We start from the raw sequence: 144179 nt of genomic DNA on the forward strand, positions 1-144179 counted from the left end.
GGTCATTGAGGGGGAAAATCCTTTACGGTCTTAAAGTGGAAAAGGACAGGTTTGTCTGGAGGGAGCCCACTCTTCCTTAAAGGCACAGGGAAACAAGGAGCGCCCAGCAAGATAAAAATGCCAGCTGAAGGCATCCAGTGCGTACTAGCAACAAATTCATCCACATGGCGGTCATACATGGCAGACAGGCAGGGGGCAGTACCATTGCCTGCTCTACAAATTGAAATATCGACCTGAGGTGTTAAAATTGAATTCCTGTCTATCAGCTGCTGTTTATAATTGGCTCTGGTAGACAAGTGGTTAAGGTCACAATCCAGGCAGGCCCCACATCTTTGGTTAGCCGGGTCCAGCTGAGCTGCATAGCTTCTGTATGGCGTCCAGCTCAGACATCAAAATAAACCTCTTGATTGAAGAGAAAAACAACTATAAAAAAAACCAAGTATGTTGCTGGAATTAATAAAAAAAAAAAAAAAAAATAGAAGAAACATTTTTTAATTTTTCTCACCTCTGCATCCAACCTCCTTGCAAGACAGACAGGGGGTTAGGGGCTTTTCTTAATTTGGTGTCCACCTCCTGAAGGCAGCTGCATGCATGCCATACATCTAAAAATTACTATATGATATACAGTATATATAAATATATATATATATATATATATATATATACACACACACACACACACACACACACACACACACAGTATTTCACAAAAGTGAGTACACCCCTCACATTTTTGTAAATATTTTATTATATCTTTTCATGTGACAACACTGAAGAAATGACACTTTGCTACAATGTAAAGTAGTGAGTGTACAGCTTGTATAACAGTGTAAATGTGCTGTCCCCCTCAAAATAACTCAACACACAGCCATTAATGTGTAAACCACTGGCAACAAAAGTGAGTACACCCCTAAGTGAAAATGTCCAAATTGGGCCCAATTAGCCATTTTCCCTCCCTGGTGTCATGTGATTCGTTAGTGTTACAAGGTCTCTCACTCTCTTATACTGGTCACTGGAAGTTCAACATGGCACCTAATGGCAAAGAACTCACTGAGGATCTGAAAAAAAGAATTGTTGCTCTACATAAAGTTGGCCTAGGCTACAAAAAGATTGTCAAGACCCTGAAACTGAGCTGCAGCACGGTGGCCAAGACCATACAGTGGTTTAACAGGACAGGTTCCACTCAGAACAGGCCTCACCATGGTCCACCAAAGAAGTTGTGTGCACATGCTCAGCGTCATATCCAGAGATTGTCTTTGGGAAATAGACGTATGAGTGCTGCCAGCATTGCTGCAGAGGATGAAGGGGTGGAGGGTCAGCCTGTCAGTGCTCATACCATATGCCGCACACTGCATCAAATTGGTCTGCATTGCGGTCGTCCCAGAATGTAGCCTCTGCTGATGCACAAGAAAGCCCGCAAACAGTTTGCTGAAGACAAGCAGACTAAGGACATGGATTACTGGAACCATGTTCTGTGGTCTTATGAGACCAAGATAAACATATTTGGTTCAGATGGCGTCAAGCGTGTGTGGCGGCAACCAGGTGAGGAGTACAAAGACAAGTGTGTCTTGCCTACAGTCAAGCATGGTGGTGGGAGTGTCATGGTCTTGGGCTGCATGAGTGCAGGGAGCTACAGTTCATTGAGGGAACCATGAATGTCAACATGTACTGTGACATACTGAAGCAGAGCATGATCCCCTCCCTTCAGAGACTGGGCCGCAGGGCAGTATTCCAACATGATAACAACCCAAGCACACCTCCACGACGATCACTGCCTTGCTACAGAAGCTGAGGGTAAAGGTTATGAACCGGCCAAGCATGTCTCCAGACCTAAAACCTATTGAGCATTTGTAGAGCATCCTCAAATGGAAGGTGGAGGAGCGCAAATGGAAGAGGACTCCAGTGGCAACCTGTGAAGCTCTGATGAACTCCATGCCCAAGAGGGTTAAGGCAGTGCTGGAAAATAATGGTGGCCACACAAAATATTGACACTTTGGGCCCAAGTTGGATATTTTTACTTAAGGGTGTACTCACTTTTGTTGCCAGCCGTTTAGACATTAATGGCTGTGTGTTGAGTTATTTTGAGGGGACAGCAAATTTACACTGTTATACAAGCTGACTAATTTACATTGTAGCAAAGTGTCATTTCTTCAGTGTTGTCACATGAAAATATATAATAAAATATTTACAAAAATGTGAGGGGTGTACTCACTTTTGTGAGATAGTGTATATATGTGTATATACACACACACACACACACAAAATATAATTATTTTAATTAAGAGAAACATAAAGATTTTGCTGTGTTAACAAGGAGCAAGACAATCCATAGCACTGCAGTAATAGAGGACAAGCACATTGATAAAGAAGCAGCAGGCAACAAACATCTTGAGATATCATTTCTTTAATGAATTATAAATATCTCCTAGACTAGAGAGTCACATATTAAAAAGAAAAGTGCTCAAATACATTGATTTTTTCACTAATATGTTAACGTTATCTCTCTAACTGCCACATAAAAGTAATCTTTTGTTCAGATGTTTAGTGGATTTTTAGAAAAGGTCTTGGATTTAAATCGAATGTGTTTTCGTACAAATGACCTGCACGTGTCTTCATTAAAGATATTGTATACTTTCATATGTTTTCATTTTTCAACAAGGTATTAGTGTTGTTATATTTCCTGTGTTGTTTGTTTGCTTTACTTTGTAATGATGGGCTCACATATTGTGGCTGCTGATTGTAGTGTCATAATAAACAAGCAAAAAATTGGGGGAGCAAACCCTAAACATGTATATCTAAAGCCGGTGCAGCTATGAACCAAGCGACATGTATATTAAAAAAGAATAGCGCACACATGCAAAAGAAATGACTATAAAATATGGAGACAATCCATAAATAAAAATGGGGATTTAGTCCCACCATATGGCCATATCGTGCTCAAGCCCACCACTACGTCAAAGTACCCCATTATCAGTGGGTCCTACACTATCCATGAAAAAGAGATGAATTTTTAATATACATGTTGCTTGGTCCATAGCTGCACCGGCTTTAGATATACATGTTCAGGGTTTGCTCCCCCAATTTTTTGCTGGTTTATTATGTATTCGGTCTGACCAGACTTCTGGGGTTGAGCACCCCACCCCCCACACACACCTGTACTCTATCAGTGTCCACTATCAAGTAGATATAGGAGGAGTCCCTTGTAGTGCATTAGCACATCTCTCCCTGCAAGGAGTGTTGTCTCCAAGGGTTAGAGAGGCTGGATTCACCCCTTTTTTTAGGGATAGTGTAGGACCCACTGATAATGGGGTACTTTGACGCAGTGGTGGGCTTGAGCACGATATGGCCATATGGTGGGACTAAATCCCCATTTTTATTTATGGATTGTCTCCATATTTTATAGTCATTTCTTTTGCATGTGTGATCAGCACAGGGCCATTCTCCCAAGAAAAAAACAAAACAAAAAAACTCTCTAGCAATACACACCAAATTGAGCATGTGCAACTTGTCCTCATGCCTCTGTTCTCTCAGGAGATGCTCTGAGGACAGTGGAAGAAGGGGAAAAACAGAGAAGACAGGATCAAACAGCTTTTTTACACAATACAGAGTATTAACCGCTTAGGTTTTACAGTGAGTATAACAAGCATGCTTTACTGCATTTACAGACTGATCTTACTGTTGTGTGTTTAGTAATACTATAAGCATCCATTTTATGCTGGAATAATGATAGGAAAATGTTAACTTGATTGTAAACTATTTTTTTTTTCACTTACCTACTCTGTGCACTGGAATTGTACAGAGTGGCCCTGAACCTCCTCTTCTTAAGTCCCCCACTGGCACTCCTGGGTCCCCCTCTGCTTGGTGTGCCCCCATAGCAAACCACTTGTTACGGGGGCACACCTGCGAGCTCGCTCCTGGCTATGCTGTCTGCATCTTTACACACACACAGTGCAGCTTAGCTACGCTCCCTTGGCACAGGAGTTCACTGACCGCAGTGGGAGCCAATAGCTTCCGCTGCTTTCAGCCAAGCCTGTGAGAGCAGAGAGAGCTGCTACAGGTGTGCACAGTACTGGGTGGGGTGAGGACTCAAGTAAGTATGATTGGGGGAGGTGAGGGGGTATACTACTACCCAAACATTTTTACCCTAATGCAAGGAATGCGTTGGGGTAAAAAATGTTTAGGCTTTAGAAACACTTTAAAATGGGAAGTTTAATCAAAAATAATTTTGCTCCAAAAGCTGCAGTCACATCATATACTTGTAATGAAGTATGGCCCACGTCTGTCAAGAAGCTGGATCAGGAGGAAATCTTTTGAGCAGTGATGGCAGGTTCTCTTCCTGCTGCTGCTCTTATAGCACTGAGGGACATAATAGTCTAGTCCAGGGCTTCCCAAACTTTTTTGGGCCGAGACCCACTTCTGAATACAGTTATTTTTCGGGACCCACTTGCTTGTAATTGAATATTGTAAAGCGCTACAGAATTTGTTGCCGCTATACAAATGCAAATAATAATAATGCATATTTTAAAGGGAGGGGGAGGTTAAATTAAAAATATCAATTTATTTTTGAATACACTTGCCAGATGTTCTAAGTGAAGGGTCAGAAACCTGTGGCATGTAAGCGGAGTTGTAAGCAATCAGCACCCTCCTAGACCGTATAAGGCAGGCACAGGATAGCAATCAACCACCCCAGGACAGTGATCAGCAGGCTATATGCCACTCACCCTCCTTCCTCTCCCAGCGGTCCACAGTGAAGGTGAAGCTCCCGTTTGCCCTCTCCAGGGCCCAGCACACCTCACCCAGAGTCTCCATGATGAGGAGCTATATGCTAGTCTTGGTGTCCTGGCTCTTCTCCATCAGATCCTCCTGACACCGCCGGGCCACCTGGTCCTCCTATGACACCAAGGCTGCCATCTCTGCCCGCTATAGCTGATTGAATCCCGCCGCCAGTTTAGCCACCACCACTGCCGCCAGCAGGACCAAGGAGCTGGCTCTGCACCCCATGAACATATCCTCCATAACAGCCCACACACGTACTCATTGATGCAAGTATTTTCCTCGCGGAAAATGCAGACCTGCCTTCATAAACTGCATGGGCAGGGTTCTGAATCCAACGCGATTTGACTGCTCTGGCTCTCTGTAATTTGCGCGGGCTCGCACAGCACAATTTAAGCGGGCCCGCTCTCAGTGATTTCCGGCTCATCGCGACCCACTCAAACACAGCTTGCGACCCACCAGTGGGTCCCGACCCACAGTTTGGGAACTCCTTGTCTAGTCTGCTGTGAGCTGCAGTGAAAAAGAAATCTGACAGGGACCCACCCCCTCCTCCCTCCATTGATAAATGCGTTGATTTCACTGCATATAACGATCTGTGAATAGGGGAGAGAATTGTGTCATTCATCCGACTCTCAACCAATGCATGGGCTTTTATAAACGGAGGGCAGAAGGAGCAGGAGTGAGGAAGGGTGTGTATGTTGGATCTTTTTCACTACAAATCGGGAGGGAGGGAGCGGGTCTCTGTTCGATATTTTTCACTACAAATCACAGAAGACTCTGAGCTTTTAACCCTCTCATCGCTGAGATTTCAGCAGCAGAAAGAGGACCTGTCATCACTGCATTTGTGCAGGATCCAGCTGTCAGACAGATGTGAAACTTCATTACAGGTAAGTGATGTGACTGCAGCTATAGAAATTTTTTTGGACTAACCTCAGCTTTAAAATAAACAACATATACTGGCATATACCTGGTAGGAGAGATACTATGATCATAAAGGTAGTTCTCCCAGGGTGAAGCTCAGCCACTGCACTCCGGCTGTGCTGACCCCTGCGATTTACCCAAATGCGGGAAAATCCACTGCATAATTTGTGGTAGTGGAGGACTGCGTAAAAAAACCCCCCAAAAAACAACATACTGCTACACTTCAAGCTAATCTCCAGGCAGGTATTACCGCCCTCCCCTCAATACATACAGCTTAACCACTTGACCTCCGGTAGATTTACCCCCCTTAATGACCAGGCCATTTTTTTGTGATACAGCACTGTGTTACTTTAACTGACAATTGCGCAGTCGTACGACACTGTACCCAAATAAAATGTAGGCTCTTTTTCCCCCCCACAAATAGAACTTTCTTCTGGAGGTATTTGATTACCTCTGCGATTTTTATTTTTTGCGCTATAAAAACAAAAACGACAATTAAAAAAAAATATATACATTTTTTACTTTCTTCATCAATTTAGGTCAATATGTATTCTGGTACATATTCTTGGTAAAAAAAATCCCAATAAGCGCATATGGATTGGTTTGCGCAAAAGTTATATCATCTACAAACTATAGGATATTTTTTTTTTTTTTACTAGTATTGGCGGCGATCGGCGACTTATAGCTGGACTGTGATATTGCGGCAGTCATTCTGACACTTTATGGGAACCAGTGACACTAATACAGTGTTTAGTGCTAAAAATATGCACCGTTACTGTACTAATAACACTGGCTGGGTGTTCAAAACGGTGATCTGCCTTGTTTACATAGCAGTGCTGTAACAATCTTGGGACTGGCTGCACAAAAATAATAGAAGACAAATCCTCTAGCAGTCAAAACAGCTCCCATATTTCAACTGCATAAGTAGCTGTTAGACTGGCAGTAGGCTGCAAGGTCTGCCAAGGAATATGCATTTGTTTGCTTTTTTTTTTTTCAAGCTCCTTTATTTTCCTCTGGTGATCCTGCCAGCAATACAATTTCTGTTCTAGAGTGGCAATGCTCACTCACTGTACTGTCACCCTAGGGCAGGAATTCAACCCCCCTTCCCCTAATAACTTGGAAAGGGGGGGATATATTTGTAGCATGAAGAGATTGTTAACAGCACAGGCATAAAGAACAAGAAATGAGCTCAACATTCCTGGTAGGATCATCTGGTATTTTTTTTGCATTTATCAAACAAATGTAATAAAACATTTTAACCACTTGCCGACTGCCGCACGACTATTTACTGCGGCAGTCAGCCTCTCCTGGGCAAAGGGGTACGTCGCTCGCCCACGAGCCTGTAGGGGGCGCGCTCCCGCTCGTTCCCTGCCTAGCCAGCGTGTGTGATCAGCGGCTCTGATGTCCGCCGGCCACTCGCAATCTCCCACAGGAGAGGGAGAAAGACAGATGGCTGATGTAAACACAGCCGCCTGTCATTCTCCCTGATGTAAGCACAGAGGCTATGCGATCCTGCTATGTAGGATCGTATGTCTCTGTGATTACTTCACTAGCCACGCCCCCTAACAGTTAGAATCACGCCCCTAGGGACACACTTAACCCCTTGATCACCAATAAAGTTAACCCCTTCCCTGCCAGTGTCATTTTTACAGTAACAGTGCATATTTATAGCACTGATTACTGTAGTAATGTCAATGGTACCCCCAAAAGTGTCAAAAATGTCAGTCAGGGGTCCGATCCGATCTGTCCGCCTCAATGTCGCAGTCCCGCAAAAAAAAAAAAATCACAGATCGCCGCCATTACTAGTTAAAAAAAAAAAAACAATAAAAATGACATAAATCTTTCCTGTAGTTAGTAAACGCAATAACTTTTGAGCAAACCAACCAAAATACGCTTATTGCGATTTTGTTTTACCAAAAATATGTAGCAGAAAACAAATTGGCCTAAAATGTTTAAAAATTTAGATTTTTACATTTTTTTTGAGAATTTTATTTAAAAATAGTGAAAAATATTTTTTAAAAATTGTCGCTTTTTTTTTGTTTATAGCGCAAAAAATAAAAAATAAAAATCGCACAGGTGATCAAATACCACCAAAAGAAAGCTCTGTTTGTGGGAAAAAAAAGAACGTCAATTTAATTTGGGTACAGCGTTGCAGGACCACGCAATTGTCCTTTAAAGTGAGGCAGTGCCAAATCGGAAAATAGGGCCTGGTCTTTAGCAGCCAAATCCTCCGGGGCTTAAGTGGTTAAATTGTGTATGTACTAGACTAAAAAGAAGTAAATAAGAAGTTAATTTTTAGGATTTACATACACTTTATTCTTGGCTAACGTGGTCCTTGGTCTTGGGTAGTTCTAATAACTTAAATACAAATTGTCCTAACTGGTAAGAAGCAGTTCTGATGTAATAAAATCTTCCTTCGGGCAGTAAAGAACTGGAAATGACATTGAAATTGCACTCTACTTTACCCATGGAAACATGTGATCTCTAGTTTCTTATTTTCAATCATTAACAAAGTTTAAATCATTTGTATTTTAATGTACATAGCTCTACATAGCCAGAAGGGCTTCCTATACAAGGACGTAAAAATAAATAAATAAATATCTGTATTACTTTAATTAGACTCTAGGTTTTATCTCTCTGGTGCATGTTCCAAAAGAAAATAATCCTACTAGTTGATCATTGTAGACACCTTTGGTAGAGAAGCATTTATTTTACTAGACAGAATTAAATCCTAAACTGCCAGTGACTTTGTTGTGTTCCATAATACTTCATAAACCTTAAAACAATATTAAACTACAGTATATTACCAAAAGTATTGGGATGCCTGCCTTTTCACACACACATGGGCTTTAATGGCATCCTAGTCTTAGTCCGTAGGGTACAATATTGAGTTGGCCCACCCTTTGCAGCTATAACAGCTTCAAATCTTCTTGGAAGGCTGTCCACAAGGTTTAGGAGTGTGTCTATGGGAATGTTTGACCAATCTTCCAGTAGTGCATTTGTGAGGTCAGGCACTGATGTGGACAAGAAGGCCTGGCTCCCATTTACACTCTAATTCATCCCAAAGGTGTTCTATCGGATTGAGGTCAGGACTGTGCAGGCCTGTCAAGTTCCTCCACCCCAAACTCGCTCATCCATGTCTTTATGGACCTGGCTTTGTATAGTGTAACTCAATTCAGCAAGAGAGCTCTAGGGTGGAGGGATGCAGCTGATGTTGCGAAGAATCGTCAGTCTCTTTATAGTTCAGGAAAAGAAAGTCATCTCTGTTTCAGTAATAGACCAAGAATACCTCCAAAAGCAATTTAGTTTTGACTAAATTGATCACATAACAAAAAGGGATGGGGCTTCTACAAAAGGGCATCATCATTAGGGTGTTTCTAGAGCAGCATAATGTCTGAATACGATCCTGATAAATAATGTTAGCTAAAGGATTTCAAATACAATAAAGTACAATTTAGAAAAATGAAAACACTTTTTTGTCTCAGAAGTAAAATACACAGCTTTTTTTCCAAAATGCTTTGTTTATTGGTAGAAAATACACTGCATTTCTCTGTCAGTTTAAATTAATGTTACAATGTTTCTTATATTCAAAGTACATGTTATAAAATGGAATAATGCTACATTACAGACAATTTAAACAAGACAAGAATATAACAAAGTCAAGCTTGGTTTTAATGAAATCTCCGAATGTGTCAGAACAGCTTTCCTACTATACAGATCACTATGTACACATACTGTATATAACATTTGATTGGCTTTATCAGAATCAAATGGTAAGTTTATTCAAAACCAATTGATCAGCTTTGGTCAAGTTCTGTTATCTCCTGGCTGCAAATAATAAAAAAATGAGGACTCAAACTAATACCCCCCACTCCGAGATCCCAGGTCCATACCCCACCCCCCCCCCTCCATACCTTCTGCCAGATAGGATGAGAAAAAGTCTGGCCCAACAGTTACATTTTTTACTTTAATAAATATAAACTCCAACTTAAGCACATTACTGTGCATGTTGTCCAAGGAAGGTCCTAATAGGGCACAGATCTGTGAAATTTGGGTTCCCCCAATATTACTAGAAGCCAGAAGGTGACTAAACCCACCATCATCCACCAAAGTCAAGTTTGCAGTAGAAAGTCAAATTAAAGGGCCACAAAACATAAATGACAAGCTGGCTGATCTAACTTCTTGCAAGCATTGTGTGGTGTAAACCCCAAAAAAGTTACATATATTACTGCTGGTGCTAGTTTCCAACAGATCGTGCTTCCTTTTTACCCTTCGCAGTCCCTACTGTGTAAAACACAGTTTATGAACAGTGTATGTAACACTGTACAGAAGCTTTATTCAAAAATACAATTTAACATTTCCAACATGTAGTGAAAAAATGTAGTCCATCATATAAAATTTCCACAATCTACAACACTAGTAGCGCTAAACTCCCTTCACACGCTAAAAAATAAGGTAATAAAATGGTCCACCACGTGAGTATATGTGACTCCGTTCTATTAGTTGGAGGTTTTCTTATTATTTCTAATAAGAGACACTTCCACCACACCTCGTTATTTCCTCTCCCCTTCAGCAAACAGACTCACCAGAAGGTGATGTATAAGGGCTTTGAATAGAAAGCTCGGATGCCACTTCTCCACCTCCAACATAGGGTTAAAGAATATGAGCAGCCACACACAGAGTGATCCAACTAATGAAAAGCCTGATATAATCTGTGACTTCTCTCTGTGCAGTTCAGGATACGCATTGCCCAACTGCAATCCACAGGTGGCCTGGAGCATGACCAAAATAGAAAAGGTTCTGGATGAAAACGAGGAGGCATTTTTAACTTTCCTCCAACGGGGGCGCAGCATTCCCCACACTTATCTAAGGGCTGAAGGAGGAGACAAATTACCCAAGGTTTCACTCCGAGTCTCAGGCTTATCATTAGTCGGATCACTCTGTGTGTGGCTGCTCATAATCATTAGCCCTATGTTGGAGGTGGAGAAGTGGCATTCCAGATTTCTATTCAAAATCCTTATACATCACCTTCTGGTGAGTCTGTTTGCCAAAGAGGAGAGGAAATCACGAGGTGTGGTGGAAGTGTCTCTTATTAGAAATAATAGAAATAATAAGAAAACCTCCAACTAATAGAACGGAGTCACATATACTCACGTGGTGCACTATTTTATTGCCTAAATTTTTATCTGATGCAGGGACTTTAGTGCTACTAGTGTTGTGGTAGATTGTGGACATTTTATATGATGGACTACATTTTATCACTACATGTTGGAATATATGGTTTATTTTATAGTAGCAGCTTTTTGTTCGATTTGATGGGAGATTTTTGGCGCTGGGTGGGATTCTATATGTCATAGATTTTCATATGATTGTATATGTCATACATTTTTTAATTTTTTACACAATTTAGCATAATTGTTAAATGGTATTTACCCTCATAAACTGAATAAAAAAGCAGCACCGCTCACATGCTCCAGTCCTGTCACATAGATCAGCCAGTTCAAACAATGCTGCTGGGTGCTAGGTCACTGATAAGAGGACATCAAGCCTGTCCATATAGCCAGTTTCTAAGGACTGCACAACAAAATAGCGAATCGGAAAAAAAAAAAATGATCACAAATTGACTTTAGATGGCTCTCCTCCCATCAGGAAAGCCCCTCTAATATGTTTCACCTGTGTAGGGCTTAATTGTAGAGTGTAGCTATGAGTAAGTGTCGCCATTGTAAGATTTCCCTCTATTCCTGTTCTGGTGGCAACACAATTTTTTTTTTTACTTTCATTCCTAGTGACACTGGTGATCAGGACAACTAGAGAGGATCAATCTCCAAAATAGGAACTCAGCAATGGAAACCCATCCCAACTCTATCCAAAGTTCCTCCTCACTTCCTGTTTTGGTGACACAACTTTTCACCAAACAGGATGTAAGGAAAACTCTCCAAAGACAAAAGAAGAACTGTTTAAGCCAGGAGAATGCTAGAACACTTGCCAATATTTAATAGAATAAATAAATAGACCTCTATGTACAGAATCCTATACCCATACTTGATCCAGAGGAAGCCCCCCCCCCCTCTATACAGCATGGTCAAATTTACTCCTTTAGGGAAAAATAAATTCCTTCCCCTTCCCCATAAGAATCAACAATTTTTAGTGTTATTGTTTTCCAGGTACACATTTTCAAGTTTATACTTTATACTCAAATCAGCTCTATTTCCATTCACTATTTTTACTTTTTTTAACATTTTTCTATTTTTTCTACCATTTTCATTTAAGGCTCTTTTTTATTAATTTTGTTTGTTAATTTATTTAGAGTGTCATTAAACCCACACTATTGAAAACTATCAATAAATTTTGTATTACATGCTGTTCATACTCAGTCTGTATGAGATTTGTTTTCTATATTCTGCAAAAAAAAAAAAAAAAAAATGATTGATCCTGTTCTCTACCTCCACCTTCTGTTCATGTTCTCAATGCAGCTAGGAATATTGCAGAGTAGTGTTGGCAGCTCTGCACATGCTCAGTTTTTAGTGAGTTTCTATGCTGAGCATTTCCTCCCTATCATATCTGAGCAGCCCATGTTACTATAGAGTCACAGCGGTAAATGACAACCCACTCCTTCCCTCCTCATCCAGTCCCACTAACCGGCTAAACACAATGGGGGTGGGATATTACATCTTAATAATAGAGGCTTCACCTCCCTGTTATTCTAAGACACAAGCTGGAGGGGTGTTACCCTGCCTGTGACTGGCAAAAATCTGCCCACACCATGTTATTTCCAAAAAAATAATAACGATTTGTTTTCAAATATATATTTGTATGACAGTTTAAAACAGTTAATTGATAATTATTTATTTTTATTCTATATTCCAAAGGCTGTGCTTTTTTTTTTTTTTTTGAACATGTGACCAGCAGTAGAGAACTAGAACCCCTTTCTGACACTATTTCTCTACAGATAGGCTGGGAAAGATCTGGCCCATGTGACAGCTGTATACTATATTGATTAGTAAAGAAGGTACTTAATTGTTTTTTTTTTCAATAAAACAATTACTGTGCCATCATCCACATACAGAAAGAAAATGGATAATGGAAATTAAATAGTGTGTGTTTATCACTTTATTGTCACATGAAGGAAAAATGCAGAATTAACATTTTTTTTTATTTAATTAGTAAATACAATAACTTTGCAATGCTTTCAAGTAGAATAGTAATTTTAAAGGTCATTGTAAGCAAGGCAATTTTAAGAGTAAAATTATTCTTTTTATCTAGTGCAACACTATATTTTTTAAGACTAACACTGGTCAATTGTATTTTTCTAGTTTTCCCATTTCTTGTTGTTTTTCCTGAAAATGTGTATATATATATATATATATATATATATATATATATATATATATATTACTTTGTTATGTTAAGTATTGACAAATTTATTGCCAAATCAATAGGCCGATATGTAAAAATTGTTCTGTCAATGGGAGCTACGCTGATTAATAAAACTTATGAATGTGTACATAGTAAGATTTTTACAAAAGAAAAAATTTGAAGAATAAGTTCATTGCTAACACACTATAGCTCCAATAACATATTCTGGCAAACGCGAGCAAAGTTGCAAATATAACCTTTCATCTGTCATCTCTCCTGCTGTTCATTGACAGTTCAAGTGAAACCTTAGTGGCCTTGATAGCATCACCTAATAAATGGAAGAACAAAGGCATCATAGGATAAATAGGTGCACTTCTTTCTATATGCCCACTCCCAACCCAAATTGTCCTGAAGTACTGAGCAATGGGCAAATGCATTTAAAGGGTATAGGGGAAATGACAGGGGCGTAACTACAGGGGTTGCAATCGCAACCGGGCCCCATGCTCAAGGGGGCCCATGTGGCTCCCCTGTACACCTGAATAGGAGGGGCGGCGGGGGCAGCATGTAGAGAAATCACTGTCCTCCTTTTTTCCTTCTGTAGCTGCAGGAGGAAAATGGAGGAGATTGGTTCCTCTGTATGCTGCCCCCCGCCACTTCTCCTATCCAGTATACTTGTGTTCTGCTGTCTCTCCCCTGTGTGCTCCCCTGGCCCCCCCCCTTCTGTGCTGCCCCCCCTTCAGAATGCTCCCTTCCCTCTCCTGCTGGCTGCTGCAGGGGATGTGTCACAATAGAGAACCAGGAAGGGGTCGGTAAATATGCAATTTACAAGCTCCTTCCTTTTCTGAATGGACAGAGTCATAGTCAGTGACATTGTAAAAAAATTAAATAAAATGATAAAAATAATACAATTAAAATACCAAAAAAAAAACTACTGACACCAGTGGGTGAACTTCCAGGATCGCAAAGGTCACACTTGTGACAGGGCCCTGGCATTCCACCACCGTGGGTAGGCCCCAAGATGGCAGGAAGGAGGCCCACTGCAGAACTTGTGAAAGGGTCCCGCTGCGGGACCGTAATAAAGGGCCCCGCAACTAGAGTAAAGGGCCCCAGGGGTCCAGGGGGCCCTTCATGGTTTCTTGCACCGGGGCCCTGAAGGTTCTAGTTACGCCTCTGGGAAATTACAAGTTTTATATCTCCTCTCGCTTCCCTCAGAATTTTTTTCATTTACTGTACAGCCACAGCCTATCCTATTCCCAGGGTAGAACTGTACTCCAGAAATATACCATATTAGGATTGCAAGCTGTTGGCAACAGTTCAACCAGATGGAAAGAAGAACAGAACATTTGATTTTGGTAACATTTTGATAATTTTATCATTATTCCCAATTTAAGACATTACTCTTTAAAATCAAGGTAGAATAGCAACAGCAGTTCTTTTTAGTTCAACTGACTTCCTTTCCAGTGGTCCTATAGATATAAACTACAAGTTGTTACTTTTGAACTTTTACCAAAATGGAAACTTACAGAAAGTTATACAAATATTAAATACTATAAAGTTATCCTTTTTGGGTAATCTAAAAATAATAAACTAATAGACGGGCCTATTAGCTGACAGCATAAGCTGCTCTCACCAGAATTATTTGATAGATAAGCTGGTCCAGCTGTCAGTTTAGTATATTTAGTTGTCCCAAAAGTTTTCTCCAATTTTTGTGTAAGTATGGGTAATTTTATATATGTATTTTTTAACTGTTACTAGTGGCTCTTTTCCACTTTTTTTTTCAAGTTTGGTGGCCCTTTAAGTTGTGTTTTCCCAACATTTGCCTTAAAGCTCTAACTGGAGACTGCAATGAGGAAAAATTAGGTTATTATTATAAATTAAAATATTTGAACAAAGTAGCAAAGATCCAAGCTCTGCCTTCTGTAATTGGGTTGTGCATGAATAAACAACAAATGTTTTATAGCAATATCTGTAGTATTGGTTCAGTTCATTGTAAAGCATACAGATATGAACCCTTGGACATTGCACAACTACGAAAAGCAAATAAAATTTTCCAAACACTAAACGAGAGACCACTGAAGGCTTGAAATAAAATTCACGCAACTGCAACACATCAAATAAAATTTACTTTTAACATTAGTCAAATATTTAATCTCAATCAACTCTGCTTTTCCAAAAGTTTCCTACTGGAAGAATGTAAGCTGTAATGGGGAAAAAAAACCTACAAGGAAATTAAAAGTAGTACACTTGTAGATAATGGCAGAGAATTAGGGCAAGTTGCACTGAAAATTCATAAAAAAGTAACAAAGCTGTAAGTCTAAGGCAATTATAAAGCTACTAAAATTTCAGAGAATAACATGGTTTACCGTATAGATGATGCATGTGTTATACTAATAAGAAAACAATTTACGGCTCGGTTTCTTTATTTTTTTGACTCTTTGATGAAAAGAATACCAGACTGGTCAAAGCACTTGAAACAGTTAAAAATATGATGGACGGATGATTAAAAACATGACATTAGAATATACACTTGCACATATATTTTATTTAAAGGTATAATTTTCAGGTCCTCAGAAACTACTAAGTGGCTGCAGCGAAACACTGTAGGAACCTTCAGATTTATTCTGAAGCTCCACAGATAGGTCAAGCACTATGACCCTCTTATTTTTAAATTTAAATAACACTCTCCTACAGCATCAAGTGCTGGCCCACCTCTTCAATGCTTTATTATTAGTCACTCACCATGATAAGTGTCATTACTGACCAAAAGGAAAGATATGAAATAATGGAAAGGATTTGGGGCTCCCAAGGAACTCAAGAACAAATTTAAAAGAGGTTGTGCCTGCAATTCTTCACTGTAGTCAATTGTCCTGACAGATTTACCTTAAGTACCATTGCAAATGAAAGAGAAAAAACCTTTTAGGTGCCATGCAAAACCTTGCAGGACCTAGATTTACAAGCTTTTAACACAGTCAGGATAAATACATCCGAAACACCCCCCCCCCCCATCTCCCAGAACGTGGGTTTCAACAACCAGTCCAATAAATTCAGAGAAACAGGTTGGAAGATTGGCCCTTGGGATAATAAATCTGGCCAGTATGGTAGAGAGCACAAAGCACTGGCTTACCACCAAACAAGGTCAGGGTACCACACCGTGCAAGGCCAATCCAGAGCTCTGATGATGGCTGAAATGCCCTCACTTTTAATTTTTCAAAGTAGACGAGGTAATAGATTCAACTGAAGAAAACCAACTGTTGGGTCCTGTGTCCTGGTAAAAAAAAGCCAGCCCAGCATCTTGTTAAACCAAGATACTAGTAAATTCACATGATTCCTGATAGAGGAACTAGTCCCCTGCATCCAGGTGTTGTCTGTTGAGAATATCGGCCTGCCAGTGCTGGAACATTAAATTCCTCCTGGGACAGGATACATTCTACTTTTGCCAATGCAGCAACACTCTTAGTACCCCTGGATGATTGATGTAAGTGACAGCTGTGGCATTGTCCCATTGAACCTAGACCAGACCAGGTCTAGTCAGAGGAGGGGGACCAGTAAAGTAATGGCAGACGAATCGCTCACATCTCCAGGCTGATGACTGGAATACTTCCAGATTGTTCCAAAGACCAAAAAACCTTAACAGAGAGCTGGGCTAGAACTTCACCCAAAACCCGAATGCTGGTGACCATCATAACAGTCTTCCAATGTAAGGGAAGAAAAAAACAAGCTCTCCGACAATTCTGGAAATAGAAGCCACCACAACATCTTTGTTAGAGAATGTACCCAAATTATCTTGTACAGAGAAAACTGGAGTGTCCCAGGTTATGGGGATGTTCCATTGTAAAGTTGTAGACCAATTGGATCTGCTTTGAAGGTTGATACTGGTAATCCAATCCCTCACACCCTGGCTTGGAAATGAAAGTAGCTGAAACGTTCTCTTTCTCTTCACAAGCCCTTAAAACTCCCATAATCAACTCCACCTTCTTAACACCTAGTTCCAGACCACGGCAACCATCCTACACCTTCCACTCAATAGCCCATGTATGCTGAAGCAAAGCTAGGCATCTTAAAAGCGAAATTGGGCTTTTTTGCAAACCTCTACATACCCTGTGGTATAAAGTGACGCGATCTAATTGTCACAATCTGCCTCGAGGTCTAGAGGAAGTGTTTAAGTGGATAGAACAACTAAGACTCTGTTTGCCTAATACTATTGTTCCATATTTTCTGAAATACTTTACCCTGCTGTAATGTACTTTCAGTTATTTTACTGCACCTTTTCAAAAAAAACTTCTAATAATGTGGCATATGTGCAGACATATGATCTTGCCACCGCAGTCCATAAGAGAGAAAACTTCTAATCCTCCAGTATCTACCAAATTTTTGTTTTTGATAGACTGACCCTTTCAATGAATTCCTTATATTTGCTAATACATTACAATTTATGTTTTCAAAGTTCTCTTACTTACTTTAAGGTTTAATAACTTAAGTTTATTCTATTAATTTAGATCAGTGGTCTCCAAAATGAGGTCCGTGGGCCCTTGATTGCCTTTATCCAGCCCTTGGGACACTCCAGATAACAAGCAATTAAGCTGCAAGTTTTAAAATTACTTGTTAAGCTACTGATAGGCTTGCCAGGCTACACAAGTTTGTTGCACAATTGCAGCAAGTCCACATTGCATGACTCCAGATCAACTTTCTTTGCAAATATTCTGCAAAGTCTGCTGCAAGTTCTGGTTAGGTTATGTTGTGCAATAGTCATCACCCCACAGCAAGGGTCACTGTGACTTGCTGTAGACTCACCACTGCAACTTTGCTCTTGCTAGAGACTTGTCATGCAAATTTTCTACAAATTGGAAAAGTGTCAACTAGTACTTGTGCTTGTGCTTCAAGTATAAAACTTGCCAGTGAAATTGTGCAGCAAGTTACCAAGCCTTACAAATCAACACTGCCACACATTTGTAGCAAGTTATCCTTGCTATTTGGGACTATTCCTCCCTCTGCCATCCACAATAAGATATTATTCCTCTCACTGACACCAAAGATTGGGCATTATTCCTCCCACTTACACCAACAATGGGGCATTATTCTTCCCACTGACACCAATGGTGGAGTACTCTTCCTCCCACTGACACTAACGATAGAGCACTATTCCTGCCACTGACACCAATGGTGGAGCACTATTCCTCCCACTCACACCAACCATAGAGCACTATTCCTGCCAATGATTAAAAAATATTCCTCCTCCACCTAACCACTGGGGTGCTACATAATTTTTTATTCCACTGACCACCAAGCCTGAGGCATTATCCACTACCACTGTTCACAGTCTAGCCCTCCTAAAGTCTGAAGGGCATTTAGAAAGTTTGGAGATACCTGATTGAGATGATTCAAAAATGCATAATTTTATTGCCACTATGATTAAATAATGGCAGATTCAAATGCGTATGATAATATAACAATGCATCTGCAGTGCCTTCTGGAGGCAAACTGTCAAGGAATAAATTAAGACACATGGCAAGTTCAAACTTCAAGGAAAAGTCCATATTGACCACATTGTTCTAAAAATACAAAATCTGGTAAAACCACCATGCTTGTGATTGGCAGCAGTGTACCATTCACAACCCATATGATCACCAGTTTTAACAGAACCATCATGCATGCAAGGACACCACTGCAATTGAAAACAGCTTGCATTGAAAACCAGGGCTGAAGGCTGGATGCAACATCAAAGAAAGTTGTAAAGCTTTGGCAATTTATGGTAGTCTCTGAGCTGCTCAGCTTATTGGTGGTGTTACCAAGCTGGGCACCTCCTATGATCAAAGATACAGTTATGTTAGCCATTTTACTGCACAAACATCACAAAACAGCTTAATTACAATATAAAAAATAGCACCTAGAGAAGCCTCAAAACTTCTGAAACAAAATCAGTTAGAGTGATGAGTCCAAAATTGAACTATAGGATCCCAACTAAAAACCTATTTGGAGAGGATTCAAAAAGGCCTAAAAAGAGAAGTTTACCATCCCTAGCACATGGAGGTAGATCTCTGCTTTCTATGGGGGTGTGGGAGCTACAGGTGCAGGAGAAGTTTAGTTAAAATTGATTGCAAGATTAATGCAGTATATTACTAAAAAAAATTTGCAGTTATCATCTCAGAAGTTGTACACTTGGACATTTGAACTTGACAATGATCTAAAACAATATCCAGTCAACCCTTCTGTGGCTGCAGTGGAAAAAAACTAAGGTTATCGAGAGGCCATTACAACCTCCTGACCTCTCCATCATTGAGCCACTTTGAGAAGATTTCAAAAATTCAGTTCATAGTAGGCAATCAAGGAATTTATAAGACCTAAAGGTTTTGGTCAAAAAGAATAGACATCCCTACTACATGAGAAAATAAAGGTCCTCATTCATAGCTATAACAAAAGACTGTTTATAAATATATTTGTTGAATTATGAAGAATTCCTTCACCCTTCTCTTCATGTTAAATGAAATAGGTTGATAATAAAATATAAAGCACACTGACAAAACACAAGGAAGAAAAAGGAAGAAAAGGGGAAAAACACATCAAAATAGCATCGTCATTGAGTACCTGAAGTCTTATTCAAGCAATAACCAGATTACATTTGTCTACATACTTGACTGCGCAAAAAAAAAACAAATGATCCACCTAAGGCACAGAAATGGTGCAGCCATGAAGATGTTATCCCGTACCAATGATGACTAAAGGAGCTACATAAAAAATGCCATACCTATTAGGGCAACAAATAAAATAAAAATAAATATTTTATAACATTGCTAGCAAAACTCCCAATGTGTATAATACATTTCATAAACTCATAGGTCATTATCAACTTGTTCAATTTTTTTTTAAAAACTTGATAAAAGACTGCTACACCAAACAAACCGATTCTTGGGTTATGGGAAGGCACAGTAGGTCTGAATTACTTACCGTTTTAGGTTTCATTACTAAAGCTGTCTTCCCATATCCCCCAAACACTGGGGACTCTCAGTGTCTCTGCTTCAGTATCTATGGTACAGTGTGAGATCCTGGGAACTCAAAAGCAGCTATCTTGGCAAGTCTCAGAACAATATTAAAAGTCAAAGGGTTAATTTGTCTTTCCCCAGCATTTAATCAAAGATTAAATTTCAGTTTGGAGTTGGCGACTCTTCAAGCTTTAAGATGTACTTTGTTTAAATTGTATATTAGACTGTTGTGAACTCCTTTAAATTTTACATCCTTCCAGAGAAAATCCTGCTCTAGAAATGATTACAACCAGTGCAGGAATATTTCCGACAGGCTCTTACTTTTAGTTCATTCGTATTTTTTGAAAGATATGTCTACCTGCTTGTAAAATCTGTATACCATTTTTCTTAAATAAATTGTCTATTCTTATAGACTGTCTTTCTTGAATCTCAAGAATGTAGAATTCATAGTTTCGAAAAACTTTAAAATATTTCTTTAGGCCAAGCAGGCCCAACTGACATATTTTCATTACTAAAAATTACTTTAAAGTAGAAGTATAGGCAAAACTTTTTATTTTTTGTTTTATTTTATTTTGGATAGAGTAAGGGAGGGTATTACCCCTGTCACACTGTTTTTCGCCATCTGTGCCCCTTGGGGAGATTTATCTTTACCTTTTGTCCCATAGCCAAGCAGGAAGTGAGAGGAAATCCCTGCAAATTAGGGGAATTTCTTGGGGACCCTCAGGTCACCAAAAAAAGCGTCCCCATTGGAAGATTTCCCACCTATTACTTTTTTGGGGGCAACTCAAAATTTGGGATTTTCTTTTACTTTCACTTTCAATGATAATGGTAAACAGGACAAATCAAATAGAGAGGGTAAATCCCCTTAATGGGGGCACAGACTGCAATAAAAATTTACAGGTGTTCTAATCCCTCTTCACTCTATCCAAAACTCCAAAAAAAAAAAAAAGTTTGCCTTTAATTATACTTTAATGCACTGTAGTAGCATTAGCTACATACAGTAAACGTAGCTGTGTTCCGGCAGCAATACGGGCATCCTCTCGTCTGCTGCCAGAATTAGAGAATCAGTGCTTCTCTGCCATTCAGGAAAAGCTTTGTATTTGTATTGATGAATACAAGACCTTGTACAAGTCCTTGGATCGGCAGAGGTGGGAAGAGGACTTCACAATTTTCACCTTAACTAATCAGAAGAAACCAGGTATTCACAGATAAAATTACAAGGCATCTCCTGAATGGCAAAAAGCATTCATCCCTGACTCTCTACTTTCGGCAGCAGACAGGAAGTTGCCCGTACTGATGATGAATGCAGAGCCACTTACTGTATGCCGTTAATGCTACTACATTTTATTACAGCACACACACACAGCAGTCGCATTATTCTGTACTTTAAATAGTTTGCTTGAACCAACTTTGCCCAAACAAACTATTTAAAGTGCATTGAAACCTGAAATTCTACTTTAATGATTTGGTACAATGAAAGGCTAGACTTTGAATTTCAATACATCACACAGCATGCCAACCAGGAACCAGTAAAAAACTATTATCAGTGCCAAATGATACAGGAGTTTAAATTATACTTAAAGCCCCAACTCTAGAAATTTAAAAACAACAACCTTTTAATCCAGTTATGTTAGTTAAAAATAGTTAAATATTTTTTATACAGCTGGTTTAAAGACTTTAAACTTATCCATATGTTGGCTTTTGATAATCTCCTGCACATAAAAATTCTGAGCCAGCCGTGTCAGTTGATAATGCTTTTTTGCACAGTACAGACCTCTCAGTCCAACTGTGTTAACACTGTAAACGTAGTTACTGGAGGCGGGAACAGAGATGACCTCATCAGTGTGCTGTGGCTACTCTTACTTTGTCCAGTCAGTAGAACAGGGGCAGTCAAGTGACATTGTCTCATTTTCTACTCACTGGCTCAGCAATATGGCAGGAGTGTAACAATCAGAAGGGTGTTTGAACTGTCACAAACATTTTAACTGGCATTTAAGTTCAGGCATGTGGATTTCAATCATATATTTAGTGATATGGTTGGGGATAAGTTTAAAACAACAGCGACGACTTTTGACAACAACACTAACAGACAATTATTAAGCAAACAAGTCTATGCTGTTGAGCTACGTAAGAAATGATGATCAAACTGACCCTAGAACAGTTACATTATCGGTTTGTATAATTAGATATTAACTTGTAGAGCTTACGAAGCTGCCCTATGAAGACTACTTGTAGCTGTTCTTCTTCACATCCAAGTAATGAGGTCTTTGTCAATTTTACTAAAAGATGTCCACATACAGGAGGTTTCTCACAGAGAACAGAGAGATGTTTTAGGCATAATCCTGTCCAATCTGCTGTATTCCTACCTGATTTAGGCAATATATGCCTAGCACAGAACTGAGGAGAAGACATATTAGGTATTGTATCCTATACATGCTCCACTGCAAATATCTACAGTGGCTGAGTCTTTTTAGGATTACATTCCTCACTGAATAAATCCAAATCAAATTGCCAAACGATCAAGAGTAGTTTAGGGGCCCATTCTTCAGTTCTGCAGTTTATGAGCTTATAAGAAATGGCCATCAACATGAAGATCCAATATGGTCAGCAAGGTTATCAGCAACTGCATAACCAGTAGAGCCATTCTTAAAACAGACCATACACTGCAAGCAAGATCTTCTTTTAAATGTGCCCCCCCCCCCCCTCCTAAAATGCTATGTAAAAGTTTAGAAAATATTAGATATACTCTTCTTTCTTCCAGCTTCCGAAGTGCAGGGGATGAAGTAATTGTCTTGCTGCTGAGATCCTAGGAATGGAAAGTACTCCAAGTCTTGCAAGAAGATACTGCGTCAGAGTGCTGGGAGAGTCTTATTAAGATTTGGGCTACTCTACAATACCCAAATCTTATCTGAAGAAGAATTACATCACTATTACCTTGGTGGTACACAGGGCTGGACCAAGGGGTAGGCAGAAGCAGCGACCGCCTTGAGCATTTCAGCAGGAGAGAGGATGCAAAAAAGGCAAGACCTATGCTGCTAAAGTAGTCTACACCTCATGGGCCACACTTTGTTTTTTTCACTTTGTCTTGGCATTTGCGCCATAGGTGGAAGCTAGGGGAAAGGTAAGCATATTATCTATAATTTTTCTCCTACAAGTATTTATTTTGTTGCACTTTTTTTAATCAAAATTTAAAAGACCTTGCATTTTAGGTACGCTTTAACAATTTAGATCTAGTAGAATGAGCCTTGTATTACACAAAAGGTGTTGTAAACTTGGTTTAACTAGCCAATGAACATCCTGCTGTGTGCTACCAGTTTTTGCACATTCGTTCTGGTTTGGATCTAGTAAACACCACAGATTAATGAATACGTTCATAAGATACAGAACACAATGTAGGCACAAATATGCTTAATACATTCATTATCTAAAATTGTATAATACTACATTGCAGCTCATATTAAACCATTGCCTGGGGCCTTCTATATAAGGCTGATGTTCTTTCAATAATTACTTAGGCGACATTGTGTTTGTGTAAAGGAAAAAACTGCATGGCAGTTGAATTGGTCATTTGGCAGCTCTGAGGCACTTCAAGCTGTCAACATAAACCTGCTTAACCCAGTGCAGAAACACAAAATAATCATGTATATGTCACATTAATAAAGCATGAAGGAGGTTTCCTGTACACAGTTGGACGTAAATCTAAATTGATAGACTTCTTGCTATTCATATTGGTCTAGAACAGCCTTTGATGGCAAGCATCATAGTAACTAGTGCTGTTAAGAGCAGAGAACATTTCTTTTTTCACAAAGTTGACAAACTTTCCAAGAGGACACATTGGCTGACTTAGGCGTCTGTCATTGGTACGGCAAAATGATGTTTGATATGTGACATCCTCTCCATTATACAGAATCCTGACAAAGTGTTCTTTTGCTTTCTCCAAGTTCTGCCACAGCTCAAAGACCAAGCGAGCTGCAAATCGTGGGAACCTGGCTTCTGTGAGCCCGATGGCACTGAGGACTGGGGAAAGAGTCACATCGTGGGCAGAGTATAAGGCAAACACTTCATCCTTTTTGCCTTCAGCTATACGCTGCATTCGGTTTACAGTCTGGTTTAAAAGTGGGTGGGTAGCAAGTAGTGCATACTTGTAATAAAGCTGCTTTTCATGTCTCTCCTTTTCATCCTCTATTTGATGAGATTTAATGACTTTAAAGTGCTCAATGTCAATGCAACCATTTTTGGTGCAGGGGAAACTTACATTGTGGCAGAAATGGCACAGTAACGAGTCAATGGGGTTTGAGGCTCTTAATTGGCGAGTGGGCACCCCAACCACCTTGGCCATACTAATGTAAGTTTTCTCTAGCTGGCTGTTCTTTACTCTAAAGCTGTATTGGCGGCGCTGCTCTTCCTCTAGATAGTGGTTCCTCATAGGGCACTCGCAGTGACCGGAGCAGAAGATACTGCTCCACTGGTGTTTAATGTTTATCTTCTTCCAATCAAAGCCAGGCAGAAGGCTGTAGAGTAAGGCCAGCCCACTTTGAAGTGTCCGGCTCTTTCCAGTGGATTCAAGATAAAGGTGCTTTGTGATCCAGTCATTTGGTATCAGCTTATGTCTCTTTACGTAGTTCTCTTTTAGAATCTGTCCATTCTGTAGATGCTGAACAACACCTGCATTATGCACACAAGATAGTTTGCAGAAGTTAGAGGTTTCTTACTGAAAAATAGGGGACACATGTAAAGTAAAACATGGAGCATTGTCTGCTTATTTTGTAGCTCCCTTGCCCCTTCTAATAAGAAATACGAAGTTGAAAAAACATTGAAAGAAAAGCATACTCACCTTACTTACACCTTTTTGTGAGCTTGTCTAAAGGTGGATGAAATCACTGGGCCTTCTCCTGGTATGCTGGGGAATCTGGAAAGCCCAAATCTTGCAAGAAGTAACGTTTACTTTTTTCTTTCAACGTTTTGTTTTTTTCTGTTTAAATTTAATTAGTAGATTTTTGGGGGAATGGGGATGGGCTAGAAAAGAAGCGTACCACTAATAAATATTAAATAATCTACCTATTATTATGACAGGATGGCATCTAGTGAGGACAGATATATATAGGAGTTTTAGATGATGAATTGTATTAAAACTGCAGGCTTTTCTTCTGATACTGGTTGCATTACTTTTAAGTAATTTATGTATTGGAATTGAGGATGGGAGTTTAATATTTTTTGGCTTTACTAGATGCATGCTAAATCCGGATAGGGACTTAAAGTGGACCTTTACCCCCCTCAACCAGCTTTCCATGATTTTACTACTCTCCTCTTCCCTTCACAGAATTGCATATTTGCAATACTTATCTTGGTTCTTGATGATGTCAAAAGAGAAAGATAGTGGTGCAGGACTTGGCAGGCCAGAGTGTAGTGGCAGATCACAAGAGTTCAACGCTGGATGTGGGAGTATATTTATTGAGCAAAACCCAGCAAAAAATGTAGGAGATGGGTAAAAAAAGAGAAGAAGGGTGAAGTTCCTTCCTAACAGTGTGTAGCTTGGTTCAGTATGACAGCCCTGCAACCAGCAATGGCAGATTTTAGGGATTGAAAGTTTTGGATATACCTGTCAGATCTGTGTTTATTAAGCATTTTTGAAGCCTCTGTAACACAGTGCTCAATGTGGAAAGTATAGAGTAGTAAAAAAACGGAATTAAAACCTCCTATCCTTTACACATGGATTTTGTAGACTTTCTTGGGAGCTTGGAGCAACTGTTGTATTGTATACATAGGGTGAATAAACCATATAATCAGCCTACATTAAACAAAGCAGTCATTCATTCAAACATCTGGGTGACGCTCTCCTAAAGGGAGGACGATGTGGCCAATGAGTGCCACAAGCGATATAATGTATAAACCTAGCTGAATAGTGGTACAGATGAGGGTACAGATGGGGGCCTTGATTGGACCTGCATGGGATGTGTTTTCTCCTCTATAGAAGGTGTATAACAGGGTTGCTTATATTATTGACCCTTGCTACCCCTTTCTGGACATTGGACCGAAGCCTATATGCTTGAAGTCCTTGTTGGTCCTACTGTCCCTCACATTAGGCAACTATAGGTCCTCTAGAACTTTGACACAATGATTGCCATGTGTTTTAATGTAGGCTGATCATATGGTTGATTCACCCTATTTATACAACACAGTCGGTCCAGCTCTTCAGGAAGTTTACAAAATGCATTGAGCTGAATCCCACATTTGTGATAATCGAATGAATTAAAATGAAATGTTTTATCTACATTGCCATGTGTTGGGTAATAGAGGGAGTTTGTTTTATCTTGGTTACATACTGTACAATTTTATCACCCTGTACTTTGATGTTATTATTATTCTTTTAAATATTTTGTAATATATTTAAGATATTGGTTTTGATTCTTATTGAGTGCCCTGAAATTAACAGTCATTTGACAGCTTGACAGGTTAGTTGAGAGCAAAGGCAGCTGTGGCAGTTAATATTCATGGCCTTGTAACTGTTTTGGGTAACAGTTAAATTATTGTGCTAAGTTCCGCTTTGGGGAACCTTTATTACTGCTTTTGTTCTTTTTTACTGTAGCATGCTGTACTTTGCTGCTTTTAACCTGCATTTACTCCTCCAAAGCAGTGCCTCTCAAGTTCTGTGGCTTGTGGAGCACTTTTAAAACAAACAAATCTCAGATGTGGTGGAGCACATGTACCTACACTTACTTCTTACCCTGTAAAAATCATTACCTATAGGTAAATGTGAGTTCTTTTTTATTTTCTTCTCTCCTGTCACTGATGTGACACCTTGTTGCTGGGTGTTATGATGCCTTGCTATACTTACTTGTATTAATGGGCTTTAAAAATTCTTCTGCCTATGGTTTCAGAACCTGTTTTTTCCTGCTTTATGTTCTACTTCTTCTTCTACCACTTCTAAGTCACTGTGCAAAACATTCTCCTCTAACTGTGTCAGCACTCATGAATCAAAACCCCTCCACAACTGATCCCTCCTCCACTTAATTCTCTGTCCTTTGATTGCAGTACATCATTTGCCAATCCAGAGAGGGGCACTTATTTGCTCTCTGGCATCATTGATTATATACTGCGCATAGCACAATCCCTCATACCTTTAGGGGTTTAAAAAGACAGAAGGGTTGTAGCAGCAAACTCCCCACCAATTTGCTGTCCACTGTCATCAAATATATTGCATCTTACAGCAGACTGTAGAAATACAGGAAGGGACCATGCCTGTTGACCAATGACCACCAGTGATCCATAAACCACAGCCAGTAGAAATTTGAAGAAGTCTGGTGAACACATTTCAAAAGCAAGCTATTTCCCCAAAAGCATCAAAAAATTATTTCTTCTGGCTACAATTAACTTGATTCTTGGTCTCATGTCTGATTTTTTGGACAATTTATTTACTATATGAATATGGAAAGAATAGGCTTACCTGTCTGGGTTAGCTCTCCCATTTCACAAGTAGAATGGCTAGGAAAACGAGCAAGGCTACTCAAAGTACCATCCATTTGTGCTTCTGAACCTTTCTTCATGTGACTGAGAAAATCTGCCAAGTTAGGATGAGATGGACTTCTGCATAAAACAAAGAGTTATCAACAACAGCATAAATACATGAGAAGTTTCAAGCTTCAAATAAGCTTCAGTTACCACTTAACTAATATTTTAGCTTTGGTGGGCACTAGCAGATTGGATCAAACTGGGATCTTTTTAGAGGTGTAATCTGACCAATTGAGTTTCAAGCTCTGCATTCTACCCTTCACTTTTTGTAATGGATCAAGTATATTGTCAGACTTCAAATTAAATTCTTGATAATGTTGAAAACATGAAAAATCCATCTGGGGGAAGAAGTTAATGGCTATGGCAGGTTTTGAAGACATGGCAGAGAGGCCTGGGGACATTATATACAGTCGTGCTCATAAGTTTACATACCCTGGCAGAATTTATGATTTCTTGGCCATTTTCCCAAGAATATGAATGATAACAAAAACTTTTCTTTCACTCATGGTTAGTGTTTGGCTGAAGCCATGTATTATCAATCAACTGTGTTTACTCTTTTTAAATCATAATGACAACAGAAACTACCCAAATGACCCTGATCAAAAGTTTATATACCCTGGTGAATTTGGCCTGATAGCATGCACACAAGTTGACACAAAGGGGTTTGAATGGCTATTGAAGGTAACCATCCTCACCTGTGATCGGTTTCCTTGTAATTAGTTTGTGTGTATAAAATGTTAATACGTTTCTGGACTACTGACAGACCCTGGCATCTTTCATCCAGTGCTGCACTGGCGTTTCTGGATTTTGAGTCATGGGGAAAGCAAAAGAACTGTCAAAGGATCTGCAGGAAAGGGCAATTGAACTGTATAAAACAGGAAAGGGATATAAAAAGATATCCAAGGAATTGAGAATGCCAATCAGCAGTGTTCAAACTCTAATCAAGAAGCGGAAAATGAGGGGTTCTGTTGAAACCAAACCACGGTCAGGTAGACCAACTAAAATTTCAGCAACAACTGCCTGGAAAATTGTTTGGGATGCAAAGAAAAACCCACAAATAACTTCAGGTGAAATACAGGACTCTCTGAAAACATGTGGTGTGGCTGTTTCAAGATGCACAAAAAGGAGGCACTTGAAGAAAGATGGGCTGCATGGTCGAGTCGCCAGGAGAAATCCATTACTACGCAAATGCCACAGAGTATCCCACTTACAATACGCCAAACCGCACAGAGACAAGCCTCAAACCTTCTGGCACAAAGTCATTTGGAGTGATGAGACCAAAATTGAGCTTTTGCCCACAACCATAAACGTTACATTTGGAGAGGAGTCAACAAGGCCTATGATGAAAGGTACACCATTCCAAATTACTGTGAAACATGAAAGTGGATCGCTGATGTTTTGGGGATGTGTGAGCTACAAAGGCACAGGAAATTTGGTGAGAATTGATGGCAAGATGAATGCAGTATGTTACCAAAACAAACCTGAGGAAAATTTGCATTCATCAGCCTGGAAGCTGCGCATGGGAAGTACCTGGACATTACAACATGACAATGATCCTAAATACAAGTTGACCTGTCATTGGCTACAGCAGAATAAAGTGAAGGTTCTGGAGTGGCCAACTCAGTCTCCTGACCTCAATATCATTGAGCCACTCTGTGGAGATCTCAAAACGTGCAGTTCGTGCAAGATAGCCCAAGAATTTACAGTAATTGGAGGCTTTTTCCCCAGGAAGAATGGGCAGCTTTACCATCTGAGAAGATAAGGAACCTCATCCACCAATACCACAAAATACCTCAAGCTGTCACTGATGTTAAAGGGGGCAATACACAGTATTTAAACTTGGGGCATGTAAACTTTTGATCAGGGTAATTTGTGTAGTTTCTGCTATTATGATTTAAAAAGAGCAAACACAGTTGATTGATAATAAATGGCTTCAGCCAAACACTAACAATGAGTGAAAGAAAAGTTTTTGTGTCATCATTCATATTCTCTGAAAAATGGCCAAGAAATCATAACTTCTGCCAGGGTATGTAAACTTATCAGCACAACTATATATATTATATATATATATATATACTGTACATACACATACATACATACACACACACACACACACATCTTGCCAATGTAGTGCGGAGATACATAAAAGGCCACGATTCACATGATTCAACCTGTTCCCATCTACCCCAAAATGGAAACAAAAATGTGAATTTCACTCGAGCAGGAAGAGAGAGTAATATGCAACCAATTAGGCATGCATTCCCCTATCATAAGGTGCAAGATATGGAGTGAAGGGAAGGGTATGGCAGTTTCTGAGTCTCTTGAGTAACATGCAAAGATTGGGTTTTAATACAAAATTACATTGCATTACATTAAACACAAACATAGTTATACATGAGTATAAGACTACTCAAGGAACATGGACTGTACCTGTCAGGCTCCAGCACACAGTCAATATCAGGTCTCTTGGTTCTGGGAATCGCATACAACGGATACCTGTCTCCATGACGGATCATCACCTGGACGGAAACCAGTTTCAAGTTGTGTGGTGCGTGGCCTAAACACAGGAAAGAACATATGAATCTAACTACATATTAACAGGCAATTTCCAAAAAAAAAAAAAGGCGTAAAATGCCTGAACTGGGAATTTACAAAACCCAGAAGCTACTTGAGAGGGATACACATAATTATTACTTCTTAGGCAAGCCATACACAGTTTGAATCTCATCCGGCTCAGCAGGAACCGGCCTGAGATTCAAACCATTAAAAGGCAGGCTGAAGGTACCAAGTTGATTGAGCGATCAACTTGCTTGCAACTAGGCTGCTGGAAGTTGCCGCTAGTGATAATCATGGTCTTCTGCTGGTGGGGATGTCTTCGCAGATGGCTTTCTAAGACAATTGCTCGGCAGGAGGGATTCCCCTATCAACACGGTTTGTATTGATGGGGGAATCTAGAGAATTTCTTTCCTGCAACCCGTGCTTGCAGAAAAGAAATTTGCCCCGTGTATGGCCGGTTTACTGGACATGAACTAGTCTCTACTACTAGAACTCTAAACTAAAGAACAACTTTTCTTGTGAGGTTTTAGAGTCTTATTTAAATACTTTTACATTTATTTAATACAAAGAGCATGAAGCAGTAACTTGCAAAAACCAACCTGAAGTAACTTATTGGGAAAAATGATTTTGTAAGCTGAAAGCTAACTGGTTGCTATTGGTTACAACACTATACATTTTAAACTTTTTTTTTTGCTATTAAAAAAAAAAACAGATTTTAAAAAGCAATACATTTAATAGTGAATGACATCTGACAAGCCAAAATAGTACAAAAGAGTTCAGTCTTAGTACAGGAGTTTCATTTTCCACACACATTTATGCTAATAATAAGAAACAGCCTAAAATACTGAGACCAAAAGCCACTCTCACACTTCTGTCTAGTCTTGATTTCCTGTTTCAAGTTTAGCACAGACACTTTTGGTAAAAGAGGAAGTTCTATAGACTATAGGTCATGAGCCCCCACATAGAGATAGAATTTTCACAGGACTTTAGTAAAAGGATACAACTGAGAATGAATGCTTATATGTCAGTTTTTTGCAAATTTTAACAAGTTTTTCATCTAGATTTTAAAGATAGTAAATAAAATATGACAGATAATGACTGCCAAAATTGTATCTAAAGGAGACATAATAAAATGCTTATTCAATAAACAGTTCAAAAACAAATAATATAGTGCAGTAATACATAGAATATGATTTACTACAATTTCAATGTATTACAATCATCCAAGTCTGAACATTATTTAGAAAAATGTACATCAAGATATGTGAGCATCATTTGCTCACATTTACGTATAAGTGAAGGCAACATTTTTTTTTTTTAGTTTTGTATAGAATGGAGAGGGATTAAAACACCTGTTAGGTTTTTTTTTTTTATGTCTGTGCCCCATTAACCACTTCCATACAGGGCACTTTCACCCCCTTCCTGCCCAGACCAATTTTTAGCTTTCAGCGCTCTCACATTTTGAATAATAACTCAGTCATGCAACACTGTACCCAATCAAATTTTTTTTATCATTTTTTTTCACACAAATAGAGGTTTCTTTTTGTGGTATTTAATCACCACTGGGTTTTTTTATTTTTTTTCGATATAAGTGAAAAAAGAGCGGACATTTTGAAAAAAAACAAAAAACATTTTGTTTGCAAATAAGTAATTTTTTTTCATAAATTTGGGCCAAAATGTATACTGCTACATATCTTTGGTAAAAATAGCCCAAATTAGTGAATATTATTTAGCCTGTGTGAAAGTTATAGAGTCTACAAGCTATGGTGCCAATCATTGAAAAATGATCACACCTAATCACACTTGATGTACCGATGGCCTATATAATTTCTTGAGGCCCTGAAATGTCAGGAAAGTACAAATACCCCCCAAATTATCCCTTTTTGGAAAGTAGACCATCCAGGGTATTTAGTAAGAGGCATGGCGAGTTTTTTGAAGTAGTATTTTTTTTTTCCCCACAATGCTTGAAAAAATAAAGAAATTATTATTTTTTTTAACACAAAATTGTCATAATACCAAGGTATTTCTCACACAGTAGGTTAATGGGAAATCTGGGTTAGGCTGCTATAGTCTAAGACCAGGTTCAACCAATGTAAATGCACATAGAATGTATGTGGGAATAAAGACGGTATAAAATAAAGGAATGTAAAAACACAAGGCGTGTGTAGTGTGTGTATAAGATTGACACTGTGTGCTAATATCCTATAGCAAATTCAATAAATAAATAATAAATGTGTTCACTGCCTTATATGCTTGTAGAAAATCAACATAAATATACATATAAATATAAATATAGATATAAAGGCATAAAAAGATAATAATAATAAATAGTGGTGATATAAAGTGTTGATGTGCAAAAGTGCTAGAAGAAATATAAATATAATGCACTAATCAAACTATATAGAGTGTATACCGAATTGTCATAACCATCTATTCGATAAAGTGCAAATGCATACTCATAAACAATGGAAATAAATAAGTGAGTGAACTGTGTGCATCCCACACTGGAGACAGTATTAAAACTAATAAATAAATAAGTGCAGCCGTGCAAAAAACTATATAAATTATAAAGGTGAAGACCATATAAACTCAAATGGTCAAAAAGCAAGTTCAGTGTATTTTCAAAATTGTCCAAAAATCGTGCAATCAGAGCTGGTACAGAAGTCCTAAAAATCTATAGTCCATAAAGAGATGGAATAAGGTGCTCTTTTTTTCTCTATGTAGCCGGGAGTGCAGTGAGTGGTCGGAAGATAAGGTGCTCCCCTACTCCTGGGGTCCTGTGCTTACCGGATGTCCGTACCCCTACAGGGGTTAATGGCGGGTCGATAACAGGGATCGCTCCCATACACCGGCAACCTGGTTCGGTCCTATCCTTCCTATTACCACTCGTATCCACTCCTTGCTTCAGTACATATAGGGGTTAAAGCATCAGGGAGAGAGCTCCAGTACAATTCCCGGGTATAAGAGAAAGGGGAAAAACAGAAGCCTCCGATAGTGCAGGATTGCCTTTAAAACTTTTATTTAGAATCCAAAATAGACATGTACTCACATAAAATCAACAAGGCTTCTCCAGATGACGTCAGTGTGACGAAACGCGTCGAGAGCGTGACCACATCACTTCCGTCTGAACGATCCCGAGGCTAGGAACGCATATCTGGCGGTTGGGACGCACGCTTATCCCAGGCGTGCACCGCAAATGAGGTAGTTGCGGACCCTATGCCATACGGATGCGCTGCATGTTGATTTTATGTGAGTACATGTCTATTTTGGATTCTAAATAAAAGTTTTAAAGGCAATCCTGCACTATCGGAGGCTTCTGTTTTTCCCCTTTCTCTTATACCCGGGAATTGTACTGGAGCTCTCTCCCTGATGCTTTAACCCCTATATGTACTGAAGCAAGGAGTGGATACGAGTGGTAATAGGAAGGATAGGACCGAACCAGGTTGCCGGTGTATGGGAGCGATCCCTGTTATCGACCCGCCATTTACCCCTGTAGGGGTACGGACATCCGGTAAGCACAGGACCCCAGGAGTAGGGGAGCACCTTATCTTCCGACCACTCACTGCACTCCCGGCTACATAGAGAAAAAAAGAGCACCTTATTCCATCTCTTTATGGACTATAGATTTTTAGGACTTCTGTACCAGCTCTGATTGCACGATTTTTGGACAATTTTGAAAATACACTGAACTTGCTTTTTGACCATTTGAGTTTATATGGTCCTCACCTTTATAATTTATATAGTTTTTTGCACGGCTGCACTTATTGATTAGTTTTAATACTGTCACCAGTGTGGGATGCACACAGTTCACTCACTTATTTATTTCCATTGTTTATGAGTATGCATTTGCACTTTATCGAATAGATGGTTATGACAATTCGGTATACACTCTATATAGTTTGATTAGTGCATTATATTTATATTTCTTCTAGCACTTTTGCACATCAACACTTTATATCACCACTATTTATTATTATTATCTTTTTATGCCTTTATATCTATATTTATATGTATATTTATGTTGATTTTCTACAAGCATATAAGGTAGTGAACACATTTATTATTTATTTATTGAATTTGCTATAGGATATTAGCACACAGTGTCAATATTATACACACACTACACACGCATTGTGTTTTCACATTCCTTTATTTTATACCGTCTTTATTCCCACATACATTCTATGTGCATTTACATTGGTTGAACCTGGTCTTAGACTATAGCAGCCTAACCCAGATTTCCCATTAACCTACTTTCCCGGCAGCGCCAATCACTTCCCTTTTGACATATATACCTGACGCTCCCCCATCGGGGGTGCATCTTCTGAAGTGGGCAGCAGCCATTAGTGTCTTATTCATACTTTTTTATATATAGCTTATCCTAAGCGCGGATCTTTCTTCCTTTCTTCATTTCTCACACAGTATATGCATACTTGCAATTACACCCCAAAATACATTCTGCTACTCCTCCTGAGTATGGCAATACCACATGTGTGAGACTTTTACACAGCCTGGCCACATACAGAGACCCAACATGCAAGGAGCACCATCAGGTGTTCTAGGAGCATAAATTACACATATAATTTCCTAACGACCTATCACACGTTTGAAGGCCCTGGAGCACCAGGGCAATGGAATTACCCACAAAGTGACCCCATTTTGGAAAGCAAACACCCCAACGTATATTCTATGAGGCCTAATGAGTCTTTTGAACATTTTTCCACAGGTTTTTGGAAAATGTGGAAAGAAAATTAAAACTTATTTTTTTTTTTTTTTTTTACACAAAGTTGTCACTCTATAGGATATTTCTAACACATAGCATGTATATAGCAAAAATTACACCACAAAATACATTCTGATACGCCTCCTGAGTATGGCGATACCACATGTGTGAGACTTTTGCACAGCCTGGCCACATACAGAGGCCCAACATCAAAGTAGCACTTTCAGGCGTTCTAGGAGCATAAATTACACATCTAATTTCATTACAACCTATCACATTTTTGAAGGCCCTGGAGCCCCGGGACAATGGAAACGCCCACAAAATGACTCAATTTTGGAAATCAAACACCTGATGTATAATCTATGAGGCATTAGCTGCAGATGGGTACTTAGGTACTCTGATGAGCTGGAGACAGGTAAACGGGTAATCTGATGGGCTGCAGATAGGTACTCGGGTACTCTGATGGGCTGCAGATAGATACTTGGGTACTTTGGCTACAGAGAGGTACTCGGGTACTCCGATGACAGGTGCTCAGGTACTTTGATGAGCTGGTGACAATTTAATTGGCTCTTTACCTTGATCGGGGATGGACTGTGTCAGAGTGACACTCTCCATCCCCGATCGCCACTATACATGCCCATAGGGGCGCGCACGAGTGGCGTGCACAAGGACAGTGCATGTCGTCGGCTTTAATTGGACACAGCCGGTCACATGGTAAAGAGCCATTTTTTACTGGCTCTTTACACTGATCGAGGACGGACTGTGTCCCGAGGAACACGCCTCATCCCCGATCGCCACGCTGCTTTCCCCCGGGCGCGGGAGAGCGGCGAGAATGGGTGGATGTCATATGACGTCCGCCCGGAGGGACAGAGTGTTCCTGCCGGTGTAATTTTATAATGCGCCGGTAGGGAAGTAGTTAAGGAGATTCACTTTCTCTATTTGTACCATTATCATCGAAAGTCAAAGAAAAAGAAAATCTTAAATTTTGGGTTGTTCCCAGATCAGTAACAGAGGGGAAATCTTCTTGATGCACAGATCAGAATGTAGTCTGTCTGCATCCTGATCCATGCATTGGACCTGTACGGATGTCCACTCTGGGATATGCATGAAGATTCGCACAGCCAGCTGTCTGTCATTGATTAGTACAGGCTGCCTGCGTGGGTCTGCACTGAACACCTGGGCATTCCACGATTGTGAATAGGGCCTCGTCACACAAGTGTACAGATTGGTACAACCATGTTATTAGGCCTAACCACTGGAAGACTTACAGCATATGTCAAGTTAACATGTAGCAGTGCAAATAGAAAGGGGAGGAGGGTTTACCTGTCTCTCTTATATACTATTAATAGGTTAAAAACAAGGTAACTAAATCTTACATAAAAAGATTGCTCTTTCTGCAATGATTATATATATATATATATATATATATATATATATATATATATATATATACACATACATACACACAGTATATATTACTCAACGGTCGCCACTGCACACAACTCAGAGACAAAAAAATAAGTCCGGGTACGCAGCAAAGTCTGTAGTACATATAATCCGAAAGAGAGAGAGCAGCCCTTCATTGTGTGATCACCTTTCAAGACCCTTGAGTGCTGCTCTCTCTTTTTGTTTTTTTTTACACTGAAGTCTTTGCTGTGCAGCCGGGCCTATTTTTATATCCCTGATTTAGGTGTGGTGGCAACCAATGTTCCCTTTAAGGTGCGTGCATGCGCGGACGTGCAGTGTCATTGAAGGTCCCGCGCAAAGCACAGATTCAGACCGCGCAGCCACAGACGTGGCGGCCGGGGAGCAGAGCGTGCGCCCCGAGAGCACGCCCATTGTGTCACAATAGTGAATGAAAATTCGCTATTGTCACACGGATCCTCCTCCTGGCCAATCAGGGAGCGGGTCCTCCCACTTCCTGATTGGCCGAAAGGCCAACCCCATGCCATTGGCCGAGGAGGAGGCGCCGGGATGACTGAGGAGATGCGGGAAGCCGGGGACTGAACTGAAGAGACGCTGCCGTGACCGTGAGGTAAGTGCACTGACGGGTCTCGTGGGGGGGTCTCGCAGGCGCTCTGCATTGAAAGGTGGCACGCTGGCATCTCTACATTGAAAGGTGGGCAATGGGGGCAATGCTGTGGGCACTCTGCATTGATTGGGGGCAATGCTGTGGGCACTCTGCATTGATTGGGGGCAATGCTGTGGGCAATCTGCATTGATTGGGGGCAATGCTGTGGGCACTCTGCATTGATTGGGGGCAATGCTGTGGGCACTCTGCATTGATTGGGAGCACGCTGGTCACTCTGCATTGACGTCCCCCCCAGCCACAGAAAAATGATCAAACGTTGACCCGGTCCGCGGCGATAAAAAGGTTGGGGAGCACTGCGCTCAGAAATTTTTTTATTTGCTCAGCACAGTAAAACATTAGAGGGAACATTGGTGGCAACCACTGGATAATATATATATATATATATATATATATATATAAATAAATAATATATATAGACACACACACACATACTATAAACACACACACACAGTATATATATATATATATATATATATATATATATATATATATATATATATATATACACACAGTGCCTTGCGAAAGTATTCGGCCCCCTTGAACTTTTCGAACTTTTGCCACATTTCAGGCTTCAAACATAAAGATATAAAACTGTAATTTTTTGTGAAGAATCAACAACAAGTGGGACACAATCATGAAGTGGCAAGAAATTTATTGGATATTTCAAACTTTTTTAACAAATAAAAAACTGAAAAATTGGGCGTGCAAAATTATTCAGCCCCCTTAAGTTAATACTTTGTAGCGCCACCTTTTGCTGCGATTACAGCTGTAAGTCGCTTGGGGTATGTCTCTATCAGTTTTGCACATCGAGAGACTGAAATTTTTGCCCATTCCTCCTTGCAGAACAGCTCGAGCTCAGTGAGGTTGGATGGAGAGCGTTTGTGAACAGCAGTTTTCAGTTCTTTCCACAGATTCTCGATTGGATTCAGGTCTGAACTTTGACTTGGTCATTCTAACACCTGGATATGTTTATTTGTGAACCATTCCATTGTAGATTTTGATTTATGTTTTGGATCATTGTCTTGTTGGAAGACACATCTCCGTCCCAGTCTCAGGTCTTTTGCAGACTCCATCAGGTTTTCTTCCAGAATGGTCCTGTATTTGGTTCCATCCATCTTCCCATCAATTTTAACCATCTTCCCTGTCCCTGCAGAAGAAAAGCAGGCCCAAACCATGATGCTGCCACCGCCATGTTTGACAGTGGGGATGGTGTGTTCAGGGTGATGAGCTGTGTTGCTTTTACGCCAAACATAACATTTTGCATTGTTGCCAAAAAGTTTGATTTTGGTTTCATCTGACCAGAGCACCTTCTTCCACATGTTTGGTGTGTCTCCCAGGTGGCTTGTGGCAAACTTTAAAGGACACTTTTTATGGCTATCTTTAAGAAATGGCTTTCTTCTTGCCACTCTTCCATAAAGGCCAGATTTGTGCAGTATACGACTGATTGTTGTCCTATGGACAGAGTCTCCCACCTCAGCTGTAGATCTCTGCAGTTCATCCAGAGTGATCATGGGCCTCTTGGCTGCATCTCTGATCAGTCTTCTCCTTGTATGAGCTGAAAGTTTAGAGGGACGGCCAGGTCTTCGTAGGTTTGCAGTGGTCTGATACTCCTTCCATTTCATTATTATCGCTTGCACAGTGCTCCTTGGGATGTTTAAAGCTTGGGAAGTCTTTTTGTATCCAAATCAGACTTTAAACCTCTCCAGAACAGTATCTCGGACATGACTGGTGTGTTCCTTGTTCTTCATGATGCTCTCTGCGCTTTAAACGGACCTCTGAGACTATCACAGTGCAGGTGAATTTATACAGAGACTTGATTACACACAGGTGGATTCTATTTATCATCATTAGTCATTTAGGTCAACATTGGATCATTCAGAGATCCTCACTGAACTTCTGGAGAGAGTTTGCTGCACTGAAAGTAAAGGGGCTGAATAATTTTGCACGCCTGATTTTTCAGTTTTTTATTTGTTAACAAAGTTTGAAATATCCAATAAATTTAGTTCCACTTCATGATTGTGTCCCACTGTTTGAACCCTGAAATGTGGCAAAAGGTCGCAAAGTTCAAGGGGGCCGAATACTTTTTCGCAAGGCACTATATACATATATATATATATATATATATATATACATACACACACACACACACACACACACACACACACGTATACACACACACACTCACATATTTTGGAATACCCCAATTTTTCCAATTTTATTGAAATTTACGCAGTTTATTGTCTCAATATACTCTGAAAATAAAGCACAGGATGAATAAACAATTGGACATAAAACAGAAATTACGGAATAAATTTATTTAACAAAATGTACTCTAAAATTTTGATTCATCAAAGTAGACACCTTTTGCAGATATAACAGCTGATTACACTCATGGTATTCTTTCTACAACAAAAATCAAGTATTTATAGGAAGAAAATAAGTTCTTCCCACCACTGTTGCACTTGTAGGTTGCTTTGATTTCACTCTTCTGTTCAGTACATCTCATAGTTACATAGTTACATAGTAGGTGAGGTTGAATAAAGACAATAGTCCATCTAGTTCAACCTGGGTAGGTGTATGTGGCCGTAATCATCTCTCATACCCCTGGATGTTCTGATTCTTGAGATGTACGTCTAAGAGTCTTTTGAAAGCCACCATACTTCCCGCAGAAACCACCCCTTGTGGTAGAGGATTCCACAATCTTGTAGCCCTAACAGTAAAGAACCCCCTACGTTGCCTGAGGTTAAAACGCCTCTCCTCTAATCACATTGTATGCCCTCTAGTCCTCATGCAATCCTTTCGACTGAATAGCTTTTTTTTCTATGCTGAGATCACCATTGAGGTATTTATAAATTGCTATCATGGCCCCTCTCAGGCGTCTCTTCTCCAGGGAGAATAAATAAAGCGATTGCAGAAGCTCTTCATAATTAAGGTCCTCCAATCCCCTAATTAGTTTAGTTGCCCTTCTCTGGACTCTCTCCAGCTCCAACACATCCCTTCTGAGGACCGGCGACCAGAACTGGACAGAATACTCCAGATGTGGTCGGACCAGAGTTTTATAAAGTGGTAGGATTATAGTTTTATCTCTGGAATACATCCCTTTCTTTATGCATTCTAATATTCTGCTGGCTTTGGCAGCTGCCGCTTGACATTGCATGCTATTGCTTAGTCTATCCTCTACCAGGACTCCCAGATCTTTCTCCATTTTTGATTCCCGCAAAGTTTCCCCCCTAAAGTGTATTGTGCTTTTATGTTTTTAGTCCCCAAGTGCAAAACCTTATACTTCTCCACATTAAACCTCATTTGCCATGTGGCTGCCCACTCTGTTATTTTGTCCAGGTCATTCTGTAGGATATCTGCTTCATGCTGTGCAGTTATTGCCCTGCCCAATTTTGTGTCATCTGCAAAAACTGATATAGAGCTACTGATCCCGTCCTCAATGCGGTTTATGAATAAATTTAACAAGGTTGGTCCCAGGACTGAGCCTTGGGGGACCCCACTTACCACCTCAGACCATATCAAACCAGCTCCATGGTTTTTAAGCCTGGAGACTAGCCTATCCAGGATTTGAAGCCTACCGTTTTGTTCTTTTCTTATAAGGTAGTTCTGACACAGCCTGGAGGTGTGTTTTGGGTCATTATCTAGCTGTAGGATTAATCTTTGACCAACTAGGTGTATTCCAGATGGTATTGCATGGCGCTGTAAAATGCTGTGGTAGTAGTTTTGGTTCAGGGTGCCACACACTCTGCAAAAGCCGACTCTGGATCCAGCATAAAAGACCTAGACAATAATGCCTCATCTTCCATGTTTAACAGCTGCTCACACACACCTGCTGTAGGATTAATCTTTGATCAACTAGGTGTATTACAGAGGGTATTGCCTGGTGCTGTTAAATTCTGTGGTAGTAGTTTTGGTTCAGGGTGCCAATTACTCTATGCATTAAGATAAAAAACCTTCTGTGTGCAGTAGCCCCCCCCCCCAATACTTACTTGAGCCCATCTCAATCCAGCAATGTTGTAGGAGTGTCTTGGCTGCCCGGAACGTTCCCCCCTCATTGGCTGAGACATCAGTGTGGCGCCACTGGCTCCCGCTGCTGTCAAAGTGAGCCAATAAGGAGAGAAAGGGAGTGGACACAGTTTGGAAAAAGGGAGCTGTGGCTCGGCTCGGGTGACCCCATAGCAAGCTGCTTGCTGTGGGAGCATTTAACAGAAAGGAGGGGCCAGGAGAGCCACAGAGGGACCCGAGAAAAGGAGGATCGGGGCTGCTCTGTGCAAAACCACTGCACAGAGCAGGTAAGTATAACACGTTTGATATTTTTACCAAAAAAAGAGAGACTTTAGCATCACTGTAACTTTCTACAAAATACTGTAAAAATGGGGGTGCTCTAAAAGTTTTGAGTGGTAGTGTGTATATATACATACATACATACATACACACAAAGTATCTCATAAAAACCACATTTTTGTAAATATTTTATTATATTTTTTCATGTGACAACACTGAAAAATGACACTTTGCTACAATGTAAAGTAGTGAGTGTACAGCTTGTATAACAGTGTAAATTTGTTGTCCCCTCAAAATAACTCAACACACAGCCATTAATATCTAAACCGCTGGCAACAAAAGTGAGTACACCTCTAAGTGAAAATGTTCAAATTGAGCCCAATTAGCTATTTTCCCTTCCCGGTGTCATGTGACTCATTAGTGTTACAAGGTCTTGGGTGTGAATGGGGAGCAGGTGTGTTAAATTTGGTGTTATCGCTCTTACTCTCTCATACTGGTCACTGGAAGTTTAACATGGCACCTCATGGCAAAGAACTCTCTGAGGATCTGAAAAAAAGAATTGTTGCTCTACATAAAGATGGCCTAGGCTATAAGAAGATTGCCAAGACCCTGAAACGAAGCTGCACCGTGATGGCCAAGGCCATACAGTGGTTTAACATGACAGGTTCCTCTCAGAAGAGGCCTCACCATGGTCGACCAAAGAAGTTGTGTGAACATGCTCAGCGTCATATCCAGAGGTAGTCTTTGGGAAATAGACATATGAGTGCTGTCAGCATTTCTGCAGAGGCTGAAGGGGTGGGGGGTCAGCCTGTCAGTGCTCAGACCATACGCCACACACTGCATCAAATTGGTCTGCATGGCTGTCGTCCCAGAAGGAAGCCTCTTTTAAAGATGATGCACAAGAAAGCCCGAAAACAGTTTGCTGAAGATGAGCAGACTAAGAACATGGATTACTGGAACCATGTCCTGTGGTCTGATGAGACCAAGATAAACTTATTTGGATCAGATGGTGTCAAGCTTGTGTGGCGGCAAATAGGTGAGAAGTACAAAGACAAGTGTGTCTTGCCTACAGTCAAGCATGGTGGTGGGAGTGTCATGGTCTGGGGCTCTGGCACATGAATGCCAACATGTACTGTGACATACTGAAGCAGAGCAGAGACTGGCCCGCAGGGCAGTATTCCAACATGATAACGACCCCAAACACACCTCCAAGATGACCACTGCCTTGTTGAAGAAGCTGAGGGGAAAGGTAATGGATTGGCAAAGCCTGTCTCCAGACCTAAACCCTATTGAGCATCTATGGGGCATCCTCAAATGGAAGGTGGAGGAGCGCAAGGTTTCTAACATCCAGCAGCTCCGTGATGTCGTCATGGAGGAGTGGAAGAGGACTCCAGTGGCAACCTGTGAAGCTCTGGTGAACTCCATGCCCAAGTGGGTTAAGGCAGTGCTGGAAAATAATGGTGGCCACACAAAATATTGACACTTTGGGCCCAATTTGGACATTTTTGGGTGTACTCACTTTTGTTGCCAGTGGTTTAGACATTAATGGCTGTGTGTTGACTTATTTTGAGGGGACAGCACATTTACACTGTTATACAAGCTGTACACTCACTACTTTACATTGTAGAAAAGTGTAATATATTTGGTGTCACATGAAAAGATATAATAAAATATTTACAAAAATGTGAGGGGTGTACTCACTTTTGTGAGATACTGTTTATATATATATGTATATATATATATATATATATAAAATAATACATTGTAGAAAATACCATTGTTAAGACTGAATACTATTGTCATGGACATACTGGATAGTGGACCCTCTCTGCATGTTTAGAAAGGGGATAAGCCTTAAAAAGGGCTGAGTAGCAGAATAACCACACTCCACCACTAGGTTGCGTCCCGCTGACATCTGTGTAGATGGCAGATGTGCAGGGATGGAACCAGAACTTGGTACTAAGTCAACAGGCAAAGATCAGGGCAGGCAGCATAATCAAAATACAAGCCAAAGCTTGTAACCAGAGAAAAAGGAATGCAGGTTGAGGGACCTGACAATGACAATATCCGGCTAGGAAATTAACATATTTCTCAGGCAATGGGTGTTGATCTGAGCACAGCTCAAGGTGTCTTTTAGTGCAGACTATACCTTGACAAAGGACCCTCAGAGCACTAGGAGCTTTGTTTTCCTCGCAGAGGCTTTAAGACTGGCTCATGGAAAAAAAACATTCCAAGTTCAATATGCACACCTATTTAGCATTTTATCTGTCAAACAAATATAAGGATTGCACAGCTTGTTACTTTTATGCATGATAGTGGTGTGCAGTCTTTTCCATAGACATCTACCTCTCCTCTCCCCCCTGCAGTATTCCTTCATACTGTCTGCCCTCCTCACTACAGTAGTTATGCCATTGTGATAATGGTGTACATTTGGGAACTTTTGAGAATTTTTGGTGCAGGTGCTTACATTTTTTGGTGCATGCTGCCGAACAATGTCATGATATTTCACATATCACTTTTCATTTAATTCAATTTAGTTTCAACACAAATAACTTATGTAATGGCATTGTTGATTTGGAGCATGGAAAATGCACCCATATTTACACTAATGACGTTTTTCTCTTTGTTAATCCTCCCTGTCTTTAATGAATAACCTCAGACAAAGCTAACTAACTGAAAGTAGAGAGGGGGATGAGTCAATATTCTGAATCATCCATTGGCTGCATAAATGTCTGCTTGAGCTAAACTCTGTAAATAACAGGCTATATTCAATAAGTAAAAAATCTGCAAAACGAAGCCAAAAGCTCCACCTTCTGGCTACCTATGAACATACCAAATATTCATATTAAATATATTATATTTACCCAACTTAAATATACTACAGTGCCTTAAAGTATTCATATCCCTTGAAATATTCCACATTTTTTCATGTTACAACCAAAAAGTTGATGTAGTTTATTGGGATTTTATGTGATAGACCAACACAAAGTGGCATGTAATTGTGAATGATAAATGGTTTTAAAAAATAATTACAAATAAATATATGAAAAGTGTGTGGCATGCATTTGTAATCAGCCCCCCTGAGTTAATACTTTGTAGGAACCACCTTTCGCTGCAATTACAGCTGCAAGTCTTTTTGGGGATGTCTCTACCACCTTTGCACATCTAGAGAGTGACATGTTTGCCCAAACTTCTTTGAAAAATAGCTCAAGCTCTGTCAGATTGGATGGAGAGAGTCTATGAACAGCAATTTTCAAGTCATGCCATAGATTCTCAATTGGATTTAGGTCTGGACTTTGACTGGGCCATTCTAACACATTAATATTAGGGATGCACCGATCAGAATTTTTTTGTCCCCACCCCGATCTTTTGCTTTGTGAAATCGCCGATCCCGAGTCCGATCCGGAAGTACTGTTTTGTGAGCTTATAACAAAATAATACTTCCGGATCGGTATCGGTATCGGCAGATACCTTATAACAATTGTGCATTCAAAATCTAAAATGTCATGGGTTTAGTATTTAAGAGGTTAAACTTCCCTCCTCCGACAGAGGGAACGAAAAGATACATTGTAATCATTGTGTTTACTTAACTGGGAGAGCTGAAAGGCATTTGCAGGAGGCTCTTTTTTTTTTTTTTTTTCTTTGACAGCTGTTCTCTGCTCCCTCACATGCTATGTACAGAGCAAAACCGAATCGGCCCGTGGATCTCTTAATTTTACCGATCCCCGATCCAGCTATTTTGCCCGTATCGGGGGCCGATATCCGATCCGAATATCGGATCGGTGCATCCCTAATTAATATGCTTTGATCTAAACCATTCCATTGTACACTATATTACCAAAAGTATTGGGACGTCTGCCTTTACACGCACATGAACTGTAATGGCATCTTAGTCTTAGCCCGTAGGGTTCAATTGAGTTGGCCCTCCCTTTGCAGCTATAACAGCTTCAACTCCGTAAGGTTTAGAAGTATGTCTATGGGAATGTTTGACCATTCTTCCAGAAGCGCATTTGTAAGGTCAGGCACTGATGTGGTTGAGAAGGCCTGGCTCGCAGTCTACGCTCTAATTAATCCCAAAGGACAACACATCTCTCAACCCCTAAGCACGTGGTGTCAGCCCTTCCTTCTTCACTTTAATGGGTTACAAAGTACAGACCCTCACCACCCATTCCTTGTGTACAGGCACAGGGAGTTATCAGCACACAAGGTTTCTGGAAAAACTAACAGGCATTTTTTGCCCTTATTGAACAGATATAACAAAACACCTACAATGGTATTGTATATCTCGCAGATAAGAGAGCAAAAGGGAGCAAATAAGAGAAGTTCATTTTTAGGCTTTACATACCTTTTTGTTGTATCCCTACTAGATTGCTGCATGCCTATTAGTAGTAAGTTGAGATTCACATTTGAATGAGTTTTTTAATCAAATTGAACAAAATAAATATATGTAATTTTATGAAATTGGTCCATAGTCTGTAATAACCGTGTCCTCCTCAGATGATCTAATTCTCTCCTTCCCTTGTTTAAGATTATTTTAATCATAACTGTACCTTCCATACTCCGCTCTGTTATACCAGGAGTGTTACAGTAGAGGTTGGCTTCATACAGTGGATCAGGTGCCGAAGGCTCTGTCAGGGGGTCGGGCATGATTCTCTTCCTGTTCTTAGCACTAAGACCATCCCCTCTGCCTGAACCAGCTGGTATCAAAGGCACAGGAAACCCTAAGAAAAAAGAAAAACATATGTTATAGATGGCTGTGCTTTTTGGGTTGGTCCAGGATTTATTTCTTCATTAGCAACCAGGCCTTGATTTGGTTATGGGCCAATATAGCCAATATACTCTGCTCAAAAAAATTAAAGGAACACTTTGAAAACACATCAGATCTCAATGGGGAAAAATATCATGCTGAATATCTATACTGATATGGATTGGGTAATGTGTTAGTAACGAAAGGATGCCACATTGTTTGATAGAAATGAAAATTATCAACCTACTGAGGGCTGAATTCAAAGACACCCCGAAAATCAAAGTGAAAAAATGATGCAGCAGGCTAGTCCATTTTGCTAAAATTTCATTGCAGCAACAGAAAATGGTACTCAGTAGTTTTTTTGGCCCCACACATGCTTGTATGCATGCCTGACGCTAATGAGATGACGGATGGTGTCCTGGGGTATTTCCCCCCAGATCTGGACCAGGACATCACTGAGCTCCTGAACAGACTGAGGTGCAACCTGGTGGCACCAGATGGATAAAACATAATGTCCCAGAGGTGTTCTATTGGATTTAGGTCAGGAGAGCGTAAGGGCCATTCAATGGTATTAATTCTTACATCCTCCAGGAACTGGCTGCATACTCTCTCCACATGAGGCTGGGCATTGCTGTGCACCAGGAGGAACCCAGGACCCACTGCACCAGCGTAGGGTCTGACAATGGGTCCAAAGACTTCACCCTGATACCTAATGGTAGTCAGGGTGCCATTGTCTAGCCTGTAGAGGTCTGTGCATCCCTCCGTGGATATGCCTCCCAAGACCATCACTGACCCAGATTTTTGTTCAGATATACTTTAATCCTAGGTGAACTACTGCCTTATATACAGCGTTATAGAAAAAAAATCTATATTTGCTCCAATACTTTGGAATTACCAATTAACCATCTTCTACCGTTGTGTTATATAAAACTGCGGAATCTAGATCTGGAATGCTGATTATAAATGTCACTACAGAAAGAGCCCTCAGGCAACAAGCATTAATGTCTCAGGCACTGTGTAAAGAGCCAATCCGTGCGGCTCTGTACGTGAATGCTGCAATGACCTACCACATGTTAACAATGTAGCTGAATGAAGATGGCCAATGATGCTGAAACTGAAATAATAAAGGACTTTATTTCCTTAATGACAGATTTTTAAAGAGAAATGAAAGAAAAAAAATATTGTAGGTATTATAAGAAATAAAGAAAAAATACTATTATAGGTATAAGGTGTAGGCATACCCATAGCCTCCAATACCCTGTTTTTACAGCCAAATGTTGGCATGTTTCTGATGCCCCTACCCCGTTCTTTTTTAGCTCCTGCACATTTATATTGGCATGTATGCAATCCAATCTTTGGAATGGAACAGAAGGAATGCATAGAAAGAAGAAGTTAGTGGCACACTCCAACATTAAACCATTAGAGCAGAGGTTTAGAGTTTAATGCAAGTGTGTGAAGGCATTGCACACAAAACAGTTGAATGGGTACCAGTTAAGCAGCACGGCCCACCAAACGCGACAGTGGGGAGACGATTTGCTGCACCACAATGCAAAGCATTCCAACCAAAGTACACCCCCTCCGTCACTTCTCCGACTTAAGGGGGAGCCATCGGAAAGCAGTCCACTCCTCACATGCAAGTATAAACGAGACCTAAGATTGGAGCAGACAGAATCTGGAGCACACGGCAGTCAATACACAGCAATTAGTACATGGCAATCAATCATCTTCTATTGTTCATTTTCAAAGCTTTACCAAACAAGCTGTAGGAGCTAACTGATTAATAAGCACAGCTGCTCCAGATTCTGTCTGCTCCAGCTTTAGGAAATTGCCCCAGTGTCTCTTGATACTGTATTTCAAGGCTGTATTAAGGGCAAATGTGGGGCTGCCTCGAAGAGGGGGGGGGGGGTGAGTGCCACTGGCAGGTGGGGTCGAATAGGAGCCGTTCTCCCAGTGATCAGCCAGGGGAAGAGAGAGGAGAGGAAGAGGAGAGCCAGCTGGATCATCACACAGAGGGGGGATTGCCCACTGTGACGGCTTTGATTTGAATCGCCCTACGACCGCAGTCACACAAAGTCCTGCCTCCTGGGCTGGCTCCTTTGATCGATAGCGAACTGGTCCAATGCCAGGGCATGTGACATCTATCATGGAAGCCGGTCCAGGAGGCAGGACTTTGTGTGACTGCGGGCACTGGGTGATTCAAATCAAAGCTGTCACAGAGGGCGATCCCAGGTCTTTGTGATAACCCATCTGGCTCTCCTATTTCTCACCTCTCTATAAACTCTTGAACTGGTCAGGCTGTGCTGATGAGCACTGTGAGGCTGCATTGATGGACACTGATCAGGCTGCATTGATGGGCACTGGTGAGGCTGCACTGATGAGGCTGCACTGATGAGGCTGCATTGATGGGCACTGGTGAGCCTGCATTGATGGGCACCGGTAAAGCTGCATTGATGGGCACTGGTAAAGCTGCACTGATGGGCAATGATCAGGCTGCATTGATGCGCAATGATCAGGCTGCATTGATGGGCACTGGTGAGGCTTCACTGATGGGCACAGGTGAGGCTGCATTGATGGGCACAGGTGAGGCAGCACTGATGATGCTGCATTGATGGGCACTGACAGGTTGCATTTATGGGCACTGATGAGCACAGAACTGTTAGGCTGCATTGATGGGCACTGATTAAGTTGTTGTTAATATTTTTTTGGAACCTAATTCTGCATAAAACATTTAACAGTGTCACTTCTTGAGATAATTTATGAGGGCGTGATTAGGGGCGGGGCATGGTAGGGGTTGGGTGGGGAAACTGGTGGCGAGTAACCCTTAAGGCCTGGCTAGTAGCTCAGGATTTGACATTTTGAGCCTTGCTGTATTTTATTAACAATATAAATATTTAATTTGTAATTAAGTTTGCTGTTCATTTAAAAGAGATGTATGGAGTTAGTAAAAAACTAACACACATGCTCACCTCAATACTGCAACATCACTTTGAGGCGGCAGCTGTGCTCCGCTGGCTAAAAGACCAAGAACTGAATGATCACATGACCGCTGATCGCTCAATTCTTGGTCCGCTCGATGACTGTCAGCAACCACTCCCTGCTGTGCTTGCTCACTGAAGCACCAGGGTGGAGAGGGGACGGGTGCAGCTGGCAGCCAGGGCCAGCTCTCCTTTAGACAGCTGGGAGGATCCTGACAATATGGTCGGGATTCTTCCAGAGTCTGGAACGGCTCTGTAACATCAGGCAACAGAGAGCTTTACCCTGCTGTTGGCTGATTCTGGGTAACAGGAAAGCAAAAGTAAATGCACTCCTGTGAGCCAGAAGAGAAGTATGACCAAAAAAAGCTTTAGCCATGCTTCTCATTTAAGAGGTTTAGAATATGTTATTCGCAAAAGTATTTTTTTTTTTGTCTCTAATGCAAATGCTGTTCACAGGTTTAGAGGAGCCAGAACATCTTATTAAATAAAGTGTCTCTGTCACTCCTAATGTAAAAGATCAGAGTGCCTCAAAAATAAATATCTTTTGTATCTTTATACTGTATTTAATTACATTATACTGTATACTATTCTAGGTCTTCTCTACATTGAAAAGTGCCTTTTACCAAAATATTCGGTATGTCTGTACTTTAAATGTTAGGCTGAAGAAGGTATGAAATTATACATCTGTTCTTTCCAGCACTACAATTTTACTGCCCTCAATGAATAAGCCTTGGTTCACTCAGTGCTGAATAAGGCTTGTAACCAAAATATATTTAAATACTATCATTACATGATGCACAACATGCACTTTTATGACACAGCTATGGCAATTGGTTGTATTTCTTGATATATAAAACCTAAACCCAATGTTTAAAGGAACACTTTGGAGAAAAATGAAAAGTAAACCTGGAAATGTATGCAGGGAGCAGAATACTGTTTTTCTTCCAGGTATAGCTTTAGTGCAAGTCTACCTCATTCCTTTTTGTCAATGTGGTGATCTGAAAACCTCTGCCTTTCCCCCAGGTAACAATCAGATTCAAGTGTCAGTGAGCTTTATTAGGATTGGCTGCATGGGACTACATTAAAGTAAACATACTTTTAGCACAATTTCAGTATTTGCTAAATAGAAATAGTAGCTCACTGATCAGAGCAATACAGGGTCCCCAGAAAAAACCCATTATGCAAACACCCCAACAGCATTAATGGTCAAGCCCTGGTCCATCTACAGTGCCTTGAAAAAGTATTCATATCCCTTGAAATTTTCCACATTTGGTAATCATACAACCAAAAATGTAAATGTATTTTTTGGGATCTTATGTGATAGACCAGTGATGGCGAACCTTGGCACCCCAGAGCAGAGGTGGGGGTCTTGAGTCACATCACTTGACTTAAGTTAGACTTAAGTCACCAGTTTGAGGACTTGAGACTTGCTTGACTAAAATTAATAAAAGACTCGACTTGACTTTGACTTGGTATTCATGACTTGAGACTTGACTTTGACTTCAGACATATGCTTCGAAATTGTGAGAGATGGTGTCGCGCTAGTCCAAAATACACAAGAGATGCTGATATGAGAGAAAAAAAGTCCCAAGTGTAATGGCGGAGTCCACATAAACTGTAGATATGGAGGGGTGCATAACAGGAAAGTCCACCACCGAACAGTATAATGAGGTACTCTTACCAACTTGATAGACCCCACAGGGTCAAAACGCGCCCAAAGTATATTGAAGACTGTAGCAGGGAAGGACCCATCACATCCAAGCACTTCCTCTACTAGCGACCAGATTGGGTTCCCCCAAAGACTCCTTCAAACACTCATATTATTCCGGCATTGATCGCTGCTTGTAAAGATCAGCCGCTCTGCTCACACAACTTGCTGTTGGGCTCCTTAATAGACTCTGAAGTCAAACCAGGAAGTCCTGGTTGGACTATGTGGACTCCGCCATTACACTTGGGACTTGTTTGATCTCTCATATCAGCATCTCTTGTGTATTTTATACTAGCGCGACACCATCTCTCACTATTTTACTGAAGATATAGTTTTCTTATCTTTTTGTGTTAGCTGCTTTCCTTTAATAGATTTCACTGGTACTGACTATACTGGTTTTCATATATGTTTTATATTACTACCATGATCATAGCGCAGCAAATTTACCATATTTATATGACTCGAAATGACTTTACTTTTTTAAGTTATTAAATATTTGCATTTTCTCAAGATGTATTAAGCAAAATTAATGTGCCTGTTATGTTTCTGACACAACATTCACTTAAAACACCTCAGTGTGTTCTGATTTTTAGGACACTGGTTGTTTAACAATGGAAATACTTAACATGTTTTTACTGACTGTGGTGTTAAAACATGACCGGACAAAGGATTTTCAGCTGTTTGGGCATTCAAAGTGTTTCTTTAATATGCCAAGAAAAAAGAACTAAGCAGTTTTGTTAATGTTGAAAATAAAACAAAACCTTTCCTGACCACTGACTTTTAACTGATTTAAAGGTGAAAATTGGGGCAGATCAGTATTTTGACTTGATTTGTGACTTGACCAAAATAAATGACTTGACTTGACTTGCTTGACTTCTAGCAGGGACTTGACTTGATTTGCTTGCTTTTCGCCACAGTAACTTGGGACTTGCTTGAGACTTGAAGGTTAAGACTTGACACTTGCACATGTGTGACTTAACCACTTAAGCCCCGGAGGATTTGGCTGCTAAACGACCAGGGGGTATTTTGCGATTCGGCACTGCGTGACTTTAACGGACAATTGCGCGGTCGTGCGACGCTGTACCTAAACGAATTTGGCGTCCTTTTTTTCCCACAAACAGAGCTTTCTTTTGACGGTATTTGATCACCTGTGCGATTTTTTGATCACGCGCTATAAACAAAAAAATAGCGTCAATTTTGCAAAAATAGCAATATTTTTCCCTTTTTTTTATATGAAATTCCCCCAAAAAAAATGTAAAAATCAAATTTTTTTAACATTTTCGGCCAATTTGTTTTATGCTACCTATGTTTGGTAAAAAAAAAATCGCAAAAAGCGTATTTTGATTGGTTTGCGCAAAAGTTATGGCGTTTACTGACTAAGGGAAAGATTTTTGTCATTTTTGTTGTTTTTTTTTTAACGTGTAATGGCGGCGATCTGCGATTTTTTTTGCGGTACTGCGACATTGGGGCGGACAGATCGGACCCTTAACTGACATTTTTGACACTTTTGGGGTTACCAGTGACATTTCTAAAGTAATCAGTGCTATATATATGCACTGTTACTGTAAAAATACACTGGCAGTGAAGTGGTTAACTTTATTTGAGGGGGAGGGGCTGTGTGTGTCCCTAGGGGCGTGATTCTTACTGTGATTGGCTGTGGCTTCAGCTGTATGCAGAGTGATCAACGGATCTACATAGTAGATCCATATGATCAGCTCTCATACAGAGGGGAGAATGACAGGCAGCTTGTTTACACAAGCTGCCTGACTTTCTCCCTCTCCCCCGCCGATCGCAGAGTGGCCGGCGGACATCGGGTCCGCCGGTCACACGCTCGGGGGGGTCCGTGACCACGCGGGAGCGGGAGCGCGCCTCCGGCGGCGTGCGCTCGCTCCCTAGACCCTCACAAGCTAGTGACGTAGCCCTACGTCACTTTGCCTGTGAGGGGCTGACCGCCGACGTAGATCGGCGTGCGGCGGTCGGCAAGTGGTTAATTCCATGTCTGCCCCAGAGGTTTTGAAATTACATTTCCCCTGATGCTCAGTTACACCGCAGAGTGCATAAGCATCATGGGAAATGTTCCAAAACATCTGGGGTGCCAAGGTTCGCCATCACTGTAATAGACCAACACAAAGTGGCACATAATTGTGAAGTGGGAGGAAAACGATAAATGGTTTTTACATTTCTTTTACAAATAATAATAGACCAGTGATGCTAACCCTGGCACCCCAGATGTTTTGGAACTACATTTCCCATGATGCTCATGCACTCTGCAGTGTAGTTGAGCATTATGGGAAATGTAGTTCCAAAACATCTGGGGTGCCAAGGTTAACCATCACTGGTCTATGACATAAAATCCCAATAAATACATTTACGTTTTTGGTTCTAACATGCCAAAATGTGGAAAATTACAAGGGGTGTGAATACATTAAGCCACTATACATGCCAGGCAAGAAAATGGCAAAGCGGGGACAAGAAACATGGTCAATATTTTAAAATGATTCTAAAGCCTTATGGTTTTGCACCTGAATGCATTCTATGCATTAAGGTGAAAAACATTCTGTGCTGCAGCTCCCCCCAAGACTTCCCGTTTTTCTTACCTGAGCCTGATCTGATCCAGCAACATCCATGACAGCAGCGGTTCCAGCCACTGTCTCTCTCCTCATTGGAAAGATTGATAGAAGCGGGAGCCATTGGCAATCTAATGCTGTGACACAGGAGTGGGGGCCAGAGCCCCGCTGTCTGTGTCAATAGATGCAGCAGCGGCGCTCGGGAGCAAGAATGCACAGGTGCCCCTCCACTGAAGAGGAGGGGCCAGGAGCGCTGGCAGGGGACCCCAGAAGAATAGGATTGGGGCTGCTCTATGCAAAACCATTACACAGAGCAGGTAAGTATAAAATCTTTGTTATTTTAATTAAGAAAAAAAAAAGGAGCTTTCAATCTAAGGTCCCTAACTCACATTTATACATAATAGGTCCAATCTAGAAAGGAGCCATTTAACCTACCAGCATGTCTTTAGAGTTTAGGAGGAAACTGGAGTACCCAAAGGTACTCCATTCAGGTAGTGTTATTGGTTATTCTAAAGCTGGCCATAGACTGATTAAAAGTTGGTCGGTTCAGCAGGGACTGGCTAAATGACTGAATTTCAATTCATTTGTGGCAGTCCCAGTTTGAAGTCTCCATCCACTTTTGTTTGTGTGGATGGAGGAATCTGTTATTTTTTTGGGCCTTGAACAAAAAAAAAAAAAAAAGTAATGTATTGCCAGCTTTAGAATTTCTGGACAGCCTCATATATTATATATTATTTTATTCAACCAGCAGGTTGACGATTCTCCCATTCGCACATTGGAGGTAGATGGGGGAATCACTTCCACTGTACTATTGTGCTCTAATCAGAACACAATGATCAGTGTTGCTGGCTATAGCTGGTGGCACTGATCATTCAGAAAAAAGACCTGATCGGGTGGTTGTACAGAAGTTGATTGATAGATCAACTTCTGTACAACAAAGGTGCCCGTACATTGATCAAAATTCAGCCTGTCCCTGCTGAACCGGCCAAATTTCGATCCATGTACGTTCAGCCTCATAGAGTGTGCTAAAATACATTAACATATAATGTGGGGGCCGTTTCTTCAAAAACAGAATTCAAATCTATTTTCCAGCAGATAATGAAGAACCTGGAACACAGTACAGACAGGAATAATTCTGGTAAACATTACTCCATAGCTTCCTCCTAAACAATACAAAGCAGGGAGTAGGGATTTTTAAGCAAATAAAAAAAAAAACACTTGAAAAAGGTAACCAGCATTTTTTTTATTTGTAAGTTATGCTATGTTAATGGAAACATGTAACAAATATAAAGTAGGTGTTAGCGCCGGTTCACATATGTGCGATGACAGACATGGCATGTGATTCGCAGCGCACTGCTCTGCAACTCACATGCGATGATTGTGCGATGCGAATTCAGCCCGTCAGACTGTATGGCTGAATTCGCATTGTATTTAGACACAACTCACACAGGACTCTTTTATGGGTCTGCACCAGAATCGGATTGCATGGGTGTTCACATCTATGCGATCCACTTCATGTCCAAACTGACAGTTCACACTGCGATATGCAAACTGATCTGGGGGTGTCGTTAACTTAGAATTGACACCCCCAGCAATTTGCATATGGCAGTGTGAACTGCCTGCGAGTTGAATGCGATACAGGAACCCGCAGTGGATTCGCAGGGTTCCCGCATCATACCAATGTGTGAACTGGGATTTATCCCAATGTGGCTGCAAAAAGTAGAAATACATTTTAACAATTTACAGACATGAGACAGTGCAGGGAAAAAGTACCCTCATCAGCAAAAGGTAAATTAAGAGGGTATAATCGTGTTTGTAGGGCCCCAGATTTTGTCTGGCATTTTATGAGTGTCTGTGGGCAGAGGTCTTTTTTTTTAATGCACAGTGCAAGTAATGTCCTTGAGAATGACACAGCTGGTTGCTTCCACATCTGATCTACATGGAAGCTTGCAGACATACACATGCATTGAATTAATATGTTATAGTAAGCTTGTGATCCCCGGCTATTCTGGCCCCATGTTAATATGTCTAATTCTGTTTAAATCTATAATAAGGCAAAACTATTTAGTATAATGCTTAACATTACCTGGGAGCATGTGGGATTGTGAGTTTAGCTGCATACTGACAGGCAACCATCTGGTGACTGCAGAGACAGAAAAATACAAACAAGGATCAGTATGTTTAATAAAACAGTGAAAGAGGAAAGGTAGTGTGCAAGATGTATCATTGGCAAAAATGGTTATAAAGCCTAAACATTTCCTTGCAAAACGTGGTTCTAATGGTAGAAGGTTTTTTTTTTTTTTTTTTTTTTTAATCTTAACCAGTTCAGCTCCAGAGCAATCATATTTTATTTGTCGCAAACATGAAAAAATTTAATTTTTTTTGCAAAAAAATACCTAAATCCCTAGAACATTATATATTTTCTGAAAGCAAAGGCTCTGTAGAATAAAAGGTGATAGTTGCAAATTTTTATTTCACATGATATTTGCCCAACTGTTTATTAAACACAAATTTTCCAGAAAAAAATATATTATTTTTTGTGTATAACCACACTATATATTACCCATTTTGGTTAAAATACAAAATATGAGATTGCATCGAGTAAATAATGACCAAACATTCCATGTCTTAAAATTGCGTGTGCCCGCAATCTCGCCAAAAACTATGGTGCCAAAAAATCACCATAGGCGATGCTTTAAAAGCCTTTACAGCTCATCAATTTAGAGTTAACTAGGAGCTCTTGTGCTAAAATTAGTGTTCTCACTCTGATGGTTACAGCGATATGTCACAAATGTGGTGCGACAGCGGTTTACATACGCATGCACACCCTGGGCTTGCGTTGGCACTTGCGAAGGTGTGCGGGGCAAGAGGGGTTTTGCTAGTTTTTTTTTTTTTACATTTTAATATATTTTATTTCATTTTTTTAAACGTTTTTATTTAGTTTTTTTATTTATTTTCACTTGATTGCTATCACAAGGGGTTAATGTGATAGCATTAGGCAGGTGACAGATACTCTTTATGGAGACATTAAAGCCTCGTACACACGATCAGATTATCGAACGATCTGTCGTCCCTTTTTTGTTGCATGCTAGTCTCATGTGGAAAGTGAAGAGTTGACTTTCATACGAAAATTTCCATATGACAGAATTCAACTTCAGAAGTGATGTCATGTGTTGAATTGTTTTGTATGTGTTTTTTAGTTTCTGAGCATGCCTAGTCTTGCTCTATAACAATCCAAGTTGGCAGATCGTTCGTCGGACGAAATTTTCCTTCCGATTTTCGTATTCTGTGTACGGGCATTAAGAGTGTAATAGATCTCAATGTCTTCCCTTCCCTTCACACCATCTAACCAAACACAGATTGGCTTGGTTAGATGTGTCTCCTGGCTGTACTGGCCAGGAAAGGGTGCATCTAAAACTGGAAGTTTAAAGAACCAAAACAAACAGTATTCTACTTTTCCACCAGCAACTAATAGATAACAGTGATTGAAACAACCTGAGCCAATTAACTAGCAGACTGCCGCCCTCGAGCTCCTGAAGTACAATACACATTATCATAAGTGCAAACACATAACCCACAGTAGATAACAGGTGAGTAAATCAGCATATTCAACAATGTGTGAAAGACAGGTGGTTGAGCTGAAGATATTAGCATCTGCTATGAGTCTGACTGTGTGAAGCAGTCTCTTATGGGCAATAGGCAGCTAGACCCTAACATGAATCCTAAGTCTAGAGTCCCGGAGTCTTCATATATACCTTGACATATATTGTTGACAAATATTACTGTCCCATTTGAGTAATCCAAACCATTTATTCAGTGTCCATTAAGTCCATCATTTTCTTGGTCACCCTGTGACCTAATAAACACAGGGTGACTTACACATAAGAGGGGCCTAGGGAGCTGAGAGAGGGATTTCTCAACCTCTTGAAGGTAAGCTTGGTTCCATGGGCCCCCCCAACCAAAGTGACTCCCGTCACAGGAAGTGACATCACTTCTGGTTTCATTGTTTGCATGCGAGATCGAGCATGTATTTGCCTCAATCTCACTGCAATCTCTCTCCACCAGCTGGCTATGGAGCTGCTGCATCACTTCTACTTTGAAGCTGGTCGCCGGCTGAACAAAACCCACACAAGCTGATGGCTGCTGTTGCAGCCATCAGCTTGTGATTAAAGGTTCCCTCTTTGGACATACATAGTACATACAAAGAGCTGAACTGATTAATGCAGCCCCCCTAATACTTATCTTAGCCCCATCTCGATCCAGCGATGTTGCACGGGAGACTCGGATGTCTAGGCTCCCTTCTGATTGGCTGAAAAAGCAGCGAGTGTCATTGGCTCTTGCTGCTGTTATTTAAAGTCAGTGAACCAAAAAGGAGGGTGACTGGGTGGGGCCAAGCAGTGGCTCCGTGTCTGAATGGGCACACAGAGCAGCGGCTTGGCTCAGGTGCCCCCATAGCAAGCTGCTTGCTATGGGGGTACTAGGCAGGAGGGAGGGGCCAGGAGTGCCGGAGAGGGACCTGAGAAAAAGAGGATCTGGGCTGCTCTGTGAAAAACCACTGTACAGAGCAGGTAAGTAGAACATGTTTGTTATTCTTAAACAAGAAAAAATTAGACTTTAATATCACTTTAGGGTAAAAAATGTTTAAGGATCAGTACTGCCTATTTACCCAGATGGAAGGGGCCATAGGGGACCCCTTAGAACAGCTGCAAAAAGGGATGCTCAAACAGACTTAGTGAAATTAGAAAAAACTTTATTAAGGATCAGAGTGACACATGGTCTAAAAAATACCCCGTCTTAGGGGAACACATTACAAATATCAGCAGGTATGATGCAAACGACAGAACACATACTAGACATTAAAACCAACGACACACATTCACAGGGCCGGCCACACACATACTCCGGAAACTTAAAGACAGCAGAGATCTGGGCAGACTGCGTATATTCCGATTCGGAATTTGTGAACGCAGTGTGCTCAAAGATCTACTAGCTGGCATGCCACAGTATAAACGTAAAACAATAATTGTTGTGGACCAAAATAGCTACACCAAATAACAAGGGATCATGACCATCATTAATGTTGTCATTATAGCAACTTGATTCTACACGGCTGATGCATTGTTGTCTAAGAGGTCCTTTCATGGACAAGACAATACATAATGGAGTTCCAGAATTATATATATTCAGTGGCAGGCTAAACCGTGACACAATATTTATGAATACCAATAGACTCGGGATTCCAAGATAATTTCACCATTGGGAAGAAGGTGTCTGAAGGAGTGTCTGCATACCGAGTATATTGAAAAAGTGTAGAGGACCAGTCCCGGGAGGATCAAGGGTAGATTTGCTATGGGGGGGGGGGTATGATGCAGTTCCTCTTGGATATGGGGCAACAATGTCAGGCCAACAGACGTTTCTCTGGGGCAGAAAGTCACTTGCAGTATTTTAAACGTCACACGCCGGCCCCGCACAACCCGGAAGAGCCACATATGCGCTCCGGCTTCCATCCATGGCGCGGAAATCCGGCTTCATACTGGAACACGCTGTTTTCCCGTGGCTTGCCTGAAGCTGTACCTGCCTGCCGGGCCTCCATTTAAACGTCCTCTGAAGAATACGAGCAGAAGTCCACTGATCGAAGATCCCAACTGCTTGGTGAGCATAAAATCATTTAACAATAGGGGATAGAGAAAAGGCTGTGATCACCAGGCTGCCTGTGGACATACAGCATATTAATGCCTACCAGCGGAAAGCCTTAATCTGGCCTATGGTTAATTCCACTCTTATGAGACCCAGCCTTATTTTGGTGTGAGCCTGCGCAGTACACATATTGCACTGCGTCTCTCCCCTGCTCCCGCACCTTCAATTTAAAATACTGCAAGTGACTTTCTGCTTTTTCAATATACTCGGTATGCAGACACTCCTTCAGACACCTTCTTCCCAATGGTGAAATTATCTTGGAATCCCGAGTCTATTGGTATTCATAAATATTGTGTCACGGTTTAGCCTGCCACTGAATATATATAACTCTGGAACTCCATTATGTATTGTCTTGTCCATGAAAGGACCTCTTAGACAACAATGCATCAGCCGTGTAGAATCAAGTTGCTATAATGACAACATTAATGATGGTCATGATCCCTTGTTATTTGGTGTAGCTATTTTGGTCCACAACAATTATTGTTTTACGTTTATACTGTGGCATGCCAGCTAGTAGATCTTTGAGCACACTGCGTTCACAAATTCCCAATCGGAATATACGCAGTCTGCCCAGATCTCTGCTGTCTTTAAGTTTCCGGAGTATGTGTGTGGCCGGCCCTGTGAATGTGTGTCGTTGGTTTTAATGTCTAGTATGTGTTCTGTCGTTTGCATCATACCTGCTGATATTTGTAATGTGTTCCCCTAAGACGGGGTATTTTTTAGACCATGTGTCACTCTGATCCTTAATAAAGTTTTTTCTAATTTCACTAAGTCTGTTTGAGCATCCCTTTTTGCAGCTGTTCTAAGGGGTCCCCTATGGCCCCTTCCATCTGTTTAATTTTGCAGTATTGTTTTAGCTGCGGTGGCTCACTACTTATAGCTTGAGACCAATTAGATTCTCAATTGGTCTCTCGACGGTTCTGTGTTCCAACTATACAGGACACAGCAGTCTCACACTTTGGGTCCCCCCCCCCTTTTTTTCAAAACTGCCTATTTACCCCCCTTCCTCCCCTTTCACTTACCTGAGCTCTCATTCGATCCAGCATTGTGCCCATCTTCAGCTCTTCTCTCTCCTCACTTCCTGGTCTCCTGGTCTCTCTGGCTTTGCTAAGGCAGTGAAAGCCACTAGCTTCTGCTGCGGTCATTTAAAGCCAGTGACATGGGAGCGGGGGATAAGACCAAGTCTCGCTGTCTGTGTCTACAGATGCAGAACGCAAGGCTTGAAAGCGAGCCCGCATGAGTGCCCCCATAGGAAGCAGCTTCATTTGGGGGCACTCGCCAGAGAGGTGGAGCCAGTAGCAGGCAGCAGGGGATCCAAGAAGAGGAGGTTTGAGGCTGCTCTCTGTAAATCCATTGCACAGAGCTTGCAAGTATGAACCTGTTAGTTTTTGTTTTCCAAAAAAGCATTTACAATCACTGTAAACCGTAACAATGAAATGCTCTGATGTGCTCCGTTGGTTTATTTTACCACTGAAAGTGTGTTTAATTCTGTATTAAACAGATCTAACAAAACTGTTGATCTTGCTGAAAATCCAGTGCAGCTCGGCAGTGTTATCGGCCTTGACCAGGTGAACTACAAAACAAACTTCCCACTATGTTATGTAGATGAGGAGAGGGGGAGATGCAATGCAAGAAAGCAAAATTGGCCAACACATCTAAGGCTTCTTTCACACGGCCGCTCAGTTTATTTCGTCCGCTGCGGCACTTTTTTTTTCTTCTTTTTTACGGACACGGATGACACTTGTGTCATCCGGTCCGTATGTCCGCATATCATCCCATCATACGGAACGCCCGTGTGAAAGAGGCCTAAGAGAAATTCTCCCAACTCTAGTGGCCCCATGGCTCAAAATGTACATTGTATGTGGATCTCTTTAGTAACCTCTGCCTCTACCCACCTCTGCTCACAAAAGCTGATTGATCGCTAATACCACCTTGTGTCATGTCTTTTTTCATTATTTTGCATATTTTACCTCCTCCCTAGGGTCATGTGACTATATGTGACTACAGCGAGCCAGACAGCATAAATTTTAGAAGTAAACATTATGGTACTTTTGAAACTTATTCTTTTACCTTTTTTTGATGTACTCTGTCCATGTCCTGTGCACTATGCAGTGTTATTCTAAGCAGGCTAATCAGAGCAGAGCTTACCACTTAATCACTTACCGACCAGCCGCCATAGTTATACTGCGGTAGGTGAACTCTGTTACGTGAAACGACCTACATGTACATCGCTTTGTGCAGTAGTTAGTGTGGGCGCGCGCTACCGGAGGGGAAGCCAATCAGCGGGTCCGGTGGCCGCGATTGCTCCCCATGGAGACAGAACAGCGGTCTGCCGATGTAAACACAGCAGACCGCTGTTCTGTCAGTGATTAACACAGGGATCCTGTGTTCCTCCTATTTAGGAACACAGGTCTCTGCGTTCATCCAGTGAGCCCATCCCCCACACAGTTAGAAAGCATCCCCATGGCACACATTTTAACCCTTTGATTGCACCTGGTGTAAACCCTATTCCCTGCCTGTTATTAGTACAGTAACAGTGCATATTTCTAACACTGATTACTGTAGTATTGTCACTCGTCCCCCGAAAAGTGTCAGTTAGGTGTCCGATCGGTCTCGCTAAAAAACGCTGATCACTGCCATTACTAGTAAAAAAAAAAAAAATATTACATAAATATTTCCCCTAGTTTATAGATGCGATAACTTTTGCGCAAACCAATCAATATACACTTATTGGGATTTTGTTTTACCATAAATAGTTAGCAGAATACATATAGGCCTAAAATGATGAAAAAATTAAATTTTTCTAAATTTTTTTGGAATGTTTTATAGTAGAAAGTAAAAAATATTGCTTTATTTTCCAGAATTGTAGCTATTTTTTTTTTTAAAACGCAAAAAATAAAAAAATCGCAGAGGTGATCAAACACCAACAAAAGAAAGCTCTATTTGTGGGGAAAAAAAAGAACATCAATTTTATTTCGGTACAGCATCGCACAACCGCGCAATTGTCAGTTAAAGTAACGCAGTGCTGCATCGCAAAAAAATGGTCTGGTCATTAAGGGGGTAAAACCTTCCGGTCCTTAAGTGGTTAACTAAACAACTCCCCCCTTGTGTTATGGGGAGGGAAAGCTGTTGGTCCGTAGTACAAACACATTTTCTGACTTACGGTGACAATGCTACTGCGTAGATACAATATGGTGAATGAGCGCTGTCACCCTAGGACAGGAAGTATGTTACTGGCAGGATCACCAGATGAAATAAAGGCAAAAAACTTTTATGTTTTTGAGTTTAAATATACTTTAAAAAGGAAATTTCACGGAGAGATGTTTGGAGCTGCCATTACTAATGTTCTTCCAAAAAATGATAGTTACCTGGCTGCCCTGATAATGCCATGACTTCGCTAATTGTGTCATTCACCTGGAACAAATATGGAGATCAGGAGTTCTAAAAATCTTTCTTCCATCAGTGGCTCCATATTTTTCCCTGGTCAGCTATCGTGAAAGTATCAAAGTGAGAAACATGCAACTAGCAGGCTCCTTTTTTCTCTCAGGTTTTCTTTGCAGCTAATTTTTAACTAAAAAGGGAACAGCGGCACGGGAAAATCACAGAATATTCTGTACAATAGAATTAAGCCCTGCAACAATAGCATCTAATCAGATGTTCTAAAAGAACTATGATGCACCCGGCTTCCGAGTGGTTCCTCCATAGAATTATGCAGATAAAAAAACCAAGGAATAACAGAACAGAGCAGAGCCCTCAATGTCATGGAAGGATGAAAGGGTAGAAGAGATCTCTCTGCCAGGGCGAAAGATCGCATTAAGATCTGAGAAGAGTGGGAATAAATCCTGCCCCACTGTACCCAAAAATCCCCCTCCTAAAAAAAAAAAAAAAAAAAAAAAAAAGTTTCACTTTAAATATTGCGCTGGAATAGCTTGGTAATCAAACTTTTTGTAGCAACTCTAACTTACGATGCCTATGCAATAGATGTTATAGGTGTTATATTTCCTGTGGGGTCACTGTATTCACCCATCTTTTACAGTAGTCAAATGAAGGTATAGGTGACAAGTGAAAAGAACAAGACGTAGGCAGACATTTCAGATGAAAACTGGTTTCAGCTATTAAAAAATATAGTTTGGAAAGTAGCAATCTAACCTCAACCTATCATTGTTAGATGAAAAAAAATACAATTTATTTTTTATTTTATTATTTTTTTATTTTATTATTTATTTATTTATTTTTTTGAGTGCTTAGTGATCTTCTAGAGACAATTAACTGTTCTTTTTTTGCCATGGATGGAAAAGCTGCTTACATGCTCTCTACTTAAACAGATATATACCTTATAGTTGTGCAACAATATTAAATATAGAACTAAATTTACCTTAACAGTATGTGCAAACCCAACAAAGGTACAGAAACATTCCCAGCCATTAAGTAATCACACATTGATCCTTCGCTGTAAGTAGGGACATATTTTCCCCTTAATTCAAATAACGTGCTAAATAAATTATTTAAAGCAACAAACAGAGATGTAATTTATAGCTAGGTTGTAGAACTTTATCATAGTTCCCTACAGACCATGCAGAAAATATAGAATGAAGAATATACCTAATAGAAGAACAACAAAATGCATTCTGCCGCTGTGTTGTAGCCGTCCAGATGCTGTCTAGCATGGAAATGGTAAAGGTTTGCTCAAACACACTGTATATTTTTATTCTTTGGCAGAGCACCTCCTAAGGACGGACAGGACTGCCTTTCACAGTGTTGCATACCTAACAGCTGATTCAGTTCTTCGTTCAGGGAAACCGACAGCTCTGGACCACAGGAAGAATGGCTGTCTTGTTCTCCATGGGGCTAACATGTAAATTACATATTTTAAAAGGTTTCTAGTGGTTTCCCTGCAGAAACTCCCGCAAACATGTCCAATCCTTTTAGGCAGCTTGTGTACAAGGTAGTAATTCGGCACACACAATTTAATATGGGTATATAGTTAAAATATATACAGCACATGAACCAGCATTGTACATTTTAGCATTACCAAATCACACTATTATTTTATGTTATTTATTTATGTGCCTTCTGATTGCTATAAATTAAAAATAGCTGTTTCTGAGCTTCTAGCCTAGGCAACCTAAGGAAGGCCATAGATAAGGGATCTCCAAACTACGGCCCTCCAGCAGTTGCAGAACTACACATCCCATGAGGCATTGTAAAACTCTGACATTCACAGACATGACTAGGGCATGATGGAAATTGTAGTTCCTGAACAACTGGAGGGCCGTAATTTGGAGACCCCTGCCATAGATGATGCTTATTGCTTTCCTAAAAATATGCGTTTCAAGAAAGAAAATCACTTGATCCCCCAATCAACACAGTCAGTGTTGATGGGGGAATCCCTCCCATGAAGCTATTGTGTTCTCCAGGTAGAGGGACGCTATAGCCGTTGGCAATAATCCCATGTGAAAATCAAACATGCTGTTTGTACCAAAGTTAACTGATGGACCAACTTGGGTACATTCAGTCTGCCCATAGTTGGTTCGAATCTTGGCCGGTCCCTGCTGAACCAGCCGAGATTCGAACCATCTATGCCCAGCTTTGCTTACATGGTCCCTGAATACCAATCGTTAGACAGTCTACCGTTTTAAAACCAGATAAAGTCAGTCTGTTGTACACCAGTCATTGTATGAATACCTGAACAGTGACATCATCTGACTGAATGTAGTTGCTGCTCAGCCTTCAATTTTGACCCCCGCCTCCAATTTTTCAAAGGAAATTTGTCAAGCCGGGTGATGTCAGCAAGGTCACACATGGCTTGAACTTCAGCCAGTGTTGCCAACCGTCAGTATTTTTACTGGCAGTCAGTAAAAACCAGGCATTTTTCTCCTGCCAGTAAATGCTAGTGATAGAAAAAGGTTGCCAGTAAAAAATATGGCTGTAATGCTCCGCTTGGAACTGCAGATGGGAAGTTCTGGTCTGGAGCCGGCCAAGACCATCTGAGTGGCTACTACAGCATGTTCAGGTGGCACCGGTGGGGGGCAGGTCTGTTGGTGGTGGTGCCTGAGCATGTCATGTGATATCATGGTGCAAGTCCGCTGAGTGGGGCAAGCCAGAGTCTTGAGTGTGGGACTGCGGGACAGGAGCAAGGCAAGTCAGGAGCGGGACTGTCAATGCTGTTTGGGCTAGAGAGGACTGAAGGGACCACCTGGCGTGGAGAGAGACTGTCACTGTGACTCAGGAGGGGACGTGTTGTGTCGGTGAGGTGTCATCATAATCTGTGCTGCTGCACACTGCTGTCAGTGTCACCGTGAGAGTCATTTCCATGTGTGTGTGCCTGCCCATTCTAATTTCTTGCCCTCATGAGTCCTGTTCCTGAGCTACTTACTTATAATTGAAAATAAAATAAGAAATATAGGTTTTTTGCCTTAATATCTACCTTAAAGGAATACTACAGGCAAGCACAGTAAAAATCATTATTGACATGTAATGAGCTTTTAAAATTGATCTGTATTGTGCAAATAAATTAAAGAGCTCTCTTTGTACCTTATATTTGTTCAAAAGTGCTCTGGTCACGTGATTTTATTCCCTCAGCTCCCTCTGTCTTTTTACAGCAGCTGGGCATGCCATTACTCTCCAGCTGCTGGGCGTGTTCCAGCATGAATAATTAATTTTCAGAAGTGACATTGTCGTTTGTAAGACGTGTGTGTCTCTCTCTCTGTGTTTCATGTGCTGCTTTAGCCTAAACGAAGCTTTGAAGACAGGAGGATATCGTTCTCTGTCTGACTAAGGAGAGGAGGGATGGGGGTGGGGTTGGGGCTGGGCAGGACAGGGGCAGTTGTAATGAATAGTAGGCATGCCTGGGCAAGCGAGAAGGACAACGTTTTCAGGAAATAAGAGGCAGCATGCAAATTTTAGATAGCAGGAAATAGAGTAGTCAGTGAAGAACAGGAAGAAGCTGTTTGTCCAGCTTAGATTAGACTTTCTAAACTCCACAAGCAGCTAGCCAAAAAAAATGAATAATATCAAATATAAAGATATTTAACGTACTATTAAAAGGGAACCTTTCATTTTTGACTGGAATTCCCCTTTAATCACATTGCTAATTGCATACTGTATGCAGTCTAAATACTGAGATTTGTACTTAAAACTGTAACTTTGTAAGCTTTGGAGATGCCAGTAAAAACGTTTCTGTACCAGTAAATTTTGGGTGTCGTGTCAGTAAATTTTAATCTGGTAGGTTGGCAATACTGACTTTAGCCAAATTCGAGCCTTGTATAGCTAGCCTTAGGCTGGCCATAGACGGTTCAAATGTCAAAGATTCGACCCATGATCAATAAACTTGGGTACAACCAGCCTGCCAGATTTTACATGTGATCATTGCCAGTGGCTATAGCCGCTAGCAATGATTACTGTGTTATCCAGGCGGGGATAGCTTCCCACACTTCTCTTCGGGAGAACACAATGGCTCCACTGGAGGGATCTCTCTGTCAACACTATATGTGTTGATGGGGGAATCGAGCGATTTTCTTTCCTGCAAGCAGGAAAAAAATTGCTCCGTCTATGGCCGGCCTTAGACGTGGAGTGAGATAAGAGGATCAACAAAAGCAGAAAGGAAGCAAATAAGACCATCTTGTTGTATGTACAGTAGATAATTACAAACTATACACATGAGAAGATGGTGTACTCGCGCCTAGGTATTTTGGTAGGGTATTTTGGGAAGCAGCAAGTAATCAAGAACACTACTAGAGTAGTGATCTCATAGGTAAGTAATGGATGTATAAAATACTGCGCTACCCTGGTATTTTTTGTAATGTGACAGTAAAAAATGAAAAAGTGCATGTGCAATCTTGTATAATAACTTGTTGCTATTATATATTACTATAAAATATTCAATAATTAATCAATAAATAATCAATAAATAATTCTGTGAAATACCGTGATAAAACTCTTAAAGTGCACGTGCTAAATAATAAATATATGCTGAATGAAATTGCTTTCAATATATTAAATGTAACATATAAAAAATATATTACATGAAAGTCCAATATGAAAATAAGTCCATGAAGTGAACACAAAATAGGTATGTGCAAAAAACGTGCTCAAAAACTCTCGGTGTGGGGATAAAGTGATGCGTGCCGGTGATCCTTGGGTTCTCACACTCTGTGCCCAGGGGTAAGGTAGCACACTTACCAGAAGGTGTGAATTCCAATGGCGTACGCCAATAGGAATCGAAAACGCTTTGTCTGCTGCTCCTATGTATGGATAGGTGGGTGGACGATCTCCTTATGGATAGGGATGAGCATTCAGCATGGAAGAAAGAAGGTAGAGGCTCCTCATAGTGTAAAAAGGTTTTTTTCCTTTTATTAAAACAGAAGGTGTGGATTCCAATGGCGTACGCCAATAGGAATCGAAAACGCTTTGTCTGCTGCTCCTATGTATGGGTAGGTGGGTGGACGATCTCCAGAAGGTGTGGATTCCAATGGCGTACACCAATAGGAATCGAAAACGCTTTGTCTGCTGCTCCTATGTATGGATAGGTGGGTGGACGATCTCCTTCTTCTATGAGGCTGCAGCCTCATAGAAGAAGGAGATCGTCCACCCACCTATCCATACATAGGAGCAGCAGACAAAGCGTTTTCGATTCCTATTGGCGTACGCCATTGGAATCCACACCTTCTGTTTTAATAAAAGGAAAAAAACCTTTTTACACTATGAGGAGCCTCTACCTTCTTTCTTCCATGATGAATGCTCATCCCTATCCATAAGGAGATCGTCCACCCACCTATCCATACATAGGAGCAGCAGACAAAGCGTTTTCGATTCCTATTGGCGTACGCCATTGGAATTCACACCTTCTGGTAAGTGTGCTACCTTACCCCTGGGCACAGAGTGTGAGAACCCAAGGATCACCGCCACGCATCATTTTATCCCCACACCGAGAGTTTTTGAGCACGTTTTTTGCACTTACCTATTTTGTGTTCACTTCATGGACTTATTTTTATATTGGACTTTCATGTAATATATTTTTTGTGTGTTACATTTAATATATTGAAAGCAATTTCATTCAGCATATATTTATTATTTAGCACGTGCACTTTAAGAGTTTTATCACGGTATTTCACAGAATTATTTATTGATTATTTATTGATTAATTATTGAATATTTTATAGTAATATATATCAGCAACAAGTTATTATACAAGATTGCACGTGCACTTTTTCATTTTTTACTGTCACATTACAAAAAATACCAGGGTAGCGCAGTATTTTATACATCCAAACTATACACATAACAAAGTTTTTATTAAATTAAAATAAACTTTTGAGAACACCATTATGCTGGTTCCTTTCACATATAAAGTATAGCTAAATATTGCAAAAATACAATATATTACCAAAAGTATTGGGACACCTGCCTTTACACGCACATGAACTTTAATGGCATCCCAGTCTTAGTCCAAAGGGCTCAATATTGAGTTAGCTCACCCTTTGCAGCTTTAACCTCTCTGGGAAGGCTGTCCACAAAGTATAGGAGTGTGTCTATGGGAATGTTTGACCAGTCTTTCAAAAGCGCATTTGTGGGGTCAGGCATTGATGTGGAAGAGAAGGCCTGGATAATTCATCCCAAAGGTGTTCTATCAGGTTGAGGTCAGGACTCTGTGCAGGCCAGTCAAAATTCCTCCACCCCAAACTCGCTCATCCATGTCTTTATGGACCTTGCTTTTTGCACTGATCCAAATCATTTGGTCCAGGGGGGGATTAAAGCGGAGTTCCGGCCACAAAACATTTTTTTTACATAAAATTACCCCCCTAATCCTAAGCTATCGCCAATTACCCTAACACTAACCCCACATTACAGTACATTACAGTTATGGAATACAGATAAATTCTTACCTTTCAAATTGATTGCAGAGCGTGACCATCTCCGGTGTGGGCATCTGAAGCCGCTGTGTCCCCCTTCCTGGCTCCTGGCTACCCAGAATGCCGATCACAATCTCGCGCATGCGCTGTAGATTATGATCGGCAATCAGAGTAGCGGCCGGCCATTCCCATTGCATCCTGGGATTGATGACGCTCATCTCCCAGGACGAAATGCAAAGCAGGAAGTGACGTCGGGGCCGCGTTCGCATAAGGAGGAAGAGGAAGGAAGGTAAGTTAATTTTCATTAAAAACAAGGTAAGTGAAACAAAAAAAATATGAATTATCCAATACTTTTTCAGGGTTTTTTTTACTCTAACTGATGCTGCAAAGTTAGTTTTTAGGGTGGAACTCCGCTTTAAGGTGTGGGGTTGTTTTTCAGGGTTTGGGCTTGACCCCTTAGTTCCAGTGAAGGAACTCTTAAGGCATCAGCATACCAAGACATTTTGGATAATTTCATGCTCCCAACTTTGTGGGAACAGTTTGGGAGTGGCCCCTTCCTGTTCCAACATGACTGTGCACCAGTGCACACAGCAAGGTCCATAAAGACATGGATTAGCGAGTTTGGGTGGAGGAACTTGACTGGCCTACACAGAGTCCTGACCTCAACCCAATAGAACACATTTGAGATAAATTAAAGCAGAGACTGCGAGCCAGGCCTTCTTGTCCAACATCAGTGCCTGACCTCACAAATGCATTTCTGGAATGGTCAAACATTCCCATAAACACTCCTAAACCTTGTGGACAGCCTTCCCAGAAGAGTTGAAGCTGTTATAGCTGTAAAGGATGGGCCAACTCAATATTGAACCCTAAGGACTAAAACTGGGATGCCATTAAAGTTCATGTGCGTGTAAAGGCAGGCGTCCCAATACTTTTGGTTGTTTCAAAAATTATTAGTTGGGGCTAAAAATTGATAGTGGATCTATGATATACCCCTGTGTGTTTTGTAAAGTGTTATACCAGCTTTAACCATAAAGCTTATCTATAAAAGTGTTCTGCGTAGAGCGCAGAGAGAGAGTTGGTTAATCAGTAGGTAAATATAAGACAGGGGAGCAAATATAGTATAGTGCATCTAGGTCTAGGCATTATTTATCAGGTGTCTGAAGTAAGGTTGACTTTGTTACCTGATACAACCTGATTCTTTCTTTCATTCTCCAACTGTTGTACTCCAATTCAGATTAGTGTAGTTAGCTCCTATGGAAAGGTTCACTCTTTCGTACTTTGAACAGAACACCTGTTATTATTTTGCAATTTTTTTTTTTTTAAACACCACAAGCATTTTCCTGCCAGTCTGGTTTGGTTTGGCAAACACACCTATCTGCAAAGATATGCAAAGTGTAAGGATAGGATAGGTACACCCAGTGCCTTGCTGTGCACTGTCTGTTGTGCTGACATGTGGTCCTGAATGCTGACCACATCAAAAACAAGTTAGTAATGCATTCATTTATGTGGTCAGCATAAATGGCAGTAATGTGTACAGATCACAGGTTAAAACCTGAAATAGGAGGGACAAATTTCACATGATCATATCAGCAAGATATAGGAAACATTTGTAAGTATGCAGGTTACACGTACAACATAGCAGCACAGTATCGACTACGCTGTAAAAAGTATGGCAGATACATAACCTGCATACAGAAAAGCATGCAGTTATAAAAGCAGCTTCAGTTGATTATGGCTCATAAAAGGCCAGACTTCTTTACAGCGTGCTGCAAGTTTTTTCCGGCAAGATATTTAAAGCGGACTGCTCAATGGAGGATTACAAGACACCGATACCAAGTTAAATGCACAGACGAGTAACACAAAAGCAGTGAAAGGTCTGGGGGATAAAGCATATGGAGAGTGACTTCAGGAACTTCAGGAACTTAATCTGTACAGTCTGGAGGAAAGAAGAGAAAGGGGAGACAGGGGCTACCCTCCTTCCATTAAATGCTTGGGATAAACATAGATCTAAACTCAGACGAGTTAGCGAAAAATTAAAAAAAGCAGGCAGACTCTATGGACTACTCTGTCTTTTTTCTGCCTTCATTTTTCAATGTTTCTACTTCTATTTGAAAATACATGTGTTAATTTTTTACCTACACAACCACATTAACCACTGTAAGACCGAGCCTATTTTTTACACTTTTTGTTAAAATCAGTATTTTTTGCTAGAAAACTACTTAAAACTCCCAAACATTATATATATATATATATATATATATATATATATATTTTTTAGCAAAGACTCTGGAGAATAAAATGGCGGCCATTGCAATATTTTTTGTCACATGGTATTTGCACAGCAGTCTTTCAAACGCCATTTTTTGGGAAAAATTACAAAAAATCACATTTCACTGCAATTGGAAAAAAACTAAACAGTAAAGTTAGCCCATTTTTTTTCGTATATTGTAAAAGATGATGTCATGCCGAGTAAATAGATACCTAACATGTTACTGTTTATAATTGCACACACCCACGGAATGGCGACATTCGGTCAATTAAAAATCTCCATAGGCGACGCTTTAAACATTTTTGACGGTTACCAGTTTAGAGTTAGAGTGTAGGTCATTTTTTTTAAATTATTGCTTATGCTCTGGCGATCGCGGCGATGCCTCACATGTGTGGTTTGAACAGTGATTTCATTTGCGGCGCGACTTCAGTATATGTTTTTTTTTCGTGCGTAAGCTAACGGCGACGGAGGCGGCAAAAATTATTTTTTCCTATTTATTTTGTTTTATTTTTTCAAATTTTAAAAAAGAAATCTGATCACTTTTATTGCTGTCATAAGCAATGTAAACATCCCTTGTGACAGCAATATGCAGTGACAGGTACTCTTTATGAAGGGATCGAGGGTCTAAAAGACCCTAGACCCCTGCACTACACTTCCATGTATTCAAAACGCCGAAAACTGCATTTTTGTATAAACTCACTTTTTAAAACTTTCGCCTTTAGCAGCCGAGTAACCTGGATGTGACGTCATGGATGCTGCCTCTGGGTTACGTCTTCGGAGACCCTATCGAAGCCGCATCCGGCTTAAATCAGGACTCCATCCAGCCGGCAGATGCGCGGGCTGGGTGCTCGGGTCTCCCGGTGGGACGTCCCCTCCCGATCGCTGGGGTAACGATCGAGCGGCTCCCGAGCTGCATCGGTCATTAACGCTGGAAAACCGACCGCCGGCTCTAAAAAACGGTACCGGGATGATGCCTCTAGCTAGAGGCATCATCCCGGTACAACCGCGCAAAGTCAGCCAACGTAGGTCTACCTCGCTGGCTGTAAAGTGGTTAATTGGTGTTTTTACAGAATATCTGCCTACAGTTCAGCTTTAGGGGAACAGTTACCATGGCATATACACTACCTGTATATGGTTAGATGTGTGTGAACACCGCTCCAGGTCAGTCTCCCATTTCCACCTCCACTAACACACAGACCAGGTGCTGGCCCCATCCAACACAGATTCCAATGAGCAAAAAGAATTAGGATTGGCCACACATCCAGTAAAATCACCTTTATTTCAGCAAGTCCATAAAACATATCCAAAAACATACCTGTATATGCTTACCTGGGTCCCAAACCACATCCAGGTACTGTATATCTTACATGCTAAAGCAAATATATTAAATAGAGGAAAGTGGATCTAATTTTAAAGACCTGCTCCTCAGATATAAGCCTTAATGCCTCTTCTACCTGTATGCATTTAAAACAGACAGATATACACAATTATCCCATACATTAAAATGATGTAAATTAAAGTTAAAGTGGTTGTAAACCTAAGACACAAACATATTCCTCTATAGCGTGTACTTGTCTCAATTAAGAGCACTAAGAGTCATTTCTGTCTGCTGCCTCATTCCTCTGCTATTAGCATGAATCACTTCTGACAATTTTTCCTGACACCAAGAAAAAAATGGTGACAGGGGAGGGACCTCCAGCTGATTGACAGTCTCAGCTCTGTTCCTGGGAGCGGTGTGAAGGGAGTGTGTCTCTTCCCTCCAATCAGCTCTCAGAGTCCTCCTCACTGAGATCTGCAGAGTGTAACTTCAGCTCTCGGCCCCACTTTTTTAAACTCTGAAAAGCTGATAAATTCAGCACTTTGAATGGATGTAGAGAAGAGAAGACTACAGATAGACAGGTACAACTTATGTAGGAAGATTTGTTTCACCTCTGTGTATCACCTGAGGATAGTTCCGTTGCAGGGTAGATGTAAGGGTTTACAACCTTTAAAGCGGTTGTATACCGCCGAAAAAAAAAACAAAAAAAACAAAACCCTGCAAGACAAAGGGATAATGAGCTAGTATGCATCGCATACTAGTGGATTATGAAATACTTACCTTAAAACGAAGCCCCAAAACGGACCCCCAGACACCGCTGTGGGAGCTGTCATGTTCCCTCGCTGTCTCTTCCAGGTTCGGCAGCTCCGGGGCTGTGAGTGGCCGGAGCCGCGATGACGTCAATCCTTGGCTTCCATATTACAGCAAAATATAAAATAGCCTTAGCTCTTTACTTCTATGCTTTAAACAGAGATATATTCAGAACATACAGATCTCACAGGGTTCTATGTGAAGTATGAACTAGGCAGAGACAATCCTAGAGTATGTAGCAGCTGCTAATTTCAAATGCTGGAATGCTCTGAGAACACGGTATTATGGAAAGCACTCTTAAAGTTTATTTTGAAAATTTAGCTTTACACGGCTATTAAAAAAAAACTATTATTTTTATACTCACTAAAAATCATTTTTTTCCACTTCATTGAGGGACACAGGAATTGTAAATATTCTAAGAAAATTGGGTTATACAGCGCCCTACAGAAGGTAGGGACACTGGCAAGCAACAATGTTAAGCCAGCCCCCTGTATAACTCTGTCTCCAATTGTCACGCCCACGTTTTGTGAGCAAGCAGAACATAAGACCAATAGCACCAAGGGGCAGGATCTGTATCCCTCAATGGATGGCAAGTACAAAAAACTGAATTTTTGTAAAATCTTACCTGTAAAATTCCTTTCTCGGAGTCCTCCGACAGTCGCCGCCTCTTCATATTCGTCACTATGGGGTATTAACCTTTGCTCCGTAGGAGTGCTAGGCAACAGAATATATTAATATCAAAGCTTTTAGCATATCCCACCCCCAGGGGGTGGTCCCCTCAGTCAATACCTCCTCACTTCCTGCATACCAACTCAGTTTCAGTAGAATAGCAGTAGAGTATACAAATAAACCCCAAAAGAGGGGCGGGGGCGGCGACTGTCGGAGGACTCAGAGAAAGGAATTTTACAGGTAAGATTTTACAAAAATTCCGTTTTCTCTTACGTCCTCCGACAGTCGCCGCCTCTTCATATTCGTCACTATGGGGACATCCCAAAGCAGTGTAGACATGAGGGGTGGGAAACGCAGCCGCACCTAAGGCAACGCAGTACCCACAGCAGAAAAAAAGGAACCTTACCAAAGGAAGGAAACCAGCTGGGCAACATGAAAAAACTTGCTCAACAGGAGCAACAACCCAGGAAAAAGCAAATAACCTAGGGATAAAAAACATCCCAAACAGCCAAGGGCCCAAAAATAAGGGACCCTAAGGCACTGCCGCACTAAGAACCTTGCGGCCAAAGGAAGCATCTGCCGATGCCTGAACATCCACTTCGTAGAATTCTGAGAAGGTGTGAACGGACGACCAAGTCGCCGCCTTACACACCCGGGACACAGAAGCCCGATGATGACAGGCCCAAGACGTACTCAGAGATCTGGTAGAGTGCGCCTTTCCAGGCATGGGGGGAACTTTCCCCTCCAAAGCATATGCCTGTTCAATGGCCTGTCTGATCCATATGGCGATGGTAGAAGCTGACGCCGCCATGCCCTTCCGAGGTCCCTCAGGAAGGACAAATAGAGAATCCGTCATGCGAAAGGATTTAGTCGATGACAGGTAAACCCTGAACGCCCGAACAACAACCAAGGAATGCAAAGCCACCTCCTTCGGATGCTTAGGCTTCGCGCAAGGCGAAGGCAAGACAATGTGCTCATTGAGGTGAAATTTCGAAATCCTTTTCGGAAGAAAAGACGGGACAGGTCGCAAGACCAATTTATCCAAGTGAATCACCAAATACGGAGACCTGCAGGACAAAGCTGCCAGCTCCTACACTCAGCGAGCCGAAGTGATCGCCACCAAAAAGGCGACCTTCTTGGACAACAGACAACGAGATCTCCATGATCTTTTCAAAAGGAGCGTGTTGCAACACGGACAGAACAAGGTTCAAGTCCCATGGAGGTAAAGGCTCCCTCCTAGGAGGGACCAGATGTCGCACCCCTTGAACAAAGGTGCTACCCAATGGAGTAGACGCCACAGGGCGTTGAAAGAGAACGGCCAGCGCAGAAATCTGACCTTAAATCGTGGCCAATGCCAAACGTTGGTCCACGCCCGTTTGAAGGAAAGCCAACACTCTAGATACCGAGTATGAGCGAGGGGAATACCCCCTGGACTCACACCAGGCAAAATACGCCTTCCAAGTACGGTAGGAAACCTTCTCTGAAGGGGCCTTCCTAACGTTGATCAAAGTGCGAATGACCTCAGGGGACAGACCCCTATCCTACAGGACCTCGGTCCCAACAGCCAGGCCACCAAATCCAGCGACTGTAAGGCAGGATGGAATATCGGCCCTGGAGACAGCAGATCTTCTCGAAGAGGCAGACGCCACGGAGCATCGACCGCCAGGTTCACGAGATCTGCGCACCAAAAAACTGGCGAGGCCAGTCTGGTGCCACCAGAATCACCGTGAGTGGTTCCGAGCTCAACCTGCGAAGGTACCTGGACAGCAGCTGAATCGGCGGAAAGGCATACATCAGATGAAACCGATGCCACAGGGCCACTAACGCGTCTGACGCGTCTGCCCGAGGATCGCGCGTCCTTGCCACGAACCTTCCCACCTTGTAGTTTAGACGAGACGCGAACAGGTCCACATCTGGTGAACCCCACTACGCGCACAACATCTGGAAGACTTCCAGGTGAAGGAACCATCCCGAGCCGCTCGGACACACCTGGTGCCCCCTTGGTGGGTGACGTAGGCCACCTCTGTGGCATTGTCCGTCCGCACCCGAACCGGACGGCCCTGCAACCTGTCCGTCCAACGCAGAAGACAGAGACTGATTGCTCGCAATTCCAGAATGCCGATCGGAAGGGAGGATTCCTCCTCCGACCAAGTATCCTGGGCGGACAGAACGCCCAGAACACCACCCCAACCCGACAGGCTGGCATCCGTGGTGATCACCGTCCACGAGAAAAGACGAAAGGACTTGCCCCCCCCGACACCGTCGGGGACTGGAGCCACCACAGAAGATCCCTTCTGGTGCGATGGCTCAATGAGATCTGGATATCCCGGGATTGCGGTCGCCTGTCCCACCTGGACAGAACCTCCGCTTGGATACCCCACGTGTGAAACTGGGCAAAGGGAATCGCCTCGAAAGCCGGGACCATCAATCCCAGACACCTCATGCACGTCCGGAGGGACGAGCACTGATTGTCCCTAAGGGACCTGACTTCTTCCTGAAGCGCCCTGAGCTTGTCATCCGGCAGGAAGACCTTCGCCTGAACCGAGTCCAGAACCAATCCCAGGTAGTGAAGACGAACCGACGGACACAGCGTTGACTTTGGAAAATTTATCGTCCAACCAAACTCCTGTAGAGTCCGCACCGTGACGGCCAGGGCGTTCAACAGACCCTGACTGGTCGCAGACCGCACCAGAATGCCGTCCAGATACCCCAGGACAGAGATGCCCTTGGCTCTCAACAAGGCCAGAACTGGTGCAAGCACCTTGGAGAACACCCGCGGAGCCAAAACGAGACCAAAGGGTAACGCCACCAATCAGTAATGATCCTCCGCAATGGCGAATCGAAGGTACCTCTGGTGACCCTCGAAAATGGGGATGTGAAGGTACGCATCTTGCAAATCGATGGAGGCCATGAATCCTCCCGGAACCAGGGCAGCCACCACTGATCGCAGGGATTCCATGCGAACTTGCGAACCCGCACAGCGCGGTTCAGAGCTTTCAAGTCCAGAATCGGACGAACCTTGCCCTCCATTCAGGGCACAGTGAACAGATTGGAATAGAAAACCCGAAATCTGTCCCGATGAGGCACCGGAACCACCACTCCCTGAGCCTGCAAGACCCGCCCCGCCAGGTGCAGATCCCGCAAGCACTCCGGAGATAGCTGAAGATACGAGGGAAAAAATCTGCTCGCCGGCCGAGAGAGAAAACTCGATCTCGTATCCGGATTGAACGATTTCCTGAACCCACCTGTCCCGAACGCGGGCCAGCCAGGGTTGAAGAAAACCGAGCAACCGTCCCCCCACCCCAGAGCTGGGTGAGGGCGCCCCTTCAGGCCGCATTGTTATGGGCAGCTGACCACGGCTTCTTCTAGGAGCCTTGGCCCCAGAAGGGCTTGCCCTTGTAGTATGACCGAAAGGCACGAAAGGACCCCTGAGAGGGTCTAAACGAGGTATTCTTCCCATCACGAGCAGTCTTAGATTCGTGAGTCTGGGGCAAGAGCGTGCTCTTACCCCCGGAAATACCTTTTATCAGAGTATCCAAGGAATCGCCAAAAAAAGGCGAGAACCCGCATAGGGTAAATTGGCCAAAGGTTTACGAGAAGCTTGGTCAACAGACCAACATTTCAGCCAAATCAGACGGCGAGTTAACACCGCCGCGCTTTTGACGCACGCAGCCAAAGGGACTAAGTCTAAGTCCGCATCACACAAATACATGACACCCTGGTGAATTTTATCCCCCAAAGCCAATGTCGTTGGCGGAACAGAATCAGCCACCAGGATGTGCCTGAGCACCCGCGTCCAATCTGCGACAGCTTGGGCCGCCATAAGGGAAGCAAAAAATAGGCTTCAGCATTGACCCAGCAACCGTATAAGTATGGTGGGCAAGAGACTCAATTCTCCCGTCCGTAAGGTCCCGGAACACCGGGGTATCCTCCGCCGGAATCGCAGTAGACTAATCCAAAACCGCATGATCCACCGGAGGCGGCACACACCAACGCCCAGCAGCAGCGGGCGGAAAGGGACAACGCAGCTTGAACCTACTCGGCACCGCAAAATCAACAGCACGCAGGAACTCCGCAGAGCAAGGAAAAACCTGCGATGTTTTGCGTTTTCTCTGCGTCCCATAGGAAGCCAGCAGAGCAGAAGGACATGGTTCATCCTCCAAATGAGGCGTTTGCTTGATAGAAGCAACCAGCCCCTCCATGAGTGCAAGCTCTTCAGACGAGCCAGGGGAAGAATTATCAACCCCTTCAACCTCAGCCTCCCCCTCAGACCCCCCAAGGTCCAGAGATGATCGAGACCCTGAAAGAGGCACCCCAGCCATAGCAGTCCTGCCAGCCTTTGCACCTGAGCAGCCAAATATGCCACAATAGCAGCCAGATCAGCCCCCTCGGGGGACGCAGCAGCCCCTTAGCCCCCCACTAAAGTGGAAGGAAACTTGCTATCCTGAGAATCCATGCCCCAGTGAGTCATTCGAAAAAAAGGGGTTAATGTCCCTTTAAGACCGCGGCGAAGCGTATCCCACCGCACATAAACACATACACTGACCCCACAGGTACAATGAAAAGACACTGGGTAAGGAATACAGAACAAAAGAGAGGTAAAAACCTGGAGATCACACAGGCTGCCGCTGCTACCGATCGCTGTCCAGAGCAAGGGAAGTGAGCAATAACTGCCCGCCCTACAAGCCTCATGCAAGGCTACACAAAAATGGCCGCTGAGGAATCATGTAAATGGGGAGTGAGGCTGACATGCGGTCCGATCGATCGCTGCCAAAATGGCGGCGCATGGCGCCAAAACTCCGCGCCCTGCTGCACAGGATCGTCACCTCAGGGCACAGTGAACCAACATGTTGAGCAAAAATGGCGGACCGCCGCAGCGGTCGCCGCACAGTATGGCACACACAAGCACCGCATGTCTCACACATCCTGCCACACAGAACAGAGCAGGAGATCCCCCCCCTTCACAGCCCACAGAAAGGCAGCAGTTCCCACAGGAATCTGACAGGGAGCTCAAAACGTGTTCACACACAAATCACAGCATGTCTCACACAGCTTGTCACACAGAGCAGAGCAGGGGGCCCCCCCCTTCACAGCCCACAGAAAGGCAGCAGTTCCCATAGAAATCTGACAGGGAGCCCAAAAGCCTTCACAGACATGCAGGGTCACACAGTCCCAGACTGACACCCAATACAGACAGGTCCCCACATAGAAATTTTACTCACCATCCGGATGGCGTGGGGAGCCTTCGTTTGCGATCAAACCGCTGTACAGAGGACAGGGAGAGTCGCAGCTGGGACGCAGTGAAACTGCGGTGCGAAACTGCACATGGCGTCCGGTGAGGTGGCCACCTCACCGCAGCATCCCTGCAGTGAACAGGGATGGGTCGTTCATATGTGCCAAGGAAACCTGAGCTGAACGCTCGATGGCAGGCTGGGAAGCCACTGGCCCACAACCTGCGACCCAGGGGGGGCCAGCCCGAGACCCAGCCCGCACGATCCTCTTCACCAGAAGAACTAACTAAAGCTGGAAATAAACAGCTAAGTAAAAGAAAGAGAAAACAACTTCAAATAAAATCAAAAAAGAGAAAAGTGGCTGAGACCAAAGAGCCCCAGCACAGGGACAGCCTGCACTCCTGAGCTAGGCAAATTGAAACTGAGTTGGTATGCAGGAAGTGAGGAAGTATTGACTGAGGGGACCACCCCCTGGGGGTGGGATATGCTAAAAGCTTTGATATTAATATATTCTGTTGCCTAGCACTCCTACGGAGCAAAGGTCAATACCCCATAGTGACGAATATGAAGAGGCGGCGACTGTGGGAGTACGTAAGAGAAATCATATTTTTCTTTATTGGCCATGAAGTGATGCGGCAATTGTAGATAATTTTAGACATTCAAAAGCAGTCCAATTAAGAGGCAGTTAATCGCTACCTAAAAAGGAATAAATGCCAGAATACAAGGCTATATGGAGAAGGGCCACTCAAAAAAGAGAAGCCACCACCAAGGAGAGGTCACTGAGGTAGAACTTGGGTCTACAGATCAGAACAGAAGACACCTCAAAGAGCAAAACAACTGAACCTAATGAGCTATGGGATTCAATCAGTGAATGAAGGAACAATCAACGATCCAATAAAACTGAGGTGGAAGCTGTACACCCACAGCCATTCCCAGGCTCTCTTGTTTCACCAGTAAGCCCTGGACCACTGTAAGCAGTCAGGTTGGTTGCCCACAGAGGAGATGGAGGACCACTGTTCCCCCATCTCCTCTTTGACGAATGCAGCCAAAAGCAACAAGGATTTTGTCACTTATGGTTTCAGTGCAGACTTTGCCTGGCTGGTACAGCCAGGGTAGCAGCTGATCAAAAAGATCTCTGTTTGATCATCTGCCTTGGTGGACAGAGGAAGGATTAGAGGTCTAATAGACCCATGATCTTTTTTAAAAAGAGTGAGCAAGTAAACTGTTAAAAGGATTGTGGGGCCCATCTAATGTATAGAGCTAGGTCCCCTGGGGGGCAAAAATGGAAGTATGTGTGGTGTCGTAACATCTTCGAGCCAGTTGGGGAGTGGCTGAGGACATGGACAATTACAGGTACAATCGTATCTAAGGACACCCAAAGACCCCTTCTGGTTTAAGCCTTGTTAGAATTATATTGTTCAATTAGCACTTATTGGTATGTTTTATTGTTATGTTATTTATTCTTTGGTTAATAAAAATAGCTGCTGTGGTCGTATTAAACCCATGTCACGCAGTCCGTGTCATTATTTTGTAGTATTAAGGACCCAGGTTGACGAATCCTTTAGTCATGTCCCATAGCCAAAACAGAAAGTGAGAGGAAATCCTTTAAAATCAAGGGAATCCTTTGGGGACCCCTAGGTAACCAGAACTAGTGTCCCCATTGGAAGATTTCCCTTTTATTACTTTTCTGGGAACAACCCAAAATTTTGGATTTTTGTTTACTTTCACATTCAATGCTCATAAACAGGACAAATAGAGAGAATGAATCTCAGGCGCACAAACAAATGTGACAGTTAGATTTCCGGCAAGTGCAGGGAATGTAGCGTTTTTTTTTAAACTTAAATCAATGGCTGTACTTCCACTTTAAGGTGCTTACATGTTTCAGCCTAATACTATGTCACTAAAATTAGATTTCCCTCTTTGTAAAGAGTATATTTAACCACTTAAGCCCCGGAGGATTTGGCTGCTAAACGACCAGGGGGTATTTTGCGATTCGGCACTGCGTGATTATAACGGACAATTGCGCGGTCGTGCGATGCTGTACCTAAACGAATTTGACGTCCTTTTTTTCCCACAAACAGAGCTTTCTTTTGGTGGTATTTGATCACCTGTGCGATTTTTTGATCACGCGCTATAAACAAAAAAAGAGCGTCAATTTTGCAAAAATAAATGGATTTTTGTAAAATCTTACCGTAAAATCCTTTTCTCTTAGCTCATCGACAGACGTAGTCCTCGGTGATACACCACCTTCGGGTTATGTTACCTCCGCAGGAGCAGGACTAGACAGGAAATTAAAAAGCTCTGGCCACACCCTAGGGGCAGTCCCAGAGGGTATATCCTCTCTCTCTCTGCCTCAGCAAATCAGTTATGTGAAAAAGCAGTGCTTAGAGAATTTAACCCAACCCAACTCCAAAACAGAGGGGCGGGGACTACGTCTGTCGATGAGCTAAGAGAAAAGGATTTTACGGTAAGATTTTACAAAAATCCATTTTTCTCTAGCGCTCATCGACAGACGTAGTCCTCGGTGATACACCACCTTCGGGACGTCCCAGAGCAGTATCACAACTGAGGGGTGGGAAAATGGAAATCAAATCCCAATCTAGAAGGCCCAACCGGTGCCAACTAGAAGTTTACAATGCTCATCCTTAATGATGAGACTCAACCAAAAAAAAAGAGAAAACAATTTTTTTTTTTTTTTTTTTTTCAAACAGAAAAAAACCCTCGAGGTAGACCACCGGTCTCCTCAAATTGCGGCCTGCAAAACCTTGCGGCCAAATGAGGCATCCGCCGATGCCGTCACATCAATTTTATAGAATTTTGTAAAGGTATGTACCGACGACCAGGTGGCCGCCTTACATACCTGGACCACTGACGCCTGATGGCGAAAGGCCCAGGAAGTACTGAGCGCTCGAGTGGAGTGCGCCCTAACAGGGAACGGAGGACTCTGACCCTTAATAGAATAAGCCTGTACCACCGTTTGTCTAATCCATTTGGCAATGGTCGCGGCAGATGCAGGCAAACCCTTTCTGGGGCCATCCATGATCACAAAAAGTGAATCCGTCTTACGGAATGATTCCGTAGCTTTCAGGTATACCCTGATTGCCCGAACCACATCTAAGGAATGCAACGCATGTTCCCGATGATGCTTGGGCTGAGGACACAAGGAAGGTAGTACAATATCTTCATTCAGATGAAAATCTGAAACCACCTTGGGAAGAAAAGATGGCTTAGGATGAAGTACTACCTTATCCCTATGAATCACTAGGTATGGTGACTGGCATGATAATGCAGCCAGTTCTGACACCCTGCGAGCAGAAGTAATAGCCACCAAGAAGGCCACCTTCTGGGATAGAGTAAGCAAGGGAATCTCCCTGATGTTTTCAAAAGGAGGTTTCTGTAGAACCGACAAAACCAAATTAAGATCCCAGGGCGGTAAGGGCGCGCGGACTGGAGGAGCCAGGTGCCGCACCCCCTGGATGAAATTCCACACCAAGGATTTGGTAGCTAAAGGCTTCTGAAAGAAGATTGCTATTGCTGAAACTTGACCCTTGATGGTGCTCAAGGCTAGCTTCTGCTCAACCCCTTGTTGTAAAAAAGCCAATATTCGAGTCACCGAATAGGTACGTGGAGGAAATCCTAAAGATTCGCACCACGCAATATAAGTCTTCCATGTGTGATAATAGACTTTGCTGGAAGTCGCTTTCCTTGCTTTAATAAGAGTAGGAATGACTGAAGTAGACAAACCTCTGTCCTTCAGTACTTGGGTCTCAATGGCCAGGCCATTAAAACCAGCGACTGTAAAGCACGAAGGTAAATTGGTCCTTGAGACCACAGACACTCCCTGAGACGAAGTTCCCACGGAACGTCTGCGACTAACATGTCCAAGTCGGCCAGGCCGGCTTGAGGAGGCCAGCCTAGAATTTCTAGGACCACTGGCGCTGATTGGATCTGAACCAGGCGTCCCTAGAGCTATCTGGCCCCGACCATCCGAGAAAGTCTGGTCGTTTTTTGTTCCCACACATTTATCAGATACCTGATAGTTATCAGGAAAAGTGATCTTTTCTGGTTGAACCTCAGGGACCGAAGTCACCCGACTAGAGGCTGCTTGGCCTATCTGGTCAACCAGATCCGATTCCTGTGAGGTATCGGGACTAATCTTAGAAAAAAGGTAAAGGAAAAGATCTTTTCAGGGAACGGTAACTACCGCTTCCTGTGGTACTTAAATATTGGAAGGGAAGAATCGCACCGGTAGTAGTGGTTGATGCTCGATCTAATGTCCTGAATACCGGTGAAAACGTCCCCCCACCCTGAAACCGGGTGGGGGCGCACCTTCAGGCTGTGTACTCCTTTGCTTCGGGTTTGGCTGGGTTGGTCCCCTTCTTGAACCCTCCTGGAGGAGTCTTGCCTTTCCCGCTAGTACCAGCCGGGCGCCCTTTATGGGCGGTAAAGAAAGGTCCTCGCTTGTTGCGAGGTCCCTTAGCTTTTGCAGCCTGTGGCAAAAAAGTGCTCTTGCCCCCAGTGGCATCCTTAATGATTTCATCTAGGTTGGCTCCAAATAGACGATTCCCCTGAAAGGGGAGATTGGTCAAGGTCTTTTTGGAACCTAGGTCAGCTGACCAGCATTTTAACCACAGCACACGTCTGAGGATCACTGCTAACTTAGATGCATGCCCTAATAGGGGAGTAGTGTCCAAGGCTGCGTCACAGATAAACCGTAGCCCTTGTATGATCTGTTCCATCAAATCAGATGTCTCCTGGGGAATATCTTTTCCCCTAAGATCTTGGCGTACCATCTTCGCCCATTCCGTAAGTGTCTGGGAAACTAGACCAATAACGATCCACAACTAGTGCGTCCACCAATGCTTCTTCCTGAATTATAGCAAGAGAAGAAGCGTCCTCCTCACTGTCTGAGGGGGCTTTACCTGGGATAACAGCCCTTGCAGAGGAACCTGCAACTGCCGTGACCATCTCTGAATCTGAGTCAGAGGTGTCAGATGGTATAGGGGTAGGCGGGGGTCGCTTCCTTGACCCCCGTCCCTGACAGGCCGCCTCCACCCGAGCCACCATAGACTCCAAAATTGCTGTAAATGACTCTATACTCTGTGCACCGGCGGGTCCCGAGGCCCCCTCGAGGGAAACAGGTGGGGGAATATGTGTGGCAGGGTCCATAATAACTCCAGTTACTTCCTGGATAATATAATTCAAAAGTAAAGAAAAAAACTTTTTTTTTTTTTTTTTTCTGACCCCCAGCGCCACAAAAAAGCCCCTTTCCTTTAAGAAAAAATTCTTGCCAGGACCTAAGATCCCAGCAAGGTGTCTAGGTCCTTACTCCTAACTAGACAGAAAATAACTGATTTGCTGAGGCAGAGAGAGAGAGGATATACCCTCTGGGACTGCCCCTAGGGTGTGGCCAGAGCTTTTTAATTTCCTGTCTAGTCCTGCTCCTGCGGAGGTAACATAACCCGAAGGTGGTGTATCACCGAGGACTACGTCTGTCGATGAGCGCTAGAGAAAACAATATTTTTCACATTTTTTTATATGAAATTCCCCCCAAAAAAAATGTAAAAATCAAAATTTTTTAACATTTTCGGCCAATTTGTTTTATGCTACCTATGTTTGGTAAAAAAAAAAAAAATCGCAAAAAGCGTATTTTTATTGGTTTGCGCAAAAGTTATCGCGTTTACTAACAAAGGGAAAGATTTCTGTCATTTTTTTTTTTTTTTTTAACGCGTAATGGCGGCGATCTGCGATTTTTTTTTGCGGTACTGCGACATTGGGGCGGACAGATCGGACCCTTGACTGACATTTTTGACACTTTTGGGGTTACCAGTGACATTTCTACAGTAATCAGTGCTATACATATGCACTGTTACTGTAAAAATACACTGGTACTGAAGGGGTTAACTTTATTTGGGAGGGATGGGCTGTGTGTGTCCCTAGGGGCGTGCTTTCTACTGTGATTGGCTGTGGCTTGACCTGTAAGGACACTGATCAACGGATCTACATACTAGATCCGTGTGATCAGTGTCTTTACACCGAGGAGAATGACAGGCAGCTTGTTTACACAAGCTGCCTGACTTTCTCCCTCTCCCCCGCCGATCGCAGAGTGGCTGGCGGACATCGGGTCCGCCGGTCACACGCGCGGGGGGGACCGTGACCGCGCGGGAGCGCGCCGCCGGCGGCGCGCGCTCGCTCCCCAGACCCTCCCAGGCTAGTGACGTACCGCTACGTCACTCTGCCTGTGAGGGGCTGACCGCCGCAGTATATAGTCGTGCGGCGGTCGGCAAGCGGTTAATAATGGTTAAATCTGAGGCAAAGCCTGGCAGGCTTAGCCAGCTTCAGGATTTTTAGGTACTAAATTACAGTAACCATTGCGGGGGTTACGTTCCGGACCCAGCCGCGAAAAATGAAAATCCGCGAAATAGAAAAACCCTATTAAAATGCATTGTAGACATGTTTTTTTACTGTCACTGTACGTGTAAAAGCATTTTAAGGTCTTTAAACACACTTTTAAAACAATAGAAACTCATTTAAACACCTAAAAGATACTGAGAGACATAGCAAGAGCTATGGAAATCACAAAAATATTTCATTTTTAATGATTTATATAGTAAAATAAAATTACAAAAAAACCCCACAATATACCGGGACCGCAAAAACTGAACCGCGATGGAGCGGGGGTTTACTGTATCCAATTGTAAGTTTTCCCTGTCAAAATTCTCTACTTTCTTACTATTTAACTAGGCATTTTGGATGTTGGCACCCACTTTTCATGTACCAACACCTCCTAGTTGCAATCTTCATAACAGAGAAATTAAAATCCAGCAGAAAATAAAATGCACCCATCATAAGCAGGTATAAAGACCCAGGAAAAGCAAGCATAGATAGCTTAGCAATATGGTCTTCGAAAGATATTAAAAACATTGATTCGTTTAATGCCTCGTACAAACGATCAGATAATCGGACAACTAATCATTCGCATTTTGTTGCATGATACTAATATCGAATTCAACAATGCGTACTAAACGTATGATTTTTTTTGTACGATTCTGGAAAAGATTCCTGGTTACGTAGCTACGTATCAGGTAGTGCAAAACAAAAACAATGGCAGCCAGGCTTTTTCTGGGTTAGTTTAGTGTTTGTGATCATGCGCGACCTTTGTCTATCAATTTTTAACGGACGCGTACGGTACTGAATAAACGATTGTCGTTCGCTAGGCTATTGTACTACAAACGTTTTTGTGTTTGTCCCTTCGGGTTTTGTTGGATGAAATGTCGTGATCGCCTGTTGAAAGCTGTGTACTAATGATCAGATTATCGTGCGATCAATTCGAAAGCTATTTTTTCGTACCATTATCTGATCGTGTGTACGAGGCATGACTCTCCAACATGTACTAAAAACCGAAATATGTTTGTTGGGTAGAATGACTGGGTGAGCAAACACCTAGTCATTTTCTGGTTGATTTTCCTCTTCACACATGGCTGTTTCATGTGTCAGGTAGTGCATACTTTTGGCTGATGCTCATTGTACAGCTGTGCTAATCTGGTCATGTGATCTCAGTCTAGAGCTGAAACTGTGAGAATTCTAATGCCCTTCACTGATGAGGTCTGGGAGACAAAGAATCCAGTTACTTCACTTTATAGGCACCATTATTAGGAAAGCTGCTAAAAACACGCACAGTGGCAGAAATGTTTAGCAAATCCTATGAGATAATCCCACTTGTGAATTTAACATGAAGGTCCTTCAATTATTTTAGCCAAAAGCTCGTATTTACTTGGCTGCTGTACAGTGTAGCCCTTTGTAGTGATCCTTCTCACAGATTAACTAGCGTTTTTGGTACCGATCCAAGATCTGACCATAGCTATTCTAACCAGGAAGCAAGTTGAGAATTGTAAGCAAGGTCTTATGCTGGCAATACACAGCTAAAAATTGTAATGCTAGCATTATTTCACCTTCTGAGTTTGGATGTCTCTGGATCGCCCAAGCTTGCATCTTAATGCTCTTTGTGCATGGAACATATCTAGACTCTCCTGGTAATAGCCTTGCTTTGGGGGAATACTACTAATCAGGCAAAAAATCCTGAGAATAATTTGCTGGGGGTGTCTGTTTCGTGAAATGGAATGTGTAAATAAGGTAATTGCAGTGTTGCCAAGACATAACGAGCACTAGAAGATAAGGATCATGCAAAAGTATAAAAAATGTACAAATATACTTTAGCCAAGGAACACCGGACAGAACTTCTGGTATTGTGATATAAACACTTCCATCTGAATAGATAAAGCTTTGATCACTAAATCCCCACAAAAAAATGCAGTATTGATCAGCACTCTTCATGCAATAGTCATGCCGTGTTGATGTTCCTTAAAATTGTAATTGTAATGCAGATTCATTTGGAATTTTAAATGATCTCTTTGATAAATATTAACATAAAATTGACTATTAACAGAAGTAGGGTATTATGGAACAACTAGACAGTTGCACTAGGAACATGGGGCCTAATTCACTAAGAATAAGGAGAAGAAATAGTAATTCTACATTTAATTACTCCCAATTAAACAACTGAGACCTCAGCTAGGTGAACATGTGAATGGAAAAGTACAAATAGGCAAATATGCATTAGTGAATTCCAAATCGGCATTGTCACAGATTCATAACTGGCAATTGCCAACGAGTTTTCTATATGAAACTGCACTGCAGTATTTAGCTATGATCATGTGTGTACATGTATGCCAATACATATGGGGTGTGCTCTACCTCGTGTGTCGCTATTTATTTATATTACAATTATTGTGCATAGTTTGTTTTCTTCTTTTGCTAACAAATGCTGTTCTGAAGGATTATTACTGAGTAATTCTGCTATTCCATGAGGTTACATGTATGTATCATTTACAGTTACATATCTGGTATATGTTTTTTTTTTTTTTCATGTTACATTTATTTTTTAGGAGACTATAGAGTTATAATTATCTATGTTTGTTCTTTATTCATACTAAATTATTATGCAAGTCTAATTGTACTTGGCACATTGGCTTAATGATCTGCGCTCATGAGTAAAAAGCTCTTAGGTCATGAGTTAAAATCCCAACCATGTTAACACCCTGCGTGTTCACTAGTGTTTGATTATTTCATTTCCACATAATAATATTTTTGCTAAATAACAAACCATTGCATGCAATTGAGAATGCAAATTATGGAAACAACCATTCTGATGTGGCAGTGGCAATTAGGTGTTCCCCTATTTTCAGCATACTCTGTTTAAAATTTAGGCAGGTGATACCATGCTTGGGATTTGAACCCATGGTCTGAGTCTTTCTAGGAAGGCGTGCTACCCACTAAGCCATTGAGATAAGCACAATTATGCTTAGGATATACAGTAGTACCATGATTAAGTAGTACCATGATTAACTAATGAACATGGCAACAGAGCCGCGACCCCCACAATGTGCTTGTGTGCTTCCATCAGAATACTGCTTCCTTCAGTCTTGAACATAGATATCAGATATTCTAGCTGCCCCCATACAAAACTAGTCGAGAAAAGCTTGTATAAGACCTGGAACATTTATTTAACAAACTCTGAATATATATCACACCAGGTCAGGTGCCTGATAACATTATTATATGCAGATGAGATTGTGTACAGAAATATAACTAACATATCTAAGGAACAACCAACACAAACAGTGTTCTACTTTCCCACTAGCAACTAATAGATGACAGTGATTAAATTAACTTGAGTTAATTAACTAGCAGACTTGCCGCCATCGAGCTCATGAAGTACAATACACATTATTATAAGTGTAAACACATCCTCACAGTAGACAATAGGTGAGTTAATCACAACAATCCACAGTGTGTGGAAGACAGGAGGTTGAGCTGATGACATTAGCATCTGTCATGGGTCTGACTATTCCGAGCAGTCCCCTATTGGCAATAGGCAGCTAGGCCTTTAACATGGATCCTAGGCCTAGAGTCTCTGTTGTCTTGGGGAGACGTGTAATTAAATCCAATCTAACATTACTCCAAGAGTTCCTCCAGCATACACCCCACAAAGAGCAATGTTCCCTCACAAGCCAGGGTCCATAGGCACTAGGCAAGAGGCTAGAATGCAGTCCCCTCCAAAAGTACCTGTCCTGAGTGAGTCTGTCACATTTATCCCCCTTCGAAAGGAGATTAACACAGGAGGAGACCCCAAATGGATTGACTTTAAAGTTAGTCCATAGTTCCAGTTCCCCAATGTCTGTACCCAAACAGTGCCCCAAACAAATTGTCCAGAACAGAGCGTTACTCACCCAGCCAACCTCTGACTCTCTCGTAAAAACATACCAGCTGCTAGGGAGAAGTGTGGACTGGCCTTTCTCCCTGGAGTCCTTTCAGCTGCTGGAGAGAAGACAGGGTGGCTGGGCTCACTCCATCATGCTATTGGGGATCTGGGCCGACCGGCCAATATGCCTAGGGTATCCAGGTGGAGACCCTAGTCTCATACACTTTTTCTAGATGAAAGCCATTATTTGTTAGTTGAGGGCAGAGGCCAGCAGAACTCTGTTCTGTTGCCAGCTCTTCTGCTGGGTTGGTGTAATCATTCTGGGGCACAGTCTGCTGCTGGGAAGGGGAGTCAGCTGCTCCATCTTCCTTACCCTCATCTGGCTGTTGGGACAACCTTTCCTTACCCTCATCTGGCTGTTGGTACCATCTTCTAGGTGCACAGATCCTGGCTGGGGAGGGAAGACAGTTTCCTTCACTCTGACTAACTGGTCGGGAGGTAGGACGACAACCTGCTCTCCCTTCTCCCCCTGGATCCTGATCTGCTGCTGGGGAGTGACTGCCACCTTTTCACACTGGACCTCCAGAACTGCCGCAGGTGTGGGTGTAGGTAAGCAAAGCACACTGTTACTGTGCCACACTGCCGACTCTTCAGCCAGGATTTCTGGACTGTCAGCTGGTACTTCTAGATTTTCCCAGGCAAAAGGGAGCCCAGCCCAGGCACTGAGCAGAGTCTAGCAGCTGTCTGTAGGTGATCTCCAGCTCCGATTCCCGAACAGACAGAAAATTCATATCTTCCAGTACCCAGAACACTTCCGAGATGTTAAGAATCTCTTCTCTGTAATCCATAATTTTCATCCCAATACCTAATGGCAGTCAGGGTGCCATTGTCTAGCCTTTAGAGGTCTGTGCGCCCCTCCATTGATATGCCTCTCCAGACCATCACTGACCCACCACCAAACTGGTCATGCTGAACGGGTGTTACAGGCAGCATAATGTTCTCCATAACTTCACAAGACCCCTTCACGTCTGTCACATGTGCTCAGGGTGAATCTGCTCTAATCTGTAAAAAGGACAGGACACCAGTGGCGGGCCTGCCAATTCTGGTGTTCAATGGCAAATGCCAATCGAGCTCCACGGTGCTTGGAAGTGAGTACAGGGCCCACTAGAGGGTCTTGGGCCCTCAGGCCACCTTCATGAAGTCTGTTTCTGATTGTTTGGTAACATACATTAACACCAGTGGCCTGCTGGGGGTCATTTTGTAGGGCTCTGGCAGTGTTCAGCCTGTTTCTCCTTGCACAAAGGAGCAGATACCGGTCCTGCTGATGGCTTAAGGACCTTCTACAGCTCTGTTCAGCTCTCCTAGAGTAACTGCCTGTCTCCTGGAATCTCCCCCATGCTCTTGAGACTGTGCCTGTAAACACAGAAAACCTACTGGCCATGGCATGTATAGATGTGCCATCCTAGAGGAGCTGGACTGCCTGTGCAACCTCTATAGGGTCCAGGCATCACCTCATGCTACCAGTAGTAACACTGACCCTAGCCAAATGCAAAACAAATAAAAATAGTCAGAGAAGATTAGTAGGGAAAAAAAGTCAGTGACCTCCACCTGTAGAACCATTTCTGTTTTGGAGGATGTCTCATTATTGCCCATCTAGTGCACCTGTTAATTTAATACCAAAGCATATGAAACTGATTACCAACCCCCTCTGCTACTCAACTGACCAGATCAATATCCCAGGAGTTTAATTGACTTGATGCTATACACTGATTAAAAAGTATTCCTTTAATTTTTTGGACCAGTGTACATAGCTCTCTCTCTCTCTCTGCTAAAATGTAAAGTAGTAAGTGTACAGCATATATAACAGTGTAAATTTGCTGTCCCCTCAAAATAACTCAACATACAGTCATTAATGTCTAAACCGCTGGCAACAAAAGTGAGTACACCCCTAAGTGTAAATGTCCAAATTGGGCAAAAAGTGTCAAAATTTTGTGTGCCCACCATTATTTTCCAGCACTGCCTTAACCCTCTTGAGCATGGGGTTCACCAGAGCTTCACAGGTTGCCACTGGAGTCCTCTTCCACTCCTCTATGACGACATCATGAAGCTGGTGGATGTTAGAGACCTTGCGCTCCTCCACCTTCCATTTGAGGATGCCCTACAGATGCTCAATAGGGTTCAGGTCTAGGGACATGCTTGGCCAGTCCATCACCTTTACCCACAGCTTCTTTAGAAAGGCAGTAGTCGTCTTGGAGGTGTGTTTGTGGTGGTTATGTTGGAATACTGCCCTGCGGCCCAGTCTCCGAAGGGGGGGGGATCATGCTCTGCTTCAGTATGTCACAGTACATGTTGGCATACATGGTTCCCTCAATGAACTGTAGCTCCCTAGTGCTGGCAGCACTCATGCAGCCCCAGACCATGACACTCACACCACCATGCTTGACTGTAGGCAAGACACACTTGTCTTTGTACTCCGTACCTGGTTGCCACCACACACGCTTGACACCATCTGAACCAAATACGTTTATCTTGGTCTCATCAGACCACAGGACATGATTCCAGTAATCCATGTCCTTAGTCTGCTTGTCTTCAGCAAACTGTTTACGGACTTTCTTGTGCATCATCTTTAGAAGAGACTTCCTTCAGGGACGACAGCCATGCAGACCAACTTGATGCAGTGTGCAGCGTATGGTTTGAGCACTGACAGGCTGACCCCCCACCCTTTCAACCTCTGCAGCAATGCTGGCAGCACTCATACATCTATTTCCCAAAGACAACCTCTCGATATGACGTTGAGCACGTGCGTTTAACTTCTTTGGTCGACCAAAGCGGGCGGATCTCCTATGCGACAGGCAGGGTCAGATTGCAGGGTTCAGCGTAGCTGAACCTGCGATCTGTCCCTGTGTCACTCAGTCACCTCCCCCCACACATGTCAGTAAGCACCAGGCATACATTAACCCCTCCCTCTCCAATAAAATTAACCCCTTCCCTGCCAGTGTAATTTTTACAGTAACAGTGCATATGTATAGCACTGATTACTGTAGTAATGTCACTGGTACCCCCAAAAGTATCAAAAATGTCAGTCAAGGGTCCGATCTGTCCGCCGCAATGTCGCAGCCCCGCAAAAAAATTGCAGATCGCCGCCATTACTCGTTAAAAAAAAAAACACCAAAAATGACAGAAATCTTTCCCTTAGTTAGTAAACGCAATAACTTTTGCGCAAACCAATCAAAATATGCTTATTACGATTTTTTTTTACCAAAAATATGTAGCAGAAAACAAATTGGCCTAAATCGATAAAAAATGTTGATTTTTACATTTTTTTGGGGGGGGAATTTCATATAAAAAAAATTTGAAAAATTTTGTTATTTTTTCAAAAGTAAAAATCGCACAGGTGATCAAATACCACCAAAAGAAAGCTCTGTTTGTGGGGGAAAAAAGGATGTAAATTTCGTTTGGGTACGGCGTTGCATGACCGCGCAATTGTCAGTTAAATTCGCACAGTGCCGAATCGCAAAAAGTGGCCCAGACGTAAGACAGCAAAATCCTCCGGTGGTAAAGTGGTTAAAGAGTTTGTCTCAAAACTGAAATGTATGTTTTTTTGGAAGTAACAGTTATGCAATGAGAATCAATGGTTGACACTTGCATGTATATATAAATAGTACTTAGTTTGCTAGCTCTCACAAATTCACGCTTGTTAGGCATTCACACATTTCGGAATTCACTATAGCATGGGGCTAAAAACGAAATGAGAGTAGGTTTGTGAGTAATTTTCTAGTCTGGCCATGCTCTGTTTGTGTCAGTACAGAGTTCTAAAAACAGGGTGAATTTATCTCTTCTCAGACTTTCAAGCATATTTCTGCTTTTACAACATTATTTCAAGAAATTTCAAGAAAAGCAGATCATTTCCAAACAATATACCACATGTTTAGAAACCATTTAATCTATGAGATTAAGCTCTAAACATTATTTCCATGTGCAATTCACCTGCTTATAGCACGACTACTGATTTAGACGGTCACTAATTTATGTGATCTATAGTGAATTTGATTTTGTGAGTAAATATTGGTGGTATCAGTGGTAATAACTAGACAGGCAGCAACCCAAATGTCAGCTCTGTAGAGAAGTTCTGAATACACAGGATTATTATGCCACCACGCACTAACCACTATTAGCTAGCATTGCAATTGGCTCCAGTATAACTTCGTAATCACTGCAAAGGATAGCAGATTGTAAGTGGAAACCCACAAAATATCACACCCTGCACAGGGTTACTTTACATAATACTGTGACCAGCGGATTTAACTTTTAGAGTTTTTTTTGTTATTTTTTACTTTTTAAACATGACACATAATAATACGCTTCATTAAATAAAAATGCAATTTGAAAACCTTAGTCTACACCAGTGGTCTCCAAACTGCAGCCCTTTGCATTCCTTTATCCAGCCCTTGGGGCACTGTTCCTACCACTGATATAAGGCTATGTTACTCCAGCTGATATGAGGCACTATTCCTTCTATTGACACCAACAACGAAGCACCATTTCTTCCATTGACACCAACAATAGGGCACTATTTCTTTCACTGACACCAATGATGATGCACTATTCCTCATCACTGACACCAACTATGGGGCACTATTCCTCAAATACCAATAATGGGACACCATTCCCCCTCCTAATGACCACCAAGTCTGAGACATTGTCTACTCCCACTGATGCACTTTTTACTCTTGGTGGCCACAGTCCAGCCCTCCTAAAGTATGAGGAAGAGTAATCTGGCCCTTTGTTTAAAAAGTTTGGAAACCCCTGCTCTACACTGAAGCTTCCTTTTTTTAAACATTCACCACTAGGATGTTCGGAGGTACAATTATAGAAGAGGAATATGGCACATTATACAATACCCAAATGTGATTTTAAAAATGTCAATGTTTATTAAAGGAGAAGTACAGCCAAAGCTCGTTTTGCTGTACATCTCCTATAGATCACAGGAGTGCAATTTGTTTTGCACTCATGTGACCCGTTTTCAGCAGAGAGCGGGCAAAAATCCACTCTCTGCTGACCTCACAGAAGTCAGTCCAGGCACCGAGTCATCACGACAATGGAAGTCGGGATCCGCCAGGTGCCTGGACCGACACCCGGCTCAGGCTCTCAGTGAGCCGATGAGAGGCTGAGCCGGCTGCTCCCCGCCCCTCCATAGCCCAGCGCTCCAGTAAGCGAGGAGGGTTCAGAGCAGAGAGCTGCTGACTGGCAGTCACCAGCTCTCTGCTCGGGGATCTGTCAGAACCAGCGATTGGTGATGTTTGTTCGCTCAGTTCTCAGTGCAGAGGCATCGGGGGACAGATGCAGCAAAGGACCGATGCTGCATCCAACTAGGTAAGTATGATTGGGGAAAAAAATAAAAGCCATACATCTCTTTTAAGTAAAACTGGACTGTACGTTAATATATGGCTATGCATAGAAGTTAAAATCTCACAACACATTGCTTTGTGTCAGAGCCAAGGCTAGCAGTGTAAGAGGTAGAGTAGGTATTAATATTTGCTTGCTTGTCCTGTGCTTATCTTCATTCCCTCACATTGTTTGATGACACTGTACATATCAGTGATGATGCCAATCTCCCATCTGGTCATTGCATATTATGAACACGTAGCTTTTTGTATTGCTTACCTCTTGCCTACACAACAGGAAATAGAATTGTGGTATAACTAAACTTGTGAAATCATCAGACTGGAAGCAGTCAGTATCCATGATATCTTTATAGCCTAACCCAACATGCACATCTATTCAATGCATGTTGTGCAATCTACAATTGCTGCCTACAGGCCTGTGCCATCCAGCTTATTGCTATTCATATGTGCTGCAGAGAAAAAATACTTTAAATGCATTTCCAAGTCTTTTAGATCTGTTATCATGAAAAAAGTCCGCTGCAATAGTCTGTGCACACTAATAAAGGTTGCTTAATTTTAAAAATTCCACCAAAATCATTGGTAATGTAAAACAATGTGCACATTGCTGGACCCTGAAGGCCACATAAAGGCCAGCATTCTGAGGTAAGTCACAGCGTTTTTCATTAGGTATACAGTACGAAACCTTACTTAAGGAAAACCTGTTACAAGAGAGTCATCACTGAGGTCTTTTCTGACAATGCTATCACTGCTTCAATGCTTTGATTCACTAATTTGGAACATATATGCAGATAAGACCTTTTGACTTTTTTAAGGCTGAATACTTGTTGTGGGTTAGTGACAGAAGTATTGAAGCCAGTGGACCAGCATAACTGCCAGGTAAGGTAACTAGCATTTGCAGGGGAAACAAATTGCCACATTTTACATTCATACCAGGTTTAATTAGGTTCATTATGTCTGATATTTTGGGAAATTGTAAAGTGTGTGAAGGGTCTATGAAAAGTGTATAGGATGCATACCCCCCAACCGTCCTGGGTTTGCCGGGACCGCCCAGTTTTTACAAGTAAATCCCGGCATCCTGCGGAGACCGGCTAGAGTCCAGAAAACCAGTGCCAGGCTCCTTTATGACCTGCATCTCACAGATGTGCACTGTAGCCGATTATTAGGGAGCCTCCCCCGCACCTCCCACACACTAACCTCCTGTAGGGAGCCCGGGCATGCCACAGCCCTGCTCCTAGAATTTCACAAGTGCAGGCTGGAAAACATCACAGGAGAGGAACAAACTTAAAGACCCACCCACTGTTCCTGATTGGAGGCAAGGACTGGAGGTGGGGACTGGCCCTTCAATCCAGGCAGCAAAACATATCTCTGGCTCCGCCCACCTGCTGTTGATCTGAGAGCAGGGAAAGAAGTTTCAGCAACTTTCCAGTGACTGGATTGGAGAGGACTGGGGGTGAGGATGGCCCATTCATCACCCTTCAAGCAGAGGAAGTGTGTGAGTATGGGAGTGTGTATGTATATGAGAGTGTGTGTGTGTGTGTGTGTGTGTGTGTGTGTGTGTGTGTGTGTGTGTGTGTATATATATATATATATATATATATGTATATGTGTGTGTGTGCGCGCGCGCGTGCGTGCGTGCGTGCGTGCGTGCGACTGTGTTTATATACCAAATAATAGCCAAATAATAAAAAATGTGAACCCACCATAAATTCAATAAAATACATAATAAAACTACAATCATAAACAATAAAAAAAAATTAAAGTACCAAATTCATATACAGTGAAGTGTAAATTTTCACGCAGCACTGCACACTTGGTTGTTCTTTCACTATCTACAAATTTTCATGAACTTCTTAGATTACCTATTTATTGATTTATTTATATTTTATGACCTTTCCAAATCACTTATTTATGGATGTATTTATTACACTATGAATTTTGTACTTTATATTTATTTGTTGTTTGTGGTTGTAGTTATATTATGTATTTTATTAAATTTATGGTGGGTTCACATTATTTATTATTTGGCAGCATAACACATTTGTTTTAGTGGTCTCCTTTGTATAATTGTGTGTAGATACAAAGTGCTTCTGTCATTTGTTGATATAATTTTTTGTGATTTCTGTTATTGACACTTTAGCACAGGATATTTACCCCTTTTTTGTTATAAGTACACTTTGAGGAGTGATTTGACAGGGCCGGTGGTTAGTGAATATGTGCTGGGGGGGGGGGTGGGGGGTGGCTTTTGGAGGGGAGAGGACTTGTGCTAGAAAGGGGGGGTGGATTTGAAATCCCCCACCCCCCACCTTCTAGCACAAATCATTTCCCCTCCTAGAGAGCCCCCCCTCACATATCTGCCCCCCCCCCCACCTTCTAGCACAAGTCCACTCCCCTCCCAAAACACCCCCAGCATATATCTGACCCTCCACATCCCACCTTCCAGCACAAGTCCTCTCCCCTCCCAGATCACTCCCAGCACATATCTAAACCCCCCCCCCTCCACCCCACCTTCTAGCACAAGTCCTCTCTCTTCCCAAAGCTCCCCTCCAGCATAAATCCAAAGCCTGGGTTTTGTTTACCCATGCCCTTTAAGCCCCTTCTACTGTTAAATTTGACCACACCCACTTTTTGCCACAGCACGCACAGTGCACCGCACGTCTCTGCCTCCCTCAAGTGTCCCTCATTCCCAAGTTTAAAAGTTGGGAGGTATGTAGGATGCACCAATCCTGAGGCTCAGAGCTGGTTCTGCAAATTTACAAAGAGCTTTCGGACTGTCATTTTACAGCAAAAATTTTGCAGGAAAAGTCCCACTAGTCGCAGCAAATGGTCACAAGAGGGTATTCTACTTGTTATTTGCTTTATAGACAGCAGTTAGAAACCTGCCTTGGAGTTTTCTACTATTTGATCCAAGTTTAGAAAAATACAAACTGATTGATACCATAGTTATTATTTTTAGAATCTTTTGGGGTCTTGGGCTAGGTTCACATTAATGTGATGCATGCATAGATGCAGGCTTTCAATCTACATTTTTCATGTGTTGGGCAGCCTGTTTATTTCAACGGGCTTCCCAACGCATAGAAATCGTACTAAAGAAGTGCATGTACCTGGTTATTGGATATCATCCGTTGTAGTGCATGAAATGCATAAGCAGGGTGCGTTGGGGCGTCATTACCAATGAATGGCACCACAGAGCACAAAGAAGATCACAAATAGCGTGAGAACGTACACAGTTTTGCATGCGTTTCTGCAGGGCACACTTTTTCAAAAACATAATTTTTTTTTCTGTGGTTTTCTACCACCTTGTAATGCCCTGCATGAGCTCCTGAACCTTCCTTTGTTTCTTCATTTCTGTTTGTTTGGAGTGAGCAGTTTACATTTGTTGTGGTCATGTCCACTGCTTTATGCACATCCCATAGTCCCTAATCCATCTCAGGAGCAAGCAAGAAAGGGTGGCTACATTGCTACATACAATGGAACCATGAAGAATGAACACAGTCGCACACTAACTTAACCACTTGCCAACCGCCCAATGTATATATACATCCTCTGTTTAAACCTAAATACCGGTGTTATGGCAGCAGATAGCTGCCATAACCCTGGTATTTTTTTAAACGGTGGGCGGTTGGCTTTCCGATAAGGGTGGTCCCAGCAGTGGATTCGCCGCAGGATCACCCTTCCGGGATGGCGGAAGAGGTGCCCCCCCGAGGTGCCCCCCTCCCGCCGCGTCCCGGTCCTTTTCCCCACTTACTGGACCCGCCGGCAGCGGGGAAGATGATCCGGTCCCGGATCCTCACAGACAGGATGTCGAGTGAGGGAAAGCTTGCCCTCACTCGACTCTATGGTCTTGGAGGAGCGGAACGACGGCAAACGTCGTTGCCTAGCAACCGGTTTAAAGGTCCCTTTTTTTTTCTTCATTTTTTAGTGTAGATGTGAGATCTGAGGACTTTTTGACCCCAGATCTCACAAAAAAAGAGGTCCTGTCATGCCGATTTCTATTACAAGGAATGTTTACATTCCTTGTAATAGAAATAAAAATGATTGTTTTTTAAAAAAAAAAAATTGGTGTAAAAATAGTTTGCGCGCAGAAGCGAACTCATACGGAAACCCCGCCCACATATGTAAACGGTGTTCAAACCACACATGTGAGGTATCGCCGCGATCGTTAGAGCGAGAGCAATCTGTAACTCTAAGATAGCAACCTGTAGAAATTTTTAAAATGTCGCCTATGGGGATTTTTAAGTACCAAAGTTTGTTGCCATTCCGTTAGCGTGCGCAATTTTGAAGCATGACATGTTGGGTATCTATTTACTCGGCGTAACAATATCTTTCATATTTTGGAAAAAAATTTGGCTAACTTTACTGGTTTTTTATTTTTAAATTAAAAAAAGTGAATTTTTTCCAAAAAAATTGTGTTTGGAAGACCGCTGCGCTAATACGGTGTGATAAAAAAATATTGCAATAATCTCCATTTTATTCTCTAGGGTCTCTGCTAAAAAAAAATATATAATGTTTAGGGGTTCTAAGTAGTTTTCTAGCAAAATAAACTGATTTTAGCTTGTAAACACCAAGTGTCAAAAATAGGCCTGGTAGGCAAGTGGTTAAAGTTGGATCACAGCAAAAAAAAAAAAAAACTTGGAGATTCGGAGGAGGCTGAGCTCAACAGAAGATTCTTTGATTTAATAATACGCAGTTAAATATAATTTTCTTTTTTTAAACCAGATCTTTAGAGTTACAATAATGAAATGATGCCCACGTTATTCTAAAAAAAAAAAAAAAAGACTTGGAAACAGAAGTGTGGTAAGATGGCCAAGTCTTTACCTTTCACAGCTTTTCCTATCACCTGTCATTTTTTCTGTTTTAATATGCGGTTGCTGCAATGGAAACATTTGCCAAGTATCTCATCGTTCAGCCTGCTAAGTACTGTGTCATTTTCTAATACTGTACCGGCTTCTGCAGCCAAGTCAGACTTTGTGCTGAATGTGTGCTTATTATCAGATTTAATCAGATTTTTGTTCCCAAACCAGAAAGTATGTATAATTTCATTCTACCGACTTGTTCCTGTTGTATTTTTGCTTGTTAAATGAAATCCAATAAGTTTCAATTTTTGATATAAAATAAATTATGTGTAAAATAAAATCAAGATGTTTGGATATTTTAATGCAATAAAAGGATTTAAAAAAAAATGGATATATTTAAAAAATATTATTCTTTATAAGGGAACATAAAATTAAGTGTTTAACCACTTTTGAACCGGAGGGATTTACCCCCTTATTGAGCAGGCCATTTTCTGCAATGCGGCACTGCGCTACTTTAACTGATAATTGCGTGACCGTGCAACACTGTACCCTAATAAAATTGATGTATTTTTTCCCCACAAATAGAGTTTTCTTTTGGTAATATTTGATCACCTGTATTGTTTTTATTTTTTTGCGCTATAAACAAAAACAAAGCGACAATTCTGAAAAAAAAAAAATGTTTTTTTTTTTTTTTTACTTTCTGCTATATAACATTCCCAATAAAAAAAAATAAAAAATTAAATGTTTTCATAATTTTACGCCAATTTGTATTCTGCTACATATTTTTGGTAAAAAATAAAAAATAAGTGTGCATTGATTGGTTTGCGAAAAAGGGTTAAATGTGTCCCTAGGGAGTGCTTTCTAACTGTGGGGGGGATGGGTTTGCTGCATGAACACAGAGACCTGTGTTCCTAAATAAGAGGCGCACAGGATCCCTGTGTCCATAACTGACAGAGCAGCGATCTGTCGTGTTTACAACGGCAGACTGCCGTTCTGTCTCCAGAGGGAGTGATTGCGGCTGCCCGGTGGCAGTCGCTGCCGCCAGGCCTGCTGATCAGCTTCCCCTGTGGCAAATGGGTGCGCACACCCCCGCTACTGGTAGTGCGAAGTGACATACAGGCACGTCGCTTTACGGGACAGAGCCCAACTGCCGCAGTAAAACTACAGCGGCTGGTCATCAAGCGGTTGAACTTTATGAGGTATGTTTTAGCCGTAGCTGTGATAGATAAAACATATTAGACACATATTCAGTGCCCAATACCATTCTTCCCAATTTAGTGCTCCCCGGGGGATAAAGATTGATAAAGAATAATTAATATGCTTGTAGTTTATTCTTATTAACACTTCAGCCTACAGAACTGAAATTGCTAATAGTGTATTAAAATGACACTAAACTTAATATTTTTTTGCATCGATCATTTTAAAATATAAAAATAGGTATAGTATGGCTTTTTTTGTTTAAAAAGATTTACTGTCAGGGCCTGGATTTGAACCTGGGGCCTCTGTAGTGTCTGGCAACAACTCTTCTCACTGAGCTGAGATGCTGGACAGCACCATCTTAACTTTTGGACAACCCTTCCTTGTGCCTTAACTTCTGCTAAACCTTCAACTCTTTGCTTCTCCTAAGCCATGTCTCTGCACTTCCCGTTTGCCAGATAATTGTGCTCTCTTCAGCCAGTATCTTGATCTTGTCTTCATTGCTGCCGCCCATATTTTGCTACCACTGGTTTTCCACCCTTGGCTTGTTCTACGACTATGCTTCTGCCCGATCCCAACCTGCAACTACTGGTTACTGACCTTTGACTTGTTTACTGATTATGCTTCTGTTTGATCCTTACCTGCTTATCTGCTATATGACCCCGTCTTGCTCACCTCCTGGTGGGGAGAACCTGAGCACCGCAATCTGGTATCAACATGCAGCTAAATCCATCTCCACTATCAGGAGCTCTGCTGAACACCAGTTAGTACTTAGACTAGGCACCTCAGGTGAGCCCAAGTCCTCCACCAGGGTGACTGCCTGTGTACCTATCCTGGTGGTCAGTGGTAGTCGTGCAACTGATATAGCCTGACCCCGATCATGACACTTACTATTGTTTCCAGGCTTTTTTGTCCTGTGCATGCTCCCTGAGCAGTGCTAATATTTTGCTCTATGCAAACTACAATTCCCATAGAGCTGAACGTGTCTGCACGTAGATGTGTAGTCCATCTTGGGGGCAATCAGGAAAAAGTGTTGATATTCACATATGCAAGAGGGGCATGGAGAATGAATGTAGCCACCCAAGAAAAAGAAATACAAACCCGATTCCAAAAAAGTTGGGACACTGTACAAATTGTGAATAAAAACAGAATGCAATGATGTGGAAGTTTCAAATTTCAATATTTTATTCAGAATACAACATAGATGACATATCAAATGTTTAAAGAAAATGTATAATTTAAAAGGGAAAAAGAAGTTGATTTTAAATTTCATGGCATCAACACATCTCAAAAAAGTTTGGACAAGGCCATGTTTACCAATGTGTGGCATCCCCTCTTCTTTTTATAACAGTATGCAAATGTGTGGGGACTGAGGAGACAAGTTGCTCAAGTTTAGGAATAGGAATGTTGTCCCATTCTTGTCTAATACAGGCTTCTACTTGCTCAACAGTCTTAGGTCTTCTTTGTCGCATCTTCCTCTTTATGATGCGCCAAATGGTTTCTATGGGTGAAAGATCTGGACTGCAGGCTGGCCATTTCAGTACCTGGAGCCTTCCTCTATGCAGCCATGATGTTGTAATTGATGCAGTATGTGGTCTGGCATTGTCATGTTGGAAAATGCAAGGTCTTCCCTGAAAGAGACGACGTCTGGATGGGAGCATATGTTGTTCTAGAACTTGGATATACCTTTCAGCATTGATGGTGCTTTTCCAGATGTGTAAGCTGTCCATGCCACACGCACTCATGCAACCCCATACTATCAGAGATGCAGGCTTCTGAACTGAGCGCTGAGAACAACTTGGGTTGTCCTTGTCCTATTTAAATCCGTATGACATGGCGTCCCAGTTTTCCAAAAAGAACTTCAAATTTTGATTCGTCTGACCACAGAACAGTTTTCCACTTTGCCACAGTCCATTTTAAATGAGCCTTGGCCCAGAAAAAACGCCTGCGCTTCTGGATCATGTTTAGATATGGCTTCTTTTTTGGTCTATAGCGTTTTAGCCGGCAACGGTGAATGGCACGGTGGATTGTGTTCACCGAAAATGTTTAATGGAAGTATTCCTGAGCCCATGTTGTGATTTTCATTACAGTAGCATTCCTGTATGTGATGCAGTGCCGTATAAGGGCCTGAAGATCATGGGCATCCAGTATGGTTTTCCGGCCTTGACCCTTACGCACAGAGATTGTTCCAGATTCTCTGAATCTTTGGATGATATTATGCACTGCAGATGATGAGAACTTCAAACTCTTTGCAATTTTTCTCTGAGAAACTCCTTTCTGATATTGCTCCACTATTTTTCGCCGTAGCATTGGGGGAATCGGTGATCCTCTGCCCATCTTGACTTCCGAGAGACACTGCCACTCTTAGAGGCTCTTTTTATACCCAATCATGTTGCCAATTAACCTAATAAGTTGCAAATTGGCTCTCCAGCTCTTCTATATATGTACATTTAACTTTTCCGGCCTCTTATTGCTACCCGTCCCAACTTTTTTGGAATGTGTAGCTCTCATGAAATCCAAAATGTGCCAATATTTGGCATGACATTTCAAAATGTCTCACTTTCAACATTTGATATGTTATCTAAATTATATTGTGAATAAAATATAAGTTTATGAGATTTGTAAATTAGTCCATTCCTTTTTTACTCACAATTTGTACAGTGTCCCAACTGTTTTGGAATTGGGTTTGTATGAGAATAGCAGTAAAAAGCTTGTATTTGATAGATGAAACAAAAGAAGGAAGAAACAGATGGTAAATTTTACTTCTATTTAAACATATTTTAGTAAAAATGTGAGTTTAGTGTTACCTTAACCACATCAATACAGGGCGCTTTCACCCCCTTCCTGCCCAAGCCAATTTTCAGCTTTCAGCGCTGTCACGCTTTGAATGACAATTGCGTAGTCATGCTACACTGTACCCATATAAAAAATTTTATCATTTTTTTCACACAAATAGAGCGTTCTTTTGGTGGTATTTAATCACCGCTGGGTTTTTTATTTCTTACAAAAAAAAAAAAGAAAAAAAGACAGAAAATTTTGAAAACAAAAAAAAAAAGTTTTGTCTTATTTTCTGTGAGTAAATTTTGAAAATAAACTATGGGCACTGACTGTGGGCACTGATGGTGGGCACTGTGGACACTGATGGTGGACACTGATTTGCACTGTTTTTCACTTTTCTGTAATCAGGGCACTAATGATCAGTGCCCTGATTACCTGTCCTAGTCTCCCCTTTGAGGAAGAGCCGCTGATCGGCTCTCCTTGCCACAAACTCTGACAGAATGAGGCGAGGAGAGCCGATAAACTGCACTTCCTCATTTACATGTGACCGGTTTCGATTGGACACAGCTGTTCACATAGGTAAAGAGCCATGTCATTGGCTCTTTACCAAGATTGGGGTCGCTCCGTGTCCTAGCATTACAGCGCGGCCACGACCGCCACACTGCGCGCCCCTGCGGGTGCACGAGAGAGGGCGTTCTGGTGCGCCGTCATAGGACGACGTCCCAGAACAATAGCTGCACCGCTCCACTGTCATTTGACGGTGGGTGGGCAGTAAGTGGTTAAAGTGGTTGTAAACCCTTACATATACCCAGTGATACACAGAGATTAAATAAATCTGTATACCCAGGTGATACACAGAGATTAAATAAATCCTCCTACATAAATTGTACCCGTCTATCTACAGCCATCTCTTCTCTACATCTGTATAAAGTGCTCAATTTATAAAGCTTGTCTGAGCTGTCGAAAAAAAGGGGGCAGAGAGCTGAAGTTACAGGGGAGTTCAGTGAGGAGAGCTCTGAGAGCTGATTGGAGGAAAGAGACACACCCCCATCCACACAGTACACAGGAACAGAGCTGAGGCTTTTAATCAGCTGGAGGTCCCACCCCGTCACCATATTTCTCTTGGTGTCAGGAAAACTTGCTGATAGCAGAGGAACGAAGTAGCAGACAGAAATTACACTTAGTGCTCTTAATTGAGGCAAGTACACACTATAGAGTTTTGCTTATTCCTATTTCATGGCTGAGGTTTACAACCACTTTAAGTAAGAAGGTATTTGTAGTAAGTGTATATGTGCTATCCTAAAGCCAGCCATACATGGATCGAAATTCAGCCAGTTCAGGAGGGGAATAGCACAATTTCGATCCATGTATGGGCAGTGATAACTTGTGGTCACACCCCTTTAGCACCTAATGGTTTATATAACGTTTATGTGTAAGGTATTTGGATCTTAGCACAGGTATAGCTTATTTTTTATTGCTTAGTCCAGGTCAGTGCCCAGATCTGCAGCTATAGCTCTCCAACAACTTGTATCTATCTTTCCTTAGGTTAGAATTCTAGCCACTGAAGAATTTGTATTTTGCAGAGTAGAGACTGGTCAGAAAGGGATTCCTGTCCGAATTCACATATTGTACTGCAATCTGCGAATCGATCTGGGGATGTCATTAACTTTGTATTGACACCCTCAGCGGTTCGCAGAGGGCAGTGTGAACTGCCTGTGGGGGAAATGCGATGCGGGAGCCCACACTAGAATCACGCTGGTTCCCGCATCGCAGTAGTATGAACCTAATCCTATTTTTACTTGTCTCCTTCCTTTAGGCTGGGTTCACACTTGTGCGATCATAGACATCGCATGTGATGTGAACCACATTGCTGTGCAGATCACATGTGATGTCTGCGTGATGCAAATTCAGGCATGCAAATTGTATGGCTGAAATTGCATTCACACCAAAATGGGCCGCACTGGAATGGGATCGCATAGGTGTTCACAGCAAACTGATCTGGGGGTGTCATTACTTTACATTGTTACCCCCAGAAGTTTGCAGATTTCAGTGTGAACCAGTGTGATTCAGGTGCAATGCAGGAACCGGCACTGAATCGCAGCATTTCCCACATTGCACCAGTGTGAACCGGGACCTATTCTCCAAAGGTACCTATTTGCAAACTGTCAGGGATGTGCATGATCTGTCAGAGAGGATTTGTGTAATAGGAACAGTTAGTGGGGAAGTTGTATGTATTTACGTATATTACAATCCACTGGGAGAAATTGTGGAAGAGCATGCACGTCTACACTACGTAATACGCACTGTGAGTACACCAAGCCGTTTGGCTTGAGGGTCCAGGTGACAGTTTGTAGCCATAAATAATATCCATTGAACTGGATGCACTGATGAATGCAAGCCTAACGGAACTTACTATTACAGTCTGCTGAGTCTTCTATATTAGCAACTACAATAACTGCTTTTGTTTAAGAGGCAAATAACACATTTAAAATAGTACAAAATCTGGCATGCAAAGTATAATCTAGTAAAAAAAAAAAAAAAAGAAAATCTTAGTTTTCACAGAGCTTGGCATAAACTACACAAAGTTTCTATTTACTGTTGGTGGAAAAGAACAAAATGATATAATTAAAAGTCTGAGAGTTTATTCATCAAGTCTCTTGTGTGCAACATTTGAGTGGGTGCGTTTTGCCCACATCTTCCAAGCCAGTAATCACAATAGCGCTAAACAACACTATACAGAAGATGTTCTCTCCTGGCTATCTTCTATCCAGAATTGCTCACTGAATATGTACCACTTTCTCCCACACATCCCATTTGGTGGAACTAGTCTGCCACTGTTCCAATGTTGCCATTAGCCATCTATAGGGGAGCTCTTAGCTACAGAGTCTATGATTACTGAATGTCTGCTTATAATGGAAAGAGAAGATGTTTTATCTCTTCACCAGGGTAAAGCCGGCCATGCATGGATTGAAATTTGGCCAGTCCAGCAGGGACCGGCCGAATTTCAATCCCTGTATAGGCAGGCTGATTATACACAAGTCGATTTATCGATCAACTTGTGTACAACCAGCTTGTCGGGTTTTTACCAAATAATCAGTTTCTTTGGCTATAGCTGGCAAAACTGATCATTGTACTCAGACTTTGAGGAGTGTTGTGGAAATATAACCGCTCAGTGGGAAGGATTCCCCCATTTAATGTGGATGGCTGAATCTGCCAATTTTTTTTTTTCGGTTGAATGAAAAAAAAAATGAATCATGTATGGCAGGCTTAAAGTGGTTGTAAACCTCAGACATTAAAAATGAACAAAGCATATCCCTCTATAGTGTGTACTTGTCTCAATTAAGAGCACTAACTGTTATTTCGGTCTGCTGCTTAATTCCTCTGCTTTTCTCATTTTCTCCATTGGCAGAGGTTTTGCAGCTACAACTGGTGGTATCTGCTAAACCTATACTATAATGATGTCAGGGTTGGTCAAATAGTTGTAAGAGAACCAGAACTTACATCTTAAGACAAACATACAGGTGTGCAGAATCTGGCATACATAATTGCAAACAACCCTAAAGTGAATCTCCACTTTTGCAAAATAAAAAAAATACAAAAATACAAAAAAATAAAAAACTTACTACAGCAAACCTAAGCACAGTGCTGGGAATGCCTGAAAGTTTCCCTCCTGACTTGGGCAGACGTCTGGGAAAAGCAATGAGCCAATTACCAAGAGGAAAATTTGATAAGTTTTTTTTTTTGTGCAAAAGTCATTTAAAAAAAAAGTTTAAAGAGATGAGAAATTTTGGAAATGTTTGTAAATGAAAGGCTTCACAAGGTAACAAACAGGGATTAACTAATTCCTGTTTGATTAGGGCTCTGGGGTCTAACAAGGAAAATAATGGGTGGTTTTCCTAGCCAGTGGCCACCCTTAAGAGCCGTAAACACGGGCCAAATATCGGATGGCATCGGCCGGGTTAAAGAGGAAGTAAACCCTCATAATAAAAATGAGAAAAAAAGTAATTCCTGTTTGATTAGGGCTCTGGGGTCTAACGAGGAAAATAATGGGTGGTTTTCCTAGCCAGCGGCTACCCTTAAGAGCTGTAAACACGGGCCGAATATCGGGTGGCACCGGCCGGGTTAAAGAGGAAGTAAACCCTCATAAATAAAATGAGAATAAAAAAACCTGTAAAGACAAAGGCATAATAAGCTAGTATGCATCGCCTACTAGCTCATTATGAAATACTTACCTTAAAAGGGAAGCCCCCGCAGTGTCGCCCGCTCAGAGACAGGACGGCCGAACATGTCTGCTTCCTTGCTCGTGTCCTCCGGCCATCTGATTGGGGAGCCGCCGTTCACGGCATAGGGCTCTGAAGGAATGGCACAGGTGGCCATTCCTTCAGAGCGCATGTGCCGATGACGTCATCGGCTGCATGCACTGTAAATATCTCCTAAATGGTGCATGTTTAGGAGATATTTATAGCACCTATTGGTAAGCCTTAATATAGGCTTATCTATAAGTAAAAGACTTTAAAGTGGGTTTACAACCACTTTAATACAAACCGGCCAATATTTGGCCCATGTGTACAGCAACCGGTCCAACAGAAGTCAGCATGACCAAAAAAATCGGCATCCGATCCCCAGCTGATCGGCATCCGATCCCCATTCTCAGCCAATAGCTGCGAGCGCTGACCGGTGTGTTCTGGCGTGGAGCTGTCCTCCCTATCAAAACACAATAGCTCCGTGGGGAGATTGCTGTACTAACATTGCATAGTTAGTACAGCGGCTCCTCCCGAGTTGTCAGGTTTTATTTTTTTTTTCCAATCAACCTGGTGGGTTGAACAAAAAGGAAAAAAAAACTAGTAGTATGTACTGGGCTTTACTCCACTCCTATAGTTTGTGACCATCAGAAAGCAGGTGAGGTTTCATGGTGTTGTGGGAGTGGTGCTGTTGAAGCGGAGGTTCTATGTTGTGCTAAATTTACCCATTTGTAAGGCCAGAATTTATCTACCTCTATGAAAGAATAAAGTGAATAAGAAACTTTTAATTGGACATCTGCATGTAATTATCCCCGTCACCAAAGTGTACTGAAAATTTGTGCTTAAGATTTTTTTTATGCAAATATAGCCTCTTATTTTGTTACAGACCCTAATCCCTCACACATTATGCAAACTAATATTTATGAGAAGGAGACTGCAGAGTAGATAATGAGGAAATACTTTTCTAAATAGACTATTTAGCATACTTACAGAATTGCAGACTAAGGCTTAGGAAGGCCAGAAATGCAGCCAGAGCCGACAGTAAAAGAAATCGGTTTCGGAGAAGCATTCTTCAGTACCGTCTATTTTGTCTTCATGGTGTCATGTATTCTGTTTAAACATCCCTGATGAAGGGAAACAAAAATGGTTATACTAATCATCAGCCATAAGAATAAGAAAAAAATGACTGAATTTGTATAACAAGAAACATATCATGAAGAAAAGGACACAAAAGACTATCACTGCTTTCTGATCTCCCCATTAATCCTGCAAGGGGCACAACTGGATCCGTACCAAGCCCACTGTGTTCTTTTCTTGTCTGCTAAAGTCTTTATTTTTTGGTATTTGTTTTATTGTGTGAAGAATTTAGATGAAAAGAAAAAGCATTCTTCAGATCTAGCTTGCATGGTAATGGCTTCTATTACACTGCAGGCCTATAAAACAAAATAAATACTTACAATTTGCAGGCTGAGAGTGGCAGACATACATAAAAGAAACTATAAACTGAAATTACTGGAAGAGAATGTGCACCTCTTCCCTTGCTGTTCCATGAAGATCCTTTGTAGGATACTAAGTGCCGGTTCACACTTCAGCGATGTCAGACAGCTCTTCAAATCACATGCGATGTCTGTGCGTTGAGAATTCAGATATACAGATTGTATGGCTGAGTTTGCATCGCATTCGGATCAAAGTCACACAGGACCATTTTTTTGGTCTGCACCAGAATCAGATCGCATGGATGGTCACACCTATGCGATCCAATTCATGTCTGAACGGACAGTTCACACTGCAATACTGCGATATGCGAACTGATCTGGGGGTGTCGTTAACCTTGTATTGACACCCCCAGCGATTCACATTTCACAGTGTGAACTGCCTGCAAGTCAAGTGTGATGCAAGAACCTGCAGTGGATTTGCAGGGTTCCCGCATCGCATATGTGTGAACCGACACCAATAATGGCTCGTTTCCACTGAGCGGTATGGTTCGGTTTGGTACGGTACGCTATTTTTGCGTTTCCATTGTGAATGGTACCTTAATTCCGAACCGTACCGTACCACTTTTTTGGGACCCTTTCGTTAGGGTACCAAGCACATTAGTACCATACCAACAGGGTGGAGCTACACTCTGCAGAACTTTGATTGGTTGACAGAGAATCGTCTATCACAGCTTTCCTGCTACACCACGCCTATCATGAAAGGGTACTATTGGCAGTGGAAACGCAAGGTGTACCGTTCCGAACCATACCATACTGAACCAAACCGTACCGTACCACTCAGTGGAAACGAGGCATAAAAGTGTAACCTTAAGGTTAAGTTCACATGTAGGCGTTTTGGGGCGTTTTTCTGCTCCAGGATCAGCTCAAAAAACGCCCAACAAGACAAATCCTATTTATTTCAATGGCCCCTGTTCACACCTGAGCGTTTTGACATTTTAAGCAAAACACCCAACACTCAAAGTACATGAGCTTCTTTTTGGGCAGATTACAGGCATTTTTATTTTTTTCCATTGGTCACTTCTCAACCTAAAAATGCCTGCACAAAAACGCCTGTAAAACACCTGCAAAAACGCCCATAAAAACGCCTGAAAAAACGCCTGTAAATAGCAACGCCAAGATGTGAACGTAGCCTAAGTATAAAAAAAGGGGGGAATTAACCGCGCTAAAGGAATAAAAACGAACAAGCAGCAACTTCAAGTGTGACCACACCCTAAAGAAATTTGTAAAACAAGTTGCGCTAAATGTGATCTATGGAGGTATAAAGTCCACAAAGTCCCAATATTGATGACAGATGGAAAATATCCTGGGTAAGATCCTGAACCCGACTCCCTTAAGAGTGTATGCTTACCAGATTAAGGTAAGAATGAAGCGTATATGCTTTATCTTGTCACTTTGATAGAAGATCCAGGCCCGTGTAAGCAGTGATTCCCCCACTTAAGATGGCGGAGCGGTGCTCGCTTGCTTCCGGTTTTTGGGTCCATCGTTCTGCTTAAATAGATGGCGTCAGTACGCCGTCCGCACCTTTGAAAACGTCATCTGTGACGAAACGTCGTCAGGGCACAGCGTACTGACGTCATCCAACAGCGACCTAGAGAGTGCGGGCGAGCAAAGCCGTCCGGCCGGCGGCTGCACATTTTCTGCCTGACTTTTCGTGCTACACTGTAAGTGTTACTCCTTTTTATTTCAATAAATTGTACGGTTTTACGCTATGGAAGCCTCTCTTCTTCTTTTTTGATTGGGGAATTCCATGGTTGAAAGCGAGGATTTGTTCCAGATTTCATGGTTGGACCCTGTCTATTAATACCATACAGGCTTGACTGAGTTTAATATCTGGTAAGAGGCGACCCCTATTGGTGCTTCTCTGGTATTGCATCCTGTGTGACTTGGATTGAATTCTACACACTTGCTTTAATCTTTATTTGGTAAGAGGCTGATCTAGCTGGTGATGGTCCAAACACACATCTTCAATACTGTTATCTTTCACTTGGGCCTTTAAGATAATTTTGTCTGGTAAGAGACAACTCTAACTGGAACATTTTTTGCACTTATCCGCATTTGTTTTGGTAGGGGTCTTTATCCCTCATTTTTTGTTTTACTAAGCTATCTTGGTGGCAGCTTTAATCACATGTTTTCCAATTTCTATATAAGTCACACAGAAGGTGATAATACACATAGTTGTTGGGTTTTACGCTATTGCGTTTGTTCATATATTTTTTACATGATCCAATGACCTTCGAGTTCACTGCTTACACGGGCCTGGATCTTCTATCAAAGTGACAAGATAAAGCATATCTGCTTCATTCTTACCTTAATTTGGTAAGCATACACTCTTAAGGGAGTCGGGTTCAGGATCTTACCCAGGATATTTTCCATCTGTCATCAATATTGGGACTTTGTGGACTTTATACCTCCATAGATCACATTTAGCGCAACTTGTTTTACAAAGTAGCCTAAGTATAGCCCAAATTAAAAACCCAATGTAAATATTTACTATGGAAGGAGAACGAAGCATAAGCTTGTGACCATTACTAGGAGGTACACACTACTAATTGGATTTTTTCTCTGATATAAAATAATAAGCACAAGGAAAAGCAACCATATAACCTGACAAGATGTAGAGATTGTTATATGGGACGTTTAGTAGGAGCTTATAGAAAAGAGTGCAAGAGCTAGAGATGAGAGAGTTGGAGATAAGAGAGAGAAAAAGTAAAGAAGGCCTCATGCACACTTGCCTTTTTTTACAGCTTCTTCTAGGGGCATCTGACTTTTTTTTTTTCTGCCTCTAAATGTCTCTCCACGTTAGCCTATGTGTCCATGCACACATAGGCTTTTAGTAGCATTTAGTGGCAGGAGCTTTTAGAAGCAGTAAATAAAAACCCCCGCTGCCAGTGCGTCTAGGAGTAGCAGAGTTTGGGCAGAAAAAAATGCTTGACGCTACTAAAAGCTGCTAAACGCACCTAAATGTGCTGCTAAACGCACCTAGTGCTTGAGCATTTATTCAATTCAATGGCCAGAATAAAATATTTATTCTGGCCAATGAAATTAACACCCAAGAGCTTGACGCCTGTAAAGCTCCTAAAAGCTTGTAAAAGCTTTAGACCCTTTTACAAGCGTCAGGCATTTTTTTTCTGCAAAAACGCTGCTGGCTTCTAGGAGAGTTAAAAAAAAAAAACTTCCTGTGTCCATGAGGTCAAAGAGTTAATTTAAAGAGTACCTAGACTCGGGAACAAAAATGTTATATTGTGGCTTACGAAAATATGTGAACAGAAAACCAGTTTTCAGCCTTACAGAACTAATACACAGATGCCTGATGGCAAAAAAGCCCATTAAGCCCTCAACTGCCGAGTGTACACAACATGCTGGCTAGAAGAGCTTCCTAAATGTCTGCAAAGGCCATCAGATGTCCCCCCCACCTATGATGGAGCTGGTGCGGACAAACCATTATGCTGAGGTGGATTTATCCACATGTCCCAAAGCCTGAGAGAATAGAAGAAATCTTGTGGGTCCTGGAACTGGAACTTGACTTGAAAGAAAATGTTTGAATGCAGAACAGGAAGGGCTTTAAAGTAATATTAAAGGCTCTTTTTTATGTTGTTTTAAAATAACAAACATTTTATACTTACCTGCTCTGTGCAATGGTTTTGCACAAAGCAGCCCTGATCCTCCTCTACTGGGGTGCTCCTGGCTCCCCCCCCCCACTAAGTGCCCCCATAGTAAGCCACTTGCTATAGGGGCCCCTATGCAAACTCACTCCCAGGGCTTTTTTTCTCAGAAAATAGGTGCAGGAACTCAACCACAACTGTCCCAAAACCCCCCTCGACCGCCATGCACAACCGCCAAACCGCATCAAATACTGGAGTGGTAAAATTTTACTAACCGTGAGAGGGTCTTAAAGGAGCATTAAATACCAGGAGTGCATTACATACAGAGTTCAAGGGTGCACTGTATACAGAGCGCACAGTTAAGCCTTCATCCACAGTTGTTTACCTCTTGTACCCAGCCGGCTCTCGTACCATCCCTCACACTGTAGGTGGCTCCGCCTCTCTCACTTTAGGGGAGATCACCCAGTGGGGGTGTCGGCATCCGTACTGAATCAAGAAATCAGATCTGTGGGAGCCGTTGGGAGACAAGCTGTCACTTGTAAACACAAAAGCTGGACTTCTGTGTGTACAAGTAATAATGCTGAGAAGAAAGCAGAGGACCTGAGCCAGAGGTGGTGGAACTCAGTTCCACCAATTTCCAGCTGAAAAAAAGCCCTGCTCACTCCTGAGCCCTGCTCTTTGTGTCCATAAGAAACACAAAGCGAGGCTCAGCCCCCACCCCCTGCTCCTTCTTCACTGGCTCTGATTGACAGGAGCGGGAGCCAATGGCTCCTGCTGCTGTATCTGAGCCAATATGGAGCAAAAGAGCCTCTCTTGTGCACATCTCTGGATCAAGATCAGGCTCAGGTAAGTATGTAGGGGGAGGTGCGGGGAAAACTGCATGCTGAAAGTTTTTTTTTATCTTACTGCATAGAATGGCGGGGGGCCCCCAGATCCCCCCCCCATGTGAATGGGTATCGGGGTACATAGTACCCCTACCCATTTACCAAAAAAGTGTACAAAAGTAATAACCACACAAGACAGTTTTTGACATATCCCTTATTAAACAAATTAAAAATTAGCCTCCCTCGATGTAAATCCATTGTCAACCACGCCACCCACCGACCCGAAAAATAGAAAAAAATTAAAAACGCTCTGCCTCCTTGGAGGCCCCCCGCCATTTGCCCTCTCCATGCTTTGACATTTCTTATATAGGCAAGGGGCGTGGCCATCTGGTTACATCACCCAGAGGCACTGCCCCCCTTCTGGATGTCATGTGATGTCAAAAGGAGGCAGTGCCACCGGGTGACGTAGTCAGAGAAAGCTTTGTTTTTCTTTGAATAAATACAAAGCTTCCTCTGATTGGCTGAGGCGGACTAATGACGTCATGAACTCAACCTCAGCCAGTCATTCATACAATACAAAACTTTCACTAAATGGCATAACAGCGCTCAGCCTAATATGATTTTGTTCCAGGAGCGGGAAGGGAGGGTCTAATCCAGCTGCCAGCACACAGCGCAGTATACTCTATGTAGCTGAGGGAGTTGAATGGATGGGAGTGATTTTTTTCATTATTGATCAGCTGCTACATAAGCAGGGCTCTAATGAGGAAAGTGACAGGTTCTAAAACCCTTTAGAAACGATTACCCCCTCAGAGTATTTCACCAAAAATTAAAATTTTGTTGCAGAGGATGCAAGGATGCCCAAAATTGTATCTTTGTGCAGACTTCTGGGAAAATTGGTGAGCCAATCACACAAGCAGGAAATTACATTTATTGGGGGCATTCTGTACACCATCTGTGTAAGAACACCTCCAGGTAGCTATAGTGACAAAAAATGACAGCACTGCAGATTGAAAAGGAAAGGTAATCTAATAACATTCAATTACAATATGGCTTGAGTCGCAATTGTATATGCTATATATTCTTTTTATTTGAAATTTTTTTTTCCCATGAAAGTAGAGTTACCCTTTAGGGATTAGGGATAGGTAACAGGTCAGGTTCAGTACTATACACATTGCACCAGCAGCCTTAGGCTGAGAACTAACAATGCCAGAAGCTAACATACTGATTTATTTAGCCAATTTCTATTGCAAAATAATATTGTTAGGCATAATGGCTGTTCTGGGCCACACGCCTGATACTGGCGGCATTATGTCAGAGTAAAATGAGCATTATTATGGCGATTTTTCTAACACATACTGAAATATTCACACAGTCTTCATTATTCTAAATCTTGTACTTGTTTATCATAATTTGCAGGTGTAAATTCATGAACAATTTAAATATGTTAGAATTCAGAAAGCTGGATGTGAACCAAGCAAACCTAAAATATGAAGCAGGGGCTGAACAAAAGTATAACATATAAATTATACAAATGGCTTTTAGTAAATACTATCTCAGTGGCGTCATGATTTAAAAATGCATAGAGTCTCATAATGACTGCAATGTTCACCCAACAATGCCTCTCTTAGAAAGCTACAGACATTATTGTGCCACAGGACTAATAGCAGAAATTTAAATTTTAAAGCCTAGCCTAAGAGAGTATTTGCATAAAATGACCTATTTCTGCAAAAAAAAAAAAAAACTCTTGTGTCTGTATTTGCATAAATTGATATCACAGACTGCAGAATCACAGCACTAGAACAGTGTCTGAACTATAATTGTAATTGAATTACATTAGAAAAATTGTGTGAATCCTGGGTGAAAATTGTGTAAAAACAGTTGGGACCCATTCGCACTGTTGCGTGTGTTATGCAGCACATTACCAATAATTTAAATTTGCTGCTTAACACACCAAAAAAAGGAGCATAGAGCATTTACAGCTGTGCACTGCAATGCATGTGTGTTGTGTAGGAACCCAAGTGTGTGGAGAAGATGAGTTGGGGAGGCATTCACAATGAATGGCATTTTACTAATGTGCATAACTTGAGTTACTGTGCTTTGCAGTAATGCGTATGTTCCCACAACGCAATAGTGCATACAAGCCCCTGAATTATCATTTGTAGGCCCCCTTCATGCTTGTGCGACCTGTCCTGCGACTTGAGTAGTACCATTCATGTCTGTGCAACTTCAAGTCGCAATGACTTCAAAGTAGTCCCTGCACTACTTTGGTCCGACTTTGATGCGTTTTTTAGACCTCAAGATTACACAGGCATTGCTTCAAGTCCAGTCAAACTCGCTACAAAACTGCTTGACTTTTAGATCGCACGAGAGTGTGAAAGGGGCCTTATATGACTATACACATTCTTTCAAGCTTGCTTTTCCACATATTTATTGAAATAAACAGAGCTTTGTAAATGAGCCATTACAAAGAGCTTGCAAAGGCTCCATGCAGGCTCTCAGCCTTCTCTTAGCTGCTGAGATATCAGCCATCCAGGGAGTGCATTGTTTTCAATGAGTAGGCTGACTTGTAGATTTGCACTTTGAGATTGAGTACAACCATTGTGCAGCACTACAAAGCAGTAATGCTAGCCATACACCGTACAAATTTCATCCAGTTTCTGATAAACCAGCTAAAATTTCCTTAGCAGGTGGCCCTGTCGTCCCCCTCCCATATGACATCCTTTAAAAAAGCAAAGATGCTGGATGGAAAATTGTTGGCCAAACAGTGACTGCTTCAAGTCAAATGTAGCCGCTGTTCACATATTTTAACAGCCAGCTGTCAAAATACAATAGCTGCAGCAGATTCACATAGTGTGAATAAAGGGATCTGAATGAGAAAAAAAAACTACAAAAGTATAGCCAGCCTAAAGGGGTTGTAAAGACTGAAGATTTTTTTACCCTACTGCATTCTATGCAGTAAGGTAAAATACCTTCTGCATGCAGCCCCCCTAAATACATGCCTTAGCCTGGCCTGGATCCACAGATGTGCAAGAGAGCAGAGGCTCTCTCTCTCTCTACATTGGCTCAGATGCATCTGCAAGACCCATTGGCTCTTGGTGCTATCAATCAAATCAAAGCCAGTGACGAGTGAGTGGGGGTGGGGCCAGAAGGAAGCCTCTTCTAAAGTTGATGCACAGAAAGCCCGCAAACAGTTTGCTGCAGACAAGCAGACTAAGGACATGGATTACTGGAACCATGTCCTGTGGTCTGATGAGACCAAGATAAACTTATTTGGTTCAGATGGTGTCAAGCGTGTGTGTTGGCAAACAGGTGAGGAGTACAAAGACAAGTGTGTCTTGCCTACATTCAAGCATGGTGGTGGGAATGTCATGGGTCATGGTTTGGTGCTGCATGAGTGCTGCCAGCGCTGGGGAACTACAGTTCAGTGAGGAAACCATGAATGCCAACATGTAATGTGACATACTAAAGCAGAGAATGAACCCCCACCTTCGGAGACTGGGCCACAGGGCAATATTCCAACATGATAACTACCCCAAACACACCTCCAAGACGACCACTGCCTTGCTAAAGAAGCTGAGGGTAAAGGTAATGGACTGGGCAAGCATATCTCCAGACCTAAACCCTATTGAGCATCTGTGGGGCATCCTCAAAAGAAGGTGGAGGAGCGCAAGGTCTCTAACATCCACCAGCTCCATGAGGTCGTCATGGAGGAGTGGAAGAGGGCACCAGTGGCAACCTGTGAAGCTCTGGTGAACTCCATTCCCAAGGGGGTTAAGGCAGTGCTGGAAAATATTGATGGCCACACAAAATATTTACACTTTGGGCCCAATTTGGACATTTGCACCTAGGGGTGTACTCACTTTTTGTTAAGTTATTTTGAGGGGACAGTAATTTACACTGTTATACAAGCTGTACACTCACTACTTTACATTGTAGCAAAGTGTAATTTCTTCAGTGTTGTCACATGAAAAGATAATAAATTATTTACAAAAATGTGAGGGGTGTACTCACTTTTGTGGGATACTGTATGTAAGACTAAAGACAATAGGTTTGTGCCCAGGTTCACTTTAACTGACCTGACTGAACTGTAGACGGACATAGACGGGCACATGTCCACTTACATCCACCCACTCATTGGTGTCCCATGGGTCCATTTTTCCTCAATTCCAAGATTGGAGAAAATTTGGGAGGGACAGTTGTCCATATGTGACATCTTTGTGGAATTTAATGGAAGGCACCAATGTAAAAGCTGATTCAGGTAAAATCCCGGAGGTGCGCTTAGCCACTACATAGGCAATTCACAAATAGCCAACAAACAAAATCGATCATTGAACAGCTAAAACAGCTAATGGTATCCCAAGAATACCATCAGAAAGTTTACTTTATTTACTTACTTTTTGGTTTTCTGAAATCCAAGGCAGGCAGAAAAAAAATAATATTTTACTTAATAATTTTCTTCTGAGCAGTACTTCAGCCTTTTGTAACTCCCCTGTGAGAGAATGAGGAGCATGCAATAAAAAATTTGCATGCTGAAGAACTGGTTTTCCCAGAATACAAGATTACAACTGATATTTTAGTTTTTGACAGATGCTGGAGGGTTAAACCAGTTATGGTTTCGTATAGCTCTCAGGAACTCATATATTGAGAATCTTACATTTGCCGGAACCTTTATATGGGACTCGCACTTTCGCTAATTTTTCTTTCCTGCGGTTTATATTAGGGGGAATGCAGGAAGAGAGGTGGGTGTCTAATAGACAGTCAGAACTCCAAGGTTAGCAGAACAATGTAGGATCTATGGTGTGGTGATTATATATCTGGAGTTCAAGAGGTGCAAAAAAGTACGGGTGGCTTGTTCCACCAGTATCAGAAATATCAACTTTTGGAAGACTTGTTAATTGCACAACGCAAAGTCAGCTCAGCGAAGCTGTCGCTCAATCAGCACAAATAATTATACCAGTGTGTTTTTTATTAGTGCTAGCTTTGTGCAGTTTTGTGCCATAAAAATTTAAATGTGTTCTGCTTTTATTTTAAATATATTAGCAATTGTTTTTTCTAGCTAATGACATCACCCAGTCCCCCTACAACAGCAAAAAGAAATTAAATCGGGCTGGTTGGCTAGTACCACATTTGTCCTGGTTTGTGCCATTTTACCCTATAATCTATCTCCTTTAATTTTTCAGTTAATTTTGATCCAATAAAAGTCACCCAGTCCCCCTACAAGAAACAACAGACATGAAACCGGGCAGCTTGGTTAGTGCCACCTTTGTGCTGGTTTACTGTGTGCAGTTTGTGCAGGTGTACTCAAAGTGTCAATATTTTTTGTGGCCACCATTATTTTCCAGCACTGCCTTAACCCACTTGGGCATGGAGTTCACCAGAGCTTCACAGGTTGCCACTGGAGTCCTCTTCCACTCCTCAAGGACGACATCAAGGAGCTAGTGGATGTTAGCGACCTTGCGCTCCTCCACCTTCCATTTGAGGATGCCCCACAGATGCTCAGTTGGGTTTAGGTCTGGAGACATGCTTGGCCAGTCCATCACCTTTAACCTCACCTTTGCTTCTTTAGCAAGGCAGTGGTCATCTTGGAGGTGTGTTTGGGGTCGTTATGTTGGAATACTGCCCTGCGTCCCAGTCTCTGAAGGGAGGGGATCATGCTCTACTTCACTATGTCACAGTACATGTTGGCATACATAGTTCCCTCAATAAACTGTAGCTCCCCAGTGTCAGCAGCACTCATGCAGCCCCAGACCATGACACTCCCACCACCACGCATGACTGTAGGCAAAATAAACTTGTCTTTGTACTCCTCACCTGGTTGCTGCCACACACGCTTGACACCATCTGAACCAAATAAGTTTATCTTGGTCTCATCAGACCACAGAACATGACTCCAGTAATCCATGTCCTTAGTCTGCTTGTCTTCAGCAAACTGTTTGCGGGCTTTCCTGTGCATCATCTTTAGAAGACACTTAATTTTGGACGATAGCTATGAAGACCAATTTGATGCAGTTTGCGGCGTATGGTCTGAGCACTGACAGGCTGACCCCCACCCCTTCAACCTCTGCAGCAATGCTGACAGAATTCATACATCTATTTCCAAAGACAACCTCTGGATATGACGCTGAGCACGTACACTCAGCGTCTTTGGTCAACCCTGGTGAGGCCTGTTCTGAGTGGAACCTGTCCTGTTAAAAAAAACTGTATGGTCTTGGCCACCGTGCTGCAGCTCAATTTCAGGATCTTGCCAATTTTATTATAGCCTAGGCCATCTTTATGTAGAGCAACAATTCTTTTTTTCAGATCCTCAGAAAGTTTGCCATTAGGTGCCATGTTGAACTTCCAGTGACCAGTATGAGAGAGTGAGAGCGATAACACCAAATTTACCACACCTGCTCCCCATCCACATCTGAGATCTTGTGAGACCTTTTGACACTAACAAGTCACTTGACACCGGGGAGGAAAAATGGCTAATTAGGCCCAATTTGGGCATTGTCACTTGGGGATGTACTCACTTTTCTTGCCAGCGGTTTTAACATTAATGGCTGTATGGGCCATAGGGCAATATTCCAACATGATAACTAACCCAAACACACCTCTAAGACGACCACTGCCTAGCTAAAAAAGCTGAGGGTAAAGGTGATGGACTGGCCAAGCATGTCTCCACACCTATACCCTATTGAGCATCTGTGGGGAATCCTCAGCTCCGTGATGTCGTCACTGGAGGAGAGGAAGAGGACTCCAATGGCAACCTGTGAAGCTCTGGTGAACTCCATGCCCAAGAGGGTTAAGGCAGTGCTGGAAAATATTGGGCCCAATTTGGACATTTGCACTGATCTTTGTTGCCAGCAGTTTAGAAATGAATGGCTGTACAAGCTGTACACTCACTACTTTACATTGTAGCAAAGTGTAATTTCTTCAGTGTTGTCACATGAAAAAATATAATAAAATCTTTACAAAAATGTGAGAGGTATACTCACTTTTGTGAGACACTGTATATACAAAGCTGGAATCGGGTCTCCACTATGGTAACCTGAAAGTGATGACATGACATCACTTTCGGTTTACCTGGATGTCAATGGTGCCATTTTTTGAAAATCAAAAGTATTCAAAAACACAAATCTTGCCGTTTTAAATGCTTTCAAGTGCATGGAGGGATCTGGGGTCTTTCTGACCCCAGATCCCTCCATATAGATTACCTGATACATGCCTATTGCTGTCACAAGGATGTTTACATTCCTTATAACAGCAATAAAAGTATTAAAAAAAAAAAAGTTAAAGCAACAGTATGAAAAAAAAAAAAAAATTAAAGTGCCCCCGCCCTCCTGTGCTAGCGCACAAAGGTGAACACGTGCATTGTCCCACATGCACGCAAACAGTGATCGGCCCACACATGTGAGGTAACGGTCTGAACACCAGATCATGGGCAGGAATTCTAGCACTAGACCTCCTCTGTAAATCTAAAGTGGTAACCTGTAAAGGCTTTTAAAGCATTACCTAAGAAGAGAAAAATTTACATTGCTTGTCGCCATTGCACGGGAGTGTGCAATTTAAAACGTGACAGGTATGATATCAATTTACTCGGCGTACTATCTTCTTTTATATTTTACAAAAAATTGGGTTGCTTATTGTGTTTTTATGCATTAAAATGTAAAAAAGTGTATTTTTCCCAAAAATTGCATTTGAAAAACTGCTGTACAAATACAATATGACATACAAAATAGCAGAACTCCCCAATTTATTCTCTAAGGCCCCTGCTTTAAAAACGTATACAACGTTTGTGGGTTCTAAGTCATTTTCTAGCAAAACATACTGATTGTTACATGTGAACAAAAAGTGTCAAAAACATGCCTGGTCTTTAAGTGGTTAAGTCTATCATTTTTTGTTTTTCAGTTATTTTTATTAAAAGGTCACTCAGCCCCCCTACAGCATCCAAAAAAACATGAAACCAGGCTGGTCAATGCAGCACAAATAATAATTTTACCAGCACAAACACAGCACTAACCAACCAGCCCGGTTTCATGGCTTTTAGATGTTGTAGGGGGGCTGAATGACCTTTGGTGATCTTTATTAGATAACAAAGTACTGAAAAACAGAAAGCGGTAGAATTGAGATTTAAACAGTACAAACACGACACCAACCAATTAGCCTGGTTTTATGCCTTTTATAGGTTGTTGGGGGGCTGGGTGAGGTTTGGTGACCTTTATTAAATCAATAATCAATGAAAAACCAAAAGAGGATAGAACAGAGAGTAACCAATACAAATGTGGCACTAACCAATCAGGCCCGGTTTCTTTTTGCTGTTTTAGGGGGGCTGGGTTTGGTCAGCGTCTAGAAAAAATAATCGCTATTATCTTGAAATAAAAAAGCAGTACAAATTCAAATTTTTATGGCACATAAAAACACAGACATAGCACTAACAAACTAGATATTTGTTTTTAAGATTTAATAACATGGGGTGGGTGCAAAGTTTGTGGGGTTTGTTCAAATAAAAACAAGCTGTAAAAACTAAAAAAACATAACAGCATAAATAAAAACTTTAGCAGCACAAACGCGGCCCTAACTAACCAGCCCAGTTTTGTGTCTTTTGGTTGTTGTAGGGGGACTAGGTGGCCTTTAATAAATAATTAAAGTGTTTGTAACGTTACAAAACTGATCACTGCCAGCACTCTCTTTTATGCAGCCGTAACTGTGTAAGTGTTTGTTGAAAATCAAGCCTCTAAATACCTTTTTTGCAGACAGCTTCAGGCCAGTCACATGACTCTCGGTCGCTCTCCTACTCCATCTACGGCTACAGTGGGAGAGACCGAGATCTCCCTTTGACGTCACCTGGGGAAGTCACGTGACCGCCGTGCTGGCTGCTCAGCCCCTCCCGCTGTAGACCTTAGATGGGGAGGAGAGTAGCAGGAGTCACGTGACCGGCCTGAAGAGGTATGTAAAAACTTTGTTTTCAACAAGCATGTACACAGTGTGTTATGGCTGAATAAAAGAGAGGGGCTGGCAGTGATTTTTTTTAAAGTTTAACTTACTACTAATAGCAGCAGGAGGGGAGGGGGAGGGGAGGGAGACAGCTCGCACACACAGGTGCTGACAGGCAGAGAGAGGGGACAAGCATTGCGTATGACGGAGGTATGCAAACTGACCATGGTATCAGGGCTCAGTAGCATGATTATCGTGGTCAGCAGGGACAGGGGGACACAGGAACAGGCAGGATCAACCAGTTTTTTTACAGCTTACAGAAGGACAGATTAGATAGCATAAGCACAGTTAAAGCTGCTTTAAGGGAACAGGATCTCGCTCCCTTTTTTTGGGGGTGTTACAACCACTTTAATAACGCAAAAAACGATATACCGGCGGTCCCCGGGTTACAAACATCCAACATACAAACTACTCCTATTTACAAACAGAGGGAGACAACAGGAAGTAAGAGTAAATCTACACCTAGGAAGGGAAATTAACTCCTGGAAGAGTTCTCATGAGAAAAAGGTGTCTCAGCTTAATCACCATCCCTTGTTTTCACGACAACGCAACGTTTTTAAAATCTATCTATCGCAGGGACAGAAAGTGAGGTAAAATCTTCTGAACAGGGGCACAGACAGCAAAACAAATGTTACAGGGGTGTTAACCTTTCCCTATGCTAGCCCCCAAAAAATAGACATTTTTGGGCTGGAGCTACACTTAAAAAATGTACCTGTTACGACTTACAAAAAAATTCAACTGAAGAACAAACTTAAAGTCCCTATTTTGTTTGTAACCCGGGGACTGCTTGTAACTGAGATTTAAATGGCACCAACCAGCACAAATGTGGCACTAACCAACCAGCGAGGTTTTGGGTCTTTTGACTGTTGGTGGGGAGCTGAATGACATTTTAATAAATAGGTAATAACGCAAGAAAGATAAAAGATAAAACAGATTTAAATAGCACAAACCAGCACAAATGTGGCACTAACCAACCAGCCCAGTTTTGTGTCTTTTGGCTCTTGCTGGGTGATGCCATTGTCTGGAAGAAAACAGTTGCTAATATCTTAAAAATAAAGGCAGTACAAATGTAGCACTAGAAAATGCACTGGTGTTTTTATTTGAGTTGGTTGTAGGGGGGCCAGCTTCGCTGAGCTTACAAAGTCATACCATACTACAATTAAACTTGGATAAAAAAGAAAATATATGCTCCATATGGATTTAAAGACTTATTTTGGGGATTTTTCCTTTAAATAAAAGGTTCTTATCTTTGGTGCCAGGAAAAGTCCAATTTAGTTTTTTTGTATTGATTTGATGTTTGTACCTTTAAATAAAATTGCCTACTGATCTGTATCTGAAAAAGTTTATAGAGCCTTCATGCAATAAAAATTCCCATGAATATACATGAGCTAGTCAACAGCCTATTTATGAAGCAGAACATGCCCACTCTGCTTCTGAGACTTCCGTGGCAACACACCATTATGTACTTTCCTGACTAGAATCAAAAAACACTGCCTGTTAGTTTAAAGCTTTAGTTCATATAATGACATTTCATACAAAAGCATTCTATGTAGGATATGGAAAGGTAGGCATAACAATACCTATACACGGAATTCTACTAAGGCGGCAGTACTGATGGTCATTTTACACGATGGGTCCACTTTAAATAAAATGAACTGTCAAATTTCTGATTTTAAATCAGATGGTAAATCCAAACAAGAAAATATAAAAAAAAAAAAAAACAGTATGTTATAATATGTTTAGTTCAGGGCTCAACAACCCGCTGGTTGCCATGGCACAATAAATTGTGTACGCACACGCCCCCCCCACTGTGTACCCCAGGCTCTGCTTCCCCATCTGCAGACCCAGGACTGGTATAGCGGGTGCCGCCAGCTAGAGGGGAGGGAGGAGAGCAGACACACGTTTGCTCCCTCCCCCCCCTTCTTGTTGCTGACCTGGAAGAGAAGTGTGACATCACTTCCGGGTCCCCGCTGACAGTTTCCCCAGCCATCAAGGCTGGAAAGAATGTAATGCAGTGCGATATGTACTGCAATACATTAAGGGGAGACACGCAGTGTCTTTCAGACCCTGGGTGTCTCATTAAAGAGAACCTGTCACCAAAAAAAAATCATCACTTAGGGGACTTTTTTGCCCCCTATGTGATAGAAAAAAAAATAGGTAAAAAAATATATATATTTTTTAATTGTAATAGGTTCAAGTTACACCCAAGCAGATAATATCCCCCTCCCCCCCAAAAAAATAAAATTGAGGCCCCCGCACCCCCACTTATATGCATGTGCAAACAAATGCACGCGATGGGGTGCCTATGTCTGAAAATGTTGACTGCGATACAGGTTTCGGAAAGAGAGCAATAATTCTAGCACCCTACCTCCTTCGTAGCATTAAACTGATGACCTATAGGGGGCTTTTAAAGCGTCGCCTAAGGAAAATATAGGGTTCGCTGGTGCATGCAAATTTAGGGTTTGACATGTTGGATATCTTTACTCGGCTTTTATATTTTAACAAAAAATTGCGTAAAAAGCTTTTAATGTGTTTACCTTTGCGGTAATATCGTGTGACATAAAAAAATTGGAACTACCACCATTTTATTCCCTAGGGTGTCATCTTTCAGAAAATAAATAATGTTTGAAGATTTTATGTAATCTTCAGGCCTAAAATTATTTTTTAACCACTTAAGCCCCGGAAGATTTTACCCCCTTCCTGACCAGGGCCTATTTTGCGATTCGGCACTGCGTGACTTTAACAGACAATTGCGCGGTCATGCTATGCTGTACCCTTTTTTTCCCACAAACAGAGCTTTCTTTTGGTGGTATTTGATCACCTGTGCGATTTTTTGATCATGCGCTATAAACAAAAAAAGAGCATCAATTTTGCAAAAATAACAATATTTTTCACATTTTTTTATATGAAATTCCCCCCAAAAAAATGTAAAAATCAAAATTTTTTAACATTTTAGGCCAATTTGTTTTCTGCTACATATTTTTGGTAAAAAAAAAAAAAAAAAAAAATCGCAAAAAGCGTATTTTGATTGGTTTGCGCAAAAGTTATTGCATTTACTAACTAAGGGAAAGATTTTTGTTGTTTTTTTTTTTAACGCGTAATGGCGGCGATCTGCGATTTTATTTTTGCGGGACTGCGACATTGGGCGGACAGATCGGACCCTTGACTGACATTTTTGACACTTTTGGGGTTACCAGTGACATTACTACAGTAATCAGTGCTATACATATGCACTATTACTGTAAAATGACACTGGTAGTGAAGGGGTTAACTTTTTTTGAGAAGGAGGGGTGGTGTGTGTCCCTAGGGGCGTGATTCTAACTGTGATTGGCTGTGGCTTGAGCTGTAAGAACAGTGATCAACGGTCCTACATAGTAGAACCGTATGATCACCATTCTTACACAAGGGAGAATGACAGGCGGCTTGTTTACATTAGCCGCCTGCCTTTCTCCCGGTGTAACGGACGATCGCGAGTGCCCGGCGGACATCGGGTCCGCCGGGCACACGCGCGGAGGGGTTCCGTGACCGAGCGGGAGCGCGCATTCGGCGGCACGCGCTCGCTCCCCAGAGCCTCACAGGCTAGCAACGTAGACCTACGTCGCTTTGCCTGTGAGGGGCTGACTGCCGCAGTAAATATACTGACGGCAGTCGGCAAGTGGTTAAATGTGTGCAAAAAAAATCAAAAATGTCTCTGGCTGTAAAACGGTTAAAAGGAGAAGTTCACCTACGGGAACATGTTACATGTTCAACCTGTAAGCTTTGTTAAGAAAAAAAAAAATGGCTCCTAACTTTTTAGCTGGCTCCTAGATTCAAAGCAAATTCGTCAAGCCCTGGTTTAGTTAAATCAGTCTAGAAATGTTGTGCTGCTCTATATGTACGGTATAAATCAGAAACATCGTAAAAGAAAAATCCTGACAACTGCTGATGGCTAAATTAGTAGGATTCTTAGGGACTAACTTTATATTTCTATGTTCCTTCTCAAACCACAGATTCCAATCCTGCCCTGGTGTAACCCTTGGTTACATTTGTTTCTTTTAGAAGTATTCCCCATAAAAGAAAAGAAAAAAAAATGAGCGTAGAGAAAAACAGCTGGCTCCAGCAACAATCAATAGCAGCCCTTGGTGTCTGTCTCCAGGAAAGTAACGTTCTAATTCTATCAGATGGCTCCAGACATTCACCATTAAATCACAAGCTGCATTTGCTGAACACTCATGTTATTAGGAAGGTTTTCAGTCAAGGATCAAGAGAGATCCATTATGGAACTCCTAATACACTCATCTGTACAGCACTGATGAGATGACTTTGGTGAGAGAAGGTTGTATACTTACAATTTAGCCTGGATTCACACATATGCGATGCGGGAACCAGCACGATTCTAGTGTGGGTTCCCACATCGCATCTCCCCCCACAGCCAGTTTACACTGCCCTCTGCAAACAGCTGCGGGTGTCAATACAAAGTTAATGACACCCCCAGAGCGGTTCGCAGATTGCAGTGCGAACTGTGAATTTGAACAGAAATCAGATTGCATGGGTGTGAACACTCATGCGATCCAAATCCGATGCGGGGGGGGGAAGGTTCCTGCACCTTTTTTGTGCAAATCCAATGCAAGTTCAGCTATACGACTGCATGGCTGAATTCGCATTTGCACAGACATCGCATGTGATCTGCCCAGCGCCGGGTGCGAATCATATGCGATGTCTGACATCGCATATGTGTGAACCCAGGCTCAAGAATGCAGAGCATTTCTAATCTGCTTCCCACTGACTACCATGGATAAAGAAAGAAAGCAGCAGAAATAAACTGCAATGTGTTGTACTTGTTTAAAACTTGAAATGCAAAGGCATGAAAATGGAATGCCAAGGTTCAGGCAAATAAAAGAAGATTTGTGCGGTAATGTAGTTTCCTTTCTGATCAAACAGTGAATAAAACAGAAGTGAAAGGTGCCTGTCCACACGTAACCTTAGGCCACCTAGAGGAACTTTCACAAAAGATTGTTCCATAATCAGAAACAACTTTCCGCACTGAAATAAAGAATTTCAGTTTCAAAATACATAAGCATCAGCTCCGGCCCAGGTGCAGGAAACACGAATAAAGGCTAAAGCACACTATAAGAAAATTGGGCAAACATTTTCATCAAGGAAGGATCTGTGTGTACACAACTTTCCTCAGCTGATTCCGACCTTTTTAAGGAAAATTTCCAAAGGGATAAACTCTATTTTTCTTGTACAGGAACAGAACAATTTTCATATGGTTTTATGGTTTAGCATTTTCGTACGAGAAAAATCAGAAAGGGAAGTCTGCACATGATCAGAAACCATTCACAACAAAAAAAAGCCTTTGTCGTATGAGAATTTTTGTACATTATTTCCTTCCCCTGTTCCAACTTGCTGTGAAACAACGAGGAAAATCGGACAAACTTTCGGTCTATATTCTTATAGTGTGTACCCCACTTAACTCCATTGCAAAGAATTTCTCTGCATTGGGTGGTGTGTCATTAGGACATACAATGAAATCCACTGTCAGAAATTCTATCTGTTCCGCACTCTACATCTCCAGTGAATGGAAGATTTACCTTTACTTTCTACTCTGAAAAGAAATGAAGGAAAAATGTAAGTGTATAGAGATACAGTGGCTCCACAGACACAGCCGCGCAATCAGTTTGACAGGTGTATGGGAGCAGGTGAGCTGCCCTGAATGCGAACAGTGTGTGTTCAGGGCCACTCACCTGCACGCCTGTCATACTGGGACAGACGGCTATGTCCATGCAGCTGCTGTGTAGCCATACACGTACAGTGGTTGCCTGAACGCAGCCACTGGTGTCTCAAGTTGCATAGACACAGGCCATTCACAGACCACTAGCTTCTGTGCCAGTGTAAATGAGGCCTAACAATCATTTATTATTTCAGGCCGTATGAAGTAAATTGGTGGTGTATTCCCTCACCTGGGATACACAGCTGCTGTGTACAGATGGCCATAGTAATGAATGGCTGAATGTGGGTTTAAAGTGGTTGTAAACCCACTTTGTTGACATTTACCTAGAAGTAAGCCTATATTAAGGCTTACCTATAGGTGCTATAAATATCTCCTAAACATGCACCGTTTAGGAGCTATTTACAGTGCATGCAGCCGATGACGTAATCGGCGCATGCGCTCTGAAGGAATGGCCACCTGTGCCGTAAACGGCGCAGGTGATGTAATTGCGCCTCCGGCCAATCAGATGGCCAGAGGACGCGATCCAGGAAGCAGGATGGCCAAACATGTCGGTCATCCTGTCGGCACTGCGGGGGCTTCGTTTTTCATAATGAGCTAGTATGCGATGCACATTGGATTTATGAGTTGTTTGGACTTATGTTCCATTGAAGGACTTGATTTTTCAGACACTTTTCATAATATTGTTTAGCGCTGCAACATTTTATTTATTTACTTCTGGATATAGAATCCACAAGTTGGTGAGCCTTGTTTCTTTATTTTTCTGAAGATACTTAAATAAAACGATCACAGGAAACACAAACTGGAAATCCTATTTGATTATGCTCCTTTGTGAGCATGCTATATACAGGGCTGAAATAAATACTTGACCCAGTAGGCCAGTACCTATTGACCAGGGGTCTCCAAACCTTCTAAAGGAAGGGCCAGTTTACTGTCCTTCAGACTGTAGGGGGACCAGATTATGCTCAGTGGGAGTAAACAATGCTAGTTCTTTGTTATTAGGAGGAGAAATAGTAGTGTCATTGGGAGGAATAGTGCCCCATTCTTGTGGAAGGAATTATGCCCCATCGTTGGTGTCCGTGGAAGAAATAGTGCCCCAATGTTGGTAGGAAAAATGCCTCAAGGGCTTAATAAAGGCAAGCGAAGGCTGCACCTGGCCCCGGGATGGCAGTTTGGAGACCACTGCTATAAACTAAAGAAACGAAAATAGCAGCTTTTCCTCGTATAGATTTTTTCCCATCATCGCTAAAAATATAGTGACTTGACATAAGCCTATTTCCCATTGTCCAGGTTAGGAGCATAAACGAAGGAAGTGTTCTGTGTAACCAAGATCCTTGCAGACAGGTGTGCTTCTGGCACCAAAAGTTTGTCTACAGGCGCCACTGATGGAAATTCAGCTCCGGTCACAAATGAAATTGTATAATCTGTCACACTGAATCAATGGCAATATTTCATACCCAAGAGTAAATAAATGCATGGATAATCAGTGAAAACCTAAATGGTTGATTAATTCCATTGTTTATGTAATTACATTGAATATTCCTGACTATCCTGTTCAACATCCCTCAGTGAGCCATAAATCTTTATATATTCAGCAAGAGAAAATGCTCCTGGCATAGTAGATAATATCTCTTGAAGTGAATTAGAAAAGAAATCTGAAAAGCACATATAACATTGCCATCATATCTGCCCCAGTTTAGTCTGATTTATGGCTCCTACCCAGGACCTATTAGTAGATGTAGTGCACTGTAGGCTACACATGTCCACACGTGCTCAGTATAGGCTCCATGTCTGCAGATTCCATCCCACTAAAATAAGCTTTCAGGCTGTGTGCCAGGAAAGGCACTTATAGTGCTTCATCTTGTCATTACAGCATATTATGATGAAATACACGAACAAGGAACAAGGCTTTTCAGTGATCGGCAGAGCCAGGCTGAAGGCTAGTAGTAGCAGCAATCTCCGAGAGGCGTACTTCCAAGAAGTGATTTTATAAAAAGAAAATTCTTCATTTGATTCATTTTACACTGCATATTGGTACCCTGCCATAGTCTTAATTTGAATTTCAATATGTCTTAGAGCTAAAAATATTTTCGGAGCATGCCTTGAGCAGTAACAGCTGAGAAACATCATAATGTTATACAGAAATAACAAAACATGCATCACTATAATTTCTCTTTCAAAAACGACTGATCTAATTATGACCAATGCCGCAAGCCATTCTGATGAAAGCCTCCAAATTAAATTTTTTTTTTCATCGTAGCTGCTACTGAAATACATATTGAGCTATTTATGCTGTCTTGCTTTTAAAGACTGCAAAAACTGCTGTAAATGTTGTAACTTCATCAAATCAAGTGTTGCCAGAGCGGTTTTTGTAATTTTTATTTTTTATTTTTTTGGAGAGACTCTAGAGTAGTTCCAATTTTTTATATGACACAATCTAAAGGGCCGGACACAGGATAAGAAAATCGGAAGTAAAATTTCATCCGACAAACGATCTGCTGATTTTCTGATTGTTAGTACAGTAAACCCCCCTCCATTGCGGGGGTTACGTTCCGGACCCAGGCGCGAAAAGTGAAATTCCGCAAAATAGAAAAACCCTATTAAAATGCATTGTAGGCATGATTTTTTTACTGTCACTGTACGTGTAGAAGCATTTTAAGGTCTTTAAACACACTTTTAAAACAATAGAAACTCATTTAAACACATAAAAGATACTTAGAGACAGAGCAAGAGCTATGAAAAACACAAAAATATTTCATTTTTAATGATTTATATAGTAAAATAACATTACAAAAAAAAACGCGAATTACCGGGACCGCAAAAACTGAACCGCGATGTAGCGGGGGATTACTGTATAGTGCTTTCGACAGCCAATTACTAATTTTGGGATGACAAAAACTGGATGTGCAGGCTATAAAAATTTTATCGTACGTGAACACAACGTCCGATATTCGTTTAATTAGAACAGTTTTCATCCCAAAAAAAAAAATCATAAGAGCAAGACTAGGCATGCTTGGAAACTAAAGAATACATACAAAACAATTCAACACATGACATCACTTCTGAAGTTGAATTCTGTTGTACGGGAATTTTCGTATGAAAGTAACCTCTTCACTTTCCATATGAGACTAGCATGCAACAAAAAACTAAAGAAAATTTGTCCGATAAACTGATCGGGTGTACGAGGCTTTAGGCCTCATGCACACTGGACGTTTTTACAGCCGCTGTTTTTGACGTCAGGAGTCTTTTTATACAGCCAATAAACTACCCAGCATTTTATCCCATGTGTCTATGCACACATAGGCTGTTATCAGCAGTTTATGGCAGGGTTGTTTTCTGGCTGGAAAAAAACCCCAGAACTAGTGGGTTTTGAGAGGAGTTTTTCAGCTGTAAAAACGCTCTAACTCTGATAAAAGCTTAAAAACCCTGAAAAACGTGGGTTTTCTGCGTTTTTTTACATTTTTTGAGCCATAAGCTTATGTGGAAGTATAGTTTTGCTAAAAAAAAAAAAAAAAATCTAAAAAACACTACAGCTGAAAAAATGCTACTGCAAAAAAGCTGAAAAACTCCTTCTACAGCTACAGCTTTCTACTGACGTTTTGATAAAAGTTCCAGGAAAGCATGCCAAGTTCGCGAGTACTCTGAATTGCCCCTGAGGGTCTGCCTAGTGTAGAGGGGACCACTCTGGTAAAGGTCCTAGGGATCCAGGAGCCAGCTAGTGTCAAGGGGGTGCCTAGTGAGAAGACCCTGGAAGTGTAGAGGGGGCGCCAGCAGTTGGGTCCTGAAGAGTCAAGTGTACAGTGTTGAGAGTTGCAGCAGCACAAGCAGTTACAAGGAGCTTTCTCAGTCAGTGAAGGGCTGGAGGGAGCCATTCGCAGGACTTTTGAGCTAGACAGAGTGCCAAGAGTCAATAGTTACTACAGTCCTGGATCTTCTGAGTTAACCAAGGAGTTAAAGTCGAAGTTTCAGCACAGTTCAGCAAAACAGTATTTTCAAGCGCCAGGAAGCGTTGGTCGGCATTCAGCTGGCGTCAGGACAGTGCTAACAGGCATTTTTCTACAAAGTGTCCCATTTAAACCTAGTTGAGCCAGAGGAGTATCCCACTCATTCCCTTCTACCATCCCAATCACAAAATAAACAAAACAAACCAAAGATGCTGGAATGGTCATTGTCTCAGCTCTAACACTTGGGTTTTCAACTTAAATGTGTTGGAAGTGTTACCGGTAACAATGGTAGACCCACATCAGGCCCAATGCCTGGAAATCCTGCTACATAAAGACAAAACATTTTTTCTGTTTTGTATAGCGTGTGTAAAGGTGAAAGCCTTTGTCAGTTTTGTATTGCGGTTTCATATTCTATCTGGCCAGATAACCCTCACTACCTGTCCTAGTAAACATGGTCTCTGGTACTGAAAGTAAAGCTGGCCATTCACTAGTAGAATGGGAAGAAATTCTGAAATATAAATAGTCAGAGCATTCAATCTTGCCATCGAGAAATTTCATTTAAAAGCCCTTCAAATTTTCTTCAGCCCTGCTACTGGAGTAGAATCTTTAGACATATTAAACAGGTTTTCTTTTATGCCTAAAACAAGTGCATTACAATATGTGTGATTTAATTTTTCCCCAAGAAAAACAAACATGGATTTACCACCACTAGAAAAATGTTATGAACTTTCCAAAAATTAACATTTTTGAATAAAATTCTACTAGTGTATAGCCTTTTTTTAAGGGAAATCCCACATTTTTTAAAAGTCACAGTAAAAGGCAGCGAGGGAAGGTCTTTCAATAGGTAAACGTGTTCTTGTAAAAACTATCCGAACAGGAATAGTCCCTCAAATTGGAAAGATCTCCTCTTCCTCTACTACCTGCTAAGTCTCTAGGACAGGAAGTAAAGGGAAATCTCCCAAATGAGACATAGACAGGAAAAACAAAACTGTTGGGGTTTTAAGCATTCCCTAATCCTTCTATCCAAAACTAAAAAAAATTAAATAATTATGGTTTTACATGTACTTTAATAAAAGGAACTTAAAAACTCTACTTTAGTTGAACGTTTTTGAGTTGAATGAGGGACGGTCAAGTTTTTACTGCTGACCTTGACCTTGGAGATTTTACTTCACTTTGCCCATTAAAATAGAACTATAGGCAAAACTTTTTTTTTTTTTTTCGACATAGTAATGGGTTATATAACCCATGTCAGTTTATTTTTTGTAATCTGTGTCCCATTGGGGAGATTTACCTTCACCTCCTGTCCCATCGCCAAAACAGGAAGTAAGATAAAATATCTGCAAATTAACCTCTTGCAGACCGCGCTATAGCTGAATGACAGCTACAGCACGGTCACACATTTCAGGAAGGGCATCTATTGACATCCTCCCAGAACCCTTCTTTGAACACAGCTGATCACAGACCGAGGTAAAGGGCCAATCAGAGCAGCCCTTTACCATTTGATCAGCTGCTCGGTTATCGGCATTTTCTTTCCTCAGTGCTGTCACTGTCTGAGGAAAGGAAAGCCATTAAACGGTTTTCCTGTGACAAGGCACATTTGCCCTGATTATCAGTGAAGCCCCATCAGTCCAAGTGTCCATCAGTGCAGCATATCAGTGCCCACCAACGCCATATATCAGTGCCGCCTCACCAGTGCCCATTAGTACCGCCTCATAAGTTCAGCCTAATCAGTGCCCATCAGCACAGCCTCATCACCACACATCAGAGAAGGAGAAAAATTACTTATTTCCAAAACTATATAACAGAAAAAAAGGGTTGTTTTTTTTTTTTTTTATCCAAATGTTTGGTCTTTTGCAGAGTAGGAAAGTAAAAGAATTTGTTGGGGGACTCCCAGGTTGCTAGAACTAGTGTCCCTATTGGAAAATCTCTTTTACTTTTCGGGGAACAACCCACTATCTGGGAATTCTTTTACTTTCACTTTCAATGCTAAAAAGGTAAATAGGACAAATAGAGAGGGTGAATCTCCCTAACAGGGGCAGAGGGTAGCAATAAAAACCTAATAGGTGTTCTAATCTATCTCCACTTCATCCAAAACTAAAAAAGTTTTGCCTTTAGTTATCCTAAGAGAAGACTCCTCTATATATGGCCTTTTTTGTTTAATTTGGCAAGAGCAGATTGAGCTTCTGTACCGAGTTCCGAACCACTCAGGAGTCCAAGAAGACACAGGAAGTGATCCAGGGCGGTACAGGGAAAAAGGTTTATCCTAAATAGCATATGGTGGTTCAAAAGTAAATTGGGCAGCTGCGTTTGCTTGCACAACATGGTGTCAGTTCTCAGTAACCACCTTCTGATGGGGTCATTCTGTGGCTTTGAACATGGCCCTATGTACTATGTACAGCCTCTGGGGTAGGTAATTATTCAGCCTCCTTATACTTATAAAATGAAAAATCTTAGAAAGAAACATAGCGTAGCTGCCAATGTAAGCAACATAAACAACAGAAGTGTGTCCTGTGTCAACTTTTTTTTTAGCTGCAGTAATTGTATTTGAAAGAGCAAAAATTAAACTCAAACATAATTAGGTAAAATTACAGCTTGTGGTGTGCACAGCAATAAAGCATTAATAGTGGCTGGCGCGCTTGAAATAAATCCAACTATTCAGCATTCCCTGTCTTAAAATGATCTTCCAAATGGTCATTTAAAAAGATAAAAAACGTTTCAGCTAAGAAAACTACAAAGAAAAAGTCACCAGCACATACAGTATATTGTCAGGGATTAGTTACTTGTACATAGACCTTGATTGGCCAGGATTAGAAGACTTCTGTAGACTATTAAAAAGGACCCTCACCGAAAGGGTGAAAGTTTTGCTCAACCTCCTAGTCCACACTAACAATTTTTTTTTTCTAGGAATTTGTTCCTTTTTCTGACAGGCACCTGCTCCCACTTCTGCAAATTCTTTCCTAGATGAGATTAACAGGAGCTTGGCCCACTCCTACCCACAACCCTCTGGGGCACTTCAAATGTCCCAATGAGGCTGCCAGAGCAGTCTGAAAGCGCTGCGCAATCTCGTTCATGCAAAGTGGGGAGCTGGCTGTGAGACATCAGGAAGTAACAGCTGACTCTTAAGCCTCGTACACACGCAACGATTGTTGGCCGTGAATTTTCGGCCAACGTCCGATCGCCGATTGTCGGCTTGTTAGTATGATGCTTCCGACAACCGACTGCGACTTTTCGGCTGAACAAAATCTGGTGTGCATGCTATAAAATTTTTGTTGGCCGTCACCAGAACGGCCGATTGTTCTTCAGTCAGTACAGATTTCCGCAGACAAAAATGTGATGAGCAAGACTGGGCATGCTCAGAGAAGAAAAAACACACGGAAAGTAAATCAGAACATGACATCACTTCTGCAGTTGGTTGTTGTTGGCCGACAAAATTAGTGTGCATTCTAGAGCACATTTCAACCAACACAACAACACTGGACCAAAGACGGCCGATCGGTCGGCCAACAATCGTTGCGTGTGTACGAGGCTTTACATTCAAGATGGCGGTTCAGGGAATCCGACGCCCAGTAAGGGATTGGCTCCAGTGAAGTCAGAGCTGGACTCCTGGGATGGTAAGTGTCTGTTGTATAGTATTTGTAGCCGCTGACTTTTAGTTTACAACAGGACCGAATTTCCTCTTTAAAGAGGCTATCGTTGCTTACATGCACTAGCCCTGACTGTCCCGGGGGTATTTTTATCTTAAAAAAAATTTTCAGGCTGGAACTCCACTTTAAAGCGGAATTCCGGGCAGAGAAACGATTTTTTGCTGAACATACCCCCGGGACAGTCAGGGCTAGCACATTCCACAATGGCTAGCCTCTGATCTGTCCCGGTTCGCACTTACCTTTTAGAAGAAATACTTACTTAGAAGATTTCTTCCACAGCGTTTCCATCTCTGTTGTGGGCAGCTGAAGCCGGCGCGGTCCTCTTCTCTGTCTTCTTCCGCATCTTCGTGTCCCAGAATGCACTGCACCGGCCCCTCTCGTCACTTCCGGTGCGGCGCCGCATTCCTAAACAGCTTCTGGGCATGCCCAGAAGCTGTTTAGCAGGGGAATGCGGCGTCGCCCGGAAATGACGAGCGGGGCCGGTGCCGTCGCATTGATTCCTGGGAGCTATGACGTTTAGCTCCCAGGAATCATCGCGAGGCAGGAAGTGATGGGGTGAGCCGCGGCTCCGAGGGAGGAAGCAGTCAGAGGTGAGTATTTACGATCTTCAATAAAAAGGTGAGTAAACAAAAAAAATAAAAACTATCCAATTCCTTTTCAGGTGAGCTCTACCTAGCGGAGGGGCACAAAAAAAAAATCGTTTTTGTGCCCGGAACTCCGCTTTAACTGTTGTTTAATCAAAACTTCTTCAGGTTTACTGTGGGAACGGCTTCCAAAACGCTATGTGACCATTTCCCATAGAACACTGGCGGTGCAGAGTTCTTTTTCCTAAAAGATTTGACCAAGTATGATCCAAATTTACCCTAAACCCCCAGTTTCCCCCTATAGAGGATTTTTCTTGTCTTTTACTTTGTTCCTGAAGGAAGTCACAGCTTTGATATAATCAAGATTTTCAAATTCCTTCAAAGGCAGCTGCTGGGAGCTCAGTTACTATAGACATTAGCATACCACCAGAACACAGTGAGCAGGCTACTGGCAATCAAGGCATCATCACTGTTTTGTAGGGATAGAGGGGGTAAGAGATAGGCTGAGCTTTGTAGTCCAGCAGGTAGGGCTGACAATGCTGCTTAAAATTTCAATGCAGATAAGGCACTGTGCTGTCAGCCCAAATGAGAAATTAGAAGCACATTGGCTTTCTGGCAGATCAACAGGTATTTTCTCCACTTGCAGTCCTATTTAAGGGATAAAACATGGGAAATTATGCATGTATTGCAGGGATGTACTATGTCTTGTTTTATTTCATCCAGACATACACTTTAACTCATTGACTAAAATGGGTAAGAAGACAAAATATCATTGACCAAAAAGGACCACAGAGACTTTTTAAAAGTATGTAATATATGTAAACCCTCACGTTGTAAAACAACCCATTTAGTTTAAAATAGAAATGAAAGGCAAATTATTAGTGTACACATAATACCAAAATGTTATAAATACTTTTTTTCCCCTTTTCTTTCTTTATAAGTGATCACATACCCTCGGTTATCAGCGGCATAAGAGCTGGGGAGGGGGGAGAAACAGTAGAACACTGATGATCATCCCAGTGAATGGCTGTGTAGGGGGCGCGTGTCAGTACAAGTCTGATCATTGGAGGAGAGCAGGCTCAGTTCCAAGCCCTGATCATCCCAGTGAATGGCTGTGTAGGGGGCGCGTGTCAGTACAAGTCTGATCATTGGAGGAGAGCAGACTCAGTTCCCAGCACAGCTAGAGAACGAACCACGCTGTGCCTAGTGTGGTAATTTTTTAATAGGAAAGCAGAGGGACTGACAGGATCACCAGTAATTTCACACAAAGGAAGCAATACAAAGGCAACAGTATACTTTTTTATATAAGTATTGTATATGGTACAGCAGGCACATATTATGAATCTGAAATGTTGGATTTACGTATTCGTAATTTTTGATCAGAACTGCTACCTTTGCAGGCTAGGTTAACTGTCAAAAACAGTGTTGCGCTAAATTAAAATATAATCAAACAGTGCATCAAAGCGTCAAACTCATAACATAAGTGAAAAGTCCAAAGGGTTGTGCCAATAAGTAAAGGGAATTTCTGTGTTCCAGGTTCATATAGGGTCCCCTCGCCTTGTGAGTTTACCGCCACCAAATACAAAATGTACTCTTACCAGAGAGCATAGACCTCCTATTACGGGAGGTCACAGTAAGCTACTGTGTTTCATCCAGCAATATGGGTCCTTCCAAACATCCAAGGACGCGGTAACACTCCACTTATCAGATGTCTGTACACCCTTTGTTAGAGGTAGCCTTCTCTCCCAGTGGCCTGTACCCGGGACTGTCTCACCGATGTCTCTCCTGATGTGTCCAGTAAATTTCGGTTAGTCTCTCTTGTCACAGAAGCCGCTACAGCCCGCGGAAGCCACTAGAGACTGGCCGCACCCCCTGCGACTCTGAGAGACAGTGGTGCCAACTAATAACAAGTCCCGATCAATGACAAGGCTAATACTTCCCGCCCACCCTATAGCTGAAGGATGGCTACAGTGAGGCTTACTTTACCAGGAGTCATACGATGTCCTCCCATGATTATGCGCCCACACACCCCCTGTGGCGCATGGGCAGCGCACTCTGATCACAGAATCCTTCGGACTCAGCTGATCACAGATCGGGGTAAAGGGCCAATCACAATGGCCCTTTACCACGTAATCAGCTGTGTCCTATCACAGCTGATCAGGATTTAAACAGAAGCGGGTTATCGGCACTCCTTTTCTTACGCTGTCAGCGTAAAGAGAGGAGAGCCGATAACTGGCTTCTGTTAAAAGGGACATCTACACTGATAATCAGAAAGAAAAGGATATTGATAATATAAGCAAAATTTTCAATGCAGTACTATATATAACATTTATTATGTACCATTCTTCTGATACCTTTGATTTGAAGCACTTTTTTATGGGATTTTATCCATTATGACTTATTATTGTTAATATTTACTGGATCCGATTCCCTGTACCTAAAATTATTGGACATTCCATTTGAGCACTAGACACTTTCCTTTGAACCCATTCCAGTTTCATAAGGCAATTCACATGTTAATAATTTTTTGTCCCCTTGGTCACAATATTATTTAATAGGCACTTCTAGGCAGCGCCGCTGCCTCCCCCCCTTTCTTTCTATCACACTGATAATCAGGGCACTGAGTATCAGTGTCCCGATTATGAGTGCAGTCCCCACAGTGCTGCCTATGTGCCCACCAGTGCTGCCAATCAGTATTAAAAAAAAGGTGCATCTCTGCACTGTGGTGGGTCGGCAGCTGACACAGATAAGTAATATACCAAACTTATAAATAATCTTAAGAAAAGTGTGTAGCACCAAAAGTAAATGAAATGTGAATACTGCGTTATAGATGGACAACACATTGAAAGTTCCCACCAGTGCTGCCATCAGTGTCTCCTCCTCAGGGTAACCTCTCAGTGCCACCTATCAGTATTGCCTATTAGTGCCCTTCAGAGCCGCCGATCACTGCCTATCAGTGCCACCTATCAGTGAACCCTTATCAGTGCTCACCAGTGCAGCCTCATCAGTGCTCACCAGTGCAGCCTCATCAGAGCACATTAATGAAGGACAAAAATTGCCTGTTTGCAAACTTTTATAGTAAACTATGAAAAAAATGTATTTTAGTCTTTTTTAGCAAAAAAAAACAGTGGTGAATAAACACCTCCGAAAGAAATTTCTATTTGAAAAAAATGATAAAAAGGTGTTGCATGACCACGCAATTGTCATTCAAAGTGTGACAGCGCTGGGCAGAAATGCCCAGTAGGCAAGTGGTTAAATGAGTAATATGTGGTTGTAGCTTGAATTGCCACAACTGCATCATATTCCATTCAGTTTGGATCACAGTTAAACTAACCCATCCACAAACTAGTACATGACAACAATTACCATATTGGTGATATGGGCACTATAGCCAATGTGCAGCCTCAATCCCTTTTGCTTAACAGGAAAGGGCCAATGTTCCCAGGCACTTCCATTGGGGGAGTGTAGTTTGCTGCAGGGCCCACATACCATGTAATGTGCAGGCAGTCAGCACGAGCAACTACAGGTCTCATGATTTCTGGCATGTTTTGGTAGCAGTGGAGTCATGTACCGGGGGGGGGGGGGGGGGGGTAATTGACAGAGCCAAACAGGGTGCTGCGACAAAGTAGGTTATGTCCGCACCTACTCCTGTTGTCTAGTTGTGGATTGTGAACACGAGGGCGACAATGCGGTTAGTGTTGTCACCTCATCAAATTAATTGACATGAAAGCTGATATTCTGGCAGGATCACCAGTCATTTTCACTTCCAAATAGATTCATTCTAAATGTATACTCCATTACAACATGTACCTCTTACTTATTCACAAGAAGGCTTCCAGATTCCGATAAGACACCATCTGCATCCCTGGGCCAGGGTTGAGGGGAAGAGGCCCTTATCCTCATCAACATGATGCCCCCACCCCTCATGTTGAAGGTATGTGGCCTGGCACGCATTCTTGTTCCCCCCCCCCTTTCCTGGCCTGCATGCTCAGATAAACATCTGGTATGGATTTTGGGGGTGGACTTCACACCATTTTTTTTTGAGGGGGCGTGATGTCCCCCCCCCCAAATTCATACCAGCCCCAAAGGGCCTGGTATAGATTGGGGTGGCGGGGGGGTGCACACCATTTTTTATTGTCAGCTCTTTTGTTTTCATTCTGCTGTAGAGGAGCCACTGGTTGTTAAGGATGTGGCGGGTGGCAGCTCCTTAACAACCGTCTATTCACTGGTTAAGGAACCAGTGGGTGCCGGGTCCTTATTAACCAGCTAGTAATTGAATATATATGTTAAATAATGCGTTGCTAGACCACAATTTAATTACCAAATTTGTTTTTGTTAATTGGCTTTTAGACAGGTTCTATACAGTATGTACCAAGTGTTTATTTTTGCGGTAAATCCCGTATAAGCCTGTAGTGAATAGACATTTTGCATATCACATGCAAAATTTAAAAGCATGACCCAAACACTGCAGGAAACATACTTTAGTGAATTAAGCCCTCAGTTGCTAATGGGTTCACTTTATGCTCTTTGCATTATTTCCCCATAATTGTCTACAAGTGGGGAAAAAGAATCAGCAATCTTTAATTTAAAATAATATTCACCATGCTTGGCAACCTGGGAACTCTTGACACTGGTGTTGGTTTTTATACTTACTTCACAACACCTGCCCAGGGATCCTATGGTTGTTTCCAAGGAAGTAACTTTCTTTATTTTATGGGCCATATAAAGCTGAAAAATGCCACGCAAGTCATGTCTAGTGTTGACACTTCCGCAGATGCTAAAGGGGATTTTTCTTCTGAATATTGCAAGGTTTACCATTTGACTTCCCTATATAACCAAACGCTTTACCCTCCCTGGCCATGACCTAACAACCAAAGGTTGGTCCCATGAAGAGCCCTGCACAATTATTTACAAAACAAGGGTTACGTTCCAAATTGCAATTACATTGCTTATATAATTAAAAAAAAAATGAAATAAAAATAAAATTAGAGAGATGAAATCCTACAGCAGATCCTTCAGTTTCAAGTGGGCTGGTAGACACATTAAACACTTATGGCGCTTTTCCACTGCATGGAAACGAACGGTTCGGCTCGTTTTTGTGCTTTTCCACTGCTGGTGCCGCATAGTACGGTGTAGGAACGGTTCGGTACGGTACGGCGGCGCTTTTCCACTGCATGGAACCGAACGGTACGGCTCTCTAAAACAGTACCACCTCGATTGTGGTTCCAAGAGGTACCATACTGGTACCATATCCCACAATCCTTTGCATGCAGTCACTACTAGCCACTGATTGGTCAGAGAATAGTTGTTATCCCACCCACTTAACTTTAGTACTACTTTAATGGAAAAGCAAACCATACCGTACCGTACCGAACCGTTCCAACACCGTACCATGCGGTACCAGCAGTGGAAAAGCAAACAGGGCCAAGCAGGTCCGAGTAGAGCCGAGCCGGTACTTGCAGTGGAAAATTGCCATTACAGATACAGAAATGCGTCTGGCCTTTAGGTTGGCAGTTGTCAGCAGTCACAGATTTTAGTATAATGTAGCTGTTCTTAACAGAATCTTGTACCGAGATAAAAATATTAAAATAGTAGGCTACCTCTAGATCTTAGACTTTCAGTATTCAAAGTTCTGACTTAATTAGCTACGTACTAGTTCTGGATCAGTGGCTCAGAAAGCTCTCAAAAGTAAGTTAAATAATTTTGTATAGAGCGGTGAAGGATTAGAATTCCTGTTTTTAATGATAACCAGTACTCCGATAAAGCCCAACTCCAGGAAGGTAAAACATTATCCCTTACAGTAGGGCTGTTGCTTGTACTACTACAGATATGGACTCTGATATGCTTTGACAAGTTTTGTGATGCTCTGACCTGTGTAGCCTTTGAGTTTTTTTTTTTTTTTTAATTGTTGGTCTTTTTTTGTTTATAGCCCAAAAAATAAAAACCGCAGAGGTGATCAAAAACCACCAAAAGGAAGCTCTATTTGTGGGTGGGTGGGGACATCAATTTTTTTGGGATACAGTATCTTAAGACCACATAATTGTCAGTTAAAATATCGCAGTGCCATATCGCAAAAAAACTACCTGGCTATGAAGGGGGTAAACCTTGTGGAGCTAAAGTGGTTAAAAAAACACTACTGTACATGGAGCACAACTTCTTTCTTGTATTTGAAAATCATAAAGATTACATGAAAAAATAAATAAAACAAACAACTTTTACTCACCTGCTCTGTGTAATGGTTTTGCACAGAGCAGCCCTGATCCTCCTCTTCTAGGGTCCTCCACCGGAGCCCCTGGTTCCTCCTCTTCCCGCTGTGCCACCATCTGCAGGCTCAATCCTGAGCTGAGCTGCTTGTGTCCATAGACACAGACCCCACCCCCTCACCAGAGGATTTGTTTGGCAGCAGCAGGATCCTCTGCTATCAAGGCTATTGTGAGGAGAGAGAGAGTGAGTTGAGTTGCTGCTCTTGTGCACAGCATTGGATCGAGAATGGGATCAGGTAAGTATAAGGGGGCTGGAAGGGGGGGGGGGAGCTGCACACAGGTTTTTTTTTTACCTTAATGCAGGGAATACATAAGGATAAAAAAAACATCTGCCTTTAGAACCACTTTAAACTTATTTCCCCTCACCTACAATCATGGTAACAAGGGACTCGGGTACTGCTGGGAGACTTTCCCTCACTTCCTGTCTGATGTAACCTTTGCCACTGAGTGAAAAAACATCTCTAACAGAGCCCCATTAACAGTCAAATACTGACAGGTATCCTAGCCATTCTCCACTCTATCCAACTAAAAACAAGAAAAAAAAAAGTTCTGGCTGGACATACAACTTTTCAGAGCAATGCATATATTTGCAGCTGGCTTTATTTACATAAAGTCATTTGCATGGTATGGAAATCTGTTGATTAAAATAATTGCATTCTCTCACACAGATCCCAAGCCAGTATAACGACTGAAAGACACCAATTTTTAGTCCACATAGTTCCATAAAACAGTCCCTCAGGCCCAATGTGCTTTGTGCTGCCAGCCCGCAACCTCTTGACACAAAAGTGAAAGGCAGCTAACTGGAAACTCAAAGAACTATGCATTTTTAATAAGACAAGTGAAAAGCTTCAGTAAGATTGAATTTAAATGATGGGTAAATACAAAACTCTTTCGAAAAATACATTTTCATCTCAAGGCGCATAATTATGAATCCCACTGAGCTTAAATCCACACCACTCACTTTGTAAAGGGTATATTGGCTTAAAAGTAAATTCAGGATAAAAAAAAAATCAACAAAATTAAAAATGCATACATTGAAATATGTATTATTTTTACCCAGGCATTGACCATTCTTCTTAGCATAAAACAAAAGAGCTCTGCATGATCAAAATCACTTCTTACATTTTTAATCTAAATTATTTTTCAAAGTAGAATTTTGCAACAACTGCATTTGAATGTATTTTTTCATGCAAACCAACAAGATAAAGTGGGACTATGCCGGCATCCTACAATCAAAGTTCAACAACATACAGCATGTTTTAAGGCAATAAGCTTATGTCATTCTAATAAATGTAAAAGTTTAAAATGACTATCTGTCCAAAATAAAAATAAAAAGCGCCAATGCATATAACAATGTAAATAACTATACAAACAATACAGTGCCAACTATCAGCTGATCAAATATATTGGATTTTTCCAGGGACTGCA

At 41.9% G+C, this 144179-nt stretch overlaps 1 protein-coding gene across 1 annotated transcript; it reads right to left on the minus strand.

Annotated features, from left to right (window-relative positions):
- Positions 1 to 23223: 23223 nt before the first annotated feature.
- Positions 23224 to 108826, minus strand: PXYLP1 (2-phosphoxylose phosphatase 1). Its single transcript, XM_082252586.1, has 6 exons — positions 108699 to 108826; positions 55275 to 55331; positions 45742 to 45912; positions 29967 to 30093; positions 27472 to 27611; positions 23224 to 24692 (listed from the first exon to the last, which is right to left on the minus strand). Exons 1-6 carry the CDS (start codon positions 108775 to 108777, stop codon positions 23761 to 23763), a joined length of 1506 nt encoding a protein of 501 aa, XP_082108712.1. The 5' UTR covers positions 108778 to 108826; the 3' UTR covers positions 23224 to 23760.
- Positions 108827 to 144179: the final 35353 nt, after the last annotated feature.

The sequence above is a fragment of the Pelophylax lessonae genome (genome assembly GCF_965119305.1).
Source record: "Pelophylax lessonae genome assembly, chromosome: 3".
Taxonomy (NCBI): domain Eukaryota; kingdom Metazoa; phylum Chordata; class Amphibia; order Anura; family Ranidae; genus Pelophylax; species Pelophylax lessonae.

What these genes read in the sequence shown, in the direction of transcription:
- PXYLP1 (XM_082252586.1), bottom strand. Translation starts at nt 108,777, where the DNA reads ATGCTTCTCCGAAACCGATTTCTTTTACTGTCGGCTCTGGCTGCATTT. An exon ending in AAGCCTTAGTCTGCAATTCT is followed by an intron (nt 55,332 to 108,698) that starts GTAAGTATGCTA and finishes CTGTCTCTGCAG; the next exon opens with TCACCAGATGGTTGCCTGTC. An exon ending in ACAATCCCACATGCTCCCAG is followed by an intron (nt 45,913 to 55,274) that starts GTAATGTTAAGC and finishes CTTTTTTCTTAG; the next exon opens with GGTTTCCTGTGCCTTTGATA.